The 137414-nt window shown below is 40.1% G+C and overlaps 3 protein-coding genes, 1 long non-coding RNA gene and 4 pseudogenes across 4 annotated transcripts in view; 5 read left to right on the top strand and 3 right to left on the bottom strand.

Moving 5' to 3' along the window:
• Positions 1 to 28210: 28210 nt before the first annotated feature.
• LOC121038018 (spermine synthase-like) lies at positions 28211 to 29313 on the top strand (annotated as a pseudogene).
• Positions 29314 to 30854: 1541 nt separating this feature from the next.
• On the bottom strand, positions 30855 to 63710 carry TRAM1 (translocation associated membrane protein 1). The gene is made up of 11 exons (XM_040487626.1): positions 63471 to 63710; positions 55556 to 55619; positions 53417 to 53538; positions 53178 to 53294; positions 51660 to 51718; positions 49909 to 49993; positions 42571 to 42641; positions 42365 to 42469; positions 40684 to 40827; positions 40176 to 40336; positions 30855 to 32434 (listed from the first exon to the last, which is right to left on the bottom strand). The coding sequence occupies exons 1-11, from the start codon at positions 63591 to 63593 to the stop codon at positions 32361 to 32363; spliced, it is 1125 nt and encodes a 374-aa protein (XP_040343560.1). The 5' UTR covers positions 63594 to 63710; the 3' UTR covers positions 30855 to 32360.
• A 2253-nt stretch (positions 63711 to 65963) lies between these two features.
• Positions 65964 to 69062, top strand: LOC121038139 (40S ribosomal protein SA-like; annotated as a pseudogene).
• A 2506-nt stretch (positions 69063 to 71568) lies between these two features.
• On the top strand, positions 71569 to 96036 carry LOC121038140 (uncharacterized). The gene is made up of 4 exons (XR_005794183.1): positions 71569 to 71628; positions 73440 to 73602; positions 74401 to 74582; positions 95944 to 96036. It is a non-coding gene; the product is annotated as an uncharacterized LOC121038140 (long non-coding RNA).
• On the bottom strand, positions 89468 to 121962 carry LACTB2 (lactamase beta 2). The gene is made up of 7 exons (XM_040487625.1): positions 121778 to 121962; positions 108741 to 108904; positions 102936 to 103062; positions 96438 to 96616; positions 94062 to 94210; positions 90403 to 90484; positions 89468 to 89793 (listed from the first exon to the last, which is right to left on the bottom strand). Exons 1-7 carry the CDS (start codon positions 121897 to 121899, stop codon positions 89750 to 89752), a joined length of 867 nt encoding a protein of 288 aa, XP_040343559.1. The 5' UTR covers positions 121900 to 121962; the 3' UTR covers positions 89468 to 89749.
• Positions 97313 to 98648, top strand: LOC121038006 (60S ribosomal protein L27a-like; annotated as a pseudogene).
• Positions 121963 to 124592: 2630 nt separating the features above from the next.
• Positions 124593 to 137414, top strand: part of XKR9 (XK related 9) — a 36961-nt gene continuing 24139 nt past the window's right edge. The window contains exons 1-2 of the mRNA XM_040487627.1: positions 124593 to 124674; positions 130965 to 131499. Of these exons, the coding sequence (XP_040343561.1) occupies positions 131228 to 131499 (272 nt within the window). The 5' untranslated portion in view covers positions 124593 to 124674; positions 130965 to 131227. The remainder of the gene's footprint in view (positions 124675 to 130964; positions 131500 to 137414) is intronic.
• LOC121038017 (mitochondrial import inner membrane translocase subunit TIM14-like) lies at positions 128896 to 129434 on the bottom strand (annotated as a pseudogene).

Raw genomic sequence — 137414 nt, 5'->3', positions numbered from 1 at the left:
GAGAGAGAGATACTGTGTGTTTTTGCTTTGCTTTTGAGCCTCAGCCACCACCATGAAAGGAACATACCCGTACTGGCCTACCAGTCTGAGGAAGACGTGAGACATGTGGAGTAGCTCTACCCTCTGCAGAGCTACAGCAAGAAGCAGAGCACCCTGGTGGCTGCAACCTAAAAAGAATGGCCCAAGTGAGTCCAGCCTGGATCAGGCAAAATCTAGCTAATCTCTAGATATGTGAGTGATAAGAAATGAATGTTGTTTTAACTATTAAAATTGGGAGCTATTTGTTACTCAGCACCAGCTAACTGATACCAGAAGGGTCCACATTTAAAGCTCCACTCTGCTTGCAAAACTAAATGAATGATGGCACCATTCACTTGAGTTCATCCACTTCCTGCCTCTACATGCCTTTCTCTGCTCGGCCCAATTTTCCTAGTTCTTTTCCTGCCACGTCTACTCCTGGTACTGCCACTTAGTCTCTAGAGGCAAAGATAAGTAGGAAGCTAGGTGGGAGGAAGGAAGCAAGGGTGATGCTATAGACTGAATTGTGTCTTCTTCAAATTCATATTTTGAAGCCCCAACCCCTGAGGTGACTGTATTTGGAGATAGGGCCATTATGGAGGTAATTAAAGTCATAAGGGTCAGGCCTTTATCCAATAGGAGTAGTGTCCTCATAAAAGGCGGAGGAAACACTAGAAAGTTTTCTCTTTTTCTCATTCTTTTTCTCTTTACTCCCACCGCAGCACACATCCAACTTGAGTACCAAGAAGAGGTATGTGAGCACACAGGGAGAAGACAACCACGGACAATCCAAGAGGAGAGGCCTCAGAAGGTACCTTGGAAGGTACCTTTCCAGGACCTTGATTTTGGACTTCTCAGACTCCAGAACTGTGAGAATCCAGAACTGTGAGAAATCAATGTATGTTGTTTATAAGCTCCCAGTGTATGGTATTTTGTTAAGGCAGCCAAAATAGACTACCATAGCAGGTGTGAGGCTATGTGACAGAGAGAAGATGGTAACAGTATGGGTGACAAAGGACAGCTGTATTGGGAAGGGGCAATGGCTGGTAGTACATGGGCATCTCCTTAGAAGGATGCACTTTAGACGACTCAGATTCTATTCTGTCATCATTGGCCTAACCGAAGTTCACAAAGTGATCATCAACCTTTTCCAAAAAGGCTACATTTTAGCATAATAAACAATCTCCAAAAAAAAAGTTGCAAGTTCATAGTAAAGTAAGGGAAAAGCAGGAAGGTCAACCACTGCTGAATCCACATATTCTGCTGCCTCTATTAGGTGATGGGTTCTGAGGCCACGGCCACACCCAGGACAGGACCCCATGCCTCATCCAAAGTCCCCTGTGTGTGAGGAACCACAGTGAAAAGGGTTTAGGTCAAGATTTTCCCTCCTGTTGACCTGACCCAATCCATTTCCCTTCCCCTAGCAGAGGCTGCAGACTGAAGCTGATCTGCAAAAAGAATTTCCATGATCTTGCTATTTGGATTTGGGTTTCTTCTTCATTGCTGTGGATATACACTCCGGTGGGTACAGAGCAAAAGAGGTGGTAGGGGGCTGTTCGAAAGGAGAGATTGTCAAAAACCACCCCATAGTAGATGTTAAAATCTCACCTGCTGCCTTTAAAGCTTTTTTTTAACGTTTATTTATTTTTGACAGAGAGAGAGAGGGAGACACAGCATGAGCAGGGGAGGGACAGAGAGAGAGGGAGACACAGAATCCGAAGCAGGCTCCAGGCTCTGAGCTGTCAGCACAGAGCCCGACGCAGGGCTTGAACTCACGGACCGTGAGATCATGACCTGAGCCAAAGTCGGATGCTTAACTAGCCACCCAGGCGCCCCATACCTGCTGCCTTTTAAAGTGAAACACTTATTACATGGCAGATAATATTAACACTGCTTGCTGTTGTTTGCTGCCTACAAATTTCATTCCAGTAATTCTTGTAAAGTTTAAGTGCCAAGCCAAAAGAGGGTCTCTGCTCTGACACAGTTCTGACTGAGTGGATTCCACTTGTGAAGTGTGTGTGTGTGTGTGTGTGTGTGTGTGTGTCAGAGAAAGAGAGACTGAGACACAGAAGGAGAGACAGAGAGCTGGTTGTGGTGTCTCATTCCTATAGCTGAGCTGTTGGCTGGTCTGGTTTTGGTTTAACAGTTCTTTGACTACATTTGATTCTGTTGCATCTTTAGAATAAGGTCTTTTATAATTTCCTCCCTTTCCCTGAATGATTTCTATCCATCATTGGGTAAATCCGAATTATTCCTAATGGGTTTTTGATTTGTTCTTTGGAGCCCCCGCTTTTAGTAAGCACACAAAAAAACTATTCATCCACATTGCTACCTTACACTAAACGTTCTTTGTTAAGTTAAATTCTACAGGCTGGGCAGCATAAACATTCAAGAAAAAAAAAATGCATTGTACAGCCAGTTCTAAGAATCTGGCACCAAACAGTCCTCTAAGGTTTGTTTAAACAAGAAATGTATTAAAAGAGAGACATTTTTTATGCTGATGATGGCTTTGGCCGCAGAAGTCACATATTTGAATCCTGGTCATTGCAGGAGCATTAAGGAGCCTGTCGATGAAGCTTGCCTCCGGGGAAGAACCAATCAGATTTCTTTACTTTTATAGTTGTGCATTTTTTAGTTTTTCTAACGACAGCTTCCGCTTTTTCAGGCTTAGCACATGTCAATACTTCAGGAGAGGGTCAGAGAAAAACAGCTGCAAGTGTGAAATCATAGTATTCACTGACTTCCAATCAAGTGGATCTTAATTTTCTAGCCACTTCACTTAATTCACAGTCTCCTCAAACAACGTCAGCACCAAGTGGGCAGAGTTGGGGTTTTCTGCGCTGTGTGCCCAGGATTTTGTCAGTTTTCCCTTCTCTGCTCTGGGCCATTCACTCCCTACGTCTTTCTCATCTGCTCAGAACCTCTGTTCATTCCCACCTTGCTGTAAATCATCGCCCGGGTATTAATTTCATCATGGAATTTGATATTATACTTGCTATTCTGTACTGAAGCATACATAGACTTACAGGATGTTTAGAGCTGACAGGGTCATTCATTCATTTGTTCATTCATACGTTCGTCACATATGTGTGGTTTTTTTTTTTTTTAATTCAATCTTCACATTTTTTTTTTTTAATGTTTATTTATTTTTGAGACAGAGAGAGACAGAGCATGAACGGGGGAGGGTCAGAGAAACAGACACAGAATCTGAAACAGGCTACAGGCTCCAGGCTCCAGGCTCTGAGCTGTCAGCTCAGAGACCGACGTGGGGCTCGAACTCACAGACCGCGAGATCGTGACCTGAGCCGAAGTCAGACGCTTAACCAACTGAGCCACCCAGGCGCCCCCACGTATGTGTGGTTTTGTGTCAGGCATTGCCCCAGGCCCTTAGTAGCTTCCATTCTGGGCGGGGGGGGAAAGGGGGGTGCGAGGAGTGGATGTGCAGAGAAGCCATTACAACCCAATCAAATGCGATAACGGAAGTATGAGCAGAGTATGTTGGAAGCATAGCAGTAGTTTGTCAGTTGTCCAGGAGGAGACGGTGAAGCCTTTCCCAAGCTGGCAGTGGACAGGTCATGTTCGGAAAGCGGGTGTAGGAATAACGTTTCCATTGGAGACCAACCAAGTTCAGGGACCACTGGTAGCTGAGATCCCCGCAGGGTATATTGTGAGCAGGGAAAACAATGTCAGTGGCCTTGAAATGAGGGGAGAACATCCTGAAGGAGCCTGAATGCCAAGCAAGGGAATTCAGATTCTAAACTAGTGGCAGTGGGAAAACAACTGAAGACTTTTTAACAGATACTGCGTCTTAGAATGATCACTCTTGAGAGCACCTGGGTGGCTCAGTCGGTGAAGTGGCCAACTATCGGTTTCTGCTCAGGTGGTGATCTCATGGTTTGTGGAACTGAGCCCCGCATCAGCTCTGCGCTGGCAACAAGGAGCCTGCTTGAGATTCTCTCTCCCCCTCTCCCACTGCCCGTCCCCCACGCTTTCTCTCAAAATAAATAAACTTAAAAAAAAAGAATGATCACTCTGAAATCAAGGGGTATAAATTGAGGGTGGAGGGATAATCAGAGCCAAGTCAGGGAAATGTAGAAAGAGACCAGTGTAATAACCCGGGCAGCGGATGAAGGCCTGAGCTAGGGTAGGGACTCTGGGCTTAAAGGAGAGAGATGCTCAGGACTGAAGGACTAACTGGGTGGGGAGAGGGAGGAATCTAAAATGAACCCAGGTTTCTCTGGCTTCATTAACTGGATGGATGGTTGTATGGTTCATCTCTGGGAAATCTGGGTTATTTACACAGCGGTTTAGGGCCTGAATGAAATGATGAAGTCAGTTTTGTGGTCTCAGGTTTGAACTGAAGTCCTATTAAAATGAATGGCAACTGAAGTGAGAGAAGTCTGAGAGGAGAAGGTCAAGGCTAGAACTGTGGAGTAGTCCACATTTATTTTATTTTTTTTCAATATATGAAATTTATTGTCAAATTGGTTTCCATACAACACCCAGTGCTCATCCCAAAAGGTGCCCTCCTCAATACCCATCACCCACCCTCCCTCCCTCCCACCCCCCATCAACCCTCAGTTTATTCTCAGTTTTTAAGAGTCTCTTATGCTTTGGCTCTCTCCCACTCTAACCTCTTTTTTTTTGTTTTCCTTCCCCTCCTCCATGGGTTTCTGTTAAGTTTCTCAGGATCCACATAAGAGTGAAAACATATGGTATCTGTCTTTCTCTGTATGGCTTATTTCACTTAGCATCACACTCTCCAGTTCCATCCACGTTGCTACAAAAGGCCATATTTCATTCTTTCTCATTGCCACGTAGTACTCCATTGTGTATATAAACCACAATTTCTTTATCCATTCATCAGTTGATGGACATTTAGGCTCTTTCCATAATTTGGCTATTGTTGAGAGTGCTGCTATGAACATTGGGGTACAAGTGCCCCTATGCATCAGTACTCCTGGATCCCTTGGGTAAATTCCTAGCAGTGCTACTGCTGGGTCATAGGGTAGGTCTGTTTTTAACTTTTTGAGGAACCTCCACACTGTTTTCCAGAGTGGCTGCACCAGTTTGCATTCCCACCAACAATGCAAGAGAGTTCCCGTTTCTCCGCATCCTCTCCAGCATCTATAGTCTCCTGTTTTGTTCATTTTGGCCACTCTGACTGGCGTGAGGTGATATCTGAGTGTGGTTTTGATTTGTATTTCCCTGATGAGAAGCGACGTTGAGCATCTTTTCATGTGCCTGTTGGCCATCCGGATGTCTTCTTTAGAGAAGTGTCTATTCATGCTTTCTGCCCATTTCTTCACTGGGTTATTTGTTTTTCGGGTGTGGAGTTTGGTGAGCTCTTTATAGATTTTGGATAAGTAGTCCACATTTAAAGATATCATTAGAGATTATCTGCTCGACTCTGAATAGATTCCAGGTGCTGTCCTAGGTGAGTTAGAAGGTCTAAGTGAGGCCTAAGGATCCATTTTTAAAAAACACTCTTCAAGGCACTCAGATAAGCAACTAGAGCTGCAAATCACAGGTCAAGTCCCACCCTACTCCCAGATACTGCTGGAGCCCAAGTCTACTGGGGTGGGTTGACTTTCCCAAGGTCGCGGCCCTAGAGGCTAAATGGGGCGCTCAGCTTCTCCAGAAGACGCCTTTGTCTTATTTAGATTTTAAAACACTGGGGACGGTCTGCACGTCTTCTATTTGTAACATACAATCAGTTATAATAGCGTATCTGGCTGAGCAGTGGATGTGGCAGATTGAGAGACATGTCTGTCACAAGTTCATGCCACTGGTTTCCTAACAATCTTACTTTGAACAGCACCCTTATCAGTGGAGAAAAGTGTATATTAGGACCCAGTCTTATTATTCTGCTGGCAGCTTTGTGTGGAATCTGGTCTTTGACCTAATATCTTCCTATATAATCTGGACCGTGGAATAGAAAAATGCTTCTATTTTTGTAAGAGATGCTCAGTGGGAGAAAAATAAGCCCCAAATCCAGAAGTCTTCTTACAAGTATGTACAGATGATACAGAAAGAAAAGACAAGTTCACTGTGTTTAGGAAAATTAGAATTTCAGGGGTTGTGAGAGACCTTATCAATGAATGAATACGAAGATTTCTCTTCAGTTCTCTCCTTCAGAGCACGTATCCCCTTGGAATTAGTCACAGTCATGCGATTTGCTTTAACCAAAGAAACGTTAGCATAAGCAACATGTGTCACATCTAGATGGAAGGAACGTGTAAAACTTCTCCATCCTCCATGCTTTGTGCCTCTGCCCCAGCAAACCCTGAAAACCTCATCGTGTTGAGATGGCGGTGTCACAAGATAGTAGAACTTTTGCTACCCTGGACCATGGAATGAGCGTGATGATCAGAGTGGACAATGGTAGTGCAAATAAGGAAAAGAAAAGCTAAAAGTATCGTGTTAAGCCACTGAGATTCGGGGGTGATTTGTTTACAGCAGCGTAATTTAGCCTAAACTGACTAATGCACTGATCAATAGGAAATACGCACAGGGAGTAGGCAGCTAACACAAACCCGGAGGTACCACAAAAGGGAAAGATTCCTGCAGGCTAGCGTAGTCATAGAAGGCAATGCTGGTCAACTGGAATAATGGGACATGGACCGGATGGAGTTCAGCAGAGAAAAATTCAGGGTTGTGCACTTGGAGCTGAGAAGTGAACATATTCAAAGGCAAGGTGCCAACCACTCAAAAGCAGTTGGCTGGAAAATTGAAAGTATAGCTTTAGTGGACAGCCAGTTGACCGGGAGGAATTGTCACAACCCTGCAGTTCTGATGATTAAAAAAAATGCAAGCAGAGAACTGTGGCAAATGAAAAGCATGTCTGTATCATGAGGTAATTGCTACACTGCTTTGCACGGATCTGAGCTGTAACAGAGAGCTGGGGCTGGCTCTGGTCTCCATAGTTCAATGGGATTGAGAGAATGTGGAGAGAGTTCACAGCAAAAGCCAAATAGTCATTCAGCGACCGGCAAAGAGGGGCTAGAGGACCTGGGATTATACAGCCTAGACAGGAAACGCTTCAGGATGACTTAAGAAGCATCAGAAATGGACACGAACTGCAGAAGAACCACTGTGTGGAGAGAGATGACTGCTTTTACTCTGTTGCCAAGAGCACACACAAAAACCGGGCTTATTAAAGTTAAACAAAAGGATGACTTTCCTTACCTCAAGGGTTGTTTGACACCAGATAGGGCTGGAGATTTCTCTCTGGAGGATGGTACAAAGATCAATGTTCTTTCGAATGTAATGGATTCACTGGGTCTTTCCTGAAGCTAGGAGATGGAAGGTTCTCAATGTCTTTTCTGCCATGACCCAGATGATGGATGATGCCCACCGGGGACACACTCCCATGGGCATGCGAACGTTTTACCCGACACCCAGCATCCTACTGGCAGCTGTCTTTCTTTCCTTCCTTTCAAGAAAACACACTGGAAAACAAGGGAGAGCCATGTTATGATCAGGATAACCTCAAATCCTCTTTTTTCTTTTTTTTTTTAAAGGTAAATGTTTTGTAAATGTCAATATTTTAACTATTGTTTGTAAAAATAACTTGTGATATGATCGCTTGACATTTGTTTAACAAATAATTATTGAGTAAGATGTGTACGTGTGTGTGTGAGTGTGTGTGTGTGTATGTGTGTGTGTGTGTGTGTGTGTGTGTGTGTGTGTGTGGTGGGGGTGGTATTTAAGGCTAAACTGTAACATGCAGTTACGATGCAGTGGTAAATACTGTGATATGGGAAATGTGATATGCAGGGAGATCATGGAGAAGGGTTGATTAGCCTGTGCGTGGAGGTACAGGGAAGGCCTCCAAAGGAAGGCATGTACAAGCTGAGATCCACAGGGTGAAGAGGAGAAAGTTGGTCAACAGAAGAGGAAAAGCAGGAAAGCTTTTCCTGTGTGTGTGAAGGCTGGGAAGCCTGAAGCAGAGGGAGGAGTCACAAACAGAAAGATATCTGGACACAGCAGTGGGGCTGAGGGAACGAGGTGACGGCAGGTGATGGCAGGAGACAAGGGTGGTGTACGGGAGGCAAGACACTCAGGGTCCCTTCGGCTTGAGTTTTATCCCGGGAGCAGAGCGGGACCATGGAAATGTTTTCTGCAGGAGAAGGACATTATCAAGTTTATGCTTCAAAAAGGTCCCTCTGGCTGCAATGTAGAAAATGGGTTAGAGGGTCTTTGGAATTAATCTGGCCTGCATTTGAATCTATGTTCTGCATGATCAGCTATCAGATTTTTGACAAATTAATCTCACTGAAAATCAGTCTCCTTATCTGTGAAATAGACATAATGATGTCTATCTGGAAGGATGGTCATAAGGATATGTTTAAATAATGTGTATAAAAGGCCCGTGAAGTGTTTGATGGCCTGATATGGGCCCTCCACAAACACTGGTTCCCTTCTGTACGAATTAATTCCTTGTCAATTTGCAAATAATAAATGCACTTGACACGGTAAAGAATCAAACACTTTTTTTTTTTCATTTGAGAGGATTATTACATGGGTGGTTTCTGCAGTCCTCTTAAAACTACAGAGGCCAGATTTTCCTTCAGTCCTTCATCATCTTTGTGGTTCTCTGTAGAATGCTCTCCAATTTTTCAAAATTCCTCTTCAATTGTGGAGACCACAGCTCGATTAGTCACCGTAGAGAATTCATTATAATTAGATCAACACTGTGCAGTCGCTCAGGCGGCTGGCTCAGCCATGTAAACCCAGTCAGCCGGTCCCCGTCGACAAATAGGTTGTGTTCCAGGAGTTCATTAGTAAGTTGGTTGTTTGGAACACAGAAAGCCTTTCCCCATAGAAACAGAATTATAGATGGTGGCTTGTTTCCCAGGCCAGTGTACAAAAATCTATTTAATGCACATGCAGCTGAACCAGGGCCTGGCAATAATAGTCCCTCAAGCCCTTGACTTGCTTAAGCCCCAGTGGAACTCCTAGTCCTATGGAGCCCCGAAAACCTTTGAACCCTAGGCTTCCAACCCTGGTCCCTCTGACAGAGGGGAGAGCTGGGCTGGTAGCTTTTCGAGTGAGGATCATTTGCAGTATGGTTATAAAGATGACGCCTTTGATCTAGGCCTTTATCTGCAATTGTGCTTATTATTATAAACAAGTAATCAAGAGCTACCTTATGATAAATGCACCTATCGTATGCTGGATAGTTTACCTATATTGTCTAGCTATATTATCTATAATCCTCTCAAAAATTCTGAAAGAAAAATATTCTTCTCATTCTTCCCATCTTGTCAGCATCTCAAGATTGTGCATGGCCCAGGGACGGGCAGGTAGAAGGAGGCAGAACTGTTGTGGGAACCCTGGCTTTCTGCTTGCGAAGCTAAGAGCTTTTCACTGCACAACACTGCCTCCCAGTGGAGAGTGCTTAGCACATAACCTAGCGTGGCTAAACCAACTATGTATAATCTCCGAGTGAAGTAACAAGTTCTTCATTCATACATCCAACAAAGAATCTTTGAGTACTTCCAATGAGCTAGGCCTTGGGAACGCAAAATCAAATTAGACTTGGCGCTCTCACAGAGTAGTTGGGAAAAGGAACAAGTAAATCAATGACCGAAATCAATGAGACAAGGATATGATCAAATTTAAAAAACAACAAAAAGAGATTACACAGAAGACTAGAAGAGAGATTAATAGGACTAGGATGGTCATGATGGTAAACTAAGGAAGGCTTCCTGGAGAAAGGGAGACGAGCTGAGTTTAATGGGTGAGTTGGAGTTAGATGTAAATCTATAAGACAAAGGGCCAAAGAACATTCTATGCAGAAGGAACAGCATGTTTAAATGCATAGGGATGTGAAACATAAAAAAAATACGTTAAGCAATTCTTTGACCCATCTGCTTTTGTGATAGTTCAGCACCATGCAAAGATAGAGTATCTGGTACCCTATCTGGTGTGACACACTAGTGAAAATAGTATTCCGCGTAGCTTTAATTTTCCTTTCTTCCATAGTGACATTTCTAGAGTCTTTATATATTTAAAATATATATTTGTGGGGGGTTTTTTTTCATGAGCTGCTTATATTTATTGTTGATTTTTCTATTGATTATTATTGGTTATTTAAAAATTGATTTGTAAGTAAATGAAACAAACTAACTTGAAAAGACATCTACATGTTCATTGCAGCTTTACAATAGCCAAGATAGGAGAGCAAGCTAAGTGTCTATCGATGGGTGAATGGGTAAATAAAATGTGGCATATATGTACAACAAAATATTTTTCAGCCTTAAGAAAGAAGGAAACCTTACCATTTGCTTACTTGAGGGCATTACACTAAGTGAAATAAGTCAGACAGAAAAGGATAAATACCGTATGATCTCACCTATATACGTAATATAAAAAGAAAAAAAAAATCAACCGAACTCTGATACAGAGAATAGACTGCTGGTTTCTAGAGGCAGAAGGAGAGGGTGGGTGAAATGGGTGAAGGGGGTCAAGAGGTACAAACTTTTAGTTATGAAACCTAAATAAATCCTGGGGCTATAATGTACAGCATGCTATGATAATAATACCGTATTGTATATTTGAAAGTTGCTACCAGAGTAGATCTTCAAAGTTCTCATCACTAGGAAAAATACATTTGTAACTATGTGTGGTGATGGATGTTAACTAGACTGTGATCATTTTGCAAGATACACAAAAACTGAATCATTACGTTGTTCACCTGAAACTAATATATCATATATATGTGTAAAATATCTCAATAAAAATTGATTTGCAAGAGCTTTTAATTCACTGTAATCATTTATCTTTTGTTTTACACAACTATTTTCTTCCAAACACCCTCCCCAGCTCTGATTATTTTCAAAAAATTAGATTCTCTTTTTACCTTTCAATCTTCGATGCAGCTGAAATGCTTCCGGGTCAGCGGAAGGAGTATGCTGGCTCCCCCACTGCATTTCCTAGTGTCTCTTGTAGCTTTTACCCTCATGGCTGGGAGACCAGAGCCAGGCTAACTGGATGAACGTGGGGCAGAGACGGGCTTCCCCAGCTGTGTAAAGAAGTCTAACTGGGGTCACCGCACGGGGCTGCAGCTGGAATGAAGGTGCCCATTCACACCGGCAGGATGCAGCACAGAGCAGCAAGGACCGAACCAACTCTCAAGCCCCGGGGCCACTGGACTTGCCCTTGATCTCTGTTGAATGGGGAGTCGGCAACCAGGAAAACACCTGGGGCTGACCTAGACGGCCCCAGGAGCCTCCCTGCAAGGCACGACGAAAGGGCCAGAGGGGCGTGAGCTTGGGAAGAAATAAGGCAAACCCTCCCGCTCCCCCACCACCAATACACACACGCCCCGCAACAAAACGAAATAAAGTAAACAAAACAAAGGCCGCGAACAAGATTCCAAAGCACACGAAGGAAACTAACAAAACTGAACGGGAGCTAATTTAACTACTAATGAAAAACCACTGGCGGCATCCGCACCCTCGGCTCTTTCGAGTCTATTAGGGCTAATCTCATTATGCCTGTAAGTCGGTTCACTCCACCAAGCCTCCAGACACCCAGGCCGCTCCTCTCCCGCCCTGCGGGTCTCCACCCACGTATCACACTTTGCTCATTGTGGCCGCGTCTCCCATCCCTCCCCAGACCCCGAAACCCTCACACCAGCTCCTGGGCATTAACAACCCCCCCCCCCCCCAATACTCTCTACCTCCTTCCTGAATGTTCTCCGCTTCTTGCTCTAAGCAAAATATGGATCTCCCCTGAGGTCACGGCTTCCCTCTTGTCCTCCCCGCATCGCCCTACACGCCTGGTACCACCGAGCCAGGAGAGGTTCTTCTTCCTCCTCACTGATGCTTCCAGCCCGAGGCCCTCCATTCCCCTGAAGTGCACGCGGCTTTAATGGTTACTATACGGCAATTCACAACCTCACAAGGCTAATTACCAAAATGACAATAAAAACAGACTTCAACTTACTTTTTATGAAAGGCAAAGGCCGCGGTGCTTTCACTTTTGCTCCCTTCTCTGATCCCTCTGCGCTCAAGGCTTAAGATTCTCTCGTATCCTCTCCCTCTGCCCCTCCCCCGCTCGCCTGCGTGCACATGCGCGGGCTTTGTCTCAAACAAAAAAACAACAAAGTTTAATTAAAAAGAAGAAGAAGAAGAATGACCAGAAACCTATAAACATGCATTCACTGAACTAATAATTTAAGAAATGAAGAAATGCGGGGCACCTGGGTGGCTCAGTCGATTAAGCACGGGACTCCTGGTTTTGGCTCAGGTCTGGAGGTCACAGTTGGCGAGTTTGAGCCCCTAATGGGACTTTGCCTTAACAGCGTGGAGCTGGTTGGGATTCCGTCTCCTCTCTCTCTGTCCTTCCCCTGCTCACTCTGTCTCTCAAAAATAAATAAACAAAAAAATTGTATAAAAAGCAATTGAAGAAATACAAATTAGAGATAAGGTTTTTTACTTACGGGATTGGCAAAAATTCAAAAGATGCATATGATGTTTGTCTGATGTAAGGGAGGGAGAAAAGGCATACTATTGATGGTTCTAGGAAAGATCACAGCACTTTGGGAAGATAGTTGTGTACTCTAGGGACTATACCAATCCCATTTCTTGGACTCCTCTACAAATTCGTAAAGATATATGAATATATACACATATACACATAACACACACAAAGCAGTATTATCTGTAGAAATACAATGGAAATGATTTCAGTGGTGATGAATGGGGACATCCATCAATACTAAGCATCTAATAAGAAAAATGTGGTTGCCCTCTATGTATACTGACCTGAAAAGATGCCCATAACGTATTATTATTAAGGGAAAAAAGCAAATTGCAGATGAATATAATCCAGGTTTTGGTACTTCCCTCTCCTATCAAAAAAGGAATCTGCATAGAGTATGAATGTGTCTGTACAAGCAGAGAAAACTTTTGGGAAGGATACAAAATGCTGGACGGTGGTTTCCCATGGGAATGGAACTGGAAAGTAAGTGGGGGACTTTTCATTCCATATACTTTCTTTTTCAAATGCAATGAGCCTCTGGTTAATTGCTACTTGCTTTGGTATGTTTTTCAGTAATCCTCAAGCACCACTTGCTTCACACACATTGAAAATAGACTGGGGATGGGGCGCCTGGGTGGTTCAGTTGGTTAAGTGACAGACTCTTGATTTCAGCTAAGGTCAGGATCTCACTGTTGGGTCGTGAGATTGAGCCCCTTGTTGAGCTGACAGCACAGAGCCTGCTTGGGATTCGGTCTCTGCCCCTCCCCTGCTAGCGCTCTCTCTCTCAAAATAAAGAATTAAACATTTAAAAAGAAGGTGGACTGGGAATTATTTTTTAATGTTAGCAATCGCTTGTTTATTTTAGTTGTTTACAGAGGGAAAAGCACCTTGTTTTAAGAGGTAATAGGTGACAAAGCGTATTCCATAATTAATTAGGCTCTGGGATCAATTAAAGTCAAAATAAACCACTTCAAGGATGTGTCATTAACAATATTTGTTCAAAGGCAAAACACTACAAAAATATAGTATGGTGCATGGTAGGTATTTGGTTTTGTGATTTAAAGAGTCCTACTTTGGGGTGCCTGGTTGATTCAGCCAGAAGAGTGTGTCACTCTTGACCTCAGGGTCATGGGTTCAAACCCCATGTTAGGTGTAGAGATTACTAACATAAATAAATAAATAAATAAACTTAAATAAAGGGTGCTACTTCAATGATAGGGAAATAATCAAAGAATGCCGAGACAACTCTACGGTACCAGTAACAATATTAGGTGTTGGCTCAAGACTGAGCACACTAGGTCTCTGCTCTTTCTTTCCCTGTGCCTCACTGTGACCCGCTTTTGGATATACCCCTCCTCATGGTACAGAGTCCTTGTAGCCAATATTTGCCCACGCAGAGTATGTTCCTGGCCTTCACATGCAGGGAGTAGATGAGCCTATGCATTAGGTCTGTTGTCCCAGATGTGGACTGCGTTGTAGGTATGTGCAACTCCAAATCCGAGGTCTGGCCAGGAGGAGGCTGTTTTCAGGGATTAGATGGAAGCTGGACATGTGGGTTGGAAAAATATAGGGATAGGAGAGGTGTGGATGGCTGGGGAGAGGAGTGTTGGGAGCAGGACAGGGCCAGCGATGAGAAGAAAATGGGGTGTGCTGGGTACAGGACAAGGATGGGGGTGGGAAGAGAAGTGGGTCTACCGAGGGTCAAGGGCCTGCAGGTGGCTTTCCCTCTCGTACCTCATCCAAGTGTAGAATGCAAGAAAATAAAAAATTCTGAATGTACCCTGGCCAGCGTGTCATGAAGTATACAAGTCAAACTAGGAGTTTAGAACATATTTTATTTAACATGTTTAACATATTTATTTAATTAGTTTGATTTTCAACTTTAAAATGTCTAGACACACAGTATGCAGGCTTGCAACTGTATTCTTCTCCTGGGCACTGCAGTGGGGAGGAAGCCTGTTCCTCCAGAAAACAAAATTGGACAAAGTGAGATCTGGGAAAGTGGATAAAACAGTGTTGAAAAATGAAACAGACTAGAGGTGGCTGCGGCCTGAAGACCCTGGAAGGTGGCCCACTTGGTAGGCGACATCTGCCCAGAAAAACCCCAGAACGCTGCAGTGCAGGTGGGGGGCGGGGGGTGGAAATGGGACTGGGAATCTCCAGCACATTGAACACTTTGAAATATTTTGTTTCCACCATCATTTCTTATTGGACCCTTGAATTGTTTAAAAGCATAATACTTACTTACCAAGCCATGGGGTATTTACAAATTATTTACATGATTTCTAACCTGGTTCCACTTGACCCATCATACCTTTAAAACTGCACACCTCACATAGCTTTCCTTTTCCCTTGGCCCTTTTTATATTTTTATATTTATATACAATATATGTACAATATGTTTTATATTATATATAGTACTTACCACTTGCTGATAGACTACTATCAAGGCCATTTCTCTATACTCTTCTAAGCTCTGTGCTATTTTTATTTTCTGTACTCTGCCTAGAATGTAAGCCCCAGGATAGCAGGGATTTTTGCCTATTTTGTTCACTGATATATATTCCTAGCGCTTAGAATAGCTCATGATACAACGTAGACACTCAGTAAGTTTTTACTGATCCATGAGTGAACTCCAAGGCTGAGTTCCTTGACAAAAAAAAAAAAAAAATACAAAATAGAGGCATCAATGGCTTTCAAACAATAAATTCCCTCTTCATTGAATCTTACCAGGACTTTCCTTTCTTCCTTCTCTCAGAGGACTACAGCTCCCAGAGCATCCAGCCCAGGGATGAGAATCCTGTCCCTCAGTTGGAAGAGTCACATCCAAGATACGTGGCAACTGTTTCTTCCACTCCTCCAAGCTCCATGCTGCCTTTCTCTGTTGTCACTTCTGGTGTCTCTGGCTCAGCCCATTTTCACAAAAGTTTGCTTTTGAAAGAGGACTTTTAGCCTCAAAGGTCGCTTTAATTTACAAATACTCTGGGAATGAAACTCCTTTATACAGAACACATTGGCTTTTAAGCCTGGGTTCTGTGTGAAAGACAGAGAGCAGGGGCACATGAGACTCAGGAAAGAGAGGAAGGGGTGCCTGGGTGGCTCAGTCAGTTAAGCGTCCAACTTTGGCTCAGGTCATGAGCTCAGGGTTTGTGGGTTCAAGACCCACGTCTGGGTCTGTGCTGACAGCTCAGAGCCTGGAGTCTGTTTCGGATTCTGTGTCTCCCTCTCTCTCTCCACCTCTCCGCTGCTTATGCTCTCTCTCATTCTCTCTCTAAAATGAATAAACATAATAATCATAAAACACACTCCCTAATCCATACAACAGTTATGGTACTTAATCCTTAAAAGATACAGTGCTTACTTATTTCATCAATTCATTGTTTTTGATTACCCCCCCAAAATTATGCAGATTTTTCTGTTTAAACATTCCTTTGTTATATGTTATTTTGTATTTTAAGAAAAAGTATCTTTCAATATCTTGTTCTTACAGTACTTTTTAATAATTTTTATACTAAGTGTATCCATGTTTACTTTAGAAAATATTACAGAAATCTCATACAATGAAGTATTAATTAATACAGTTGAAACCTAAAAAAAATAAAAACAAAATGAATAAACATTAATAAAAATTAAAAAAGAAAGAGAGGAAGCAAGAATATGCACACAGGCTCTATCACATGTTTTATTTGTTTTATTTGGTTGTGTTAGTGTATTCATATTCTACTTTTTTCTCCACGGAATTATTTAGAGTGACTTACAAAGAGATACACAGATGTTTAAACTCTGTGAGAGCAGGGACTTGGTTTTGTTCATAGCTGTATTCATAGCTCCTAGAACGGGGCCTGGGAAATGGTAAATTCTCAAGGGTTAGTTGAGTGAAAGAATGAATGAATGGCAAGGCATTTTATTGATGTTTATTTTTATTTAGTTAGTTATGTTTGAGAGAGAGAGACAGACAGGCAGACAGACAGAACACGAGCAAGCGTGAGCAGTGGAGGGGCAGAGGGAAAGGGAGAATCTGAAGCAGATACCATGCGTGCCTATTGCAGAGCCTACCTCGGGGCTCAATCCCATGGCCTCGAGACCATGGCTTGAACTGAAACCAAGAGTCCACCGCTCAACCAACTGAGCCATCCTGGCACCCCAGGATCACCCCTTCATAATCTGAATGAAAGCTCAAGTATTGGACTCTGTGGGTCAAACTGGATGCTAACCAACTTCTGGACGCAGAGAGTGCCAGAGGGAGTTCTGGCCTCCTTAGCTCTGTCTTGTGGTTTGATGGGGGTGTTGTCTCCTACTGCCCTGGCCCTTCAAGGTCATGTTAAGGCTAGTTTGCCTGAGGGGATTACTGCACCTAAAGTGTGTGTGTGTGTGTGTGTGTGTGTGTGTGTGTGTGTGTGTGTAGGAGCTTGGCTGCCTGTACCTTTGGTTGGGGTCAAGCTTTGAATTAAGTTCTATATTTACTCATTCCCCTATCCCTTTTGTGACGACTACTACAAATCTAGCAAGTGGAGCCCAACAGGGTCTTTGAAGAAGAGCAAAACCTCTCCAAATACAGTAAGCTTTCACCTCCCCCCAGTGGTTACACGCACACTTAGTATTGCCATTTAGAAACAAGTACAATATGTGTTTTACAGTCTTGTTGCAACCTCTTCCACTCTGGATCTGCTTTCAGATACCAACCTATGAATGAAGTAGGTGCACAAGTCTCTAAGATGTCAGGGAGCTGTAGCCTTTTCAAAGGAAGGAGCCAGATGTCCTCAGGTACCATCTAGACCTACCTCCACATTGTTGGATTGCCTTCGTTCTCCACTGTTGCTGCAAGTGGTTAGTGGGGGGCTGCTCTAGGAGATGAATGGGGAAAGTTTATGACAGACTTAGGGAAGCATCACATATCTGTCCTTGACATCCTCTGTACCCTCACAAATACCTATTGATGACAAACACATCACTGCACAAGGAACTGGGCTTCACTATAGCAGGAAATAAATGGTTTGTTCCCTTTCAGAGTTGGCTTTTAATTTTTTTTCCAGTTTTCTTTCTCTGTGTCCTTCCTTCCCTTTCTGTTTCTTGATTAAAAAAACAATAATCCCTTTTCTGATATCCTAGGAAATATCCTGAGATAGCCTATGCAATTCCATTACAGGTAGTGAAGTTCTGACTTCAAAATGAATTGTTGAATCAAATTCTGCACACCAATGAAGGAATTATTCTACAAGCTTCTGCCAATAGCAAATATGCCAAAATTATGCTACAAAAGGCACATTTCTCAGAAAATCAAACGAAGGAAATAGGAAGGAACAGGCAAAGCCCTTTTCTTTTTTTCTCTTTTATTTCCCCCTGTTGCCTAATTCACAGCTTTTATAAGGTCACCTGAAAAAGGACAAGATTCTGGAGACTTGGGCCTCTGTTTATTTGATCTTATTTTTTGTAGTTCCCCGTTCCATCTTTACCTTCTCTATTATGGCTGTGCTCACTTAGAATATGAACAATATTGTTACCAGATGGCATTACAGGGGCATTACCAAATAGGTCTCTTCTGGAACAGGCTGTAACAAGATTCTAAAACACAGCTTGTATTTCTCAAAGGGTTTAGTTAGCAGAGATGCCATCTTACTTGGGGAGTCTGAGACTTACTGTATTTGAAGGGCTCGGGGTCTTTCTCAAAGGAGTTGTTGGCTTCACTTGCAGGGAGGGGTCACAGAGGTAATGGGGTAACACATGAAAATGGAACCTTCGATTCAAAACATAATGTGAGCCACTTCCCAACCTCCAATCAAGCAAGTTCCCCTCTTTTCTCTATGCGAAGGGACATGGGTTTGGCTAAGCAAAGATGGGGATGGGGTGGGGAAATGCAGGAGAGAAAGAGACAAAGAGACGACGAGGGAAGACTGGAACAGAATTTCTATACCCTAAGTGCTGCTGATTCTTCCCCAGATGGAGCTTGTGTCTACAGTGATGGCCTGAGGTTTGCTCTCATAGACTGGGTGTTACCCTCTTGGGCTCCATCTCCCTTGGCTTTGCCATCTTCATGCTTTCTAGGCTCCCTCATAGCTAGATCCTTGCTCACTGGATGTTGTGGCTGCCTTCACTACGACAAGGAAGAACACATTCAGTTTCCATTGGAGCCTTTCTGCATAATTTTTGGGAAATTCAAGAAGAGATTAAAAAAAGGGGGGGGGGACATAAAAGAACAGAAAAGTGCTTTAGATTTCTGTTTCTTAATTTCCCTTCAAGAAATCTCATCATTTGAGGCTTCCTCAATGGGTGAGTAGCTTGGATTTTGCCTGAGCTCATCATGTATTGATATGTATTTGCCAAATTCTATGGTTGGGCATGATACCTGAGAGCACAGGATCCAAATGAACTAAGTTTGTATTATTTTTTCAATGTTTGTCTATTTCCAAAAATTTAAATCAAATTCACGGAGCCTTGAATAAAACAGTACACCAGCAAAAAAATAAAAAATAAAAATAAATAAATGCACTGAAGGTGAAAAAAAGGAACCTGCTGTTTGATTTACATCATTTTATTAATGGGTTAGTCAACATTTACTCAGAACCTACTGGGCACAGAATGTAATAGACATGTGGGAAAATTACAAAAGATATGGAAAGATATTTTTTCTGCCAACTGATTTAGTCTAACGAAAGACACCAACTAAAGACATTTGAGAGCAGCTAAGAACACAAATAATGGGAACCTGCGATGTTTGCTAAGGACACATTAGTTTCAATTGTCTATGAGTGATGAAGGGCTGGCTCAATGAGCGTGTCCTGAGACCCATGTTGCAATGAAGCATTCCACTGGGGATGTTGTGGCACCTCCTTGGCCAAAACAGTCCGACTGCAGACCTCACCTCTCTCAGCCACTGCAGGAACAACCATACAGCTAAATGTGGTGACCTTAAAGGGCTGGTCTCATACCCATCATACCTGATTTTACTTAACTGATAATACAGTTGTGGCCATTTGGGGATTTTTGCCACAGGCTTTGTAACTATATCAGCTCAGCGCTCTTCCATCTTCTTTAAAGTCAGGAGAAACATGGGGCGCCTGGGTGGCGCAGTCGGTTACGCGTCCAACTTCAGCCAGGTCACGATCTCGCGGTCCGTGAGTTCGAGCCCCGCGTCGGGCTCTGGGCTGATGGCTCAGAGCCTGGAGCCTGTTTCCGATTCTGTGTCTCCCTCTCTCTCTGCCCCTCCCCCGTTCATGCTCTGTCTCTCTCTGTCCCAAAAATAAATAAAACGTTGAAAAAAAATAAAATAAAATAAAGTCAGGAGAAACAGATGTGACACTTAGCTTTGAAGACACCACTGGCAACAGTTTCTCTGTGCCTCTAGTTGGCCGGCTCACATTTTTGTGGATTTCATGTGGAATTAAGCACCGCTCTGGATAAATCTGATTTTTTCAAGGAGAGTGTAGACTCCTGATCTGTGCTTCCTGCTGGCAAAAATCTGGAAAGCTGCCAATGATCTGGCCAAGAACTCTGTTTTGAATGAGAAAGCCTAAAGCGTGGCTCCTGACTTGACCTCAGTGTTTCTAGATCCATTGGGAACTGTTGTGTTTAACTACCTGTTCTTGCGAGTGGACCGCCTTTGAGGCCCACTTAGTGGCTCTGAACAACGCATCTCAGAACACCTGTGTGGAAGGATCAGTTCTGCCTTAAATCCATTATACATCAATATTTTTACAAATAATAATAAATAACATAAATAGAAAAAAAATCCTCCAAAGACATACAAAACATAAGCTCAATTTCTTCCTTCCTTTCTTTCCTTCTTTCTTTCTTCTTCCTTCCTTCCTTTCTTTCTTTCTTTCTTTCTTTCTTTCTTTCTTTCTTTCTTTCTTTCTTTCTTCTTTCCAGATTCGGCAGACATAAAACCATTCTGCCATATTGCCAAAAAAGTTCTAAATGCTTAGTTTGCTTCCGTACTTATCTCACTGCAGACGGGTTACAAACAATTTGCAGAATGGAACAGGAACTGGTCCCTGGGTTGTAGTTGAAGCAGCATTGGCTTGAAAGATGAGGGGGCTGTGAATGATTTTCAGAGTAGGAGCCTTTAAGCTAATTGTTAAGGAGCCAGAGAGCAGCCCCCTTTTAGTTGATTCCCTGTAGCCTTTTGTTCTGACTTAAACCAGAACTTGCAAACGTGAAATCAACAATGCTCGCTCGGCCTGAAAACCAGCTCCCATTTCTCTTGGTCTCCCAGCTGGGATGCAGGCTCCTCTGGACACGTCCATAGAGCTATTTAGTGCAGCGTCTTACCTCTTTGACTAACCTACAAGATCTGCCTCAATAGTAGTACTCAATAACATGGTGAGGAGGAACAGAATGATAATTCTAAGCATACGCACTGGGGCACGTGACCCCATCAGATTTACAAATACTGCTGAGAGTGTCCCAAGAAATTTTGCTCGGTCACCAGCATCTTCACAGGAGAAAGACTTGTTGAGAAAACCCAAGCAGGGTAAAAGATAAATACAGTCAATCGCTAGACCCGGCACAGTATTCGCACCTTCAGGCCGTGCTTCTCCATGGGAAGATTTGGGAGATGCCTTGGCACCAAGGACGGAACCCGATGTCCCGAGGCCCCGCCCTTCCTGCCACCCCCACCCAATGGCCCGAGTGTCCTGGTTGGGCCTCCCTCACTCTCTGCCCGAGTTATTCATCTGGAGCGTCTTAGGTCGGCGGTAGTTTTCTCAGAGAGGCCTTTCCTCCTCCTGCCGGTGTCCTCTCTTTACAAGCCAGGGATTTCTCCCTTTCTACAGCTTATGATTTCTCATTATATTTTCGTACATGGCTCCTTGTGTTGACACTGGAAGCCGGGGAGGGCGGGAATCATGCCGTGTTGTCGTACCGCGATTGGCACAGTGCTTGCAACCCACGCCCTAAATGGCTGCTTAGTGACAGCCCGGCCACAACAACCACCCTCCGTGTAACCTCTTCTTTTCTCTCTTGATTTTGCTCGTAACCTTTTCATTACATGGGTTTGATAGAGTGGAATCCTAAAGTGACCTCACTTTGTTTCATAGTCCCTTCAAACCCACTCTGTGGGTTCCTTCTTTCCTGCCCCTGAGGGGGATGTCAGACAGGTCTGATAGCTTGTACAGTTAGTCATAGGTCATAAACAGTCGCTTGCAGGGGCGGCTGGTTGGCCCAGGCAATTAGGTGGCCGACTCTTGATTTTGGCTCAGGTCATGATCTCACAGACCTTCTTGGGATGGAGCCCTGCATCAGGCTCTGCAATGACAGCGCAGAGCCTGCTTGTGATTCACTCTCTTCCTTTCTCTCTGCCCCTCCCCTGCCCATGCGTGTATGCGCTCTCTCTCTCTCTCTCTCTCTCAAAATAAACTTAAAAAAAAAATCACTTGCAGTCACAAGAGCTGATATATTCGTAGTTACAGCTGAAACCAGGGGCCTGAGGAAAATCTGTGAATGTTTACCCAAACTTGGCTCCTCTGGTGGGCCCCGTGCACAGTAGTCCAGGAATGCCCTCACATGGCGCTCAGTGAGGTCAGGGCTGGGGGCAACGTGCCAGCACCCCCACCGCCCTCGCCTGCACTTTTCCAATTTGGATTTTCCGCAGGCTGGGGCAGGCTGCAAAACTGCGCTCACAACCTCTCCCCACGTGCTGGGAGAGGTCCAGCATCTGCTGTCCACGTGGGAGCTGAGGCCACACAAGGAGCCCACCAGATCCTTCTAGGCCTTAGGTCCATAAGCGAAAATGAGGCAGAGGGAACCTGGTAACATCCTGTTTGTTCTTCTCTGAGGGCACCAAGACTTCCAAGGAAACAAAGTCGACCAACTCTTTTCAGGCTTTCTTTTTTCTTCTTTGCACCTTTGGACACTGCTGACTATGTCCTCCTGAAGTCCCTTTGCTTGGTTTCCATGGCCTCTGGCATCTCTTCACCTCTTTCCATTCCCCTCTCAGGCTCCCCCAAGGATTTGTCTCTCAATGATTTTTCCTGACACATCCATGTCCCCAAGTTGTGGGCTCAATCTCTTTCAAGCCATAGTTGATTCCTTTTTTCACCGATTTATGGATTCATTCATTCATTCACTCATTCATTCATCATCTTACACTGTACATGAAGCCTGAATTAAATTCTCATGATTCAAAACTCAACCTTAGGGTCATTTTCTGAAAAAAGCCTTTCAGCAGCCAGATAGTCCGGCTCAAGTTCAGCCTTACATCTGAGGTACCTGGTACTTATCCCTGCTCTAGAACTTTCCCCATTGCTGATATTATTGTCTGGGATGTCTGCTTCTCACACTGGACTGTGAGCCCTTGAAGGTAGGGACTGTGTTCTAGGAATTTCTGCATTCTCATAACATCCAGAAAAAAGTGTATTAGTGTTTATTGAATAAAATAAATAAGCGATTTTACTTTACACGATTAATAATCTACAATTAGAGATAACCTGATCTTTGTGAAACTCTTTGGAAGGAAGAACACTGAAGATCAAATAAAATGGTCGTCTTCCAAGGACAGGCTTGGCTGGAGGAGAGGTGTGTTAGAACATAGTGAAGAACGGGTTCTCGATCAAAGACCTATGTTCAAAGCCCGGCTTTGTCACTTACTGAGTCACTTCATCTTTCTGAGATTCAGTTTCTGTAAAATGGGGCTAAGAATGGTCCATACCTATTCATAGGGTTCCTGTGGAGGATCCAAATGAGGGGGCTGGGAAAGCACTTAAAAATAATAATGGGGGGGGTGCCCCCGTTTTTTATATTTAATAATAATGGGGGGTGCCCCTGTTTAGAATATTTAAAATAAATATTCTAAAATTATTTATTTTAGAATCAATAAAGTACAATATTATTGTGCCTTATGGAAAAAAAAGATTGTGGAGGATAAAGAATGGACTGTGGGAGGGTATTTTGGGGACAGAGGTAGGAGAGGTTGGGCCTTTGCTATAGGAGAATATAAAAAAGCAATTGTCTTTTCCCCATCTCTTCCCTTTCAGAAGACACTGGAACCCTACTGCACGTGGGGAAAGATGATGGTGCCGTGTAATTACTCTAAGCCATCCTGCCAAGAATGGACATGTGGAGAGCTAACGGAGAGTCAGAGCAGAGAAGGAGCCCATCAAAACTAAGCTTCTCTGGAATGAGAATCACTACGTGTAAAAAAATATGTCCTACATAACTGATCGCCTCAGGTCTTCAGGCAATTGGTAATATCAGGGAGAAACAAATTTCTAATGCTTTTAAAGCCAAATTCAGATCCATGAGTGAAGTTCCGGACCTACATTCAACTCGGTCTCCCTCCCCAAACCCCCACCCCCACCCCCGCACCATCGGCCATTCTAGCGCATCAAATCACAGTAAGGCACAGGTCTTCTGTTTGGAATTCTGAAGCTCAATGTGTGAAATGTAAGAGTACTATTTTAGATGCAAGTGCAGATCCTGGAAAACAGCTGAAATAATCAATGCAAAAAAAAAAAATCACAGGCTGAAAGTCTCTCTTTTAGTAGAGAATTTGCGACATTAGGTTTAAAAAAAAAAAGGGAACAAATGTCAAGGGCGGCTGGGTTAATGAGCACAGAGAGTACAGCTGCTCTTACCTCTGGAGACGAGAGCGCTGACGTGGATGGAGCGAGAGCGGAGAATGAGGGTGGTGATTGCAGCAGCCCCTAACGGGCACTTGCTCCACATCAATAGATAAGGGGGTGTGATTGGCACCGCCTGCCGAACTGGAGATGCTGGGCTGTAATTAGGATGTTGGCTCTCATCAAAATACAGTAAAACAAGGAGAGCAGTGATTACTCAAACCTGAAGCTATAGTCTACAAGATGGCTTGCTTTTTAAATTCTCTATTGTTTCAGCGTTCATAAAAGAACAAAAAACCCCCGCAGGCCGTACAAAATTCAGATGCCATCTAATAGAATACATGAGACGAGCCTGAGCTTTCTGTACAACGGCCAGTGTTTAGAGATGTGCTCTGTAAATTGCAATGAGAAGCACTGTAGAGCATTTCTCTTCAGAAAGAGATTCCGCTTTGCTACCTGGCCATCTCTCCATCTTCATTTTATGCCGCTGGTATTATTGTGTCTGCTCCGAAGCAGAATTGACCCACCATAGGGTAATAACAACAAGGAAAGGACTTCTGGGTGTAAACCTTGGCTTTGGATTCACTGAGGGCAGTTAACGTAAGTTCTCTTTGAAGATCAAGTTGAAGGAAGCCTTGCTTGCTTTCTTTTGAAATGTTCAAAGCTTCTTATGTGTGTTGGGATTTACGCATATCGGTCTTCTGACATTCCTCGTAGTCTTCTAGGCCTTAATCCTACAGAATGGAATTCACTTTTTAAAAACCACACTTATGGGGCACCTGGGTGGCTCAGTCGGTTAAGCATCCGACTTCAGCTCAGGTCATGATCTCACGGTCCGTGAGTTCGAGCCCTGCGTCAGGCTCTGTGCTGGCAGCTCAGGGCCTGGAGCCTGCTTCAGATTCTGTGTCTCCCTCTCTCTCTGACCCTCCCCCGTTCATGCTCTCTCTCTGTCTCAAAAATAAACAAACATTAAAAAATCAAAAATAAAAAAAAATAAAAACCACGTTTAGGGGAGCCTGGGTGGCTCAGTTGGTTGAGCATCCGACTCCTGGTTTCGGCTCAGGTCCTGATCTCATAGTTGTGACAGCGCAGAGCCTGCTTGGGATTCTCTCTCCCTCTCCCTCTGCCCCTCCCCTGCTCGTGTGCATGTGCACACACATACTCTCTCAAAACAAACAAAAAAACCACATTTAATTTTTTCTTCTTCATATACTTATTTACAGTATAGACATTTTCCCCTTCTGACCCAAGTTACACATAACCTGTATCTTATTATTTTGTTTGTTTGTTGTGAATGAAATCAGCAAAAAAGAGAAAAGGGCCACCCTGGTTAGGAGGTCACGACTAACCTAAATTAGTCTTGTAAAATAGCATTTAAAAAAGTATTCTCTAATCGTTCTCATAAAATAGTTTCTCATAGTTGATGAAGGAAAAAAGGATTAGTCCAGAAGTTAATCAGCAAGGACACCATAAAGTAGCGACCTTAGTCTTCAGAGTTTAGTCCATTTCATGCATTATCCACACTTTTATGTATATCCCACACACACCGTTACGGCCGGGCCTTCCGTCCACTTGTGGAATTGTAATTTGTAGGATGTTTTTTTGAGATTAGTTCAAGTATATTGATAAATATTGCTTGTAATACATGTTTTTCCTTATCCCAGGTAAATATTCTCATTTCCCTGATGGAGTTTGATTCTTCCCAGTAGAAGGTAAGGCAACTCCAAGCAACTAAAAATTTTCTAGAAGTTGTACACACCATTGAAGTGAAACTATGATTTCATAAACCCTACGTATCTGATTTAAAACTCATTCTTGGGGCACCTGGGTGGCTCAGTCGGATAAGCATCCAACTTCGACTCAGGTCATGACCTCACAGTTCGTGGGTTCAAGCCCTGCGTTGGGCTCTGTGCTGACAGCTCAGAGCCTGGAGCCTGCTTCGGGTTCTGTGTCTCCTTTGCTCTTTGCCCTTCCCCTGCTCACACATTATCTCTCTCTCCCTCTCTCAAAAATAAACATTAAAAAAATTAAAAAAAATCATTCTTGGAGTGCCTGGGTGGCTCAGTTGGTTAGGCTTCCAACTCTTGGTTTCAGCTCTGGTCATGATTCTAGGGTCATGGGATAAGCCCTGCCATCCAACTTCACCCTGAGTGTGGAGTCTGCTTAAGATTCTGTCTCTCTCTGCCCCTCTCCCTCACTTATGCTCTCTCTCTCAAATAAAAAATAAATAAAATAAAATAAAGTAAAATAAATCATTCTTTAGAAACTATATAAGCTATTTATGGCTTTTATAATTATGGTATCATAGGGGCACCTGGGTGGCTCAGTCGGTGAAGCATCCAACTTGATTTCTGCTCAGGTAGTGATCTCAGGGGTATGAGATTGAGCCTTTCCTAGGGCTCCTTGTTGAGTGTGGAGCCTGCTTAAGATTCTGTCTCTCCCTCTCTCCCTCTGCCACCCCCCCCCCCCGCTCATGTGCACACACTTTCTCTCTCTAAAAAAATTCATAAACATATAATTATGGTATCACATAAGTATAAATGATTCAGTACAGACTTGGATGTTTGATTTATGAACTTTTGTGCTAGATAAGCATGCTTGCAGTCTTGTGGTGATTAAATGACCATAATGTTGGCCTGAGCATCTCATGCAACTTTATTGGCCTGCCTGCTCAAGGGTATGTGCATTCGAGAACAGGAGTGCTCTATAACCTTGTATAATGAATCCTATAGGGAGAAGTAGTAACAACTAAACCTACTTAATAGTATTAATCATTCCTTTACTGTGTTTGTCACAACGTTGTGAGCCTACAACTAACATCTAGTGAACATTAGGCATGGAGGAACGCAGTTTATGCGCATTATCTTAGTCTGCAGAACTACTTTGTGGGGTAGGTGCCATTACGTATCTCAGGAAACTGAGGCACAGACATTAGGCCACACAGAGCTATCAGTGGAGAAGTCAAGATTTGGACTCTGGTCTGCTAGTCTAACCATTTTGTGCCTGTTAATGTTAACAGAAGTCAACAAGGTTATTTATCACTTGAATTGGTTGACGTGTGAATCTTCACAAGAGACTATGTTTTTTTTCTTTGGCTCACTTAACCTCAAAGTTACTAATAGTTATGCATGAGACTCTGTGATGGGCCTAAACCTCTTAACTGCTTTTTTCTGATTTGCTTGCTTTCAGGACACCCAAATGTTTGATTTCAGCCTTAAGCCAACAAAGTATTTTCACTGAAAATAGTTAGACAAATTGGCTTAGCCTCTTCCCGAATGGTGTTGAATAAAGCTGGTTAATTTTGTAAAGCAAATCATGCTTAAACCCAGGACTGGTTTGTTTTTGTAAATAATGCCTCATTTCATCCTAGTTAGTGGATTGGGCTTCCAATGCAGTCTAACCCCATTCATTCCCTTCCCATGTCCTGGGTTACTCATCTTTCATTCTTGCAACAAATACTTGCTAATGTCTGCTTTGAAATTCCCAAACCTGTCTTGTGTTGAAGTTTTATAGTTGATGATTAACTGAATCACCTATCACATCAAGGGTGATCTTTGGGGAGAACCATCTGTTTAAGCATTTCCCTGGAATTTCCCCAGGATTACTTTTGAAGCCATTCCTCTATTTTCTCATTTTCATAAAAACATTTAAAATGTTTTTATTTTTGAGGAGCACAAGCAGGTAAGGGGCAGAGAGAGAGGGACAGAGGATCTGAATCGGGCTCTGTGCTGACAGCAGCGAGCCTGATGCGCAGCTTGAACTCACAAACTGCGCGATCATAATCTGAGCTGAAGTCCACACGCTTAACCGACTGAGCCACCCAGGTGCCTCTTGAAGCCGCTCCTTTAAAAATGCAAACCAGGGGTGCCTGGGTGGCTCTGTGGTTAAGTCTCTGACTTGGGCTCAGGTCATGATCTCACAGTTTGTGGGTTCGTGACCCGTGTCAGGTCAGGAGCCTGCTTTGGATTCTGTGTCTCCCCCTTCTCTGCCCCTCCCCTGCTCGCACTCTGTCTCTATCTCTCAAGAATAAACGTTAAGAACATTTTTGTAAAGTGCAAACCAGTGGGCCCTCCCTGCAGGCCGCAGCCTGACAGGCTGAGCAGCCCCCCAGGCTCCTGACGCCTCCTCCCTCAGGGGTGGCACAGGGCCTCGCCTCACTATGCCAACAGCGGGGCACAGCGCGCTCACCTTCATGCTCGGCGCCAAAGCTGATGGTGAGACTGTTCTAAAAGGCCTCCAGTCCATTTTCCAGGAGCAAGCGATGACAGAGTCGGTGCACAACTGGCAAGACCACAGTTATTTAGCGGCCTTCGTAAACCAAAAAGGCAGCTTTGCCAATTTGAGAATTCACCCACATGGATTGGTATTGTTGGCACTTCAGAGTTATGATGGTGATTCGCAAGGCCAAGTTGAGTCTTTTGAAAAAGTAGAAGAGAGAATGGAAGAAGAACTGAAGCGATGACCACCCATGGACAGATAGTGGCCCACTGCTGATGGCTGCCTGGTTGAGTATGACACAGAGGTGCCTGGTGTAATGAAGATTCACCTTTCAGAACATTACAATTCTACACTCAAAGAAATTTGGAAATATTCTCATCCTTAAGTGGGGGTGTTAACCTGGCAGAGGGTGATTTAGGTATATCCAAACCATCGTGGGCAGTGGAAAAGACTACAGTGGCACTGATTCTAGGGGGTGGAGATGGGGACATATGTGAAATAGTCAAACTGAAACCAGTGATGGTCCCTATGGTAGAGATTGACCAAATGGTGATTGATGAATGTAAGAAATGCATGTGAAAAACATGAGGCGTCACCTTAGACAAAACTTGAAAGAGCCTACTTTCAGGTTCTAATAGAAGACTCTATCCCAGTACTGAAGAGATACACCAAAGAGAGTTTATGTGATTCATGATTTGACAGCTGTTCCAATCTCCACATCTCTGGAAGGTTCCACATGGGAGTTTCTCAGGCTAATTCTTGAACTCTCAATGAAAGTACTGGAACAGGATAGGAAATATTTTACACATGGTAACTGTCAATTTGACAGAAGCACTGTCAACTCCATGATCAGCTCGGGAGGCTGTACTGTCCTATGGAATTCTAAGGGATCATCGATGTTCTTTCACACTTGGAATTGTGGGTATTTACACTGTTTGGTAGAAAGAACCTTGAAGACCAGTATCCCCTAATCATGCATGCTGCAAAAAGCCTTCCTGACCTTCTTATGCTGTATACGACATCAAAATGAGTCAGGCAACAGTGAATTCTTTCAAGTTTTCTTTTTTTTTTTTCTGATTCTTATTTTTAATTAAAAAAAAGTAAATGGGGGCACCCGGGTGGCTCTGCCGGTTAATCGCCGACTTCGGCTCAGGTCATGATCTCACGGTTTATGAGTTTGAGCGCCGCATGGGGCTCTGTGCTGACAGCTCATAGCCTGGAACCTGCTTCAGATTCTGTGTCTCCCTTTCTCTGCCCCTCCCCTGCTCGTGCTCTCTCAAAAGTAAATAAACATTAAAAAAAAAAAAAAAAAAAACCTAAATGGAAAAAGTATATTTGGATGGGCTAGGGTGTTTCTTCTTTTTTTAAAGTCAGCTTAAGGATGAACAGACAGCACAGCGATGGCTAAATGCACTTAACTCCTAGAATGTGACTTTTGTTACTTTTTTTGTGTGTGGGCTTTTCGTTTCTGTTGTGATCATCAAGATCACAATGATTGAATTTAGTTGTTTGGAGGAATGAACATCACTGTTTTGGTCTGGAGGGAAGTTCTTGATGGTGCTTCTTTCTCCCCAAATTGACTTATTAGATATTGAAATTTGGTGCTTGTAAGAGTTAAGAAAAAACGAATGGCAACGTTTCAGAGAAAAGTATAAATTAGAAAAAAAAAAAAAGGAAACTATCAATGTTAACTATCACTTCTTGAAAACAATTCTTACTGTTTTATGTAGACAGGCAGAACTAGTTTTCAGTGAAAACATTTGGGAACACCTTGTAGACACAGGGTGTCATTGGATATTGCTAACAAAATGTGCCACAAAAAATTTCTCATTTCTTCATCTATACAAGCTTTGTTCTGGGATTAGTTCTGGTTTTGACTGTGCAGAATTACTGAATTTTAGAAGAATGCAGTTAATACTTTTGTTCCAGAATAGTCCACCTGGACCACCCACAACCATATTCTAAAATGCAAGCAAGCAAAAAGGCATTTTACAGAGGCAAAGACTGAATCCCAAAATGGTAAAGCAACTAGTTCAAGGTTACTCAATGAATCTGACAGCTGGCAGTCCTGCATGCTTCCCATCAGGCTTCAAAGCTGACCTGAGGCCAGGTGACAATGCCATATTCTGCCATGACCTGGAGGCCAGTAAAGAAAGACTTTCTTGAGAGCATTTGGGACAAGGGGGTCTAGAGCTTATATAATTCACAAATACACTTGGGTATTTATGTGTGTCTGTGAAGTTTTAGCTACATACAAAGGATTTACACTACATATTATATCCCCATTGCAAATATTCTTGGTGCATCAGCATATTTGCATATAAAGGGGTGAAAAGTTCTGTAGTAAAGAAACACCTTTTAACTCAGCAGTCTCTGAATTTATTGGCCATTTGTTTCCTCAGTAGCTCGCATAAATTGTATGAAACTAATCACCTTTTTTTGCATAAAAGTTTTTTGGGAAAGGCTATTCTGAATGTCTGTGAAGAGTTTACTGTTTAAACATGGTACATTTAAATGAGATTATATACTAAAAGCATAAAACTTGCTAATAAAGAAAATGTCCAGGATACAGCTTGTGAAAGTAAAAATTTTATTTTGATTGATTTCTCAATGTATATAGTTCAATATAATGCCAGTTTTTAATGGCAAAAATTTGGTTCCACTGAAACTCCATGATGCTACAGAGAGCTACTACTTTTTCCAGGAAGTAAGTAAACAGCTGGAAATAGAAAGCAAAACTTTCTAGCAGCATGGCAACTTATTAAGCTGCAGACCTAACAAGCCTGCAACTTATATACTAAAAATGGCACAAACATGAGCTGGTGACAAAAGTGAGAAATGGAGAACAAGATGTGAACACCAAAAGGAGCAGTATAGGTCCTGTGAAGACAACAAAAAACCAAATATAGCTGTAAGAATTTTTAAGGATAATTATAGAAAAGGGAACCAAATGTTTTACTCAAATGTTTTTTAGAGCCTTTCTTTAGAGATACAAATATATATATATATATATTTATCCAAAAATATGTTTTATACAGATAAATGCTTCTCAATTAAAGATGGGACCAAAGCTATAGTTATAACATAAAGCACTGTCTTTTATAAGACTATTTATCCAACTCAATTTTTGATTTCTTTAGGATTAGCGCAGTGTTTTCCAAATATAATTACCCAACATTCTTTTTATAGATATAAATCAAAGTAGGCATTATTTTTAAAAAGGGTTTGTAGGTTAAACAGTATTTTTCTAAGATGCTGTGCATATAGAACTTATAACAAGCCCCATTAAGAATCATTATTAACAAACATATCAAAAAGGGCTATAGTCAACTTTGCTTCTTTATAGTAAATATTTAATTTTCTGATTTCCAGTTTATAAGTGTTGAAAATGCACAAGAAAGATTTTTCTTCACATGTAGTTTTATGTTCATATATTTTGATTCAATACATACGGCAATAAATCTCCACACATCGTAACCAATAGTATGTTTTCTTTTAAATGGGGATGTGACATTAACAACCGTTACCTATATAATAAAGCACACAATTGTTTTAGCGAATTTACAAATCTTTTTCCCCAGGTGTAAAGACTACAAAAATTCCTAAAAATTAGAGGATACTTGAAAACATATTAAAGTTTGACTTCCAACTTTATAGTATTTCCATTTTACCCTGAAAGATAACTTAAAAAATATGACCTTGCTGGAAGAGGCCATCTTGCTAATATAAAAAATTGGTGACAGCAAGAAATTTTATCACTGATATGTAGAATTTTTGTAAATAGTTATCTCTCCAAATCATTAGAAAAACATTCAAAGATAAAAAACAAAATAAAATATGGTGGTGGTCCCTAAACTATTTTGAAGGCAGGTAGCTTAGTCTAAGCTAAATATTTTTTTCACTCATAGTAATCATCCTTCCCTCAAATGCCCTTTAAAAAAATGCATGAAACAGTACAATAGCAAGAATCAAAGAGCACAAACTGTATTTTCAAGGACAGAAAAAAATCTCTAGTGCTGAAAGATATAGTAAAAAGCAGATTTCTTTGGGGACATTAATCAATTAGATTATAATTCATTATGAAGATTTCTCTTTTCTATTACGGGGAGAGTCTGCTCCATTTGAAGTTACTGTTCCATTTACACCATTTTCTGAAAAGAGAAAAGAATCAGGGTTACTCTCTTTTCTAAAGAAATGCAAAGAATATCATCTTTATTCATAAAAGTACCTTCAGAAAAGGAAATTTAAAACCTCGTATGTATCCGTTTGTCCTTATGTAAAACTTAGTGGTATTTTTAATAGTATTTAACCAATCATAAAACCTGGTAACATGTAACACAATGAACCAAAAGTAGCAAATTAAAAAAAAAAACTATAATATGTCAATTGTATCTCAAAAAATATAAATTAGAAAAAGGCAATTACTATATGTAAATTTATAATTTATAAAAAATTTTAAAAAAGTGACAGAAAACAAAAAATTCTAAAATCAATTACAAGAATTTTAAAATAGTAGTCTTACGAGCAGTACTTTTGATAGAAATAAAGAACCTTTTCACATTTGTCTGCAAAGTTCTTAGGGATAGGTTTCTTTACAATACACAGAGTCGGTATTTAGGATAACTCTTATGTTTAGGAGTGTACTATGGCTGCCTTCTTCTTCAAGTTATGATGGATATATATATATATATATATATATATGTATGCATGTATGTATGTATGTATGTATGTGTGTGTGTATGTGTGTGTATATAACTAATGTCAGACTCATCTCTCCAAAAAGATCCATAAAAGTTGGAATACAAGGGAATGCAAGCTGGTGCAGCCATTCTGAAAAACAATATGGAGGTTCCTCAAAAAACTAAAAATACAACTACCCTACGACCCAGCAATTGCACTAGTAGGCATTTATCCACAGGATACAGGTGTGCTGTTTCGAAGGGGCACATGCACCCCCATGTTTATAGCAGCACTATCAACAATAGCCAAAGGATGGAAAGAGCCCAAATGTCCATCGATGGATGAATGGATAAAGAAGATGTGGTATGTATAGACAATGGAGTCTTACTCGGCAATCAGAAAGAATGAAATCTTGCCATTTGCAACTACGTGGATGGAACTGGAGGGTATTATGCTAGGTGAAATTAGCCAGAGAAAGACAAACATCATATGACTTCACTCATATGAGGGCTTTAAGAGATAAAATAGATAACTAAGGGAAGGGAAACCAAATAAAAACAGGGAGGGGGACAAAACAGAAGAGACCCATAAATATGGAGAACAAACTGAGGGTTACTGGAGGGGTTATGGGAGGGGGGGATGGGCTAAATGGGTAAGGGGCCATAAGGAATCTACTCCTGAAATCATTGTTGCACTATATGCTAATTAATTTGGATGTAAATTAAAAAAATAAAATTAAAAAAAAAGTTGGAATACAAAACTTGGCTGTTTGAAGACAATGAAAAAAAATACAAACAAGGCAGCTCTGTGTATTTCTCCCAATTACTGAACATGCATGCACAAAGCAAGACTCAGAGAAGTCAAGCACAGAGCACTTCCTTTGCAAGTACAAGAGAGCTGATTACTCTATAATAACAGGAAGAAAAAAATTTGAATTCAGAATCTGTCAGAGAAGACAGATTATACAAATAGTTGTTGATGTCCTAGGAATGAGGGCAAACTGGAAATGGATACTGTGACAGGATAGAATGATCTACCCATATTCAACCCAGAGCCTCTATAAACACATCTAGAGCCTACACACATTGTTATATAAAATGTCCAGTATTCAATTAAAAATTACCAGCCATCAGAAAGCAAGACCAAATGACTAAAAACCAAGAGAAAAAAAGTATGTATCAGAAATAGATCTTCGTTCTTTTCAGCCAGCACCAGGTGATGGGCCTCTCACGGGACAACTGGCACAAGCCCTGCAAAACCAGGGGCAAGAGAAAGTTCTTCCACAAGAAGCAGAAGTATGAGCTCGGATGCTCTGCCCCATATACACAGTCCCAATCTGGGGAGGCAATAAGAAGTACTGTGCCTTGAGGCTGGATGTGGGGAACTTCTCCTGGGGCTCTGAGTGGAATTACTGACACTGTCTACAATGCATCCAACAGTGAACTAGTCCACACCAAGATACTAGTGAGGAATTGTACTGTGTTCAATGACAGCACACCATGCTGACAACAGTATGAGTCCCACTATGGGCTGCAAGCAGGGAGCCAAGTTGATTCCTAAGGAGGAAGAGATTTTAAACAAAAAAGAATCAAAGAAATTTCAGAAGAAATGTAATGACAGGAAAAAGAATGCCATAATCAGCAGTCTTTAGGAGGAACAGTTCCATCAGGGCAAGCTTCTTGTGTGCATTGCTTGAAGACCAGGTCAGTATGGCTGAGCAGATTGCTATGTGCTAGAGCGCAAGAAGCTGGAATTCTATTTGAGGAAAATCAAGGCCCAGAAAGAAAGAAATGAAAATATGGAGAATTTCACCAGAGAACTAAAATCTTTAATCCTAGAACTGGAAAATACAGTAACTGAAAATGCAGACTTAACAAATGAACAGTAGATTAGGCACAACAGAAGAGACCAGTGAACCAGAAAAAATACTCAGACTGAAACTCAAAGAAAAGGGATGAAAAATGCAGGCAGTATGAAAAGATGTAAGAGACAGGGGAAGGGGATTTAACACATATTATTGGAGTTCCAAAAGGACAAGAGAGAGAATGGGACAGAAGGATATTTGAAGAAATTATGGTCAAGAATTCTCCAAAAATGTAAAAGAAGCTAAGCCACGACTCAGGAAACTCTATAGACAGAATGCAGGATAAATACAAAGACAACCACACCCAGGGACATCACAGTATAACTGCCAAAAAACAAAGACAATAATTATCACACTGGATGAAAATAAATCCAATTATATGTGTTTACAAGAGACACAATTTATATTTAATAACAAAGAAAGGTTTAAAGTAGAAAAAATATAGAAAAAGATACACCTCAACATTTTACCAAAAGAAAGTTGGTGTAGCAGGGTGCCTGGGTGGCTCAGTCAATTAAGCGTCTGAATCTTGATTTTGGCTTAGGTCATGATCTCATGGTTTGTGAGTTCGAGCCCTGTGTCTTTCCCACACTGTCCGGCAGATTCTCTCTCTCTCTCTCTCCCTTTCTCTCTGCCCCTCCCTCACTCTCTCTCCCTCAAAATAAATAAACATTAAAAAAAACTGTTGTATGGGGCGCCTGGGTGGCGCAGTCGGTTAAGCGTCCGACTTCAGCCAGGTCACGATCTCGCGCTCCGTGAGTTCGAGCCCCGCGTCAGGCTCTGGGCTGATGGCTCAGAGCCTGGAGCCTGTTTCCGATTCTGTGTCTCCCTCTCTCTCTGCCCCTCCCCCGTTCATGCTCTGTCTCTCTCTGTCCCAAAAATAAATAAACGTTGAAAAAAAAAATTAAAAAAAAAACAAACTGTTGTAGCTATAGTAAATTCAGACATTTACTAGAGATGAAGGTGGACATTCATTAAGAGAAAAGGACATATTCAATAGGAATTTAGAACAACCCTAAATTTTGATGTACCTACATCTTCAAAATATTTAAAGCAAAAACTTATAAGCTACAAGGAGAAGTGGTCAATATCTCCTGTAATAACTGACTGAACAAACAGAACTCCTTCCACCAAAACAGTAGAGATATAAAAGACTGAACAATACAGTAACAAATCTGACCTGATATATAATGGAATATCCAACAAATACGGAAAACACACTCTTTTGAAGTATAAATGGAACATTTACCAAAACTGAACACATGCTGAGCCATAATGAAAGTCTCAATAAACGCCAAAGAACTGAAATCATTCAGAACATGTTCTTAAACAATAACAGAATTAAGCTAGAAATGAGTAACAACAACAACAAAACCACTAGAAAATGCCCAAGTAGATGTTAATTAAACAATGTATTAATAAGTAATGCATGGGTCAAAGAAGAAACCAGATTGGAATTATAATATCCTGAACTGAATGATAATGAAAAAGACATATCAAAATTTGTAAAATGCAGCTAAAGCAGTGCTGAAAGGGAAAGTCTGCCCTTAATTGCAAGTAATTCACAAGATGGGTGGAAAATCAATGATATAAAAATTCATTTCAAGAAGGTAAACCACAAATAACAAAACAGCAAATCAAGCCCCAAAAAGGGAAATGAGAACAGAAATCAATGATATGACTATGAAAATCAATAAAATCCCCCACAAATGTTGGTTCTTGGCTAATGGAAAAAAAAAAGAGATAAAGGCATAAATTACTAACATAGGGAATAAGATACCACTGTTGTACACAAATTAATAAAAGAATATTAGGAATAATTTTACCAATATAACTGCAATGGACAAATTCCTTGAAAACACAACTTACCAAAAGAGACACAATAAGGAATAAAATATCTGAATAATCCTATTATCTATTAAATAATGTAAATATCCTCCCCTAGAGAAGATTCTAGGTTACATGGCTTCACTGATGGATTCTTCCAAACATTTAAGTACGAAACAATGCTTGAAATCACACAAAGGATAAAGCTATTAATGGTTTGTTTATTTATTTTTGAGAGAGACAGTGTGAGTGGAGGAGGGGCAGAAAGAGATGGACACCAAGGATTCCAAGCGGGCTCCGCACCGTCAGCACAGAGCCTGATGTGGGGCTCAAACCCACAAAACCACAAGATCATGACCTGAGCAGAAACCAAGAGCTGGACACTTAACCACTGAGCCACCCAGGTGCCCCTCAATAGTTTTTATAAAGCCATCATCACCCTGATACCAAGATCTGACAAAAATATTACAAAAACAAGAAGAAAAACAGATTAATTAGAGGCCAATCTTTTGTGAATACAGATGCAAAAATTCTAAAAAAATACTGAAAACACCAATCTACTAAAAGTGATGCATTATCATCATCACCTTTATGCCATAAATGCAAGACTGGTTTTACATCTGAAAACAAGTATTTTACAAAAAAATACCCATCAATATCCTTTATGAATATAGATATCAAAATGCTCAATAAAATACTAGCAAACCAAATCAAACAACATCTTAAAGAGGATTATATACCATGACCAAATGGGATTTATCCCAGGAATGCACTGTTGGCTTAACATTCAAAAATCAATTAATAGGAACACATGATATCAAAAAAATGGACAAAAACCATCTGATGATCTCAGTAGTAGATGTAGAAAAAGCAAGTGACAAAATATAACATTCTTTCATAATGAAAATACTAACAAACGAGAAATAGAAGGGAACTTCCTCATGCTGCTAAAGACATTTAGGAAAACCCATAGGTAATAACATCATACTTAATGTGAAAAGACTAGATGCCTTCCTGATAAAATCAGTAACAAGGTAAGAATGTCTGCTCTCACTACTTCTATTCAAAATTATTCTGGAGGTTCTAGGCAGGGCAATATGGCAAGAAAATGAAATAAAAATCATACAGATTTGACAAGAAGAAGTGAAGCCATTTCTATTTGCAGATGACATGGTCCTACATACTGAAAATGGCAAGGAATCCACACAAAACTTCACTAGTCAATAATAAACCTAAAAAATTCAGCAATGTTGCAGGATAAAAGATAAATATGGAAAAATCAATTCCATACTGGCAATGATTAACACAAAAATGAAATTAAGAAGACAATTCTATTTACAGTATCATCAAAAAGAATAAAATATTGAGGAATAAAAAGAAATGCAAGACTTACATACTGATAACTATAAAATTTAATTGAAAGAAATGAAAGAAGACCCAAATAAATGGAAAGACATCCATGTTCATACTTCCCAAGTAAATCTATACAGAGTCAAAGTAATCCACATCAAAAGCCCAGCTGGCTTTTTTGCAGAAATTGACAAGCTGATCCTAACATTCATATGGAGGGGTGCCTGGCTGGTTCAGTCATTAGAGAATGTGACTCTTTGTCTGGGGGTCATGAGTTCAAAGCCCCATGCTGGGTGTAGAGATTACTTAAAATCTTAAAAAAAAAATTCACATGGAAGTGCAAGGGACCAGAGTAACTAAAGCATGAAAAAGGACAAAATGGAAGACTCACATTTCCTGATTTCAAAACTAACCAGAAAGCAACAGTAATCAAGACAGTGTGGTATTGGCATAAGAATAGGTACACAGATTGACAGAATAGAATCGAGAGCCCAGGAATAAATTCTTACTTTTGGATCAACCGATTTTCTCCCCTCGCCAAAAACAAGTTATTTATTCTGCCCTGTAAGCACTTGACCAACTGGTTTTCAATAGGAATATCAGGACAACTTAATAGAGAAAGGTTAGTCTTTTTGACAAATGGTGCAAGGGACAACTGCATATCATATGTAAAAACAATGAATGTAAAATGGTGCAACTACTTTAGAAATCAGTTTAGCAATTTCCCTGAAAATGTTAAACACACAGTTAACTATAGGACCCAGCAATTCATTCCTAGGTATATATCCAAGAAAGCAAAAACAGGGGTTCAAGCAAAAGCTTGTACATAAATGTTTACAGCAGCATTATTCATAGTAGCCAAAGAGTGGAAACAATCCAAATGCCTATCAACTAATAAATGATAAACATAATTTGGTATATTCACACAATAGAATAGTATTTGGCCATAAAAAGGAATAAAGTATTGGCATATGCTGCAATGTATATATGTTGCATATGTGCATATACATCCACTTAGGTACATGCTAAGTGAAAGAAATCATTTGCAAAAGATCACATATTATATGATTCCATATACTATGCAGAAAAGACCAATCCATAGAGACAGAAAATAGGTAAGTATTTGTCAGGAGTAGGGGGAAGAAAGGGATAGGAAATGACTGCTAGTGGGCATGGGGTTGCTTTCTGGGGAGATAAAAATGTTCTGGAATTAGATAGTGGTTCACGAACTTTGTGAATATACTTAAGAACCACTGAAACCTACACTTTAAAGGTTGAATTTTATGGTATATGATTAAATTTGGTATGGTATTAAATAAATATTACTCAGAGAAATTAAAGACAACCTAGGTAAATAGAAGTATACACCATGTTTACGCCCTGAAGTGCTCTATTCTCCCTGAAATGATCTATAGATTCAATGTAATTCCAATCCAGTTTCTCAGCAAGAGTTTTTTTGGGGGGGAGGGGGAGAGGGCGGGGGTGAAAATTGACAAAGATGTACAAAAATTTATACGAAATACAAAGGCCCAAGAATTACTTAGACAAGCTTGAATAGGACAAGGCTGGAGGACATAAACTATCAAATATGAAGACATACAAGAAGCAAACCAGTCATAAAACTGGATAAAACTGGAGTCGATAAAACTGGAACTCCCTGGGTCACAGTTCCAAGTATAACACCAAACAGAAGTTCAAAAAAATTATTGCAATGTCAATGCCTTTTCAATCAAACTCCAGAGGAGAAAAGAAGGCAGATGCAGGCTCAAATATGAAAGATCAAGCAATAGGAAGTTATAGAAAGAGCTCTTCCAGTTGGGACTAAAGGGCAGATGGGAAGGGGCTGTAAAGAGGTTTTGTATTCTAAATATTAGTAAGATGCTTGAAAGCACAAACTACCACTCTCTAGGTTAGTTACTGGCTACTAAAACAGCCCAAACATACCAGTCTAATGGAAAGCTTGGGAAAGAGAAATTTAGTGGACAGCTTTTGAGGGGAATAACTGACCTCACACAATAACTGTAGAATGGGGCAAGTTTTACTTTGCCTCTAATTTTGCTAAAGAGAGAGAAAAAAATTTCTTTATAAGATTTTAAATCTTAATACGTTTATAATAAGACTCCACAACATTAAAAAAAAAAAATGTTTTCCACTGCTTACTGAATACAAACCTGTTCCTTTCCTAGAAGACCTGCCTTTAGTCACTGTTGGTTTCTTCTTCACAGTTGGTGCCTGAAAAGTAGAATGTTCTCTCCACCTCCGAAGCTGAAAATTAATGAACTTCCACATCATGAAGGCTTGGGTAATGCAAATGGATGCCAGGACAGCAATTCTGAGGATATTAAAGTCAATAAACAAAACATTAAGAGTACATCAAAACAATGTCATTGAATGAAGCATTCTATCTTGCACTGACAGAATTAACTTAGTGCTAAATTCCCAAGGCTGACAAGATTATGTTAATAAACAGTTATTCCATGAGTAGTTAATCCCCAAAGTCAAAGAGATCCTTTAGTATTTCAATTCAGACATATGCAACTGCAACAGGTCTGATATCAAATCAAATAAATATGCTCCCCCCATATTTGTCTCTATTTTTTTAAAGGGGATTTGTATCATAAATTGGTAATACATACTATATGGCAGGACAAAGTGAGAAAAATGTTAAATCGATTGTACCTTACAGCTAACACATTGAAGTTCCCAGCACTGAAATCCAATTTCTGGTTCTCTGCTCTTGCAAGGCCAAAGCCAACAGTGAGTACTGAAAGAATTAAAGTCAGAAGTCTTCCCAAAACAAACAAAACTGCCCACAGAGAAAACCTGTAAGAAAAATATCCTAAGTCAAATTCATAAAATTGCAAAGATATGAAAAGATTCTAATATGAATCAGATTCCTATTAAGTAAATGCATATTCAGACAGCATTTCCTATTGTTCTGCAAAAGAGATTCGGAAGTAAAATGTCTGGGATAGGCTATATACTATATCACACTCTTGAAGATACATAACAGCATATTTAAGATTCTAGGAAGTCCAATAAAGAAATAATTAATTTTGAGAATGCAAGCTGGTGCAGCCACTCTGGAAAACAGTATGGAGGTTCCTCAAAAAACTAAAAATAGAACTACCCTACGACCCAGCAATTGCACTACTAGGCATTTATCCAAGGGATACAGGTGTGCTGTTTTGAAGGGACATATGCACCCCCATGTTTATAGCAGCACTATCAACAACAGCCAAAGGATGGAAAGAGCCCAAATGTCCATCAATGGATGAGTGGATAAAGAAGATGTGGTGTGTATGTGTGTGTGTGTGTGTGTGTGTGTGTATATACACACACACATATAATGGAGTATTACTCGGCAATCAAAAAGAGTGAAATCTTGCCATTTGCAACTACGTGGATGGAACTGCAGGGTATTATGCTAAGTGAAATTAGAGAAAGACAAAAATCATATGACTTCACTCATATGAGGACTTTAAGAGACAAAACAGATGAACATAAGGGAAGGGAAAGAAAAATAATATAAAAACAGGGAAGGGAACAAAACATAAGAGACTCTTAAATATGGAGAACAAACAGAGGGTTACTGGAGGGGTTTTGGGAGGGGGGATGGACTAAATGGGTAAGGGGCCATAAGGAATCTACTCCTGAAATCATTGTTGCACTATATGCTAATCTGGGTGTAAATTAAAAAAAAAAAAAAAAAAACAAGTTAATAAAAAAATTAAATTTAATTAAAAAAAAGAAATATTAATTTTTATTTAGCTGATCTCTTTTTTAAGTATAACTATCATTAATGATCCTCAAAATTATCGGTACATAGAAAAATTTTCAAAAATGCTAAATAAGACAAAACAAAAGCTATCCTGTTAACAGAACACCCATTCCCATTTAATAGGCCTACTTTTACTTTTTTTTTTAAAACAAGTCATAGTGCTCTAATTCTGTTTTCAGTCCAATTGTGCCGCTGAAATGTTTTAGCATCTTATATAATCTATTATTTAATCTTCTTCTTCCCTGTTACTTTTATCCCTATTATCACTTCCTTATTACTCCTCCTCCAAAAGAAAAACATGCATTAAACAAGAGAAGTTATAATAGAAAAGTAAACCCTAAAACTCTTCCAAATTACAAGTTTCAATGTAACATCTGGCTAACTAAGACAAGACTCCATTTTAGAGAATAAAATACCGTCCTGAATTGTAAAATCGTTTCATTTTATTTAAAGCTACTACTAACAGCTTACAGAGTGATATAACTGCCGGCAGCAGGAACCTTGGCAATAGCACAGTCCTTGACAATACAGGCCCTGACTCTTTAATTACACAAGAAACAGAATGGCTAAGCAACTTACCCTTTCTGATACTTTTCGTCACTAAAATAAAACAGGCGGGAAATGTGGAAAAGAAATTCAACAAAATAATGCAGCACCAGAAGAACAAGTCCCAGATGATTCAAGCTGTTAAAAGAACAAATTTAAAATGTAAAGATTAATTAGCAGACAGATTAGCATACTATCTACCCAGTCCATTTACACATCCAAACAAAATCCCAACTCACTTTAAAAGATAAGCTCCAGCGATGTGAAAGAGGTAAAGACCAATGTAGACAAGCTGACGAGGAATATCTTCCTGTAAACAGAGATGCATTACAGATTAAAACATGCGGAAACATTTCCGTTCCTTAGTAGCAGTGTGGTAGAGTGAAAAATACACTCTTAGAGAAGACCTCAGAGAAGACCTATTCAGCCCCAGCATTCTACCCCAGCTGCTACACGGCTTTAGCACCTTACTAGGCTTCAGCTGTCTCACCTGGAAAATGTGACTCAATACTTGGGTTTGCCTGAATCAGAAGAACTCAAAATCCCTTTCAGGGCCAAAACCTATGGTTTCTTTCTTTCTTTCTTTTTTTTTAAATTTTTTTTTCAACGTTTATTTATTTTTGGGACAGAGAGAGACAGAGCATGAACAGGGGAGGGGCAGAGAGAGAGAGGGAGACACAGAATCGGAAACAGGCTCCAGGCTCTGAGCCATCAGCCCAGAGCCCGACGCGGGGCTCGAACTCACGGACCGCGAGATCGTGACCTGGCTGAAGTCGGACGCTTAACCGACTGCGCCACCCAGGCGCCCCTGGTTTCTTTCTGTAATAAACATCTATTAAATGACATAATGTTGATAATCACAATGCTGCCCTTCTAATATTAAAATTGCTATGTTTATAGCAGTAGAGATGCTTTTATTTAAAGTAGTATTCATATTTTTTAGCTCATGCTTTGAATCCCTTTTAACCGTTATAACCATTAAAACTGAAGGTTAAAATTTTATCTTCTCACTTAGGATACTACCTTGTTATATAGTCTTTCTCCTTCTAATAACCCTGTAAAGCCACATATCCAGATTCTACTTTTTGCTTTTCTTTTTTCTTCCACAGTCCCTAGTGACCTGGTTATCTTAAAAACCGTGTTTAAAAAAAAAATGTGAGTCAAGGGCTACTAGTGGATCATGAAATCAATTTAGGAGTCACACTAGTATCTTTTAAAATATGAAATAAACTAGAAAATACTAGGGTGTACAGCACATTGCACTGTTTCATGAAAATTTTATTATGGTTTTCACACACACACACACACACACACACACACACACATTAAATTATAATGTAAAATATGATTTTTCATCTTGACTTGCAGTCAAAAATATTTGTAAAAACTGACAGTGTTAAACCCAATGAACACTTGTTAATTAATGAAATGCATAGACTTCTCATTTCTACTCTCTCTGGTTTTTGCTCTTCCACACATGTATGTTTGTGTGTATGTGTGCCTGTGTGTATAAAACATAGTTACATTAGCCTGATCTACGTGTAGTATAAAGCTGTATTAATCTGGTTAGTACTATTCATGTACTACAGCTGCTAATTACAATTTTTTACATGGTGGGTTGATGTTAAATGGACTGAACTGTATTCTTCTGGAACCTCACAAAACTCATGTCTGCCACCTAGTACAGCTGAGTGCAGGTCTCTACAGTTCAGTAGAGTTACTTCCCCAAATCTTTGGAGAAAGAACAGAGATTTTACAATTGTAGTTTTGAAACTGAAAACTCTTCTCTAGTAAGAATGGTACAAAGATCAAGTGTTAGAAAGGTAGGAGAAGAGTCAGATATTACCACACATAGTACTATGTTTTGGGACTGTCAGAGAAAAAACCCAAGATAGAACATCAACTTTAGAGAGGTTCTTCCATTTGGAAAGAGAAGGATCTCTGAAAAGGAACTTTCTTAATTAAGATTTTCTCCACATAATTTTTAAACTTCCAATGAAATATTTCTCCCTACAAAAGGAGACAGGGAGAACAATGTCAAGACTAACATGCTAAAAATTCAACAAGGGAACCTTTTTCTGCTCTTACAATAATTTTAGAACAGCTCACTGGTAGTGTTATAAATGTGTTTTCATATGCTATGAATAGAGGTGCCACTAAATATATACATGATATACATGTTTCCTAGAGTGTGGTATTCATAGCACTGGCACTGTACAAAATAATTTTAGATAGTACACAACAAAATACTTTTGTTGCGTATAGTTACAATACTTTTAACTATAATTTTAATTAAAATATTTTAAGTTAGAGCAAGTGGCATGTAAATGACTTGATATGGGAAATACCATATTCCTTCAGATGTGTTAATCAATGCTCCAAATTTCTGAGGCGAAAAGAGACCAGGGAGACTCTCGATACTTATAACAAAAGCTCTGAAGTGTTTAAATTACTGACTGAACACTAAACTCATTTTCTTACATAAAAACTTGTGTAACACAATGGAATTAATTTTCTGGAATGACTGCAGGAAAAACTATTTTATAGAATCTAACTTCTTGGAGGGGATTAAAAAATATTTAATTTCTAAAAAATGTTTATTTATTTTGAGAGAGAGAGAGAGAGAGCAGGGAAGGGGGGAGAGAGAATCACAAGCAGGCTTCTTCATGCTGTCAGTGCAGAGCCTGACGAGGGGCTTGAACTCACAGACTGTGAGATCATGACCTGAGCTGAAGTCGGACGCTCAACTGACTAAGCCACCCAGGTGCCCCAGAAAGAGCTTTTAAAATAGTTTCTACAACTTTCCAAAGGACAGAGGATCAAGAAATCTTTTTCCAAATAACATTCCCTTCAGCTATATACAAACTGACCAATGTCTATAAAGGAATGTTTGAAAGTCCAACCAGAGAAAAAGTTTAAGTAAAAACGGGTGACACAGAGGAGTGTTAATATTACAGGGAATGGTGGAGATTGTTGTGAACTGGAGAACACACATTCTACATTAAAGACATTCCCATATTCTTTTAAAATTACAAAGGCAATGGGGATGATATAACATGATTTTTTAAAAGAGAAATTTTACCTATATTTCAATTAGATCATGGCTATAATGGCACCCCTATTTTAGGCCAAACTCCTCCAACATTCTCCAATCCTTGTGGGGTTAGAGCTCCACTGGCAGGGTGATTATATGTCTGAGGCCAACAACAACCTTGCCTAGCACTATGGTCTCTGGGGTTACACATTTCCATGGAGTGAGGGGAATGGGAAACAGAGGTGGCTGGGTGAAACCTGGCCATCTTAGTTCACTGGCCACATCAGAGATTCCAGTTAGGCAGTCAGCAGACCGTCCAAGAGCATCGATCATTGTTCTACAATCTAGTGTCTAGCTGAATTGCTGAAAGAAAGCTGTTTTGGCTTCTCAAGACATTTTCACACAGCATCCTATAATATTATTACGTAAACAAATGTTTTCTATCAGGAGCCAGAAATTAGGTTTTGTTTATTTTGTTTAAAGATTAATAAACTTCTTTTGTATTTGAGTGGAAAAAATATATAATGAAAATGAGTTATTAGAAAAGTTTTATCAAGCTCTTATATATTCTTTTTTCTAAAATTTTTTTAATGTTTATTCATTTTTGAGACAGAAAGAGAGAGAGAGAGAGAGAGAGAGACAGAGTGTGAGCGGGGGAGGGGCAAGGAGAGAGGGAGACACAGAATTCGAAGCAGGCTCCAAGCTCTGGGCTGTCAGCACAGAACCCGACATGGGGCTCAAACCCACAGACTCTGAGATCATGACCTGAGCCAAAATTGACCGCTTAACCAACTGAGCCACCCAGGTGCCCCAAGTTCTTATATATTCTTAATGCTAATGTTTAAGTAGTTTATATAAGAATGATTTCATTCTTATGAATGATGAATTAAAATTCTAATAGTCTCATTTTTTATGGAAAATCTAGTAAATATAGGACATTAAGTCAAAACAAGTTCTAAAATTATAAATAACTTCAAGTGACATTTTCAGTTGTTATTCAAACATCTTTTTATTAAAAAGATCAGACATATACTTCAGTAAAATTCTATCTTTATAAGAAAATGCTTTTCTTAATTACACACTACTAAAAACTTGACTTTAAATGGAATAGCATAAATATGCCCAAATACAAGGCAAAGATTTTCGCCTAAACCACACATGGAGCCACCTCCTATTTAAATCTTTTCAAAGCTCTTATGTTATAGGGATCTAGATCATTATTTTGAGCAACAAATATATGTTTGGGGAAGTTACACAGCCTGAAGAACCTTAATCAATGTTACTTCTAAGTCCTTATAGAGGTCTAACAGAGGAATCACTAGAGGGAAGATGATGCACTTTGGAAAAACGGAGTTAGAGGATTCAAAATTGGCTCTAGTGATGAATGACAGGTATGAACAACAAAGTTGCATGTGGAAAGTGTGAATATAACTTTCATGAAGTGGGAATGCGAAAATGCATTACATCTAATTTAAAATACTTCATATGACAATGCAATATGCATGTAGAATTAAACGAAATAAACTGAATATTGGAAATAAAGTATTTGGCTATCTCCTCTAGACTTCCCTGAAAGCTCATATATTCAAGTTGGCTGAGAAATTACATGGTTAATCTTCTTATGGGCAAAATGGAGTAATGTTTATATGGAGCCATACATACTGTATGCAATTAAAATATTCTCCTCAGGAGAAACTGAGTTATTTGTGACTAACACACCCCTTGAACTGCTACTAACAGTGTTCCTTCCTTTCTTCATTTCTCTGTAGGATCAGTTCGAAACAATCACTGTACTAGTTTCTTCCAGTAAAGAGTTCTTCCAAAAATAATTTTCATAGAGTAAATTTTAAGAAACTGTTTAACACATATGCAGCTGTTACTTTCAAATTATGTTAATTACTTGAAACAGTTACTTTCGACTGTCATATGTAGGTGTTAAAAATAGTTTCAGTTAAGTTCTAAGTTATGCAAATTATTCCATAAAAATTAGATTGCATTTCTGGAGAAATGCCATCTGGCAGGAATTGATAAGGAAAGAACTTTGAAAACTAAAATGAACATTCACTTTGAAATGTCCCTCTTTATTTACATGGTCAAGGAACAAGACAGAGACATATGGATTAATAATGAAGCCCAAACGTCTTATGTCCATGGGTATACAAGTACATACATGAAGAAAGCTTTAAATATTTGAGCCATGGTAGTAAGACATCAAGAAACTATGATGTTCTCAGCAATACTGCCCAACAGAAGTTTCTGCGATGATGGAAATGTTCTCTATCTCTTCTATCCAAAATGGCAGACATGTAGCCACTTGTGGCTAAGTGAGTACTTGTAATAGGGCTAAGTGTGACTCAGAAAGTAAATTTGGTTTTTAATTGTAATTACTTCATGTATTAAAAAAATTTTTTTTGCTGCTACTTAATTTTGAGAAAGAGAGAGAGAGTATAAGTGGGAGAAGGGCAGGGACAGAGAGGGAGACACAGCCAAAGCAGGCTCCAGGCTCTGAGCCCTCAGCACAAAGCCTGATGAGGGGCTTGAACTCACAGACTGCGAGATCAGGACCTGAGCTGAAGCTGGACACTCAACCAACTGAGCCACCCAGGCTCCCCAACTGTAGTTACTTTAAATGTGGCCAGTGGCTTCTGTTTTGGACAATACAGCTCTAGGACATCTGTGGTTCACATTAGGTGCTTAATGAATATGGAAGGACTTCTGGAAATTGTGAGCCTAAGAATCTTATCTTAACACAGTTCTTTTTTTTTCTTTTGTTATTTTGAGGGAGAGAGAGAAAAAGAGAGAGTAAGAGCTCATGAACAGGAGAGGGGCACAGAGAGAGGGAAAGAGAGAATCCCAAGCAGGGTCCATGCAGTTAGCAGAGAGCCCAACTGTGGGGCTTGATGTCATGAAATGAACTGTGAGATCATGACCTGAACTGAAATCATGAGTCAGAAGTTCAACCAACTGAGCCACCCCTTATCTTAACATAGTTCTAAGCCAAAAGTTTTATGGATCTTCATCCTTATCCTTATAATCAACTTAACTAGAAAAACATTCTTCTTGATACAAGAAATTAATGTAAAGATAACTTCTTTCGAGACATAGTACATGAACTCTAAATTGGTGCTATTTTCTAATCATAGCAGACATCAGGACAGATGTTGTTGATGACAAACACATAGGACACAAAAAACACAGACACAAAACAGTAGTAAATCAGGTATCTATACTCATGGATTAACTATTTGCAGTACATAAATAAATGTGGCTTTGGAGAAGGCAGAGATAAACTGGTCACATTACACTTCTATCCTGAAAAGCTTCTCAAAGCAAGGAGGCTTTAAATGCAGAAAAATGTAAATACATATATAACAAATAGTATAAAGAATCCCCATGTAGCCATACCCATCTTTAATACTTGTTAACTCAGGACCAAACTTGTTTTGTCCATATTCCCACCCATGTTTCCTATATGGGGATTTTATAAATAATCTCTCCCTGAGAAAGGGAATAAGAGCATTTGATTAGTTTAAAGGTATTCCCAGAAAAAGAACTGATGTGCTGGGATCATAAAACTAGAGACTATCAGTGTGAACGAAGACCAAGGAGAGAAAAGAGGAAAAAAGGAGCAGAGAGGAGGCTGTATATACCAAAGAAACCCATAGAGGACAGGTGAACAGCTGTATTTTATTTTATTTACTTATTTATTTCTTGAGAGAGAGAGGGAGCATGAGTAGGGCAGAGGGAGAGAGAGAGAGAATCTTAAGAATCTTAAGTCCTGAACCAGGGCTCGATCCCATGATCCCAGGATCATGAGCTGAGCTGAAATCAACTGACTGAACCACCCAGATGCCCTGAGCAGTTTAAAGCAACAGGGAAGTGGTACAGGTTTGAGAGAAGAAAGGGTTAAATAAGGGAACTAAAATTTACTTTGCGGACATCCGACTTCAGGAGTACGGAGGATAAAGCAGAAAGAAGGATATCGCACTGCTCTGGTAGTTATTTGTTCAAATACAACAAACAACAAACAAACATCTTTCCCACATGTTAAAAGTATGCTCCACCCATTTCAGGAAAAGTTTCACCGCTGAGTGTTTAACTATGGTTTACTTTATTTTATACTGAATTTTTCACTGCGACTTAGCACATAGAACGGTTAGTTGTAAAATAATTTGATTAATCCTTTTGTCTCATTTGTGAAACTCCTAAGAGTATCAATAATATAAAACTAATGTTGCATTTTGAAATTTTAATTTTAATTTATTTTAAATTACCACTAATACAATTTTAAGACAAGTGATTAACATGTCACATGTAAAAGATTCCACTCGAAGATAAAATAGGACGAAAGGTTTACATCAAGAGATACGTGAGGATATTTAGTCTCTGACGAAAGAGGGGAGGTGGGAGAATAATGGGAGAGTTGAGGTGGGAAGGAAAGGGGGGAGGTTACACACATGAGGAAATGTTTAATTTTAGAGTGACTTTTCAAAAAAGGAAAAAATGACAAGACAGCTTTCAAAGTTACAAAATCTCAGCTTACTTTTTTGGTTTTCTGGAAGTAGAGTTCAGGAAAAGCATGAAACCAGTAAGCCAACTGGGCTATGTAGAAAAACTTCATTTGAAATCTGCACAAGAAAGCAAAAAATGTCTTTTAAAGCATAATATTTTAAAAGAATAAAGTAAAACACTGGAAATCAGGGTGTACTACGGAGCTCCCTTTGTGTTATCATTTCATGTCCCCCCCGCAATACTCTGCACCCCGCCCAGCAGCCACTTCCCCATCTCCCTAGAATATTCTTACCACCAGTCAATTCCTCAGGATTAAACAGCAGATGCAAAGACAGTATCTGCAGAACCCTGATGACGTGCAAGCTGGCTGAGAGGTACCAGAGCCCCTTGTCTATTAGCAAATTAATACTGATTAGTATGTCGTGTTAGGTACTGAAAACATAAGGAACATGACCGAGGGAATCAGTTCACAGACCTGTAAGGTTTCATCAAAAGGAAAGCAGGAAGCACAAAAAGACAGACACAAAAGTGAAGGTGTATAGATAAACCATCACCCGAAACTGGTATAATCCCAACTGCAGATATCCCCTGGATTTTTTCTTAGGGAAACTCTACCTGGTTGGAACCCTGACAGAGTCTCAAAAGAATGGAGGCAAACCAGAATTAGAAAGAGGGATAAGGCATAGAAGTGTTCCCTTGGAGATAGATCTAATCAGCCTAGAATCAACAGTCTCATGACATTATAACCCTCCAGAGCCCCTGCTTTCTCTTTGTTCTCCATTCTCCTACTCCTCCAGATTTCTATAATAGAAAACACAAAGCCAATCGGGAATAAGTTTTTTGCGGAGAGGGGAGATATAGTCCCATATAAACCTGATGTCTACCATCCTATTCCATAAAAGCTCATTGAATTAATATCATTTTTAAAGTCAGAATGACTCAGCAGTATGGGTATTACTGCTGGACCTAAAACAAAGGTATGCATGGCCATGTTGTTCCCTTCTTATCTTTTTCTCCAACTGTTACATCATAGGGCATTTACTGAACACTGTCTAGGTGGTGAACACCTACATACAGCCTGGCACAACGAAGGATATATAATATAGAGATAGTTCCTACTGCTGTCAAGGTACACAGAGTCTTGGTGGGCATGCGTACAATATAACTTACACAAATGAGGCAATTATAGAACATTCAAGACAATATAGAGATATTACCAAAATACACCAAAAAGACAAATTCAGGAAAGCAAAAGACAACACAGGCTAAAGTAGCAAGGAAAAATAATGCGGAATAGTCCTACTAGAGCTGGGCTTGAAGAATGAGTCATTTAGCAAAATGTCTTTGCAACACTGGGCTGTTTTACAGGTCTATATAGACACCTTGGGGGCTAGGAAGATAAAAGAGACAACAATCCCTACCTTCAAGTTTACAGTGTAAGAGAACAAGAAATGAAAGGAATAAAAAGAGACTAGGATAAAGAAAAGGAGCAAAAGTATGGAGAAGATGGAGAACTGATGAGCAGAAAGGATGAGGGAGAAGGGAAAACAGAGAACTAAATTCCGATTCTTGTTAAAATCGGTTTTCTCAAGCTAATGAACATGTTGGAAATATTATATACATGAAAAAAGCACATTTTTTTTCTTATGGCAGCAGGACTGCCGATGACGTAGCTACTGTATGAATTTGCAAAGTCCTAAAGAGAATGACAAGAACGGATTCTGCTTAAAAGTGACATGACCATGGTCCATTACTAGGAAAAGCCTGCTAAAAATGACTTACGTCATCAGGTTATGGGGATAAGCCCTCCACAAGATAGTTGGGTCTGAGATGTAGTTTTCCTAAGAAAGAAGATATAAAAATTAGCCTATGGAGTACAATGCAAACTTCTTGGAAAATAACACTGTATTTTCATTTCTTGAACATTTATAATTTCCCAGACCAGGCTCCAAAGAGTCCTACTGAAGTTGAACTTTTTAGTTATTTCTGAGTCTGTTGAATTGCTTATTTTAGCAAAGTAAAAACCACTATGAAAGACATGAGGTCAAATAAGAATAATTCCTGGCCTTCAAAATTCTTTCAATTCATCAGGGTAAAAAACACATGTAGGTGAACAAACATAAAACAACCTAAAACCAGTAATGTACATAATAGAGGTTAACAGTGGCTACAGGAGAGATGAATTTTGTCTCGGGTAATCGGAGGAGGGTTTTGAGAAAGACGTGGCACTTGGCAGTGGATGGAGGGTGAAGGTGTTGCCAAGTTTTATAGGATGATGTCCACACACCGACCCGATCTATTCAGTGAGAATTATTGTACACGTAAAAACAAACAAACAAAAAAACCTCTCAAATGACTTATCTTTAATAAAAATAATTTCCCACTGAAATGTGTACTTTTATATTTTTTTCAAAACATTGTACACTAGATTTTAAGCTAAAATTACATACATTTATAAAGTATTATACAAACAGCAGTATAAAATGGAATGAGCCCTGGAAAGATTGAGTTTTAGTGTATTTCCAACATTAAATATCATACACTTGCCTGTTTACTCATCTTTAACACAGTAATGCAAAAAAATTGTGTGTCCTGATAAACTCAAAAATTTGTACACTCTGGAGTCCATATAAATTTCAGAGATTGTGAATATTAAAACTGATGTAGATACTCCCTTCCCCCTCATTAGTTAGAATGATACACTTAAAGGTTTTGATAGCTTTAACTGAAAAGTTATATAATATTTTAAGTTGCTTGGACAATACTTGACTTTTTTTTTTTTTTTTTTTCAGTAGGCTCCACACCCACCTTGGAGCCGAACATGGGGCCTGATCTCATGACTTTGAGATCAAGAGTTAGGCACTTAATCAAATGAGCCACCCAGGAGCCCTTCAGACTATTTTTAAAAGAGGAAATGACTGGAAACATTACAACTCATGGAACCCACTAAAAGTATCACTGACCTCTGACTCTTTTTGCTAATAGAGAGTTATCTACAAATGACTACAAGATACAAAATCGACATTCAGACTGACTGAAAATGAATAACTTTCTGAAACATAGACATAGTTTAGAATTTCTGCTGTATAAAAACTAATCAAAAGAGCCATTTATCGCTGAAATCTGATTTATACTAGTTCAAACAGAATTCCTCATCTTAGATAAGAACAAGAATACAAGAGGGATTTTCTAAGGTTCAGGATTTGCTTACGAGCATTAAAAATAGGACATCATTTTTTGTTCTGGGTATACAACATAAATACTTTGAGAAATGAAAACTTCAGCACAGTATATACTTACAGATATTAGAATGAATGTGCCCCAAATACAAGAGAAAAGGTAGAATGCACTAAGCTGACCAGATTCATTAAACTTGCTGTGTTTCGTTTTGGAGAAGTGCATTCGCCTATTAATTTTCTAAAAATAAAAACAACCATTAGTAATTAAGAATATATTATAAAATATATTTAATACATGACTACCACAGTATGGAGAGCTAGTACTTTACAAAGTATAGATTTCTAAGATTGCATACTTACATCCAACACATACTCTTGAATTATGGCATGAATAATTATCGCCACTAGCATGTAGAAGAAAACTGTAGCCAAATCTTTGATACCATAGTAATAAAGGGATGCTGATTCAGCAGCTTGTTCTTCTGAAGGCCAAAAAGGACAGGACACACATACACAAAAATATACATTAAGATTATAAAAACAGCACTAAGTACAACATAGTTATGGAAACAAACAAAAGAAGACTAATAACCTAATAAATAAATCCCACAGAAACATCATAGGTAATTTGCCTTTAGACATTTTGAGTCTTAGGAGCAATGAAAATTGAAGACACCACCTAGAAATCTAAGGCCTCAGAAATTACTTACAAAAGATTTGACACGTGTTAGTTACAGCCATTACAGCCATCAAAGACCAAAAAATAGGGAAAGGGAGGCCATACTCACATCCTCGAAAAGACTGTAAAATTGGTATTATTCCAGGTAGAGATCGGATTATACTTAGGTTACACAAAGTTATACTTAGCCTGTATGTCTGTCTTTTCATGGAATTTTGAAACTTTCTACCTCATTTCAAATTAAACACTTCATTATGATTCTGATGGAAAAAAATGATTTAATCTATATATGAATTAGTTTTGCTCTATAAGCAGTAGAGATAGAAGCAACTGCTACTTAAAATTGGTTTTAATCCTTGAAATTGTCATTTTTCAAAACAAATCTTAATCAAATACTTGTGAATTGCTATAGCTTATTACCAAGCTTTACGATTATGGAAACAATTGGGGAAAAGAAGCATTATTCTTCTCTGGCATATTCAAATTTCAAAACAACTTTGTGATTTTGAGGGATCTGATATCTAAGTCACTAAATCAAATATGGTTGACATCTAAACAACACGGGTTTGAACTGCATGGGTCCACTTACCTGCCGATTTCTTTCAAGAAATACAGTACGGTACTGTAAATGCACATTCTTGTCCTTATGATTTTAGTAACATTTTCTTTTTTTAAGTAACATTTTCTTTTCTCTTAGCTTACTTTATTATAAGAATGCAGTATATAATACATACACAAAACATGTTAATTGACAGTTTATGTTATTGGTAAGGCTTCTGGTCACCAGTAGGCTATTGTAGCTAAGTTTGTGGGGATTCAAAAATTATATATGGATTTTTGATTGTGCAGAGGTCGATGCCCCTAACCTCTGCATTATTTAAGGGTCAACTGTATTTATACAACTATATAACTGAATTAAATCCAATTCAATGTTTTATATATATATATATATATGTGTATATATATATACACATATATACATATATATACATATATACATCTATCTGATCTTGCATTCTAAATACAGAGCCAAATACTTGTCTGAATATGTTAATATTTTATTAGCCAAATACCCTCACCCATGCTAGTTAACTGTATTACTGTATTCAATTGCAACCAATATCCAATAACAACTTGATTTTCACATAGCCCAATTTAGAAATAAAACATTTAAGGGTGCCTGGCTGGCTCAGGTGGTACAGCATGTGATTTTTGATCTTAGGATTGTAAGTTCAAGCCCCATGTTGGGTGTGAAGCCTACTTAAAATTAAAAAAAAAAAAAAGAAAAAAAAAGAAAGAAAGAAAACTTTTAAAAATAAAGCCTGAAAGTGTAGTTTGCATGCTATTATAACTCCTAGAGTTTACTGACAACTATTACAGGTAGAGCACAACAAAAACACAAAAATAAAACAGGCTTAAAAGGATTGTTATAGGTCCAAAACATAACTCATAGGTCAGAGAAACTGAACCTAAACACTGTACCTTTAGAAACCTTGATTGAATGATAACACTTTAACAATACACTTTAACAATATCTATTCTTAGAATTTTCTTATGGAAAAGATCAGAAGGAAGAGAAGGCAAAAAGAAAAAAAAAAAGGAAAGTCAAGTCCACTTAGAAAATACACAATAAACATTAAACACATAAATTCCGATTTTCATATAGTGCATAGGGTGCAGCCAACAAAAACATCATTTCTGCATTACAAAATCATCAAAATGTTCAGCCTAATCATGAATGAAATCTGTTAAAATGAAGGAATTTAGTACTCATGGAAATTTCCAAGTTTGTTCAAGTAAACTGACAGAAAACTACCTACCTGTTGCAGGGAGGGTAACATTGTACTGAAGAGTCACAAAAATGATAGAGGCTTTTGCTGTTATCTAGAAGGAAAGAAAGAAAGGAAGGAAGGAAGAAAGAGAGAAAGAGAGAAAGAAAGAAAGAAAAAAAAAGATCAAGTTAATCTGTGACCTTCTCCCAAATAGAAGACCGGGGAGGAAACCATTAAAAGTTCTGCCCCAAATCTAAGAACCAAGGGCACCCTAGTTCCTGTGGCACCATGACAGGCCCAACTGGAATTCCTGATCACCAAGGAGTTGAGCTTGGGAGTGAACATAATTCACCTGAGAGTGCTGCAGTTTAGATGAGTCTGTGTTATTCCTAACTTTAGATTTCTAAAGGGACACTCTGCAGTTTCAGTAAATAGGGATTTGATCCAAATAAGACTCCCTACTCTGTACCATGAATAAAGTTCCTATCAAGAAAAAACTGGAATGTAAATTCATACAGAAAAGGAAGCACAGTTACCATGACAAAATGGATCCAAGGTAGGGTCTGTGGTGTATGTTTATCTCCCACACATTTGGGACAGTTAAGTGGTCAATAAATACTTAACTGACCTGACTACTGGTAAAAGTGAAGTGGTCAGAACAGAAAGATGGGATGCTTATTCAATATTTATAGGCACCCGGTAATGTGCTAGACAAGAAAGGACAACAAAGATGAATGATACAACTTTTTTTTTTTTAATTTTTTTTTCAACGTTTTTTATTTATTTTTGGGACAGAGAGAGACAGAGCATGAACGGGGTTGGGGCAGAGAGAGAGGGAGACACAGAATCGGAAACAGGCTCCAGGTCTGAGCCATCAGCACAGAGCCCGACGCGGGGCTCGAACTCACGGAGCGCGAGATCGTGACCTGGCCGAAGTCGGACGCTTAACCGACTGCGCCACCCAGGCGCCCCTGAATGATACAATTCTTGATGACTCACAGCTCAGTTGGGTCAGGAAGATAAGTAAACAAAGTGTTATAATTCTATAGAATCAGTGCAAACAGGTACTCAGGATAAAGAATGCATTTTGTTTTTGTTTTTGCTTTTTTCCTGGAGTGGGGAATGAGGCAAAGGCTTCTCAGAGCATGTGGCGTGGAACTGTCTCTTGTTGGAAACAGAAGTCCCCTAGCCTCATAAAGAGGGACGAAGAGGGCAGCTTAGATAAAAGAAGGGAAAGCACAAAGGTTGAGTAGCAGCAAACATGAGGCCTGGCATGGATATGCATCAGTAAGCAGTAGAAAAGACTAGAAAACTTATCGAGTGCTAGGAAGGGCCTTGTTTGTTGAACTAAATAGTTTAGATTTTATTTTGGCACAACTGGAGAATTGTGGGGGCGGGGGGAGCTTAATTGTGTTTTTCAGAAAGATCATGGATGTAACCTACTAAGTGGTCTCTAAAGCATCAGACCCATTCTCCACACTTCAACCGGAATCACCTTCTGACCATGTTAATTAACCCCTTTCCCCATGCCACCCATCCTTTATCCCCACCCTAAAAATCCTTCACTGGATTCCCATTCTTTGTAGGATAAAGAACAAGATCTTTAACGCCGCCCATACAACAATCTGTGCCCATTCCCTTCTCTCCAGCCCTACCTCAGACCACTGCCTCCCGCACTCCTCCCATTACAGGGTCTGTGCAAGTTCTATCTGAAACCCTGTTGAAAACCTTCCCCCTTCAGATCTCAGTTCAATCACACCTTTTCAAGGAAGCCTTCCCTGTCTTAGAGTAGGTCACTTCCTTGGTTAGATTATCTCAGAAAACTGTGTTCCTTTCTTTCAAAACACATACTGTTGGTGTGATAATATTACTAATTTCTATCACACTCATTAGAAAGTAAGCTCCGTAAGAGCTGGGACCACGCCTGTTTCTTCATTACATGCTTAGAGCCCAGCATGGGGCCTCCCGACCCATATTAGATTGACTGATCGGTACTGTTGAATAAATACTCGATAACACATAAAATGAAGTACACAAATCAAAATATAAAACTTCTGCAAGATACCACATGAAAGACAGTAAGACCTGAACTAACACGGTGATAGTGGGATAGAGGCAGAATAAGGCTTGGGGAGTAAGAGGAAAGAGTCAAAGATTATGTACGGACACTTACAGCTTGAACAATTAGGTGAAAAGTAACACTATTAATAAAAATGTGGAATACAAGAGGAGGAGCAGATTTTGGGGAAAAGAGGAAAAAAACTGAGTTTTAGATGAACTTAGATTTCTGTGAGATACACAGGTGGAAAGACCAGTGGGCATATATGCCTACGCCTGGAACTCTGCCGAGAGACCCTTGCTTAAAGACTTGGGAGTCTCTATTTTACAGGTAGTAGTTGAAGCTTTGGGGGTACATAAATCACTTATGGAGAGTGCACAGTGTTTGTAGAGAAGTAGGACAACATCAGAGCCACGGAGTGGGCAGAGAAAAAGCTGGTGGCAAAATGAGAAGAAATGATCAGAGAGACAGAAAGAGAATGAAGAGGGCTTGATGCCCTTGAAGCTAAGGAGGAAACATGGCAAAAAGGTATGGCTAATAAAGTCAAGGTTTCAAAAGAGACTTGGCAGGAAAAGAGTACAATCGACTGGACAGTTTAAGAAGTCAACAGTGGTCATAGCTTGAGTGATCCCAATGAAGCAGTGAGAGCAAAAACCACATAGAGTGGACTGAAGAACACAAGAGAAAGAAAATGATATCTAGCAATAGATGCCAGGTCAAAATTAATGTTTTTATGATGAGAGAGACTGAGCTTGTGTGGGGGCAATTAAGAAGGTGCCAGGGAAAAGGAAGAAATTCAGCATAGAAGGGGATAATGGACAGGAAGATCTCACAAGGAATGAAATGTAAGGATAGAGCTAGAAGTTAATTTTGAATAGTTTTCTTCTTAGATGAAGAAGCAGTAATGGATGAGACAGATAAGTGCAAAAGGCAGGAAAACTGAAGAAATTCACATCTAATAAACTCTTATTTTCTCTGTAGGGGGAAAAAAAAGCAATGCCATCTGTTAAGCGTAATGGGGGATTTGGATGATGAATATTTATATTGTTCCTATAGGGAAAGGAGCTGGCCAGGGAAAAGTAAAAAAGATCACTGGGTGTTACTGATGTCTGAGATTAGAAACCCTTGATTTGTAACATAATCTATCCGCACAAGTGTAGCACTTTCTCTGGCAACCCTCAGCAATCCATGAATGGAGAAGCACATAAAAGGCGGATGCTGGTTGGATATTTGCAGGGCTAATATGGAGAAAGACCATGAGGAAAGGGAGCTGAGGGCCTGGGGTGAGTGGGGACAAGTAGTTAAAGTCTACAGGAAGAAAGCAAAGCAATGCGGGGGCCAAGGGACCATAAAAGCTTAGACTAGGTAGAGAGCTGGCATACGAACAGCAGAATGAGGGAGATGAAACAATATGTAGGTTGTGGCTGTGTTCTGTTCTACTGGCATTCAGAATCTGGAAACAAGGCAGGCTACGTGATAAAGTCCACAGTATGGGCACTAAAGTGAGTTGCTTAACTGTGGTAGATATGTAAAGGTCACTCGAATAGAAAAGGCGAGGAAGGCTTCTGGTATTACCATTTGGGTCATTCATACGGATGCATTAGAGCAGAATGAGGGCATGAGTTTCTAGGGCAACACTGCTTTCACGTGATTATTTTTAATAAAGTTGACTGATTACTAAATTTCATTTTTTTGATATCTTTGTTTAGACTTCTCACACATCAGCACATAACATACTTTCACCACATACCTGTTTCTAGTTTGGAATATGAGGTCACCACTACCATAGCTAAGAAAACTACTTAGGAGTCCTTTAAAAAGGACAAGTGAAATTCTTTAAAGATAAATTTAATATCAAATACCAAAAGCAACAAAAACTGGATTATCTTTTTATGGTGGGCTTCCAAATACAATTAAAACCTGGCCTCCAGCTACTTTCGCATGTGGCATTAAGTAGAGCAAGAGGAAAAATACAAGCCACACATCCCAAAAAGTTTATTGAAAAAGCAAACCAGGAATCATGCTATTAGCCATTCCCAGGCCTCCTAAGACTCACACCCCAGCTAGCAATCCTTTAAATTAATATTACAATCAGTTAATAGTAAGACAAAAATTAGTTTGGAATAAAATACGTTGCAAAAACCTGTGTTACATTCAGAAGTAAAAATAACTGAGTTTATGACAGTTTTGGACATTTACAAGAAAAGAATGAGACATATAGATACATCTTGAACAGGTCACATAAATCCTGAGGAATTACCTAATTCTATGAGTGTGTAATATCATGAATATCCTAATGTTTGCTTAATAAAGTGGTCACCAGCTGGGGCTTGGTATTTTTTTCTTGCTAAAATTATTTTGTGCTTGTTAGAAGAAGGTGTGACTTACTATACTGACTGTATGCCTGAAAGATAAAGACAATTTCTGAGTATCAAATTCCACTTCCCCACCAGCTTATATAAACTTAAGTTCTTAAAAAATGAGATGGAAAGAAAATGTTAGCATTAAGGCACATCATCCTTAAAAATACAACAAGCCTCTAGAACTCTTCCAAGATAGCTACAGTTGTAAATGCTCCCTCAAGTCTGCTTGGTACACACAACCCGGCCTCCTGCAAAGAAGCTCCTTTCCAGATGAAAATATTCCTCTTGGAAAGCCCTAACTCCTCTTATCCTCACTTGAATTCCCAAACATCCTTGTATTTTTTGATTGTTCAAATTTTCCTAACTCAAATATGAAGTCATTAGCTATAGACCGTGATATGCATTATGTGGACAGATACTGACTGCTAAAACCATGATTTTAAGTTACAAGCAATTTTTGATAACATGAAGTTTCCTGGAAATTAAACTTCGATTTCTCCAAAACAGTCTACTTCTTTTTCAACCTTTTTTGTATATGAATCTGTTTAAATGCTAACCACTGGACTCTTCTCTCACATTTAAAAATGCTGTCTTCTAGGGGGGCCTGGGTGGCTGTCAGTTAAGCGTCTGACTTCGGTGCAGGTCATGATCTCAAGGTTTGTGGGTTGGAGCCCCACGTCCAGCTCTGTGCTGACAGCTCAGAGCCTGGAGCCTGCTTTGGATTCTGTGTCTCCCACTCTCTCTGCCCCTTCCCCGTTCAAGCTCTGCCTGTCTCTCTCTCTCTCTCTCCTTCAAAAATACACATTAAAAAAAAATGCTGTCTTCTATTTTCAACTTTGATAAATATCTAATGAATAATAATAGCTACTATTTATGGCATGGCTCCTGTAAGCCAAGCACTGAACTAAAGCCATGATACACATTAGTTAATTTAATTCTCAGAGTAACCCAATGAGCCTCGTTTTACAGAAAAGGAAACAAGTTCTGAGAAGTTAAATGATATGCCCTAGGTCACGCAGTGAGCAGGCTGCAGAGCCCTAACTTGAACATGAACCTCTTTAGCTACAGCATCTATGCTTCTACAGTATATCTATATCGATTTTTCATTTTGGCTAGTAATACAGTATCTGTTATCACTTTGTCAATTTCACCATAAATCCTCTGACATTTCCTCAATATATTTACACAAAAGGCTTAGCAGGTTCTACAGCAAAAACATCAACTTCTCTATTATTCTAGCACAAATACTGTAATTCTATAGTTATGTTAATGTTAGTTAATTTGAGATTCAGCAGCAATTATTTTAAAAGTCACGTAGGAAAACTAACCTAATTAAGTTTTTCTGATATGTAGATAACATGCATTCAAATTCTAAAACTTTAATGTGTGGTAAGAAACATGTACAATTTGCACAAACACCCCTCTTCTGTATATTACTTTAATGTTCCCTCAACTTCTATTTAAGTCTTTGTTGTGTCTTTTCAGATTTACAAATTTTACAGATTACATAGAGTCAAAAATCCACTCACCATATAAAAAAATCATTGACGTGGGGCAAGGTATAGGTGGTGAACTCCCCTCAAAATACGGTAGAAGTGTGTGAAATCTCTTACATAAAAGCAAAGTTATACCATTTTTAAGTGTCGGGATTTCTGATTTATATTCCATTTCATTGAAAACAATGCAACTATACCCTGCAGGTAATATTACTCTTAAATTATATTTTTAAAGTCAGGCATTCTTAACATGTGGAGAAGGGTTATGGCAACTTTTACAAAACTGTCTTTACAAAATTGTACATACCAAAGTATTACTTCAAATATCAAGGCAGAAAATATATACAAATGCAAAATTCGGAAAGTGAGTACAAATGTTTAGAATTACATTTTTAATATCATACATTCATACAGTACTTTACACAACCATCAGATGCTCTCACACCATATTATCTGATTCTTGTAACAGCGGCTGTGAGAATGCCACAGGTGCTGTTATTTCCTTACCCAGAAACACTGAGGCTTAGGCTTGAGTCACCCAGTAAGTAAGTAGCATAGGGCCAGCCGAATAGCGTGGGACGTGTGTTAGTTAGTTCCCTTCTAACTTTTCCTTCCACCATACCTACTACCTCCTTAGTAGTGGACTGGGTGGAATAAATGACACTATCAGGAATCAAAAAAATCTATCTAGGTCCAGAAAAGCCTATTAAAAGAGAAGTAAAAGTAAACTGTTAAGTTACCTAATAACATCTATAAAACCCACATCGACTCCACTTAAAAATTTTATTCATCTTGTTCACAAAAAAAAGTTATTCATCTGTCACTGGCAGTCTCGTTCTATTAGTTTTTCTCAAGAATTCTTAATGTCACTCATTCAACAAATATTTTTAAAGCACCTACTATATCCCAGGTACTATTCCAGGCATTGGAAACAGACTAATAAAACCTCAAAGTTTCTGCCCTCACCGAAGTTATATTCCAGGAGGAGGGAGACAAACCATATATAAGGAAAATAATTAGTATATCTGATGGGGCATAGCGGCTATATAGAAAATTTTTAAAGGAAAAGAAGGTAAGGAATGGGCGTGTGTACTGAGGAGCGAGGGAAAGAAAACCGTAGGATGTTACATACACGTTCACCTTGCAAAGTTTATTACCCCTATTCAACAGCTGTTAAATAAGTCATCAAAATACTAGGCATGTGGGAAGAGAATTTACACACTCCTGACATTTCCATTCTCTCATACTTCAAGAAACAAAAAGAAAATCACTCGGTTTCTTGGCACGGCTGTTCAGAAGCTACATTTATGGATCAGATCTTGTTTCTTTAAGGAAAAAGCAAGAGTCACGGCAAAAAGTTCGGTAAGTGGTAATAATACCAGCTTGGGAGAGAAGAATGAAAACAATCGGGTGTGCCTCAACGTACCGAACTCGTGGAGATCACTCGCTGCCCCGCGGCCACCGCCCTTCAAATAGGCAGCAGACGCCTGGCTCCGGCTGTTGTCCGCTCATCCCGAACTCGGTCCTACAAGGGCCCCCCCGAGGCCTGGCCTCCCTTAGTCTCCAGCCCGCGCCGGTCGGACGCGCTCGGCGCCCAGGGCCGGCCATCCCCCAGCCAGCCCGCCCACCCGCCCGGGAGCCAGCTCGGCGGCACAGGGGCCGCCCCCGCCGCCCGCCGGCCCCTCGCCGGCTGCCACGTAACCCTTCGCGGGAACCAGGAACTGCGCGGCGCGGCCGGCGGGAGGGGACGGGGACAGGGACTGGGGCGGGGGCGGGGTGTGCGCGGAGGCTAAGTGGGCGACGCGGTGGCCCCCAGCTCCTGCGGGCGGTGGCCAGGCCTGCCGGGGCTCGGCATCCCCAGGCCCGCGCGGGGCAGGGCAGGACAGGCCTGCACCTCGGGGTCCAGGGGGCCAGCACCTCCCCCCCAGCCCCGTCCCCCGCGGTCCAGGGCCGACGGGCCGAGGGGCGGGGGAGCCGGGGGCCCGAGGCTGGCAGCCCGGGGAGGGGGCGGCGGGGCGGGCGGTTGGGGCGCGGGGCGGACTCACCTCGAACATGAGCCCCAGCAGGAAGACCATCGCCACACAGGAGACGATGTCCGCGTGATTCTGCAGGATGAATTCGTGGCTCAGGACCGGGGGGCTCTTGGTGCTCTTCTTGCGAATCGCCATGGTGAAGCCACCGCCCGTGCCTGCAGGTGCTCCCCGGCTCCGCTGTTTCCAGCTGCTCACCGACTAGCTGCCGCCGCCGCCTCCCCCTGCCTGCTCCTCACAGCCCCGCCGCTGCCACTCGCTGGGGCTTCACTTCCCATCCCACAGCCAGTACGCAGCCGCCAGGGCCGCCCGAAAAAAAAAAAAATAAATAAATAAAAAAAATAAAGGCAAGCCCACAGCGGGGGTGAGCATGCGCACCGGGGAGACGGCGCTCGCTCGTGCCGGGGCCGCCCCTGCGAGCCCACAGCGCCGCCTGGGGACCGGAGGCCGTCGGCCCACGGCCGGGCCTGGGTACTGAACCAGAGCGGCACGCCCACTGCTCCGCTGCCGGACGGAGGTTGGGAGTCGTTTGAGGCGCGAGCTTCCAGCGCCTAGTTAACAGGCTGAGTCCGCGGCGGGTCGGAGAGCGGCCACGTGCGGTAGCGTGCAGGGTCGCAAGCATGCCTTCCCGCCCACCTGCCCACGCTGGGCTTGGGTGTCAGTGCTTGTCTCCATATAGATAGTCACTTCTTGAAAGCCGCAGCCGCCATCAAGATAATCTAAATACGACCACAGCCTAACTACATACACAAGGGTAAGGTGCATCCTTCAGTTTTAGCATCTTTTAAAAATTAACTTCAGAGTTATTTTGAACTCTCTTGGTGACTTAAAAAAAACTGTTGAAAGCTTCAACGAGTTTTAAAAAAGGAACAATTCCTATTCAGCCCCACCTACCCATCCTCCGCCCTTCCCTGCCCCCATTGGGTCTCTCACTGAAAACAATCACCATCACTTTGGGTTTACTTGCTTGATTCCTATTTGCATTTCTTAGTATATCTAGAGAGAGGGTTTCTCTCTAGAGAATCTCTAGAGTAATCTAGAGAGAGAAGGTTTCTGGACTAGATAGGTCTTCCTCTTTTATCTTCTCAAACCAAGACTTCTTTGTACTTTTTCTTTTATTTTTATTTATTTATTTATTTATTTTTGTACTTTTTCTTTTCAATTGCACCACTGTTTACCCATTTGCCAAATCTAGAAACCGAAGTCATCCTGGACTGATACCTTTCAGCATTCTTCCACAGCCAAACTATTGTCAGACACAGGTAATTCTATCCCCTTGCACCTTTACCACTGCCACAGCCTGAGGAGGGGACTTATTTCTTGCTTACAACATTACAACTCTGGTGAATCACTGAGTGGTTTAAGATGATGGTTTTTTGAGTCCGAATTCTGCCACTTATGACCTGAATGACCATGGACAAGTTACTTAATTTCTATGAGACTCGATTTCCTCATTTGTGTATTCATTTATTGAAAAAAATACTGAGTGTTTGCCCATGTGCTCGGCACTGGAGATACAGAACTGAATGAGAAATACGAATTAACCTGTTCTTGGGCATTTTCATTTTAGAGAGTGGAGAGGATCTTTAAACAGGATTTAAAAAGTGAGACATATGTTAAGTTGAGATGAGGGTCCTAGACAAAAAAATAAAGCAAATGGAGTAAGGGAAGTGTGGGGAAGTTATATTTGCCTGAAGACTTGAAAGAGTTGAGGGATCAAGCCATGCTGATATCATTTCTATAAAGAGGAGATGATTGTAATTAAATGAGATGCAATTACATGAGATAATTCGGGGAAAGTGCTTCGTAGAGAATTAGGGCTCTATACACATTAGCTATGAATGTTCTTCTTTCTGGTCAAATGATTACTAGTTTCATTTACCTCCAAATCACCTTTCAGCTTTTACATTAGAATGGCTCAAGATTTCTCGGTGGTTTTCCTTTTCTTTCATGGAAAGCTAGCATGACTAAATAGCTCTTCATGATTTGGCCCCTGCCTACCCAGACAGGCTCAAACCCTGCCGTAATAAACTCCAATTTCTTCGTTCAAGCATTACTGACTTCACACACTATACACTCTACAGCTCTCTCCCCTGGCTTTGTGCCTGCTGCTGCTTCTGCCTGAAATGTTTTCTCCTTTCTCCTTCATACACCCAGCACACTCCCACTGTTTCTCCAAGTCACATTCATGTGTGATCTCTTTGAAACCTTCACTGACTTCTCTGACTGATCTAGGCATTCTGTCTCTTATGATTCAATTGTGTTTTTTAAAACACATTTTTAAGATTTTAAGTTGAAATTTTAGGGGCACCCGGGTGGCTCAGTCGGTTAAGTGTCCCACCGGGTCAGGTCATGATGTCACAGTTCATGGGTTCGAGCCCTGCGTCGGGCTCTGTGCTCACAGTTCAGAGCCTGGAGCCTGCTTCGGATTCTGTGTCTCCCTCTGTCTCTCTGCCCTTCCCCTGCTTGTGCTCTCTCTCTCTCTCTCTCAAAAATAAACAGACATTAAAAAAATTTAAGCTGAAATTTTAAGTTTTTAATAATTTATATCATATAGTTCGAGTGCACAATTTGATGGTGTTGAGTATATTAACAAAGTTGTGTGACATCATCACATTCTAACTTAAGGACATTTTTGTCATCCTCCAAAAAAATCCCATACACGTTACCACTCACTCTCCATTTTCCCAGGCAGTCTTGGCAGCCCTTGGCAACCACTAATCTCTCTGCATCTCTAGATTTGCCTGTTCTGACATTTCATATACACAGAATTGTGGTCGTTTGTGACTGGCTTCTTTCACTCACCATAAGTGAGGTCTTTGAGGTTCATCCGTGTTGTAGCATGTAGCAGCATTTCATTCCTTTTTATGGGCAAAATAATATCCATTGTAAGGATATATCACATCCTCTCTATCCATTTATCAGTTCATAGGCATTTGGTTTGTTTCCACTTTTTGGCTATTGTGAGCGATGCTGCTGTGAACATTAGTATATAAGTTTTGTAAGGATGCTTATTTTCAGTTCTTTTGGGCTGTATGCCTAGGAGTGGAACAGTAGAATTGCTGGTCATATGGCAACTTTATGTTTTACTTTTTGAGAAACTGTCAGACTGATTTCCAAAGTGGCTGTACCACTTAAAGGATCTTACGATCCTACCAGCAATGTCTGAGGGTTCCAATTTCTGTGCACGTTTCCCAGCAGTTGTTATTTTCTGTCTTCTAATTTTATCTATCCCAGTGGGTGTGTCTTAGATGTACATTTCCCTACTGACTAATGCTGTTTATCAGTAGCCATTTCATGTGCTTACTAGCCATCTTTGGAGAAATGTCTATTCAAGTCTTTTGCTAGTTTCTATAATGGGTTATTTTTTAAAAAATTGACTGAGTTATGAGTTTTTAAAATGTATTCTAGATACGAGTCCCTTATCAGACACGCGACTTGAAAATATTTTTTCCCAGTCTGTTTGTTGTCTTTCTGTTTTCTTGCTGGTGTCCTTTGAAGCACAAGAGGTTTAAATTTTGATGAAGCCCAATTTATCTGTCTTCTCTTCTATCACTTGCTTTCTGTGGCCTTGGAAATCATTGCTTAACGCAAGATGACACGGATTTACTACCGTCTTTTTTCTAAGAGCTTTATAGTTTTGGCTTTTATATGTAAGTCTCTGATAATTCAGTCGTATTTTGTACATCATTTTACTTTAGCCGTTGCCGTACTGTATTCTCATTGTAAGTCTGCCTGTCCCGTAGACTAGTGCTCCTCGGGAAATGGGAGTCATTTCGTCATCGTATCTCCTATTACTTGGCACTTTGCTGCCAAGTTTTAGTGCTCCATGTCTATTGAGTGAATGAAAAGGAGCAAGGTTTCACGTGGCCTAGACAAAAACTTAAAATAGTTTACCCAACAAACAAATATAAAGGTGAATGGAAATCATGGCTCTACAAATTTAGTGATTTTGAAGACACTTAAAGAGCACGTGCCCTTTCCGCGCTACCCAGGGAAGGGTCCATATGGTGTTGTTCTGCATTCCTGTCGTTAAAGGAAACTTTCATGATGTCCAGAGCCCTTGATGTCCTGTAAATGAAGGAGGAGGAGGGTGTCCTAGAATTCCTTGCGGCAGGAACCCACTTAGGTGGCGCCAACCTTGACTTCCAGATGGAACTACATCTATAAAAGGAAATGTGATGGCATCTGAAGAGAACGTGGGAGAAGCTTCTGCTGGCAGCTTGTGCCATTGTTGCCGTTGAAAACGGCTCCCGTCAGTGTCCTATCACCCAGGAATCCTGGCCAGCGAGCTGGGCTGAAGTTTGCGGCTGCTACTGGAGCCAGTCCCACTGCCGGCCACTTCACTCCTGGAACCTTCACTAACCCGATCCAGGCAGCCTTCCGGGAGCCGAGACTTGGGGTGGTTAGGATCCCCGGGCTGACCACCACCCTCCCACAGAGGCGTCTTCTGGTAACCCCCCTGCCATCACTCTGCGTAACACAAACTCTCCTCTGCGCCGTGTGGACATTGCCGCGCCTTGCAACAACAAGGGAGCTCGCTCAGTGGGTCTGACGTGGTGGACGGTGGTCCAGGAAGTTCTGCACGTGCGTGACGCCATTTCCCGTGAACACCCATGGGAGGTCACGCCTGATCTCTGCTTCTACAGAGAACCTGAAGAGGTTGAAAAGGAAAAGGCTGTGAGCAAGGAGGAATTTCAGGGTGGATGGACTGCTCCAGCTCCAGTGAGGTCACCGCTACTCAACCTGAAGTCGCAGACTGGTCTGCAGGCGCCGCGGGTGCCCTCTGTGCCTGTTCAGCAGTTCCCTCCTGAAGCCTGGCGCTCTCAGCCTGCCGTGCGGACCGGTGTGCAGCTCCCACTGTTCCGGGCACTGAGTTGGTAGGAACAACCCCGGAGTGGTCTTAAGCTGCCCCTCCACAAAGGCAAACAAAATGGAAATAAGGTTAACAGAAGTGAACAGTTTCAAGGTAGATAAATAAATAAATAAATAAATAGCACTTGCAATGCACTAAGCAAATGTTGAGCACTAGGGATATAACTGTGAACAAGACAGATTTAATATTTGTTTCTGAAGCTCATGTACAGGTGTCCCCTGCTTTTCAAAAGTTCACGTTACAACACTTCCCTTTATGAAAGACCAATGTTAGTACTTGTTTTTGACGACCAAAAGAAATCCAAAAGAGGATTTTCTCAAAAAGGCGCGAAGCAAAAATAGCGTTCAGCATCTCTTTTGCAGTGAGTGGTTACAGAGGCAGTGTGCATCCCAAGCGGCGAGAGTGACCCTGCCAAGCTCCTTCCCCTGGACCTTCCCCGGGAACTCGGCATCTCAGCATCAAGCTGCTTTAAACTGCAGCTGTGAGCATCTGTGCTTTATCTCAATTTATTTTGTACATCTGTTGGCAAGATGGGTCCTAGGGTATCAGAAAAGCCCAAGAAAGATTATTTTTTGGGTCTGAGAATGCTAAAAACCTTTTCATATACATTAATGATAATTGTTTCTTTGCTTTCTGCCATTTCTGCTTACAAAAGGTTTCAAAAGAACACTCTACTTTCCCATAACAGGGGAAACCCGTACCTGGAATAAAAGATGATAAACGAGTACTTACCAGTGTGATGGGTGTTTTCGAGACTTGCTTGGTGCAGGGGGTGATAGGAATATTCTTGGTCATTTGGAAACTAATCGTTCCAGTAAAGTGAGTTTTTAAATTTAAATAGCCTCTTTCAAACCTTAAAAATTTAGTTATTTTTTACTCTTTTATGGGAAAATCCTCCATTGGTCTTTCAGTTTCATAAACCTATCATACTCTGGGCAGCCACAGGACTTGAGATGACCATTGGATATGGCAAGGCAGGGGTTGTCTGACTGCGTCAGTCTGGGTTATCCAGGAAACGGACGCGACAGAGTTAGAAGCATAAGAGATTTTTTTGGCAAAAAAAAAAATCTCAGGCCTGACACCTGAGACCAGAAGGAAGAAGGACCAGGCAGGAAGATCCTCAGATGAAGTTATAGTCTGAGGAGGTTTCAGACAGCCCAGTGGGGAGCACCAGCACGCTGGGCAGAAATGGGGGGGCACCTTCCACCACTGCTGTGTCAGGGACTGGGGGCTCCCTCCACGCACTCCAAAGATGATGGTGTGGAAGTGCAGCACCCACAATAACAGGCTTGGGATACCCACAGTAACTAGAGGGAGAGTGGAGCTTATGGAGAGGTTGACGACGGCAAGATGAAGTTGTCTTCTTCTGATCGCTCCTGTTTTCTCAGTAAAATACGAAATGAAATCATCAGGAACGGGGAGAGTACAATGAAGAGAGAATGGGGTGAAACTGGGAGGGTGAATGGATTAGGGGAACGTAACCAGACCGCAGAAACTTCTTGAGACTTGTAGACGTAAATTCAAAGTGACACTTGTAAGCAGAGTCACACAACTGTCTCCAGCCACACCCGCCGCTTGGATATAGGTGTGGAGAAGGCTGGGTCTTGCAAGGCCAGTATGACAGTGGGGCAAGGATGTTGAGGATGCGTGTAGATGAGGGCAGGGCTCAGGAAGTGAAGGTGTGAGGGGTAGTTGTGCTCTGACCCTCTAGCACCCTCCAGCCTACAATCCACTCTTCTGCTGTGAAAGACATACCTCTATAGACTGCATCCCTGAGGCTCCCTTGCACTCTCTCTGACTCCTCATTGACTTCGGCTGAGGGAAGACACTGGCCAAAAATCAGAGGAGAGCTCTGGGGATTTATGGTCCCTGATTCCTCCTCACCTGACTGTTTCTGGCAGTGGCTGTGGTTTCCTGTGGCCATAGCCCAGTCAGGTAGCCTTTCTCTCACTGTCCCAGCTCTCCCTGGGCTCAGTGAGCTAGCTTATTCTCTCCTTGGCCTCTTCAGGCTGTTTGTGGTCATGGCTTCCCACATTCCTTATCCCCAGGAACTTCCCTGTCTCTTGTTACTTCCCTCTACCTGCCCGCTCCTCTGTGAACAGGCCCTTCATTAAGCTCTCAGCAGTTTAACCCTTCTGAACATGCCATCTATCCCTTGCCAGTCTTCTGACAGATGCAGAGGACAGACCAATAGTGCTGAGACCTCTGAATGGGAGGCACCCATGGGGTTGAAGACAGTTGGGGTGGGACTAGTTGGCCCAGAAGGAAGTAGTCAGGGAGTGGGATGCTGGGAGTGAGTTCAGGTGTTGTGCCCTCACCGGCCGTGAGGCGGTGAGGGCGTGATGAAGGGAGAGGGTGCGGAGGTGGAGGTGGGAGGAGTGCATTGGAAGTGAGGAGTCAAGGCACCAGGAGGCTAGGGGGCTTGACACACACTTTACATGGATGTTCAATCACCAAGAATGACTGAAGGAGTAGAATCAGAAGGGAGCCAGGGGAGGAGCCAGCTGCCAACGGCTGACATGAACGAGGAGGAGTCAGAGAGCTTAGCAGATGATTGCCACAGGGGGATAGTGGGTGGTACAGTTGGAGGGCATGGGTTCCCAGAAGAGTTGGGGCTTTTGAGCAAGGGAGAAAAGCTGTCATCAGCCATAAGGATCATGCAAAACACCCACTCCACCCCTGAGTTCTATGGTATGTGAGGTGCGGGAGGGAAAAAATAGCCACCTTTCGACAAGGCACAAAGGAAAACAGGTTTCAGTTTTCAGTGTTCAGTTTTCAGTTAGAGCTGTAGCCAGGTTTCTGCGTAAGACGGTGAAGAAAGTGGTGGAAAGTGTGGAGGTAACACAGCTGGGGTCCTAGGGGATAAAGTAGAAGGGTTAAGGGGCTGGTGGGGGGAGGGTTGGCTTTTAGTTTAAGTCACTAAGGGGATGAACAGAGTCATGTGGGGAAGAGACAATGGTGACGATGGGTGACGCTGGAGGTTTGCTTCTGGAGAGTATCAAGGTGGGAAGTGCTCTTATGCATGATAGAATTATCCTGGTGGTCTTTTAGGGGAAAGTGGGGAATCTACTCTAATTTTAACTTCCCTTTTAGGATTAAAGAGATTATAAGGAGGGGTGACTGCCACTAAGTCCTCTAAGCGTGGGTTATGGTAGCGGGGAAGGTGGTCTTACTAAGGCCCTTGGGGCTCTGGAGGATTCTTTTAAGCAGGTTGGTTGCTCAGGTGTATCCCACTGTGGGGGCCATCGCGTGTCCAGCATAGTGCTGACCAAAGTGTGTACAGTCACCACATTCTGGGTAAGTGATTTTTTGGCAAATGTACCTTGAGCCCTCAATTGTTGGGATTCTCAGGATATTTTCAGTGATTCAGAAAAGGACTAAAGGCAGATTATGTGGATTTGGGTCTACCCAGGAAAATGTTTGGCATAGGGTTGCTGTAGTTCTGAGAAATAGGAAAGAAACAGAAAGACGATCTTTGCCCTCAAAGAGGTTATCTCTAGTTGGCCGTATGAGACCTACCCAGGGATGAAAAAACCCTTCTGAGATGACGTGAGAGTCACATGCAAGAAAGTGCCTGATTGAGTGAGAAGGAAAATGCGACTGTTGCATTTCAGCCCCTCCTATATGACAGAAGGATGAGAGGAGAGGAACTATTTGTTGCATGCCTACTGTGTTCCAGGCATTTTGCTTTCACATGGGTTATGTCATTTAGTCTTCACAAAAACCCTACGAAACAGGTGTTATTTTATTTTATTTAAAAAAAATTTTATTGTTTATTTTTGAGAGAGAGAGCGTGAGTGAGCATGAGTGGGGGAGGGGCAGAAAGAGAGGAGGACAGGAGATCTGAAGTGGGCTCTTCACTGACAGCAGACGTCCCGGTGCGGGGCTCGAACCCACGAACCATGAGATCATGACCTGAGCTGAAGTGGGATGCTTAACCGACTGAGCCACCCAGGTGCCCTAGGTGTTATTATTTTAATTTAAAAATGGGGAAACTGAGGCTCAGAGATGCTAAGTAATTTGCCCAAAGTCACAGGGCTAGTAATCTGTTTGCCAAGCCCGTTCTTGTTTCATGTAAGTACTCCTCCAGGAGCTTCACTTACCAGGAAGATGTTGAACTTCCAGAGAACAGTGATTGTCAACCTAATCCATTCCCGACTATAGTTCCTGCCCTCATAGAAACACGGCACATTTTTTTAAAGTTTATTTATTTGTTTTGAGATAGACGGGCCGAGAGAGAAGGAGAGAATCCCAAGCACAGAGTCCAATGCGGGACTCGATCTCACAAACCTCGGGATCATGACCTGAGCCCAAATTAAGTCATATGCGTAACTGACTGAGCCACGCAGGTGCCTCACTTTTTTTTTTTTTTTTCCCTAAAGCAGGTCATGGGGCGCCTGGGTGGCTCAGTCGGTTAAGCGTCTGACTTCGGCTCAGGTCACGATCTCACTGTCTGTGAGTTCGAGCCCCCCTGTTGGGCTCTGTGCTGACTGCTCAGAGCCTGGAGCCTGTTTCGGATTCTGTGTCTCCCTCTCTCTCTGACCCTCCCCCGTTCATGCTCTGTCTCTTTCTGTCTCAAAAATAAATAAACGTTAAAAAAAATAAAATTAAATTAAATTAAAATAAAAAAAATAAATAAAAGCAGGTCATTGATCTGTTTACATGCCATTGTTACATCATATGTGGTAAGTTGTTAAAACATATAATTGCACTTGTATTGTAAGGAATAAATTGTATTTCTATGAGGAAGCAAATTCGTTCCATTCATAGTTGGAAATTATATAATTTCCTTGGGTATAAATTTTACTGCTGTGGCAACTGTAAACCAAATTTATAAGGCTGCACTGTAACTAGTAAGGCAGACTGGAAGGAGGTGACACAGCACGCCCGCAGGTGGGTCTGACCATTGAGGGAGAGCCGGCTGGTAACAGTTAGAGTCTGTGACCCACCTAGACCACTCCTGTGTTCCTCCAGGGCTAGGACACGAGTCGGCCCAGGTCATGGGATTATGACTCTAGAGGCTTAAGGGGCCCAAGGTGGGCTTTCTCCCCTTTGACCTATTTAACTGATTTAACTTTGTTTCATCTTACTTTATTTAACACATCAAGGACCCCGAGTCAAAGCTTCTCTGGTAGAAGAGAGATCAGTTTCAGAGAGCGGTGAATGCCTAGGGAAGACATGGAAACCAGAGAGTAAATACTTCCAAGAAGTTTCACTTTGAAGAGGAAGAGAAAGCAGGGTCTGCAGCTACGGAGGAATAAGGGAGCCAAGGTAGATTTTGTGCAGGCTTTCGAATGATGTGACTGACAGTTGTGCCTGTGCGGATGACTAGGAGGAGGGATGAGAGGGAGAGGTGAAGACACTGCGGAAATGGGAACAGGTGGCATCAACGGACTGAGGTCTCTGTGGTAGACAGAGCATAGATAGAGGAGTAACTTTACAAAGGAGGGGATGCCAGTTTTCACCCCGAAAGGAAGGAGGAAAGGTCAGTAGGGACAAGGCAGCCGTAGATCTGTGAGTAGAGGTTCCCCCACTCACTTGGGTGGTGAGATCAGGAGAGGCAGTGTAAGGAAGACTGGGAGCGAGATTCTTCTTCGGAATGAATGAATGGGGGGAGGGGGACAAATGGCAGTAAGAGTGGAAAGAAAGATGGCTGAAGGAGCAGGGTTTTTTGTTTCTGTTTTTGTTTTTCCCAGGGTGGCACTGTGGCGGTTTGGAGAGGAAGGAGATTGTCAGTCCCACTCAAGAGGGCCGAAGGAGATTGGTGGGTTGAGGGGAGGGCTGTGATATAGCCAAAGCAAGTGGTGAAGAGAATGTTTGGTGGAACAGTCGAGGATGTAGGGGATTTTATTTATAATGGAATGGATTGTATTAGTCATAACTCTTCTAGTTGCAAGTGACTGAAAAGAGGACATAGTGGGCTGAAAGTTAACAGATTGAAAAAGAAAAAAGAAAACAAAAAAAGCTTAGGGAGCTAGAGTGCCGTTGTGGATCTTAGAATCTAGAACCAGGCATTTGACCTTATCGGGACTCTCAACATATCTCCTTTTTTTCTGTCTTCTGTTTCAGCTTGGCTTCATTTTTCCCTGTTATAAATGGACTTTATTTATATGGCATAGAACATGGTTTCTTGGAAGATCTATCAGAATAATCCCAAGGAAAGACCCAGACTAATCTGGCTTGGTAGCATGATCATTCCTGGGTCCATTTTTATGGCCCATTGTGGTCACCCACTTTTCCCTGTGGGTAGGGTAAGTGAGTTTGTTACTGGAGGGTGTGGAAGAAGGGGTGTTGGGCAAATAACATGAACCACCACAGGTGCTTCAGAGAACATGGTGTAAAGGTTCTGGAGGTGGAGGAACAGCAGGAAGTGGTTGGATCAGGGGAGAAAAATCCAACAGCAGCATGAGCATGAGTGAATGAGTGTAACAGAGGGTGGGGTGACTCGTATTTGAGGCAACGGTCGAGGACCGTGGAGACGTGTGTAGTAAGGATTTCGGAAACAATCTCAGCAGACACAGATAGACAAGGGGGTCTTAGTTTGAATTTGTTGTGCTTTCAAGAGGGTCCTAGTTCTCAGGAACAGACAGGAAAATGGTAGTAGGTAAGCAGTTCCTGGGGAGGTTGTCACATTTGGGAGATGCTTCATAAAATAATTGGGCAATTACATCTGCCCGGGAGGCCATCCAGTAGATCACTTTCATCTGAGGAGGATGAAATAATGAACCCATCTTTCTGTGCAAAATGCTTTCTTAAACTGCTTTTAACATTAGGTCTTGTGCCTCAGGGGATTTGTGACTGATTGAACTGAGTTGATGTCTTGGAGCCATCAAAAATGGTATAGGGCTCAGTGCCTCTAAGACAAAGCTTACAGCACCAATGAAAACAACTAAAATGTGTATAGTTTCTTGCAGCCTCCCAAGTGCTGTTCATAATATTAATTTTTACCTCATGTCAACCTGGAACCTAATGTTATTCCTATTTCAAATGAGGAAACAGAGGCTCAGCAAAATGACTTGTTTAAGGTTTTACAACTATTACATTTTAACTCCCAAGATGAAGAATGTGAATTCTATCTTATAAAAATCTCATAATCTTATGTAAGATTTTACCAGAGAGCAAATTTGGTGTTTTGTGGAGTTTAATTGGTATAAATCAAAGTGAAATAATCATAAGGACTATGTGACTATATTCTGTCAATAATAACAACAATAAAAATAATAGCAACTGATATTTATTGGGTACCAAGCATTATGCTGAACACTACGGATATTTAATACTCATAACAACTTATTGAGTTAGGTACTGTTACCATTCCTTTTCTTCAGATGAGAAATTGGTTGGACAAATACTATTGCTAAACCATTACCGTTAACCACCACCGCCAGCACCACGATGAATGAGAACAGGAATTGAACGAATACAGAGGAATCAGTAGTTTACTTTAATTTGGGGCAGGCGTACCAGACTGGGGAAAACAGAAAGGGGTCTATCCCTGAGACTAAGACAAATGTTAAGTTTTGTCCCTGTGAAACAGGGCAGTTTTATTTCCTAGGCAATTTATCACTCCTTCTGAGATCACTCATAATCACGGGCATTTTCTTTGGTCTTCAGACTGCATCCACATCCTCAAATTAGGGCATAAATATTGCCCTGCTAAGTGGAGGGGGATTAAAAGAAATGAGTAACCAAGGACTAATTCAGCTGGGGATGTGGAAAAAATGGTGATGCTATTTACCTAAAGGGCGAATTGGAAGAGGGCAGTAATCAGGAATGTAAAATTGCACATTGATGTGTGGTCTTTGGGAGACAGCCAAATGAAGAGTTTCTGCAGTTAGCCAAGGATTTAGGCCTGGGGCTTTAGTGAATGATTCAAGTTCAAGCATACATCTGGAAATTGTTCAGCATGATGGTAATGGTTGACACCACTAAAATGGATTCGATCTTTGAGGTGGTGAATAAAAAGAAAGAAACAATGTATTTAGTCTGGGGAGTACCCTTAGCAAAGAGATTGAAAAGGGATCAGAAACTTAATTATGTATATGGCATTTAATAACAATGATTTTCAGAGTGCCTTTCAAACAGTAATTTCCTATGAAGCTTCCATAAAATCTGAATGATGAAACTTTTAAGCCCACCAGATTCTTTTACTCTATAATCCCAATAAGTGATTTATTTTAGGCTAAAATTGCCCTTGCAAGGAATGTGCTGGTCCAAAGGATAGTATTATTACAAGTTATTTCCTCTGAAGTTGAAACTCATTAAAAAATACTGAACCAGGGGCGCCTGGGTGGCGCAGTCGGTTAGGCGTCCGACTTCAGCCAGGTCACGATCTCGCGGTCCGTGAGTTCGAGCCCCGCGTCGGGCTCTGGGCTGATGGCTCAGAGCCTGGACCCTGTTTCCGATTCTGTGTCTCCCTCTCTCTCTGCCCCTCCCCCGTTCATGCTCTGTCTCTCTCTGTCCCAAAAAAATAAATAAACGTTAAAAAAAAAGTAAAAAAAAAATACTGAACCAGACAAGTAATAAAATGAGGGAAAGAAAAGGAGAATAATTATATTAAAGAACTGAATTTTAAGAAAAATTGCTTTAAGACTAGTTTCCAGGAAGCCAAGGCAAAAAGTGAACATGGTGAATTATCTAGACATCATCTCACGTATAGTTTTGAAACATGGTTAATGTTTAGTCTTACATGGATTCTCTTTTACCTGGAGTATCTCATGAATGGGTTTTACATGGGGTCTGGGATGCATGTATTTTTAAAAATTTCCCCAGGCAATTTTGATAATTAGCCAAATTTGATGAACACTAGTCTAATAAAGAAAGCACAGCAGTTCATAGAAAAGAAAACCTTTTATCCAGCTCTGAAATCTGAAAGGGATTTTGTTCCATGGAAACCAAAGAACACTGAATAATAAAATAGACAATGTCCTTGATAGGTAGCATTAAAAAAAAAGATAGAGATTTTATTTGTGTGTATCTCACAGCAAACTTTGATAAAGAAAAGCCAACAACCCAATACTAAATTAGAATTCTTTTTTTTTTTAATTTACATCCAAATTAGCATATAGTGTAACAATGATTTCAGGAGTAGATTCCTTAGGGCCCCTTACCCATTTAGCCCATCCCCCCTCCCAAAACCCCTCCAGTAACCCTCTGTTTGTTCTCCATATTTAAGAGTCTCTTATGTTTTGTCCCCCTCCCTGTTTTTATATTATTTTTGCTTCCCTTCCCTTATGTTCATCTGTTTTGTATCTTAAAGTCCTCATGTGAGTGAAGCCTTATGATATTTGTCTTTCTCTGACTAATTTCGCTTAGCATAATACCCTCTAGTTCCATCCACGTAGTTGCAAAAGGCAAGATTTCATTCTTTTTGATTGCTGAGTAAGACTCCATTGTCTATACATACCACATCTTCTTTATCCATTCATCCATTGATGGACATTTGGGCTCTTTCCATCCTTTGGCTATTGTTGATAGTGCTGCTATAAACATTGGGATGCATGTGTCCCTTTGAAACAGCACACCTGTGTTCCTTGGATAAATGCCTAGTAGTGCAATTGCTGGGTCTAGGGTAGTTCTATTTTTAGTTTTTTGAGGAACCTCCATACTGTTTTCCAGAGTGGCTGCACCAGCTTGCATTCCCACCAACAATGCAAAAGAGATCCTCTTTCTCTGCATCCTCGCCAACATCTGTTGTTGCCTGAGTTGTTAATGTTAGCCATTCTGACAGGTGTGAGGTGGTATCTCATTGTGGTGTTGATTTGTATTTCCCTGATGATGAGTGATGCTGAGCATTTTTTCATGTGTCGGTTGGCCATCTGGATGTCTTCTTTGGAGAAGTGTCTATTCATGTCTTTTGCCCATTACTTCATGGGATTATTTGTTTTTTGGGTGTTGAGTTTAGTAAGTTCTTTATAGATTTTGGATACTAACCCTTTATCTGATACGTTTTGCAAATATCTTCTCCCATTCTGTCAGTTGCCTTTTAGTTTTGCTGATTGTTTCCTTTGCTGTGTAGAAACTTGTTATTTTGATGAGGTCCCAATAGTTCATTTTTGCTTTTGTTTCCCTGCCTCCAGAGACTTGTTGAGTAAGAAGTTGCTGCGGGCAAGATCAAAGAGGTTTTTGCCTGCTTTCTCCTCGAGGATTTTGATGGCTTCCTGTCTTACACTGAGATCTTTCATCCATTTTGTTTTTTTTTTTTTTAATTTTTTTTTTTATACGTTTTATTTATTTTTGAGACAGAGAGAGACAGAGCATGAACGGGGGAGGGGCAGAGAGAGAGAGGGAGACACAGAATCGGAAGCAGGCTCCAGGCTCTGAGCCATCAGCCCAGAGCCCGATGCGGGGCTCGAACTCACAGACTGTAAGATCGTGACCTGAGCCGAAGTCGGCCGCTTAACCGACTGAGCCACCCAGGCGCCCCAATCCATTTTGAGTTTATTTTTGTGTATGGTGTAAGAAAGTGGTCCAGGTTCATTCTTCTGCATGTTGTTGTCCAGTTTTCCCAGCACCACTTGGTGAAGAGACTGTCTTTATTCCATCGGATATTCTTTCCTGCTTTGTCAAAGATTAGTTGGCCATACTTTTCTGGGTCCATTTCTGGGTTCTCTATTCTGTTCCATTGATCTGAGTGTTGGTTTTTGTGCCAGCTAACTTAGAATTCTATTGGTATCAGAAAAGAATCATCTGGGTTGATAGAAGAAATTATATTCCTTGGTCCTCTCTAGAAATTCTGATTTGGTAAATCTGGGAGGTTCCAGAAATGTGTATTTGTAGTAAGCTCCCCAGTTGATAGTGAACCAAGTGGTCCAAGAGCACATTTTGTGCTGAGAGACTAGATGGCTAAGAGTATTCCTGGGAGTTTCAAGTTTAGATACAAAATTTTGAGATATACCATTTTTGATAGACATTTTTACCTTTTTTGAAAACTGAAACAGGAGAAGGAGGCTGGATTATCTACTTCCACAAAGTATGCTGGGAAGACTTCTGTGGTATGAAACCAGAGAGCTTCTGCTAATAAAAATTTTTCTTCACCTCTTGGGAAAATATGAAGAGCATAGGTTGCTTTATATGGCTCCAGAGTAGATGTTAGTCTCACCCTAAAAGGAGGAAATGGATACTGAATGGATTAAAATCTCATGGAATTATGGGGACAAACATGGGAAAACCAAGTAACTGGTCTTTTGTCAGAGAAGTACTTTCCTCCAAACTTAAGTACCAAGGATATCACAGTAGTATTATAATCATGCACAAAATAAGTTCATTATAGCCTGGATTGCTGCAGCCTAATTTATATTTGGAAACCTCTGATTTGGAAAAATACTATTTTCTTCAGAGGAGTGCTTCTGTGGGGCCAAAGTTCTTAAAAACGCTAGTAAACATAAGTGAGGAAATCTGTCATTTCAGTGTTAGCTTGCCTGCAAATTCTGTAGTGGGTAACTTAACCAACCACAGAGAAAGTATTTGTTGAGAGATAGAGGCAAAATCTTTTTCTCTTTACGTTGGCTAGTTACTGAATCCTAAATTCCGTTTAGATCTCAATGGGAGAAACTTGAACTATGATAGATCTTTAGTACTGTACTGTGTTATGATTGGAATACAAAGTTGGGATCTACCATACAGCTATAAATAGCACTCTGCTGGCTTCGGGTAACCTCAGGTCTAGTTATCTTTAGATGGTTTCATACTGCAGTGAAACTTTAAAGGCCATGGACGTCCAGTTCACCTTCATTCTCCAGGTCCTACAGTCTAGATACTAGGTATAGGATTTCCTCTTAGGGGAATCTTTATGCTTGAGATTTGTACCCATTAAGGATTATGAACTTGGAAGATTCTTACCCTTTGGGCTAAGAGAACAGTAAATAAGCATGTGTCTCTTATTGTTTACAATTCCTGAGGATTTTTGCAAGAGCAAATTCTATGACAAAAGTGCTTGCTCCACTGGACTAAAAGAGTTGGAACTTACCCATTGCATACTATCACTATTTTGACATTAAAATGTTTAGTTTATATCACATTTATTTAAAAATTTCTTTTAAAATTTTTTATTTAAAATATTTTAAAAATATTTAAAAGTTTATTTAAAAATCAAATAGTGCCAACAGGAAAACCCTTTCCCAATCTCTTCCTTTTTTTAAGATGCCTTTTCTGGCATTAATGAAATTCTAACCCTTTTATTTCCTGATTTATCAATTTTAGACTTTATTGACTTTTTATTATCATAGGTGATGATTCAGCACTCACAACCTCTTATTTCCTTTCCTCTATTATCCTTATACCACATTAAAAAAAAGTTTATTTACTCATTTTGACAGAGAGAGGGAGGGAGAGGGAGAGAGAAAGAGCAAGTGAGCATGAGTAGGAGAAAGGCAGAGAGAGGGAAAGAGAGAATCTCAAGCAGGCCTTATGCTGTCAGCATGGAGCCCGACACAAGGCTGGATCCCAGGAACCAAGAGATCATGACCTGAGCCGAAATCAAGAGTCAGATGCTTAACTGACTGAGCCACCCAGGTGCCCCTTGACACAATTTTTAGTCAGTGTTTACATTATTACCTAGGTAGAATTGCAGAGACCAAAGCTATTTCATAATTATTCCTTCCTTGTGTAGCTTGTGTTTTTTGGAATCAGTGCTTGCCTCATTTTTCCCCCACCAGTATAGTTTTCTATTTACTGATCATTGTTTCAGTTGTTCAGCTAGTGCTGTTGTAGGACCACCACAGATTTTTCCTCCCAAAGGCTCAGGAGTACCAGATAATCAATCAGTTTCCCCTCTGGAGATCTCTTTTTGAAGCCCCTAACTCCTCCTGCCCCAAAACAAATAAATAAATAAATAAATAAATAAATAAATAAATAAATAAATAAGTAGGTAAATAAATCTAGAGCAGGGTTTAGGCACACCTTTGCCTTAGAATGTACTTTTGACATTTTTCTATTTTGGATTTACTATATCAATTGTGTGCCTTTTTCTTGTTCTTCTGGAGTACATTATCCAGCAGTTCCTGAGAGGTGTATGGCAGACATAAACTTTTTGAGTCCTTGCATTCACACATGGCTGATAGCTTGGTTGGTTATAAACTTCTAGGACAAATAATTTCTCCCTCAGATTATTGAAGGCATTATGTCCTAATACACCCTGAAAAACAAAAACAAAAACAAAAAAACAGTGCCATTTCGATTCATGCTCCCTTCCAAGTGACTCCAAATCCCCAACCCTACCTACTACCATACCTACAACCCAGAATCTTTTCAGATCTCCTCCTTAGCCCCTGAAATTTTATAATGTTATGCTCAGAAATCTTATAATGTTATGACTTAGTGTGGGTTGTTTTATCTTTTTTGTATTGCTGGGCATTAGTAGACCCTTTCAACTGAAAGACTCATGTCCTTCAGTTCTAGGAAATTTTTTTGTACTTCTCCTTTGATAGTTTCTGCCCAATTTCAGTCCTTTTTTTCTGGAACCCCAATTACTTTGATGTTGTACCTCCCAGTTTTCTCCCAAAATCTTCTATCTTTTCCCTTCTGTTTTCCATCTTTGTTTTGTTTTCCAAAATTTCTATTTATTTTGGTTATATCTTTACTTAATCAGGCTTTTTCCTAGAGCTGTTTTTCACAGCATCCTGTTCTTGTTTTACAAATTATAATACCTTCCCTTATCTAAGAACACTAATAATTAAAATATTTTTTTGTATACTCTTTTTTTCCCTATCCCTGCTTATTTTGTTCTTTCATTTCTTATGAACTTTGGATTTCTGTTTATATTAAGAGATATTGATTGGGAACTGTATATATGTGTGGGTGGGCTTCCCTGGAGGGAGATATAGCTAATCTGTTGGAGAACTCCTATACAAATTTATGTAAAGTTCTTTTTTTTTTTTTTTGTCTGTACCATTCACTTTCTCTAGAGATGAAATTCCCAATATTCTATCTAACATTCATCTCCTTGGAAGCCACTGTTCTGGGGACAGGTAAGGAAAGGGGAATGGGAGTTTACTGTTCTTTCACTTAATTTTTTTTTTCTGGCCTTCCACTTCTAAGAATAAACTTTGGTTTCTTTTTTGGGGCAGCTGTTGCCTGGCTGTGTATCACTCGGGTATGTTGCACATATAAGCTTTCAACAATCCCACTTTTAGAACAGAGCACTGCCCCCACCTTCTGTAGCACCTGGTGCCTGTAAGTCCTAATGTTCTGAAAGGGTTGTTAGGGTGACTTGGCTCTCTTCCTTCCTACAGCAATTTCAGGATATAGTTTTATCTCTGCCCTAGCTCTATCTGTAGTCCTGCAAAATTTGGTTGTAATCTATGCGGTCCCCTCTTGCATTCTGTCTTCTCAGGTTTATACGTTTTACTATTATTTTTTTAATCTATAACTCTGTATACTTAGTATGTATTATTTTTTATTGGGTCTTTGAAAGGAGTAGCAATAAACATGTAGTAAATCTGCCACAAATGGTACTAAATAGAATTACATTCTCAAAGAATAATGCTTACTGTTTTTTAAAACTGCCTGTAATGTTAATGGATTTTAATGTGGATTTCTTGGGGATTCAGAATTTTAGCATTTATGTGCAATCTTTCAGGATAAAATTGGTAATATGCAGTAACAATATGGTAATATTGTTGAGGATTTAATGTTATATAAGCCAATAATGGGTAAAATAAGCATAAACAGCACATAAGAGTCTTTATTTAATACTACTGACCTTTTTTTTTTTTTTTTTTTTTTTTTTGGCTGGTAAAACACCTCTGTCCTAGTGATTACCCTATCCTTGATCAAGCTATTTTTGGTATCTTTCCAGAGATATTTTCTGCATATGCAAATAAATACACCTATACATATCCCTCCTCCATTTTAATTCCAAATGTTTCAGAAGGCCCAGCTCCATGGAGGTTGGAAGTAAGACTTTCACAATCAATGTTTCAAATATTGAACCTTTTTCTTCTATCAAAATGAAGTCTCCTTTCAAGCACCCTGCCCCCCCCCCGCCCAACGGAATGGGAGAAAGACCGATAATGGTGCATTTTCCCGGTCCAACAATGCCTGAAGTTCGTAGCGTGTCTCACGCCGGTCCACGCTCTGGTAAGCAGAGTGATTTGCAAGGGAGGTGGTGCTAATGTATCGTCCTGGCAGGTTGAAGAAACATCTGTACTTGAATCTTTTCTCATTTTCTCTAGGATTTTAGCTTCCCTGCTACTAGCCAATTTTACTTTTTCTTGAAGTGACAATCAGGGACGTGAAGATACTCCCAAATAACTTAAAAACACTCAAAAACTCTCACAGAAATACACAGGAAAGGTTCAGTTTGCATAGAGTTGGTCCGGACATTCTGTGAGCTACTGCAGGGAACTGTTTTATCATACACTGGAAGGAGAGGAAAGCAATTCAGTAAGGAATCCATATTGCTCTAGAATCTTCCTGTGACTCTTCTTTATCTGAGAACAGACCTCACCCACTCTGGTTACAGGGGTAGGCATGTGACCAAACCTGGGCCAAATTACAGTACCTTATGTCCTGTACAGCTGAGACTGGCCTAAGGAATGGGTAATGAGCCAGTGTAAGTCACGGAGCCCTTCCCCTAGGATTTTTTCAAACAGAATCTGAAAGCATCAGTTTTGCTTGTTGGTTATGGAGCGGTTAGGATATGAGCCCAGAGAGGCCTGTAGCCATGTCTCCTGCCTTGTGAAGAAGCCAGTCTGATCCGCAAAAAAGGAAATGGAGGTGAGAGGTTTGGGGTTGTATTGATGGGATCCATATCTTTATTCTTGTTCGCAAGCCTGGCTCCACCCTTATCCTTCTTAGGTTGGTTACATGTGCCAACCAACTTCCCCTTTTGCTTAAACTAGTTGAAAATAAGTTTCTGTCACGTGCAGCAAAATAGATCTTGCCTATTCGGCTCCAGTTCCAAAGACCTAAGTGCCTCCTAGGTATCTCCCTCTGTACGTTCCTTGGTACTTCCAACTCATCTATAGTACAATGCATCCTTCCTTCCTTAACTCATTCTGCCTTCTCTATTTCCTGTATTTTCTCATCCTGGTTATCAGGTCAACATCTACCCAGCTGCCCAAGCCAGAAATCTAGATCTCTACTAGACTTCTCCTTTTCTACTTGATCCCCCTCTTTCAAGATCTAGTAGTTTCTAAGTGCTGTTCCTTTTCTTAAATACTTCTTATACCCTGTCTTCTACTACCTTTGAGACCCCTTCTGCTGCTCTTTTTCTTCTCACTGTACTGAAAAGGCCAATCTCAGAATCCTTACCCAGTCCACTGTTGAATGGGGTTCCCTTCTGGTCCCAGATGATTGGTCTAGAGTAGTTACAGAAAGGCTGGTCAGTAATATAAAAGATGGGATGGCAGGAAAGCACTCTTGAACAGGGACACTGAAGGTTAATTGCACCAAGCAGGTCCTCTTCTAGGAGGAGATCTGCATCTGAGACATGTACAGGTCTACTCGGTTGTTGTGAAACAGAAGTTGAAGATATACAGAGAAAGGCAAAAGTGATGACAAGGAGAATGCAAATTCTTGAGTAAACAGAAAATGTGTTTAAGCAGAAGCTGTGAGTAATTCAAAACTACTGAAAGGGTATATTGAAAGGAGGGTATAGTAATTGGCTATGACAAACAAAGAGGAATGAAATCACAATGGTTGGGAACCAACTCTTGCTGTTGGGAAGACAACAAAATAATACTACAACTGCTCTAGACTATGATTAACTGTAAAAAATTTTTTTTTAATTTTTTTTAATTTACATCCAAATTAGTTAGCATATAGTGCAACAATGATTTCAGTAGATTCCTTCGTGCCCCTTACCCATTTAGCCCCCCACCCAACAACCCCTCCAGTAACCCTCTGTTTGTTCTTCATATTTAAGAGTCTCTTCTGCTTTGTCCCCCTCCATGTTTTTATATTATTTTTGCTTCCCTTCCCTTATGTTCATCTGTTTTGTCTCTTAAAGTCCTCATATGAGTGAAGTCATATGATTTTTGTCTTTCTCTGACTAATGTCACTTAGCATAATACCCTCCAGTTCCATCCATGTAGTTGCAAATGGCAAGATTTCATTCTTTTTGATTGCTGAATAATACTCCATTGTATATATATATATAAACCACATCTTCTTTATCCATTCATCCATTTGGGCTCTTTCTATCCTTTGGCTATTGTTGATAGTGCTACTATAAACATGGGGGTGCATGTGTCCCTTCGAAACAGCACACCTGTATCCCTTGGATAAATGCCTAGTAGTGCAATTGCTGGGTTGTAGGGGAGTTCTATTTTTAGTTTTTTGAGGAACCTCCATACTGTTTTCCAGAGTGGCTGCACCAGCTCGCATTCCCATATGATTAACTTTCTAATTCCTAAATTATGCATATTCCAGCCTGTGCGAAGCATGGCTGGATGACAATACATTGGTTCCTGTGAAATTTCTATGTTCCCTTGATTCTTTTTGTCTCTAAGACCTCAACCCACAAACATTATACTTAGTTCTCCAACCATGTGATGCTCTGCCATATCTGTTTATGTGCATACACTATTTCTTCCAACTGGAACAATTCTTCTCATCTCCTAAACATCTCTAACTTCTAGGAGTGCCTGGGTGGCTCAGTCAGTTGAGTGTCCAACTTTGGCTCAGGTCATGATCTCATGGTTCATGGGTTCAAGCCCCACGTTGGGCTGTGTGCTGACAGCTTGGAGCCTGGGGTCTGCTTCAGATTCTGTCTCCCTGTCTCTACCCTGCACATTCTCTCTCTTCTCTCAAAAAAATTAAAAAAAAAATGTAAACATTTCTAACTTCTTTACCTGGATACCACTTACTCATCTTTGAAGACTGGGCTCAGGCTCCTCTAAGCTTTTTTTTTTTTTTTTTAAATTTTTAAAGTTTACTTATTTTGAGAGAAAGAGAGAGGCAGGGAGGGGCAGAGGAGAGGGAGAGGGGGAGGGAGAAAGAGAATCCCAAGCAGGAGCTTGGAGCGTGGAGCTCAAATTCATGACCTGAGCCGAAACCTAGTGGGTTCAACCGACTGAGCCACCCAGGTGCCCCATCCTCTAAGCTTTCTATAACCCAACCAAATTTCATGGTACCGCATATTGTAACTATGTATCTCCAGAACTAGAATATAAGCTTCTTTTGAGAGCAGAGATGCTGTTTTGTTCCCCTTTGTGTCCCCAGTGCCTGATCCAGTACCCAGCACAAAGCAGGTATTTAATGAATGCCATTGTTTTTGTTAAAGGTCAGTTGCTTAGACTCTGAAAAATCAGGAAGTTGAAGGGCCTTCCATTATCACCCCTCCTCCAATAGGTCCACTTGTAGTGGTGCCATGGTACTTAAACAAGACCATGATTACATGGCTTTGTGCAGATTTCTTCAGTTCAGAATGCCCTTCTCATCCCTGTCCCCTCACTCCCTCCAAGAACAGAAGTAGGGAGACCAGAGTTATGGGCTATGGCAGTTGTCCAAGCAAAAAAGGGTGACAGCCTGGGCTAAGGACTATTGGTGGAGTAAGAGGCAGAGACAAGTTCCAGAGCTGGAACAGTCAGTATGTACTTGATGAAGAACTGGATATGATATGAGGGATGGGGCATATCAAAAATAACTATTGGGTTTTCTGGTTTGATCAACTGCTGTTTTATTCAAAGAGATTGGAAAGAATGGAGGACATGCAAATTAAGAGGTAAACTAAACATTCACATACACACATAATCAGACTTCTTGTCTAAATTTTGCTGGTATCTGCTATACTTAGGGAATGGGAATACAGATTTTTTTTTTTTTTTTTTTTTGGTGGTGGTGTTGGGGAAAATATTTATAGCCATTTTTTACCATTTTTAAAAAGTTTTTAAAATGTTTATTCATTTTTGAGAGACAGAGTGATACAGAGCATGAGTCGGGGAGGGGCAGAGAGAGAGGGAGACACAGAATCCGAAGCAGGCTCCAGGCTCTGAGCTGTCAGTACAGAGCCCGACGCAGGGCCCGAACTCACGAACCATGAGATCATGACCTGAGCTGAAGTCAGATGCCCTAGCTGACTGAGCCACCCAGGCACCCACATTTTTTTTTTTTAACAGTTTTTAAGTATACTGTTCAGTGGCATTAAATACATTCATGATTTATGTACAATCATGATCACAATCATCTATTTCCAGACTTTTTCATCTTCCCAAATTGAATTCCTTACCCACCAAACACTTATGCCCCATTTCTCTGTCTCTCCCAGTCTCTGGCATCTACCATTCATTCTTTTAAAAAAAAAAATTTTTTTTAACGTTTATTTATTTTTGAGACAGAGAGAGACAGAGCACGAACGGGGGAGGGTCAGAGAGAGAGGGAGACACAGAATCTGAAACAGGCTCCGGGCTCCGAGCTGTCAGCACAGAGCCCGATGCGGGGCTTGAACTCACAGACTGAGATCATGACCTGAGCCAAAGTCGGAGGCTCAACCGACTCAACCACCCAGGCACCCCACCATTCATTCTATTTTCTGTCTCTTATCAATTGGACTACACTAGGTATCTCAAATAAGTGGAATCATATAGTATTTGTCCCTTTGTACTGGCTGATATCACTTAGAATAATGTCTTCAAGTTTCACCCATACTGTAGCATGTGTCAGAATCTCCTTCCCTTTTTTTAAAAAAAAAATTTTTTTTTAACATTTATTTATTTTTGAGACAGAGAGAGAGAGAGAGAGAGAGAGAGAGAGAGAGAGAGAATGAACAGGGAGGGTCAGAGAAAGAGGGAGACACAGAATCCGAAACAGGCTCCAGGCTCTGAGCTGTCCGCACAGAGTCCGACGCGGGGCTCGAACCCACAGACTGTGAGATCATGACCTGAGCCGAAGTCGGACGCTTAACCGACTGAGCCACCCAGGCGCCCCTATCTCCTTCCTTTTTAAGGCTGAATCATAGTCCATTGTCTGTACATACACCATTTTAGTTACCCATTCATCCTTAAATAGATACTTGGGTTGCCTCCACCTCTGGGTATTTTGAATAACACTGCCTTCATGAACCTGGGCGTGTAAATATCTATTCAAGTCTTTGCTTTCAATTCTTTTGGGTATATACCAGAAGTGGAATTGTTGAATTGTATGGTAATTCTATGTTTAACTTTGGAGGAGCCACCACAATGTTTTCTATAGCAGCTGCACCATTTTACATTCCACCAGTGATGCCCGAGGGTTCCAATTTCTCCACATCCTCCCCAATACTTTTATTATTATTTTTTTTGGTAATAGCCATTCTAATAGGGATGAAGTGGTATATCATTGTGGTTTTAATTTTCATTTCTGCTGTGATTAGTGATGTCCAGCATATTTTCCTGTGCTTATTGGCCATTTGTATATCTTCTTTGGAGAAATGTCTATTTAAGTCCTTTGCCCATTTTTGAATGGAGTTGTTTATTTTTGTTATTGTTGAGTTCACAGTTATTTTGTAATGTGAAATGGTTTCAGGAACACAATAGGTCTCTAAAGCATGAGAATAAGTGTCTAGAATAGTATGAACATGCTGGGGACCTTGGGAAAAGGAGCAGAAAGAGGTGAGGATATCAAAAAAAGCTTAAAAAAATTTTGTAGTCTTACCTTTAGGAAAGAATTTTAAAAGGGCCATTTCTCAGGATTCTGAGCTCATTTTAGTATTGTAGTTTGGCAACCTTGTGGGTTAAATAAGCACTGGAGAGCTGCCCTGAGAACCTAACTCCTATTCAAGAACACTACTTATATAAAAAATGCCCTGTCTTATAAATCCTCTAATTAATTAAAAAAACAACTTTTGGTATATAATTCATATATATGCTGATGACTACATACTAAAAACTAACCTTGAAAAAGTATGTTGGTTGTAGTAATGGACTACAGAAATAATTATTATATAATGACTTTAATTGGCATTATGCCAATGTTGATGTTCATAAATTATTGTGGGATACCATTATAAGAAAATATACAAGATACAGGGCTATAGAACTAAAATAAAGTCATAATCGATAGAAGCATGAAAACAAAGCTGTTATCTACAGACGTAAAGAAGGATTATGTAGAAATCTGTGCTGTTAACTGCAGCAGCTGGAGAAAATGGTATTATTGGCCATTTGTAATAGATAACTAATCTCCAAGAATAATATTCAGTTTTAAATTACACAAATTCTATTATTTTTAAAGTAGCCATTTTATTGAATCTGTTGAACATGGATACATTGTTGGATTCTGAATTTTTGATAAAATGTTATACGACTCAGGTTAGATAAGTAACATGTAAAATGTAAAATGTAATATTTATTTTAGAAGAAAATATGACAATATTTTAAAGTATATCTAGGGTTGTTTTCAATGTTCTATACTCTGTCTTTCGTATAGATAATTAATAGTTAAGAAAATCACACCATTCTCTAAAAACAAACCAACACAAGCTTGCATCAATCTGCAACTAAAGATTAGCTTTCCATTTCTTGTCAGGATCCATGTTGCTAACTGTGGAAAGAAAATTAGAGAGTAAAAATTTAACAACAGATAAGCAAATTTAATGGATTTTAAGTTATTTTGTGGCTAGTAAAAGCATTCATTCCTAAAATAATTTTATTGCTCAATATAAAGTGGGTATTTTTTTTTATTTTTGGACATATAAGAGCATTGTTGAGGCTTCTACACAAAATTCAAGCTTTAAGCTTCTTGATTTTAAGGATTAAACTTCTAGAAAGATTAATTTGATGAATTAACCTAAAACTAGTAAAGACAGATTGACTGCTTTAATATCTTTGTGTTACTACCTTTACTACTGCTAAAACATTTGGCTGTTCCCAAGCCTTCTACATGTGAAATTCTTTGTGGTCTTGTGGTTGGGAGAAGAGAAACTATCTTTCCATTACACGCCTTTGATTATAGTTCTGGTGGGTAAGAACTGCAACCCCTAAGCAAAATTCTAATTCCTGTGGGAACTTTAGGTTCCAACTTGTGGTCCACTTTCACTATTAACCCTTCCTAGTGCGTTTCTCCATCTTACAGTGACGTTCAAGGAAGGACTTGTAAGAAAATATTTTAGATGCTGGTAATAAAAGAAGTGAAGTTTGGAAGTATACTTACAGATTTTTCCTTCTTTTTCTAATTTTATCAAATGAAGCAAGACATTATGTTCAGCCATCTTATATAAATGCTCAGGAACAGTCTAAAAGAAAGACAAGAGTGAAAGAAAATATTTCCTTTTTAAAAAAGAAGTAAATCGTTTTGAAACTATTGAAGAAAAAATGCATCAAAAGGGGAAAATTTTAAATACATTTTTATAGAGGAATAATCAAAATGATTTCACCTTGTACATGTCTTGCTTTAGGCCACTGTATTTCTATCTATATACCTGTAGATCAAATAGACTGAACAGTCTAGACAGTTAATAGTGTCAGTTTTGTTCATCACTGAATACCCAGTGCTTAGCATAATGGCACAGAGTAGGAACTCCACATTTTATGAATGAATGAATAAGTAAATAACTATAAAAATTATTCTAGATAGTTTTGATGATGCCACAGATCCATTGGCCCTATGGTTTATTTATTAGGTTACATGATAGTATCTTTGTATGTTTCCATTGGTTATACTACCTCTCCCATCATTTAGTTTTCATCCTGAAAATTTCCTTAGACTTCTCTTAAAACACTCATTAAAAAAAAAAAAAAAGTTTATTTAAGTTTTTTTGGGGGGAGGGGCAATGAAAGAGGGGTACAGAGGATCCAAAGTGAGCTCTGCATGGACTCATGAACTGCAAGATCATGACCTGAGCTGAAGTCAGATGCTCAACTGACTGAGTCACCCAGGCACCCCTAAGCATTCATGCAACAATGAGTTGTATTGTTGACTCACTTCTTACACAACCAACTTGGCACAGCAGTATCAGATATTAATGTTTCCAAATATAAACTTCTAACCCCCAACTCTCCCTTAAGCTCCATTTACCATATCTGCCATTGTGATCTTCTAATTTTTTTAAATGTTTATTTTTCAGAAAGAGAGAGAGAGAGAGAGAGAGAGAGAGAGCGCGCGAGCAGGGGAGGGGCAGAGAGAGAGAGGGAGACAAAGAATCCTAAGCAGGCTCCAGGCTCTGAGCTGTCAGCACAGAGCCCAATGCAGGGCTCGAACCCACAAACTGCAAGATCATGACCTGAGTGGAGGTTGGATGCCCAATCAACTGATCCACCCAGGCGCCCCCAGCATTGTGATCTTCAAGATCTGATTATGTGACTCCTCTCCCAAGATCCTTGAGTGGCTATGCCCAGGTTTATTGGCTAAAGCCCAACTTTTTAGCATGGTGGTGAAAGCTTCCATGATCTGATCATGCTTGCCTTTCTGCCTCATTCCCTGGGATTCCTTTCCTGCCCATCCCCATATGCATTGTGTGCTCCAGTCATATGCAGTTTCTTTGTGGGTTTTCAAATGTACACAATGCTGGTTTATTACTCCCAGGGCATGTTTTTCCTTCTGTCTAGAATGGCTTCTTTTCTCCTATACTCTGGCTTGGGAAATGCTTACTCTTTAAGACTCAATTAAATGATTAAAATTTTAAAGCTTTTCCAGGCAAGCCTTAATACCCTGCATCTTCCATCAGATATAATTTATTCTTTCTTTAATGCTCTGATATACTATAAAGAGGTCTTGGAGGAAGCCTGGTGTGATAGAAAAAGCAAGATATGAGTAGTATCTGACATCTCACTTTTGAGTATGTGACATCTGCTAGTGGTGTACCTTTGGAAGTTACTTAACTCAAACTTTCTGAGTCAGTTTAAAAAAAAATTTTTTTTTAACATTTATTTTTGAGAGACAGAGAGAGACAGAGTGTGGTGGGGGAGGGGCACAGAGGGAAGAAGACACAGAATCTGAAGCAGGTTCCAGGCTCTGAGCAAGCTGTCAGCACAGAGCCCGACACGGGGCTTGAACCCACGAACCATGAAATCATGACCTGAGCCTAAGTTGCTTAACTGACTGAGTTGCTTAACTGAGCCTAAGATGCTTAACTGACTGAGCTGCTCAGGCGCCCCAGTTTTTTGTTTTTTAAGTCTATTAAATTGGAATAATAGTATCTTCATGTATTGAGAATTCGAGGTATATGAATTAAGGGCCTCAAATTACATTTGTAAGTGTGAAACAAGGAGTACAGCATCTAGCACATAATAATGTGTTCAAAAAATGCGAGTTAGTATTACAACTATCTGTTGAACGTGTCTGTCTTCACTAAACTATGAGTCCTTTGAGGGCAGGGATCTCTAATCATCTGTGTAACTCTGTATCTCGTCCATTGTGTGGCACAGGAATCTAGTAAATGTTGACTGAATACATCTCTGTGTAATACCTAGTACTATTCTGTATGCAACAGGTACTTGACACATATATACAGTGAGTATACCTCTGAACATACCTCTGAATGCAGAACCAGCATTTTTTAGGGTATGGGAAACTGCTTAATGTGACTCATCTGGGAGGGTTATGAGTTCTGCTGTCTATACTTAAGTTAGGAGAGAAAACCCCAGTGTACCAATGTATAGTCTAGAGTGGCTATACTCTAGTATTATGAGGAAATGAACTCTTTCACAGAATTTAAATATTTATGTTACCAGGGGCTCCTGGGTGGCTCAGGCAGTTAAGCATCCGACTCTTGATTTCGGTTCAGATCATGATGTCATGGCCGTGGGATTGAGCCCTGAGTTGGGTTCCACATGTGGAGCCTGCTTAGGATTCTCTGTCTGGCTCTCCCTCTACCCCTCCCTTACTCATGCATAAGCATTCTCTCCCCCTCTCTCAGAGAAAGAAACTTTATATTACCGCTTTGCCAGTGGCACTTTTTATCTTTAGCCATTTTAACCACTCATCCCTCCTTTTTAAAACAAAGCACACTGAGTATGATGTGATTGTCTTGATAACTTAGGCCTATGGAACGTTACAGTTCTTTACTAATTATAACTGGGCCCAGGTACTTTTCAAGCTCATCTTTATACTCCCATGTATCTTATGGCTATACAGGTTGTGGTAGTAGTTATATGTGATATGCTCAGAGGCCACTGACGCGAGGGTTTCTTTTCTCTATATACTAAGTTATTTACTCATGTTCTGTTACATGTACTTTCTCCTTCTTCTTCCTTGTTAGGCATTGCTACTTCTCCCTGCTATCCCAGTATGTCTCTAGCAGATAACCCTTCTCACTTGCTACAGACTAGGACACCAACAATCAAGAGGGATACAATAATACATAAATCGCTATAGGCTGTTGGTAATGGTCTCTCCTACAGAATGAAGTACATACGGTTTAATGATAGTTCAGAATGGTTTGTTTGGTTTCCCGTGTCCATTTTTGTTTAACTTCTGTGTTCTAGAAAGTTGAGATTGTTGATCTCAAATTTATACAAGCGCACTACTTATAAAATTAACAGACTTATTCTGTTCTGGGATGTGATAAGTCTACCATATGTGTTCTATTACATAGATTCTTCTTCTTTTTTTTTTCATGTATTTATTTATTTTTGAGAGAGAGAAAGTGAGAGCAGGGAGGGGCAGAGGGAGAGAGAGACAGAGAATCCCAGGCAGGCTCTGCTCTGTCAGCTCAGAGCCTGATGCGGAGCTTGAACTCACAAACTGTGAGATCATGACCTGAGCTGAAATCAAGAGTCTGATGCTTTAACCGACTGAGCCACCCAGGTACCCCTGTGTAGAGTATTCTAATAAAACTGTTGCTATGTACAAATAAGATAAATGAAAATTACCTTGTAAATGTTTTTTACCAGCTCCATTGTTGTAAATGATTTTTCAAAATTATCATGAAGTAATGCAAGAATTTGCTGTTCTCGCATATTTCTGTGAGAAATGTATTCCAGAATTTTATCTTTGGCATTATGGATTACTGGGCCGTGTCCTGAATTAGAATTATAACATTTATTTCAAACAGATAAAAAACACTAAGTACAACTGAAATTAATTCAGTCTGTTTAAAAATAATGCACATGATGTACTGAAAAAGCATACTAAGTGTTCTAAATATGAATTTGTGGAAAATGATACAGGTGTAAGAGATTTAAAAATTACATACAAATTTTAAAAATTACATACAAAATTTAAAAATTACATACAAACTCTGGCCAAAACCAGAGTATTATATCAGATAAAATCTGCATGAAATGTTACTATATACTTAAAAAAAAAAAATTAACAACAAAAACAGTAAGCACAGGAGTAAGGATAGGTACTATTTATAGTGTGCTCATTATCTGCCAGGCACTGCTCTAAATGCATAATATATATTATTGTTTTTTTTAAATATGAAATTTATTGTCAAATTGGTTTCCATACAACACCCAGTGCTCATCCCAAAAGGTGCCCTCCTCAATGCCCATCACCCACCCTCTATATATTATTGTTATAAGAGTCCGATGAGGTAGGCACTCTTATCATACCTTCTTTATAACAGAAGTGGGAGTGTAAGGAGGGTAAATAATTTGCCCACAGTTCAACAGTGAGGAGGGGACGGTGCTGGGGTTCTGACTTGTGAGCTTTTAATTACTCTGTGCTCTTACCCACCATGCCACACTTATAAAAGATTGAAAGGAGGAATGTAAAAAGTAGCTTCATGTAAGTGACCAAGATCTATTAAAAATTCACAAGAACCACAGTAAAACTTTAAGCATCTTATGTATAGTCTAGTCATTCAGAAATGCTGACAACCCCGATTAAGTTCTAGTAAAAGTTTTTTTTTAAGTTAAAAAAAAATTTTTTTTACATTTATTTATTTTGAGAAAGAGAGAGCACGAGTGGGGGGAGGGCAGAGAATCCAAGCTGGCTCCATGCTATTGGCACAGAGCTTGACGTGGGGCTCGAACTGAGATGAAACCAAGAGCCAGATGCTTACCTGAATGAGCCACCCAGGTGCCCCTAAGTCATATTGAAATTTAGTTGCTCTTTTAGATAGTGCAAATTATGTATGACCCAAGTCTGCAAGAGGGATGTTTAAAATACTTGAGAACAAATTCAGCAGACTAACCTGTTACCATATACAGAGCATGGGCTTTGGTTGGAATATTGACTATCACTTACTAGTTGCGTGGCCATCAGAAGTCTGAATCCCTGAGCTTGTTTCTTCTGCCGTGCAATGAAGATCCCACGACCTGCTTCACTGGGTTTTTGTGAGGACAACACTGTAAAGGTCCCTGCACAGTACCTGAGAGGTAGCAGGCCTTAATATATAGTAGCTATGGTTACAGAACGTATTTTAAGTTCCTGCTATGCCAGTAGGCCAGTTCACTGGAGTCACTAAAGCAAACACTCTAAGAACCTTTACCAAGGCAGCCTCTCATTAGTTTTACTCCAATGTGAGTACATCAAACATGTGCTCTCTTCTCTTTAAAAACAGCTGTCAGCTTCCATTCCTCTTAGGTCATAATAAATCCAAATGCCCAGCTCCACTATGTTTCCTATCCCCTCAGCAGTAGAAACTCATGAAAGAATATAAGGGGATTGAAGACACTGTAATTACAAGTCTCTCCATGGCTCTCTGGTTAGGAACAAGTTGGAAGGACTTAAACAATTAGGTAACCTTGTTTCTTTTTCCTTCTGGGCCCTCTTGTCCAGTCCTATGTCTTTCTTCACTTTTAGGATAAAAGGGAGGTTCATATTGAAGAGCAATGCCGTGACAGCTGAGATACTAAAACAGGCTTCTTTTTCTGGAGAAGTGAAATGAATACACAATTTTACAGTTGACATGGAAGCTACTGATATTTCAATAGCGTGAGTTAAAGAAACTAGAGCTCAGAGTTTACTGCTAAAATGCAGTCTACAACAGAAATCAAATTGACAGAAGTGAAGACAGTTTGTGGAATGAAAATGTAAACTTATTTCCTTTGTTTAACAGTTCTATTAATAGCTGTGTAGATATTAAAAAATAACCCTTATATCTTTATATAAAGTTATTAATATTACTCTCAGCCTTTTTAATTGCATGGCTTGATAAGACCTGGGGGGGGGTGATTTAAAGAAGCACTGTCTATCTCTTCAAGCCCTGAAAACATAAATACACATACAGACAAACCAAAATGAACCTTCTCCATCATGTCACACATGTGGATCGCTACATGTAAGAAACTACCTACCTGGATATATAATATCAGCTTTGACTTTCAACAGTTCTTTTAGGGAGTTCATATAATCATAAAGGTCCTCAAATATAGTTGTCCCTTCTCCTAGGATGCAATCTCCAGAAAAGAGAGCATTTTCCTCTTCTAAAAGTAGAGCCATATGATCATCAGTGTGGCCAGGTGTGTGTATAACTCTAGTTAAAAGACAAAGAAGAAATAGTAACAATTATAGACTCTTAGGCTTAGAAGAAATTTTGAGAAGGAAATTATTCTCTGTCCTCATCTCAGTAAGACACAAATAAATGATGTTAACCTGTTAGAAAGCTCCTTTAAAAATTTTTTAAAACTGTTTTTATTTTTGAGAGGGAGCGAGAGAGAGAGAGCACGCGCGCGAGAGAGTGCACGAGCGAGCACGAGTGGGGAAGGGGCAGAGAGAGAGGGAGATACAGAATCTGAAGCAGCTCCAGGCTCTGAGCTGTCTGCACAGAGTCCAATGTGGGGCTCGAACTCATGAACCACGAGATCATGAGCTGAGCCGAAGTTGGAGGCTTAACCAGCTGAGCCACCCAGGCGCCTTGGGAAAAAAACCAAAAAACAAACAAAAAGTCCTTTTTTTCTTGTGGCGCATTGAAAATTATCACCAGAAAATTCTCTCCTTTAAATCAGATTTCTCATTCTGAAGTGCAAACTCAATACTTTCCCACCTTTTTCTCAATAATAAGCATGCACTGATTACAACAAATTTTGAAAAGAGAAAGGAAAATACTTAAAGGAGACAACAATTCACAATCATTGCACTACTCAAAGACAGTGCTTTTATTATTTAAAAACAATTTTTTTTCAATTTCCTTTGCATATGTTTATTTTACAATATACTTTATGGCAAGACTATGAGAAAAAAGCACTTTCGTGAGTTGCTGGTGGGAGAGCAAAACGGTAAAGCCCACAATGAAGGGAATTTGGCATTTTCTAGCAAAATTACATAACCCTTTGACCCATCGCTCCCACTGCTAGAAGTTTACCCTGAAGATATACCTTCACAAAAACAAAAAATAGATACAAGTTATTCATCACGCTATTTATAAAAACAAAGTATTAGGAACAACCCCATACCTATCCATAGGACACTGTGGTCACATTGTGGTACATCCTCACAATGGAATATATGCAGCAGCCATCAAAAAAAAATGATGAAACTCTCTATGAACTGATATTGAGTAATCCGCAGGACATACGGTCAAGTGATAAAAAAAAAAAAAAAAAGAAGAGAGCAAAGTGTGGTTCTTTTCATGCTTTGCTTTGTTGCTGGTGCAGGCTGCCAAGTCTACTTGGCGTCGCACCCCAGTCTTTCAGGCCATGCTCGGTGGGCCTCAGGACGAGGTGGCTGGTCTGGTTCTGGGAGCCTGCGGGTGCGTGTCTGGCCTGGCGTTTGGACCCCAGAGACACACAGGCAGCTGTACTCCGGCACCCCGCACTGCCCTGATGAGAGCGCGTGGCCCTGGGCCAGCCCCTAACATCAACTTTGCTGAATGTGCCACGAAGCAGATCCTTGACCTCCCTCGGCCTACGGACCCCTCACAGTTGGGTAAGCTCTCCCCCTGCCCTGTCTCCATTTGGCCTTATCACCAAGCAACTTTTCCACACAGCCATCCAGACTGAGGAAGACCTGGAAATTTCAGGGCCACGGGAGCCACAGCCACAGACCCATCAGTAAGCACGGAAGCGCCCAGAAGGCTGGGATAATGCTGGTGGCATGCGTCACCACGGGACCGACTTTGACAAGTATCATCCAGCTTGCTTTGGGAAAGTTGATATGAGGCATCACGACAGAGGAACCGGGGCTTCTGCCCAACTGTAAACCTTGATAAACTGTGGACTGTAGCCAGTGGGCAGACACGGGTACATGCTGCCAAGAATAAGACTGGAGCTGCTCCTATCACTGGCGTGGTGTGATCGGGGTACTACAAAGTTTTCGGGAAGGGAAAATTCCCCAGACAGCCTGTCACCTTGAAGACACAGTGACAGTGGGAGAGCTGAGCAGAAGATTAAGGGTGTGTGTGTGTGTGTGTGTGTGTGTGTGTGTGTGGTGGGGGGTGGGGGGGGCTGTGTCCTGGTAGCTTGAAGCCATGTGGAGGGAGGTTCATTAAAGGCTAACAGATGCTTTTCTCTTAAAAACAAAGTGTGCAAGAGTGTTGATAATTGCTCTTTTGTATAGAAAGTTAGGGAAATGAAAATGTATCTATTTCCTTATTTTTGTAAAAAGAAAAGAAGGATAAATAAAAAAATGAATGAATGTAGTTGCCTATAGGGGTAGGCAGGTAGGATGTAGGGAACAAAGATACAAGCAAGAAGTCTCTGATAGTAACTTTTTATTGGTTTTAACTTTTAAGCTAATATATTCTAAACATGAAACTAAATAAAAGGTGAAAGAAAACGTTAACATTGAATACAGAAAGAAGCCAATCTTACTATGCACCAGATAGATAACAGCCATACCAATGTTAACTCCAGTAACTTTTAAGTACTAAGATTATACATCCTTAATAGAATATATCCCAAGGTTAAAAGAACTGGAAGGATTTTGAACTTGGCTTAATAGGTTTATTTTTGGCAGTGTGAAGGTTACCGTGTTTCTGAGATTATTTTGTGTTTATTGTATCATAGTATAAACGAGTAAGTAAATTGATGTTGAGAAGCAAGGTTTTTACTGTGGGATAAGGAAGAAATATATATGAATGAGGGAATTAAGGTTTTGGGTTGTTTCTCATCTGAACTGAGGAATCATTATGAATTCATTTTTTTTTTTTTCTAGCTCCATGAAAGGCCCAGAAGTAATGATACTCCGGTAGTAATGAGCACACCTCACACTTAGTTCTTTGTTTCTAAATACCATTTCCCACTTAATGAAGTCAGGGTTCTTGAAGACATGGCTGGCTCCAGGTCTGGGGCAGGGAAAGTAAAAAGTGATACAGAGACATCTCTTTTGTCTGGTTCAATGTTACATGAAAATAATTCCGGGAGGCGTATTTTCACAGCTATAAACATGTGTGGGTTGTTTGATATCTTATGGACAATCTTATGAACAATCACACATCCAATGCATTTATAAACAGAACCCCAATCTTTTTTTTTTTTTTTAATCTACAAAAATTGATCAGGAGAAGCACTCTTTTTCAGAGTCTGCGGACTGTCTTATCTGTCACTGTGCTTGCAATGTGTCCTTTCTTTTTCCCTCCCATTCCCTACTCCTGAACTCAGTAATGGTTTTCTTTGATAAGCAAGGCAATAAGATTTCTTAAATGAGGGGATCAGAAATTCCAGTTCTCCAGTCACCTGGGCAGCAAATGCTTTCATCTGCATAAAAACGGTATTAAAATTCACTTCACATAGGCAGGGGGAGGAAAGGAGATGACATCAGAGGTGCTTTGCCACAGATCAGAGGGACTGCAGCTGTGGCCTTCCCATTCATCAGGTGCCACATTTATCTAGTTCTGCCACTTGTGTGATACAGCAGACTTTATAAGGACGGCTCTCTTAAAAGATTTAGAACAGGTAACAAAAGCTGTCAGACTGACTTGTCTTTGAGAAATTGAATTTAGGTCACTAGAAAATTCTTGAAGGTTATATTCAGAATCAAATCCTACTGAAACACCTGCTTTCTTCTTTTTCACTAAAGGGTTCTTGGTGGGTCTTGTCTCTATCTCTATTGTATTTCTCCCCCCAAATTGGCAAGTAGACCAGACCAACTGGACATGAAGTACTTGAGGACTTAAGTAGATTTTAATCTTCTGTTTATGGAACTTTTGCTTAACGAATCTTCTCATTAACATTTAAAACTGGGTTTTACTAACTTTATTAAAGATGGAAATTGGAAACCATGTCATCAGTAAACTAAATGTTTTATTCAAATTCTAGTATAATTTGGGGCGCCTGGGTGGCTCAGTTGGTTGAGTGTCCGACTTCAGCTCAGGTCATGATCTCAGTCTGTGAATTCGAGCCCTGCGTCAGGCTCTGTGCTGACAGCTCAGAGCCTGGAGCCTGCTTCCGATTCTGTGTCTCCCTCTCTCTGCTCCTTCCCCACTTGTGCTCTGCCTCTCTCTCTCTCAAAAATAAATAAACGTTAAAAAAAAAAAGGAGAATTTAACTCTGGTATAATTAGATTTTTGTGCAAAGGTTATTTACTAAGTCATTTTTAAAAAGTGTGTCTACTTTTTTTGATTCTTTTCATTTACCTCCCAGACCTTAAAATAGATTCCCATGATTCATCTTAATCAGAATTCAGTGAAAAATTAAATGCAATTCAGATAATATCGAGGGCTTTGGCATCAATTCACCCCATGAATCTAAGATCACATTCAAGTGAGGGGGAGGCAGTGACACGAAGCACACACATGAGAGGCTTTAGGGCACTGATACTGTCATCACTTGATCCAGTGCTGCTCACATGGTTTGTCCAGTTTGTAATAATTCACCATGTTGCACACTGATGATATGTACACTTTTCTTTTTGTATACTTTAATAAAAAGCTTAAAAAGATATGGTCTGTTCATGGCAGATGGGTGGTAATTAGTTACCTGGGACCAAATGTTCTCAATCTGCAAATTAGGTATAAATCTAATATCCATGATTCTGTAATAACTAATAAACCAGTACCATGGTTCCCAAGCCTTTGAGACAGACCCTTACTGTGTGATGGGGGAAATTCATCATTGCTGAGAACACTCCCTGAAGAAGTAGTAATGTAATGTTTATTATCCTTAGGTATCATGAACAAATTATAGGAGATACTACCGTATTTCCAACAAGAGCATTTTTAGAAAATTGCCCATAAATGTATGGTTTATGAATTAAATTTATAAATCAATGGCATAGTAGGAAAAAGGGAACACTGGTTTGAAAGAGGGCACGGATACCTAGTTCTTCATCTTCTCTTTCTCATTCATCTGTTCATCTATTTCCCTCTTTGTAGATATTTACTATGTGTTGGTAAAATATTCCATGCCTTCTATGTGCCAGGGACTGAGGATCTGAAGATGAATCTGGTATCTGCCTTGTGTCAGAGAATAGCCAGCTTATCATGAAACCTTTCTTCTTTTTCCTGGGCATGAATTTAAACCATTTTTCCAGCCTCCCTGCAGTCAGCAGTGGCCCACCATGACTGAATTTACAGCCGATGTAACAAAAGGTCTGGTTTGTGAAAGCCTCCCATGAAAGATCCCTTCCATGCTCCTTCTCTACAACCCAATGGATTGACTGAGGTGAACAAGGTGACCTTGAAAACCAACTATTGAGGATGGTGGAGTCGTAAGATGAAAGGTATCCGAAACATTATTTGCCGGGGCAGGGGGCACTGGATAAATCAGGAAGCTTTTCTGGACTTTATGTGACTGGGAAGAAAACTTAATTCATGTATGAACCATCATACATTTTGGGATTGGTTTATTACAGCAACTGTCATTAACTAACACTGTGAACCTAAGGGGTTTATTACCGTTTAAGGAAATACCTACTCACACACACAAAAATTACAATACAACTCAATAATTACTATAATAAAATACAAGTTATATGAAAGTTAGAGGAAGGAGCAGTTAATTCTGCCTGGGTAAGTAACATGTGAACTGAAGTTGGAATATTTGGATACGGTTAATTGTGTTTACAAGGAAGTGGTAGAATTCAGGCCAGGAAAGTGGTTTGGGGCCAGACAGTGACATGGTAAGGAGAATAAACATGATCTTGTATGCAGTTGAGAGTTATTCAAGGTTTCAAGTGACATGGGGTGTGAAGGGTAGATTGAAAAGGGGAGCCTGGAGACAGAAATATTAAGCAAGAAGCAGTGGTGGTGGACACGAAGAAAAGGGGACAGAATAGACAAATATTTTTAAGGTAAAAACTAACCTCATTAGATGTGGTGGGTGGGGAAAGGGGGAGCGATAAAGGTGAAGTAGAGCCAGCTTTCATCTTAGAAGAAAAATTAAAATCTTATGTGCTGAGAGCAATAGGTGTTCTGAAGTCGGAAAGCAAGTCGATCATGGGGGACAGAGGAGAACCATCAGTAGTTCGGTTTTTAAACTACTGAGTTTGAAACAACTCTTCAATCTCACTTAGGTTATGGGAGATTATGGGTCTGGCCTAAAATGTATTTACTTTAGGTACGGATCATCTTTTGGAACTGACAGCATGAGAAGGTCCTTAATTTGACTGAGAGCTCTAAACCACCCTGGCAGGAAATGCTGATCTATTTTTTTAATTTAAATTTTATTTAAAAATGGTAATCCTAGAATTCAAACAAATTAATTTTAAAAGGGTAGATAGAGTGAAAAGTCTCTTCCCCTATTTCTCAAGCAACTGGTTTTTCTTCCCAGAGTAACCAATGTTATCAGATCTTTTATATCCTTCTTGAGATACTCTTCACTCTTATAAGCAAATATGCAGAAATCTTCCCCTATTTACTTTTTATAAGACATACATAACCTCCTCCCCCCTTCCCTGGCTAAAGGATGTTTACTGACCTGAGAGTGGCACCCTCAGTTTTAATCATATCTCCATCTTGCAGATAAACATATTGTTGCTTTCCATCTCCTATAATTTCTTCTCTTGGAGGGTTCCGTGGGAGTTTTTTAATGCAATAGGCAGTGTCTAGTAACAAAACATGTAAAATAGATTAAGTCATACTTTCAATGACAATTCAGCCTTTTAAGAGATCAGCTTTCATAGAACTAACACTGTGCATGACGGCAAAAAATACTAACATTAAGAGAGAGACAAGAGGAAATGATGGGTTATAGCAGCGTTACCTCTGGAATAGTATTTTTTCTATCCCAACAAAAGAGCTTTTTATTCTTTCATGTGCTTCTAGGTCTACATAAACGCCCTTGAGATTTTCTAATCACCCTTATTTTATACAAAAGTTTGAAAGTAGTTCTTCATAATCTCAGCTAGTTTTGCTATCAAGATGGGTGTTGAAGAGGCAGTAATACAGTACCTGAGAATTTTCTTTCTATCTAGGTCTTAACATAGAGTAGAAGTAGTCATGGCATCATGGCAGTACTTAATAATAAAAGGATGAGAGCACAGTGTTCTTTCTGTGAATGTTGAACGGAAGCCTCAAACCCGGGGCTAAGATATTAAATTGTTAAAATAAATTTAACCCATACTGGACCTCTCACTGACATTAAGAAAATCAATTAACCAATCAATAGCTGAGTGTGAATTATCTAACTGGTATACTATACATAGTGAATAGAAGCACCATGACATCCAGATGCTTAAAAACTGTCACAGTTGGGGACATAAAATTTACAAACCAGAAATAATTAAAGAACTATCCTTGGTCTCATTTAATGAATACTACGTGGACAATTCAGCTCATAAATGCAATGCTAGTTAAGAGAAAGAAGAAACAATTAGGAAAAAAATTCATAGACTTGATATAACTTGAAGTGTGGTATAAAGGATGAGTAATTTGGGAAAAGGTACTGAGAAGGACTTATAGATAAGGGGACCAGCATCTGGAAAAGCACAGAGATGACCACGTGCGTCTACCAACCTGTCTAATGCAAAACACTGGCTGAGAAGTGGAGATAAAGTGGGATTAGATGCGCTCAGACCATGGAGGGCCTTATATTGCCTTTCACAGAATAGAGGAAAATTAAACTTTACCGTATGTGGCCACTGTACACTCTTTGGAAAGAAAATGAAATAATGTTAACCCGTTGATCAATATGGCAGCTCTAGGTGGGGCAATGGAGGGGAAGAGATCAGAAAGACCAGGAGGGGATGACTAGGTGTCAGAACTAAGGTGACAGCAGTGGACAACATGGAGAAGAAGACATTCAGGGAAACACTGACAAGGCACAGAAATCAGGCTAGAATGGAAGAGAAAAGAGATAGAAATACTGCAAATGTAATAAAAATAAAACAACTGGGACCAGACCTTCCCTCTCCAGCCCCAAACTCCACTATTTTGTATCTTGGAGGCTGAAGCAAAAAATAATATGCTATTCTGGGAACTGGCATTACATAATAAGGCTGTCTTCATTCTGGAGTGAGATGGGGAGGTTTTTTGGTATGTGTTTATTTTTAATCTGTATAATTTTGTCTTTCAGTAGAGAAGTAGAGGTATTACATTTCTTCTGGTTATGAGACCTTTGGTACACAATCCTTCCAAAAAACTCACCGTTATCTCAAAATTATAAAACAAATGTCGTACAATAACTTTGTGTTAGTTTTTAAAGTTACGTGCAAATATGAAAACACATGTCCTCCTCAAATTAACAACCTATATAGGCAGGATGGAGAAGGGCATGCTGAAAGCAATCATATAATAATAATTGTATTTAATAAAAGCTTATTGAGAGATAATTCAATAGTATAAAATTCATCCTTTTAAAGTGTACAGTTCAGTGTCCTTAAAGTATATCCAGGGGTGCCTGGGTGGCTAAGTTGGTTAAGCATCTGACTCTTGGTTTCAATTCAGGTCATGATCTCACACAGTTGGTGGCTTTGAGCCCCGCATCTGGTTCTGCACTGATAGTGCGGAGCTTGCTTAGAATTCTTTCTCTCTCCCTCTCGCTCAAGATAAATAAACAAAACAAACAAACAAACAAAAAAAAAAAAAACAAGAAAGTATATCCAAAGAGCTGTACAGGTCACGATCTCGCGGTCCGCGAGTTCGAGCCCCGCGTCGGGCTCTGGGCTGATGGCTCGGAGCCTGGAGCCTGTTTCCGATTCTGTGTCTCCCTCTCTCTCTGCCCCTCCCCCGTTCATGCTCTGTCTCTCTCTGTCCCAAAAATAAATAAACGTTGAAAAAAAAATTTTTAAAAAAACAAAGAGCTGTATAACTATCTCCGCTATCTAATTTTATAACGTTTTCAAAATCCCTCAAAGAAACCCTTTACCCAACTGTAGTCACTCCCTATTCTCTCCTTCTTCCAGCCCCTGACAACCACTTACCTACTTTCTGTCTCAATCATATAATTATTTTAACAGGGGGAAACCCTCAGTCATTTGTTAAGGTTCGAATAATGGTTTATAACATCATTGTTAATGCTAATTACTGAAGCTGATACAAGTGATATTGTTTATAATACCTTCTAATGAGAATACATTCTAATTGAATGGCATAGAAGCAAACATTTGACTCGTAAGACTGGGATGGGAAATAAACGGCAAAGACCCAGCTTTAGCTGCAAAATAACAGCTATCAGATTACAAAATATATTTTGTAAGATTTACTTAAAAATAAACCAAAATATTGGGGAAGGCTGGGGCTATATAGTTCTCATGTCTAGTAAAATTCTGGTTTCCTGCCACCTACTGGGAGTTCCTAAATTATACACTGATTTATATTAAACGTTTGAAAAAGCAGGATGCTTCGAAATTACTGTATCTTCTCACAGAAGTCTTTTTTTTTTCTTAAAATTTTTAAATGTTTATTTTTGAGAGAGAGAGAGCAAGCAGGGGAGGGGCAGAGAGAAAGAGAGACACAGAATCCAAAGCAGGCTCCAGGCTCCAAACTGTCAGCCCAGAGCCTGATGTGGGGCTCAAACCCACAAACCCACATGAGATCATGACCTAAGCCGAAGTAAGACATTTAACCAACTGAGCCACCCAGGCACCTGGTCACAGAAGTCTTATAAATGGCATTCATAATTTAGGTGTGGCCTATAAAACCACAGGTTGTTAGCATCATAAAGCAGTTGAAAAATTTCTGCCATCTGATAGTTAACAAAAATAGTAAAATGATATGGAGCAAAGAAAGTAATAAAATAAAATGGAACAAGAATGCCAGTAATTAAGGATTTAGAGAATGAAGAAATACATGGGACTCTTGCGGGGAGATTCTGAAAGGTACCTTTGTATGATTTCAGTGCTAAGCAACTCAAGGTCTGTATACAGTTGGTCTAGCTTCAATAAATTCAGAATGAAAGTCAACAAGTTACTTCTCAAAATATTAAAATTTTAGTGGCTATAGAGCAGTGTCAAATTTTTTTCTTTATTTCGGGGCTTGAACTCACGACCCTGACATCATGACCTGAGCCACCCAGGTGCCCCTTCTCAATTTTCTTTAAATCAACCTAATAGGTAATCTATTATACAAATATTCATTATTTTATATGGAACCCAAAACTTTTAATTGTTAATTTAAAGAAATAGGTCAAATGTCCATTGGCAGGTGAATGGATAAACAAATCATGGTATAGTCCCACCATGGATTGCCACTAAGCAATAAGGAACAAACTACTGATATATGAAACCTAGGTGAATCTCAAAAACAAGACGCTGTGTGAAAGAAGCCAGAGAGTGATTCTGTATGCTTCTATTATGTGACATTTTATTTATTAAAAACATTTTTTTAATGCTTATTTATTTTTGAGAGAGAGAGAGAGAGCGAGAGAGCAAAAGCAGGGGAGGGGCAGAGAGAGGAGGACAGAGGATCCAAAGCGGGTCTACGCTGACAGTAGCAAGCCCGATGTGGGTCTTGAACTTGCGAACTACGAGATCATGACCTGAGCCAAAGTCAGACACTCAACAGACTGAGCCACTCAGGTGCCCCCCATTATGTGACATTTTAAACAGGCAAAACTAATCTATAGTGAAATAAAGCAGATTAATGGCTGCTGGAGGGAGACTCACTGCAGAGAGGCACCAGGGGACCTCTTTTTAGGGGCATGAGAGTGTTCTTTATCTTGACTGGATTGGTCACAAATGTGTTTATCAAACTATACTTTTAAAATGGGCACACTTTATGTATATAAATTCAAGTTCAATGAAGTTGATTTATGAAACAGTAGGCCATAAACATTAAAAAATTTCAAACTGACCCTCATGCTAAAAGAGTTGGCCAAAGCTAGTCAAGAACCTTCAGCATTGATTTTTAATTCACAAAATTTAATGGGTAGACAGATAAGAGAAGGGTGAGGAAAAGTGACACTGAGAGATAATGATTTCCTATGGCATACGGTCCCCTAGGATTGTAAGAAAGGAGGTAAGAGGGGGAGACTGGGTGGCTCAGTCAGTTAAGTGTCCGACTTTGGCTCAGGTCATGATCTCACTGTAAGTTCGAGCCCCTCATGGGGCTCTGTGCTGACAGCTCAGAGCCTGGAACCTGCTTTGGATTCTGTGTCTCCTTCTCTCTCTGCTCCTCCCCCACTCACACTCTGTCTCTCTCTCTCAAAAATAAATAATAAAACATCAGAAAAAAAAAAAAGGAGCTAAGAAGGTAACAAATGTTGGAGCGTTTTTAAATAATGGGCCTGGTGATATTGGGTGCCCTGGCTGAAAATATCTTGGTGTCCCAAATGTAATCTCAAGCCCAAAAAAGACGACACTTAAAAATATTTAAAACATGAGTTGAATGCAGATGTGCATTCCTTTTGTGAATGAATGCTCCTGACCTTCTGTCCTTCATGTGTCTTGAACTTGCCAAGCACACCCCAATTCCAGTATCTCTGCTCTTGCAATGCCTTCTGTCTGTTCAGACACGCCAGCCAGCCAGCCATACTGTATGGCTTACTCCCCCTCCCCGTCCACTCTTGATACAAACCACTGCCCTTCCGCCACTTTGGCTTCTCTCCCCTTTTACTTTACTTAGCTTTATTTTTTTCTTCATGGCACCTATCGCCATCTGACCTATTATGTATTTACCATTTACCTTCCCTACTAGAATGCAGGCTTCAGGACAGCAGAGCCTTTGTGGTGTTCGCTGCTATATCCCTTGTGCCAAGAACAGTGTCTGGATATAGTGGTCACTTGGGTATTTGTTAAAGGAAGGAATGAATGAATCTGTGTGTGATGGCGAGATGGGGGAATAAAGAGAGAAACAGTAAAGTGTCAGTTCTGAATGGGTTTCAGGTACAGAGAATTATCAGTGCAATTTACCAGCATTTCAGTGTATTGCAGTAAGTGCCTTAAAGTTACAGAGGACCTGAGACCAGGTTTAGAACGTGGACAAAAACAGCTGCTCCCTGTAACGCGTTTAGCACAGTGCCTGGCACACAGTAAATGCTCAATACTGGTTAGTTATTGGATCTGAAGTAGTAACTGTCACACAGACAAAATTAAAACCGACCTTCATCACTGGGCAAAGGGGAAAAATAAGTAGGATAAGAGATCTGAAGTAGAAAACAGGACTTTCCCTCTCCTCTTTTGTTAACATTGGGGCAGTATTAAAGTATATTAACTTCTAAAAGTAGGACATAAATATATAAGGTACTCAGTAAATGACCAACTAGCTTACATAGTTATGTAACTGAAATAAATTATTCTGAAAACGTACTTTTCCTCAATGAGCTCAATTAATGCTTTCTGTTTACCATTACTGATGCTTTTACAAATATCTCCTATGCCCCCAGTATGATCACGGTGCCAGTGAGTCACTACGATTTCCTGGATTGTTGTATTAAATTCAGTCAGAGCCTGCTTTAAACAGTTGATATAGTCTGGAATTGCTGGTTCTCCAGTGTCAATGAGGATTCTCCTGAAAATTAAATGGAAGATAATCACACAATTGGAACAGAGAGTATCAGCATATGTCTCACATAGATAATTCATATTACATTTAAGAAACTACATAAATTGCTTGGCTTTCAACCTCCTCAAAAACCAACTAAAGGATACTTTGCCTTAACCACAGTAATCTCACTGTAAGAAAAGTTCTTTGAAAAAAACTTATAGGGGCGCCTGGGTGGCTCAGTCGGTTGAGCGTCTGACTCTTGATTCCCCCTCAGGTCATGATCTCAGGGTTGTGGGATCAAGCCCTATGTCGGGCTCTGTGCTGCCTGTGGAGCCTGCTTGGGATTCTCTCTCTCCCTCTGCCTCTCTCCAGAGCCTGTGTGTGCATGCTCTCTCTTTCAAGAAGAAACAAAAAACAAAACAAAACCTATAGTTAAATGTGAGTCTGAACTTGGCAAGTTCAAGGCACAATAATATTGAATACTTACATAGCACTTAAATATGGCATTGTTCTAAGGACTTTACATATTTTAACAATTATGTTCCTTATGAAACTATTTTTTTTAATGTTTATTTTTGAGAGAGACAGAGAGAGAGAGAGAGAGAGAGAGAGCGCATGAACAAGCGGGGGGAAAGGCAAAGGGAAAAGGGAGACACAGTATCTGAAGAAGGCTCCAGGCTTTGAGCTGTCGGCACAGGGCCCAATGTGGGGCTTGAACCCACAAACCACGAGATCATGACCTGAGGCGAAACGGGATGCTTACCCGACTAAGCCACCCAGGCCGCCTCAGTCCCATAAAACTATTTAAAATAGGTATTTCATGGGGTGCCTGGGTGGCTCAGTAAGTTAAGCCTCTGACTTCAGCAGCTGATGATCTCACAGTTTGTGAGTTTCAGCCTTGCATGGGGCTCTGTGCTGACAGCATGGAGCCTGGAGCCCACTTCCATTTCTACGTCTCTCCCTCTCTCTGCCCCTCTCCTGTTCACACTGTCTGTCTGTCTCTCTCTCAAAAATAAACATTAAGAAAATGTTTTAAAAATAGGTATTTCATTATTATATCCAGAAATTAAGTAACTTGCCCAAGGTTACTCTGCAAATAAATGGCCAAACCAGCATTCAAACCCAGATATTCTGGCTCCAGGATGTGCTTTTATGCACTCTCTCTTTAATGTTTATTTTTGAGAGAGGGAGACAGCATGAGCAGGGGAGGGGCAGAGAGAGGGGGACAGAGGATCCAAAACAGCTTCGCGCTGACAGCAGAGAGCCCGATGGGGGGCTGGAACTCATGAACTATGAGATCATGACCTGAGCCGAAGTTGGAGGCTTAACTGACTGATCCATCCAGGTGCTCCTATCCACCCTTTGAGATCTTTTATGACATCCTCAAATGTCTCATAGATATGGAAGTATTAGATTCCATGGTATTCCTAAAGCAACCTCGTCTTCTGCACTACATAAAAACTTACACTCAAGTTTTACATTGGTTCCCTTCCACATAAAAATGAAGGTAGGAGGGAAGCATGGGGAAATGCCTGAGTTGCTTTATTTCTTGACTTAGACAACCCTGTTATATTTTTCAGCTTTGTGGTTCTGAACCTTCCTTATACTTTGTTTGTCCTTCCTCACTATTTTACGGGATGATGTTCTTTCTCTGTGAGGTTTTCGTGAACTAAAGAACCAGCTCACAAACTTCTTAATTCATGCTGCTTCACAGTAACCCCTCCCTAATTTATATTGGGGGAGAGAAGATTAGTCTTAATGAAAAGTCTGAGTCATTCATTAATATAATAACTGTATGAATTATCTACTATATGCCATGCCTTTCTTACAAGACAAAAAAATCCTGTTTATACTAGTGGAGGGTGGGAAGAGCTATGAAAACAAACAGTAACAGTTGACAGATAAACAGTTCAGCATTCTGCAGAACATTAATATGGGGTAAATGACAGGAAGAAACCGTATGGCTCTTTTATATTGGATGGCTTGTTTCCCTAACCCTATTCCCAGAGACCCAATAAAAACAAACTGTCTGCTTGCAGGATTGGGGTGTTTCTGTGTGTGTGTGTGGGGGGGCATGAATGGCCTTGTGGTCCACAGCCTTTTATCTACACCTTCAGTTCCATGGAGCAGTGGCCATACTTCACAAGTACATAGTATTCTAACTGTCCCTTCTGGAGACAGGGAAACTAGATGGTTATATTGGCCCAAGAATGCATTACGAGGTCCTGTAGGCAGTGGAAATGTAAGGAGGAGATGGTTAAAAAACATTGACACAATCAGCAGGATTTTTTTTTTTTTTTTGAGGGAGACAGATGTGCATGCATGTGGTGGGGAGGGGCAAAGAGAGAGGCAGAGAATCTTAAGCAGGCTTCATGTTCAGTGCAGAGCCCAACTTGTGCTTGCTCTTACGACAATGAGATTGTGGCCTGAGCTGAAATCCACAGTTGGACACTTAACCAGCTGAGCCACCTGGGCACCTCAACAGGATTTGTTTTTTAAACAACTGGAGTTGGAAGGGAAAGGAAAGAGTTGACGATTCTGTGGTTTCTAGGTGAGATGACTGGTATGTCATTAACCAGGACTGTAAACACTGGAGGGAACAAATGTGAGATACATCTGGTTTGGGCCAGGGTGAATTTTGATGACATTCCAGCCATCTTCCCTTGCTGTTTCTCCGTAGCACCTATTACCATGTGACACATTATATACTTACATGTTTATTTATTTATTGCCTATCTCCATACCCTCCCACAACCTACAAATTTAAGCTCTCTGAGGACAGAAACCTTGTCTGGCTTTGCTGGAACCTAGATAGTGGCATGTACTAGGGAATAAATGTTTGTTGGAGGCAGTGGCTTTATTTTTATTTTTTTTTTTTAATTTTTTTTTTCAACGTTTATTTATTTTTGGGACAGAGAGAGACAGAGCATGAACGGGGGAGGGTCAGAGAGAGAGGGAGACACAGAATCGGAAACAGGCTCCAGGCTCCGAGCCATCAGCCCAGAGCCCGACGCGGGGCTCGAACTCACGGAGCGCGAGATCGTGACCTGGCTGAAGTCGGACACTTAACCGACTGCGCCACCCAGGCGCCCCTATTTTTATCTTATTTAATTATCAAAACAATCCTGAGATTCTTCTCTCATTATATAGATGAAGAAACTGAGGCCTTGACAAGTTAGACATATAAGTAATATAGTAATTTGCTCAGAGTCACAAACTCTAGCAGAGAATACAATTGCATCCATACCTTTCTAACTGCAATGCACATTTTCTTTGGATATGAGGAATACCCTGTGAGGTGGATACTATTCAACTCTCATTGCACAAATAAGAAATCTGAAGCTTAAGCGAGTCAACTGTCTTGTCCGAAGTCATAAGCTAGGATCCAGATTTAGGTACAGAGTCTTAACTCTAGTTGCTACATTAGACTGCCTTTTCCTATTAAAAGATATACTATTTGCCATCAAGGGAGTTACAATTTTGATAGTAAAGGTTAAACTTGCAGCTTTTGGAGTTTTTTTTTTTTATGTTTTTTTTATTTTTGAGAGAGAGAGAAAGGCAGAGCATGAGTGGGAGAGGGGCAGGGAGAGAGAGGGAGACACAGAATCCAAAGTAGGCTCCAGGACCCGAGCTGTCAGCATAGAGCCTGACGCGGGGCTCGAACCCCATGAACTGTGAGATCATGACCTGAGCCGAAGTCGGACGCTCAACTGACTGAGCCACCCAGGTGCCCCAGCTTTTGGAGATTCTTGAGCAGAGGAGGAACATGGAAACACTTGTCAGAAGATCTGGCTATTATTTGTCCACTCAAATGTTTACCGAATACCTGTGTACTGGGCATCACAGGATGGTTAGTAATGCTTTAGGGAAATTTATTTGGCATACACAGGCTAATGAGAATGAAGAATACCAGCTACAACTGCAGTTATTCAGAAATCTTTGAATCATAGTACTGAAAATGAAAAGAAAACCTAGAGAACCCTCATTCATTCATTCAGCAAATATTTACTGTACTACTGCACCATGTACAAAGCTCTGTGTGAGGTGCTGGGGATACAGTGATGAGTAAGCCTTCATTGCACTTAGTTTGGTGGGGAGTGGAAGTGAGGAAAGACATGAAGTTTCTTCTTACACAAAAATTCATTTTTTGGAGGAAAGATGGCGGCGTAGGAGGACGCTGGGCTCATGGCGTCCTGCTGATCACTTAGATTCCACCTACACCTGCCTAAATAACCCAGAAAACCACCAGAAGACTAGCAGAACGGATTCTCCAGAGCCAAGCGTAGATGAGAGGTCCATGGACGAGGGTAGGAAGGGTGGTGAGGCGGTGCGTGCTACACGGACTGGCGGGAGGGAGCCAGGACGGAGGGGCGGCCCGCCGGCAAAGCAGAGCCCCCGAGTCTGGCTGGCAAAAGCGGAGGGGCCAGACGGAGTGTGTTCGGACAGCAAGTGGGACTTAACACCTGGAAGGTTATAAGTTAACAGCTCTGCTCAGAGAATGGGAGGGCTGGAGGACAACGGGAGGGAGAGTTGTTGAGCCCCGGACGACAGACAGAGCGCAGCTTGGTGGGGAACAAAGGCGCTCGCCAGCCCCATCTCCCTCGCCAGCGCCATCTCCCTCGCCCATCCCCCAGCCAAAATCCCAAAGGGAACCGATTCCTGCCAGGGAACTTGCCTGCACTGCAAACACCCAACGCTGTGCTTCTGCGGATCCATCCCTCCGGCGGGTCTGACTCCCTCCCGGTGCTGCAGGGCCCCTCCCGAAGCAGATCTCCGAAGGAAAAGCGAGCTGAGCCTGTCCCTCCTGCCCCCCGTGCACCTTGCCTACCCACCCCAGTTAATATGCCAGATCCCCAGCACCACAAGCCTGGCAGTGTGCAAGTAGCCCAGACAGGCCACACCACCCCACAGTGAATCCCGCCCCTAGGAGAGGGGAAGAGAAGGCACACACCAGTCTGACTGCAGCCCCAGTGGTGGGCCAGGGGCAGACATCAGGTCGGACTGCGGCCCCGCCCACCAACGCAAGTTATTCAAGACAGCACAGGGGAAGTGCCCCGCAGTCCCACACCACTCCAGGGACTATCCAAATGACAAAACAGAAGAATTCCCCTCAAAAAAAAACCTCCAGGAAAGAACGACAGCTAACAAACTGATCAAAAACGATTTAAACAATATAACAGAAAGTGAATTTAGAATAATAGTCACAAAATTAATCACTGGGCTTGAAAACAGTATAAAGGACAGCAGAGAATCTATTGCTACAGAGATCAGGGGACTAAGGAACAGTCAGGAGGAGCTAAAAAATGCTATAAATGAACTGCAGAATAAAATGCGGATGACCATGGCTCAGATTGAAGAGGCAGAGGAGAGAATAGGTGAACTAGAAGATAAAATTATGGAAAAACAGGAAGCTGAGAAAAAGAGAGATAAGAAAATCCAGGAGTATGAGGGGAAAATTAGAGAACAAAGTGATGCACTAAAGAGAAATAATCTACGTATAATTGGTATTCCAGAGGAGGAAGAGAGAGGGAAAGGTGCTGAAGGTGTACTTGAAGAAATAATAGCTGAGAACTTCCCTGAACTGGGGAAGGAAAAAGACACTGAAATCCAAGAGGCACAGAGAACTCCCTTCAGACATAACTTGAATTGATCTTCTGCACGACATATCATAGTGAAACTGGCAAAATACAAGGATAAAGAGAAAATTCTGAAAGCAGCTAGGGATAAACATGCTCTAACATATAAAGGGAGACCTGTAAGACTCGTGACCGATCTCTCTACTGAAACTTGGCAGGCCAGAAAGGCATGGCAGAAAATCTTCAATGTGATGAACAGAAAAAAATATGCAGCCGAGAATCTGTTATCCAGCAAGTCTGTCATTTAGAATAGAAGGAGAGATAAAGGTCTTCCCAAACAAACAAAAACTGAAGGAATTCGTCACCACTAAACCAGCCCTACAAGAGATCCTAAGGGGGATCCTGTGAGACAAAGTACCAGAGACATCGCTACAAGCATCAAACCTACAGACATCACAATGACTCTAAACCTGTATCTTTCTATAATAACACTGAACGTAAATGGACTAAATGCGCCCACCAAAAGACATAGGGTATCAGAATGGATAAAAAAACAAGACTCATCTATTTGCTGTCTACAAGAGACTCATTGTAGACCTGAGGACACCTTCAGATTGAAAGTGAGGGGATGGAGAACTATTTATCATGCTACTGGAAGTCAAAAGAAAGCTGGAGTAGCCATACTTATATCAGACAAACTAGACTTTAAAGGCTGTAACAAGAGATGAAGAAGGGAATTATATAATAATTACAGGGTCTATCCATCAGGAAGAGCTAACAATTATAAATGTCTATGCCCGAATACGGGAGCCCCCAAATATATAAAACAATTCTCATAAACATAAGCAACCTTATTGATAAGAATGTGGTAATTGCAGGGGACTTTAACACTCCACTTACAGAAATGGACAGATCATCTAGACACACAGTCAATAAAGAAACAAGGGCCCTGCATGATACATTGGATCAGATGGACTTGACATATATTTAGAACTCTGCATCCCAAAGCAACAGAATATACTTTCTTCTCGAGTGCACATGGAACATTCTCCAAGATAGATCACATACTGGGTCACAAAACAGCCCTTCATAAGTATACAAGAATTGAAATCATACCATGCATACTTTCAGACCACAATGCAATGAAGCTTGAAATCAACCACAGGAAAAAGTCTGGAAAACCTCCAAAAGCATGGAGGTTAAAGAACACCCTACTAAAGAATGAATGGGTCAACCAGGCAATTAGAGAAGAAATTAAAAAATATATAGAAACAAACAAAAATGAAAAGACAACAATCCAAACGCTTTGGGATGCAGCGAAGGCAGTCCTGAGAGGAAAATACATTGCAATCCAGGCCTATCTCAAAACAAGAAAAATCCCAAATACAAAATCTAACAGCACACCTAAAGGAACTAGAAGCAGAACAGCAAAGGCAGCCTAAACCCAGCAGAAGAAGAGAAATAATAAAGATCAGAGCAGAAATAAACAATATAGATTCTGAAAAAACTGTAGAGCCGATCAATGAAACCAAGAGTTGGTTTTTTGAAAAAATAAACAAAATTGATAAACCTCTGGCCAGGCTTCTCAAAAAGAAAAGGGAGATGACCCAAATAGATAAAATCATGAATGAAAGTGGAATTATTACAACCAATCCCTCAGAGATACAAGGAATTATCAGGGAATACTATGAAAAATTATATGCCAACAAACTGGACAACCTGGAAGAAATGGACAAATTCCTGAACACCCACACTCTTCCAAAACTCAATCAGGAGGAAATAGAAAGCCTGAACAGACCCATAACCAGCAAGAAATTGAATCGGTTATCAAAAATCTCGCAACAAATAAGAGTCCAGGACCAGATGGCTTCCCAGGGGAGTTCTACCAGACGTTTAAAGCAGAGATAATACCTATCCTTCTCAAGCTATTCCAAGAAATAGAAAGGGAAGGAAAACTTCCAGACTCATTCTATGAAGCCAGTATTACTTTGATTCCTAAACCAGACAGAGACCCAGTACAAAAAGAGAACTACAGGCCAATATCCCTGATAAATATGGATGCAAAAATTCTCAATTAGATACTAGCAAATCAAATTCAACAGCTTATAAAAAGAATTATTCACCATGATCAAGTGGGATTCATTCCTGGGATGCAGGGCTGGTTCAACATCTGCAAATCAATCAACGTGATACATCACATTAATACAAGAAAAGATAAGAACCATATGATCCTGTCTATCGATGCAGAAAAGGCTTTTGACAAAATTCAGCAAACTTTCTTAATAAAAACCCTCGAGAAAGTCGGGATAGAAGGAACATACTTAAACATCATAAAAGCCAATTATGAAAAGCCCACATCTAACATCATCCTCAATGGGGAAAAACTGAGAGCTTTTTCCCTGAGATCAGGAACACGACACTGCTGTTGTTTAACATAGTGTTGGAAGTGCTAGCATCAGCAATCAGACAACAAAAGGAAATCAAAGGCATCAAAATTGGCAAAGATGAAGTCAAGCTTTCACTTTTTGCAGATGACATGATATTATACATGGAAAATCCGATAGACTCCACCAAAAGTCTGCTAGAACTGATACATGAATTCAGCAAAGTCGCAGGATACAGAATCAATGTACAGAAGTCAGTTGCATTCTTATACACTAATAATGAAGCAACGGAAAGACAAAGAAAGAAACTGATCCCATTCACAATTGCACCAAGAAGCATAAAATACCTAGGAATAAATCTAACCAAAGATGTAAAGGATCTGTATGCTGAAAACTATAGAAAGCTTATGAAGGAAATTGAAGAAGATATAAAGAAATGGAAAAACATTCCGTGCTCATGGATTGGAAGAATAAATATTGTCAAAATGTCAATTCTACCCAAAGCTATCTACACATTCAATGCAATCCCAATCCAAATTGCACCAGCATTCTTCTCGAAGCTAGAACAAGCAATCCTAAAATTCATATGGAACCACAAAAGGCCCCGAATAGCCAAAGTAATTTTGAAGAAGACCAAAGCAGGAGGCATCACAATCTCAGACTTCAGCCTCTACTACAAGGCTGTAACCATCAAGACAGCATGGTATTGGCACAAAAAGAGACACCTAGACCAATGGAATAGAATAGAAACCCCAGAACTAGACCCACAAATGTATGGTCAACTAATCTTGACAAAGCAGGAAAGGACATCCAATGGAAAAAAGACAGTCTCTTTAACAAATGGTGCTGGGAGAACTGGACAGCAACATGCAGAAGGTTGAAACTAGACCACTTTCTCACACCATTCACAAAAATAAACTCAAAATGGATAAAGGACCTGAATGTGAGACAGGAAACCATCAAAACCCTAGAGGAGAAAGCAGGAAAAGACCTCTCTGACCTCAGCCACAGCAATTTCTTACTCGACACATCCCCAAAGGCAAGGGAATTAAAAGCAAAAATGAACTACTGGGACCTCATGAAGATAAAAAGCTTCTGCACAGCAAAGGAAACAACCAACAAAACTAAAAGGCAACCAACGGAATGGGAAAAGATATTTGTAAATGACATATCAGACAAAGGGCTAGTATCCAAAATCTATAAAGAGCTCACCAAACTCCACACCCAAAAAACAAATAATCCATGAAGAAATGGGCAGAAAACACGAACAGACACTTCTCTAAAGTCTAAAGAAGACATCCAGATGACCAACAGGCACATGAAAAGATGCTCAACGTCGCTCCTCATCAGGGAAATACAAATCAAAACCACACTCAGATATCACCTCACGCCAGTCAGGGTGGCCAAAATGAACAAATCAGGAGACTATGGATGCTGGCGAGGACGCGGAGAAACGGGAACCCTCTTGCACTGTTGGTGGAAATGCAAATTGGTGCAGCCCCTCTGGAAAACAGTGGGAGGTTCCTCACAAAATTAAAAATAGACCTACCCTATGACCCAGCAGTAGCACTGCTAGGAATTTACCCAAGGGATACAGGAGTGCTGATGCATAGGGGCACTTGTACCCCAATGTTTATAGTAGCACTCTCAACAATAGCCAAATTATGGAAAGAGCCTAAATGTCCATCAACTGATGAATGGATAAAGAAATTGTGGTTTAAATACACAATGGAGTACTACTTGGCAATGAGAAAGAACGAAATATGGCCCTTTGTAGCAACATGGATGGAACTGGAGAGTGTGATGCTAAGTGAAATAAGCCATACAGAGAAAGACAAATACCATGTTTTCACTCTTATGTGGATCCTGAGAAACTTAACAGAAACCCATGGGGGAGGGGAAAAAACAAACAAACAAACAAACAAACAAATAAACATAGGTTAGAGTGGGAGAGAGCCAAAGCATAAGAGACTCTTAAAAACTGAGAACAAACTGAGGGCTGATGGGGGGTGGGAGGGAGAGGAGGGTAGGTGATGGGTATTGAGGAGGGCACCTTTTGGGATGAGCACTGGGTGTTGTATGGAAACTAATTTGACAATCAGTTTCAAAACAAAAAACAAAAAAAAAAAAAAAAAGAAAAAAAATCATTTTTTTCCCCACTAAGACAAGGACCATGAAAAGCATAGAGTGCTAACACAGTGCATTATGTCAACCTAACATAGTCTAAGGGGCCAGGGACAGCTTCCTTGAAGAAACATTTTGGAAGAGTTCATCCTGAACTCTACAGGATGAGTGAAGATAGCCTGGTAAAGAGGAGAGGGATAAGTGGGAGACTTAGGGGAAAACCTGCATGAAAGCCAGGGGGCAGAATGAATACAACCCATCTGGCTGGGATGGAGAAGGGTTGTAGATGAGGTTGATGAGATAAGTGGAAGCCACAAATGCAAGACCTTCTAATTTTAATTTTGAAAATACTATTCCTGCCACATGGGGGAGAATGGATTAAAGAAGGACAAAAACAGTTCCAGAGAAGCCAGTTAGGCTTTCTAGTAGCGTAAGCAACAGTCATACTGGCGCAGTCTGGGTGACAGAAGTGGACATGGAGAGATCCTCCAAATGGCATGGAAGTGTGTGCAGGAAGCTGAGAAGTGGCAGGGAGGGTGCTAAGCATTTGCACCGATCAAATGTGGGGATGGTTCTGTTTACCGAGATATGGATGACTGGAAGAGGACCAGGTTTGGTGGAAAGCACAGGAGTTCAGCTTGTGAAACACTGAGTTTCAAGTGGCTGTGTCATCCAAGTAGAGATTTAAGAAAAGGAGCTGGATATCCTAGTCTGAAGATCAAGTTTGTATTTCACCTAAACTGGAGCTATAACGTTGGGAGCTATTAATGGATAGATAATACGTGAAGCCAAGGAAGTAGACAAGGTCCCCTAGATAGAGAATATAGCATGAGAATAGAAGAGAAACTACGATTATATCCTGAGGAACTCACACACTTAAAGATCTGGTAAAGAGGCTGATTCTATAAAGAAGATTGAGAAATAATAGCTAGAGAGGTAAGAGGAAACCAGGAGACTGTGGTGTTAGTAAATCGAGGGAATGGTCAATAGTGTCAAAAGGTACTGAAGTCCAAGTAAGATACGAATGGAGAAATATCATTAGGTTTGGTGATATAAGCACCACCTGTGATCTTAGAACTGTTTTGTGCAGAACAAGTGGATACCAATATCTGATCTCTTACTTGTACCAAATTAATATTCATCTCTTGCCACCTGACTTCTACTTTATACAGTAGAGTAACATCATCTGCACGTTATTCTAGCTCCACTGTAGGAATTCGTCATATATATGTCATATATGAGCGATTCCACTGGCTATTTCACCCCATGAGTTGACGTGAGTGGTAACATAAGCAGTATAAAGTGGGAGACTATGAAGGTTTCCCTTAGTCACTTCCAGGTTCTCTATGTCCCTTTTACCATAAGCACTCTGCTACAGTGAAAGTGATTCCAGTGTTTAAAGATACAGTATGTATTTTTCATACAACATGGCCCCTAAATGCAAGCCAACTTCGTCATCTGGTTTTCAAACAGAACCAGCCATCTGCTTCATTGCTGGAAGAAAAGCAGGCTGCACTGAACTCATTGTTAGATAGTACACGACCTCCAACTTAGTGCCTCCTAAGAGACTTCTCAGGGTAATTCTGACTATATTCCATTTTATCATGGTACTGACGTGGGAACTAGTTTAAGATGACACGCTGAAGAGAGAAGAAATGCCTAGGGACTTCCTGGGGTGAGGGAGTCCTAGCCAAGACAGAGTCTATCCTAGGTCTGAGGTATGTTTTCTGCTGAATTTTCTATCCTTCTAGTTCTGGAGGCAGCCCAAAGCAAAGCTTTTGTACCTACTTGATCCTACCTTGTTACTCTGAACTTAAGTTTTGTTTTCCTGACTTTAGCATTTCCGATTCCTTAAGTTTTGTTTTCCTGACTTTAATACTTCCACTTCCTTTCATCCTGCTCCATCTAACATTCAGCAAATACAGCAGACACTTCAAATGAAAACTCCAATTATTCTTACTAAACTGTTTTTAGAAATCACATCTTGCAATATACGATTAAATTCTAGGTTCAAGGAAAACTATTATCTTATTTTTATTTTGTATTACATAGGATATATACTAAAGACGAAGCCTACAAAAACTGTTCAATGCACATTTGTGCAGTACAACACCTCCCCACTTCTGCAGAATTACACTAAAACAATGCAGCTGAATAAGAGAAAAATCTTAGAAATACAGATAGGTTATTCCACCAACAAAATAACTTAAATGAGGCCACACAATAGTAACAAAACCCAAAATCTGTTAGTGGGCTCCTCTTTCCCAAGAGCTGGGGGGGGGGGGGGGGGCTCTAGACTTGAGCAATTTGCAAGCAAGAAAATCCTGCCCTCTGCTGCTGAATTAAGAAAAAGGTCTCAGCACAGGAAATCTACTTTCGTGAAGGGCAAGTTATACTCTGAGCAAAACACTAGGTCAAAGGCAGAAGGTGAGCAAAGTAAACGCTTTTCTGGATTACTAACTCTAGGCGATCCTAATTTCTCAATATCTTAAATACACTCACTCTGACATTCAACATCAAGCAAAGTAAGTGGGGTTTCAAAAACAGGAAGGTTCCCCCTCCTCCATTATTTCTCCCCCATCGGCTATTTGTCAGTTAGAGGGGCTATCACCCGGTACTACAGTGATTTAGGGGATGGCTGGAATCGGGGCATCTGACGGTGGTCCTGAGTGGGGCAGCCTGGCCCGGGCAGGTCACCGAGCTCCAGGGTGCCGGCTCACAGCCTCTCCGTCTCCGGCGAGCAGTCGTCGCAACCCCAGTTCCGTGTGTCCCGCAGGCCCGGGTGCTTGTCGGAGAGGAAGAGGGACGTTTACCTGCTGCCGGTCCCTACCAAGTAGGTGTTGGTGCCCTGCAGGGTCATGGGTCCCGGGTTACAGCCCAGAACGCGCACCACCCTGCTGGACAGCCGCTCGATGCGCTGCAGGATAGTCGACATCTCGGTTTCCGCCACCCGCCGACGCGCGGAGACCTGAGCGCGGAACTGGTGACTAGGCTCGGGGCGGGGCCGGCAGTCAGCTGACGCCGCGCTCGCCCGACGGGAGGAGAACTCAGCTGTGCTGGGGGCGGGGCCAGAGGTCAAAGGACGCCTCCCGGGCTGCGCCGGCACTGGCGGGAGGGCGGGCGAGCGAAGGCGCGTGGCTCGAGGCCTCTTGAGGCCGGGTTGGGTTCCGGCTCGTCGGGCGCTGTCGCCTGTCACAGAGCCTGGTGCCTTCACAGGGATTTGTGTCCAGACAGGCGAGTTCATCTCAGTGGTCGAGAGACGTTTTAACCCAGGAAGTCTTGTAGTGGAGCAAAGGGCAGGCAGGTGTGGGGTTGGTTACAAAACATTGGCCTCTCGTTTTTAGGCCATGGCGGTGTGTGAGTGTGTGTGTGAGGGAGAAGGAGCTTGTGAATCTTTTATAATAGCGGCAGCTAATATTTACTTCGTCCTTACTGCTATGCTGAGTGCTTTCTCTAGACACTATTTAACCCTCACAACATTAAGACGTAGGCGCTATTTTTATGGCCGCTTTACAAATGAAAAACGATTTGGAGACTTGCCCAGGTGACAGCTATGAACCCCCGCTCAGCGTCTGCTGCTTTGCCCCCATCTGGTCACGTTCAAGGAGCTTGTCACTCCCTCCGCGGGCCGTGTTCCTGCCCAGACACCTTGGTCGGCCGTGAGGAGTTGTGTGCCTAAGACCTAAGGGAGTTATTTTCTCTATAAGGAGTCCATTTCTAAGCTGTTCAGCACTAACTATCCCAGTATTAACCACTGCTACCTATTAAAAAAAAAAAAAAAATCTAGTTACAAGTTACCTAAAAGGAAATGCACAGATCCTATGATCAGTTTCATTGAGTTACGACAATCGTCTGTAAGCCCTACCTCAAAAGCGATCTAGGTCATCTTCACTGTCCCAGCCCACTTCTTTTTCAAAACAAATGAGAAATTGACAGTAGTTGCTTGTGGTTCTAAAATTTAGGAAACACAGTTTAACTTTTTTTTTTTTTTTTGCGGGTATTTCTGAAGAAAAGACTGCTATTAATTTGTACAATATTTATTTTGCAAATCATTAGTTTACTATTCCAGATTTCTTGAAAGACACACCTGTATCATGTATAACATTTTCTTTGCCTTGTGTCTCAAAGATGTACTTTTAATGGAAAAGTGTTTCAAAAACCTTTGCTGAAATAATCACGTAAATTATCCCCGTTGTAATAGGAAGGCTGGCAATATGCCCTTAAAAAAAAATGTTTGGAAGAATCATAAAAATTCCCCACATCAGGCATTTTCAACTTCCCAATTTTATTTATTTGTAGCCATCACTTAATGGGTATTCAGTCAGGAAGCTACTTCCATTTTCCTTTTTTAAAATCCCTGAGCTGGAAAGTCAGCCAACCTTTGAGAAAATGGTGGAACAATAATTTCTGGGACTTGTGGGCAGCTCCATTCTTCTATCCCTTGACTTTTTGTTTTAAGTTAGACTTTCCTTTGTGGGTTCCATCTCAAGTTCTTTTAATCTGTTGCCAAGCTCTTCATTTGGCAGAGAATGGACCCAACAAATAATATAAAAGTTGAGTGACTTGATTTGAGACCTTAGACACCAGCAGAAGAGGAGGAACAGAGATTGGGTAGTGAACTTGGTTTGGACAAACTGAAATTAGGATGATTATGGGATATTCTGGTAAAGAAATATATAGACAGTTGGATATATGTGTTGAGCTCAGAAGAGTTCTAGGCTGCTGATACAAAATTGTCTTTGTGTATATGTTTAGAAATGTGACTTGAAGTTAAAGCCCTTCTTCAAGAAATAAGATGAAATATTTTATATTCTGTTCAGTTAATTTATTTACAATCATTTATCATCTGCCTACAATGTGCAACGTATTGTTGTAGACATATGGGGGGGTGTTAAAAATGTTAGTTGGCTTTCTAGAGGTTTATAACTAGGAAGGAGACATACATTATCTTATTTTAAAGCATGTGTGGGTAAATCCTAGAGAAGTATAGTTGAAGTGGTGGGATTGCAAGGGGGAAGGGGAGAATCAAATTAACTGGGAAGATCTGGGAAAGCTTAAAGGTGGTAGGGCTTTGAACTGATTCTTAAAGGACTGATAGAACTTGATCAGATAGATGGAGGTAGGAAGGGTATTCTAAACAGTAAATAATGTTGAGAAAAGGCTTGGAAATAGAAGAACTGTAGTATTTATTTGGGGAAGAGAAACCAGTAATCATATGTTCTTGGGGCATAGGGTTTGAGAAGGTATATAGTTTGAAAAAGGTAGGTGGCACTAAGTTAAAAATACTTCATAAATTTCTTTATCAGAGTACTTCAAATTGAACAATCTCTCTCCTTCCTTTTCATACACTTGTCATCTACTTGGATATGCTGGGAAGCAAATTGTATTTTCTTGAAACTTAAATTTTGAATACAGTAAAACCTGGTAACCTAGTTAACTTATAAAAGGGGCCATGTGATTCCTTCTCCCAATGTGATAGTTATGAAAGGGTGTACTGTAAGTTCCAGTGACATAAACTCTGTTATCACTAGATGAGGAAATCCCATAATATGACTAACAGATGATTTCAGTTTCATTTTAGTATTCGATCTTAAAGGTTTACATACCCTTTAATGACACTTATTTTCAGTGAAGAAGAAATAAAAGATGCCAAGGATGAAGATTTTCCAGAAGGGACTTTGAGTTAAAGACAGCTTTTTATACTTGGCAAGTAAGTCTGTATTTTATATGTATTGAATTTGGTTAACAAACAAAAGTTTGCTAGTTTTTATTTCTTCGGATGTCTGGATTATTGCAAAGAGTTCCCACACAGCGGGCAAAGGTTATTTATTTTGGCTGGCAGCCAGTTAGCCACATAGCTGGGTTGACCTTTGACTGAAATTGGATTGAAACTGTCCTATTAAGTCAGCACGTATCACAAATTCTCTATGAAGTCAAATTTTGTAGGTGGTATTATTTGTCCTAAGGTGATAAATGGAACAGTGATTATACTGTAGGGATAGATAGGAACCATCCTTTATATAATTTATACAACTATGTGGTCATTGAAGGAGCTGGAGAGCCTCTTTATGAGAGCTGCTATGTTTATTTCCTTGCTATGTAGTTTTCTTTCCAGTTGGCATTACGTTCTGCCTAAGTTAAGATTATAGAAGTTGCCATGTCAGATCAGTCTATTGAGTCTGATGTTTTGCCAATAACTTAGAAATTATTTTTGCCATTTTGTAAAATTTGTTTCAGAATTGCAAGTGATTTCCATATCCAGGCCAGGTAAAGGAAACTATCTTTGTGGGGATAGTGATTAAGAAATGTACCCATGGAGTGCTTAGGTCTGTAACGTTAAGGAAATTATCTACATTAAAGTCAGTTTACTCATTAGAGATAACTCACAAGCCTCAGAATTCTGGCCAATAATACCCTTCTCATAGAGATTTGTGAGTATTAAATAAAATGTGTCTAAAAATACTTCACACATAGTAAACCCTCAGCAGTGGTAGCTATTGTTACTATTATCTGTTCTTCCATTATATATGTGATATTCTTTTCCCTAGGTAGTGAAGCTTAACAAATTTCATTTTTAAAATTAAAAATAGGACTACTCTGTGACCCAACAATTGCACTACTAGGTATTTACCCAAAACGGATACAAAAATACTGATTGGAAGGGGCACATGCACCCCGATGTTCACAGCAGCATTATCAACAATAGCCAAATTATGGAAAGAGCCCAAAGGTCTATTGACTGATGAATGGATAAAGAAGATGTGTATATCTATACAATGGAACATTACTCAGCCATCGAAAAGAAGGAAATCTTGCCATTTGCAGTGATGTGGTTGGAGCTAGAGTGTATTATGTCTAGCAAAATAAGTCAGTCAGAGAAAGACAAATACCATATGATTTCACTCATATGTGGAATTTAAGAAACAAAACAGATGCACATAAGGGCAGGGAGAAAAAAAAGAGGGAGGCAAACCATAAGAGACTCTTATTGATAGAGAATAAACTAAGAGTTGCTGGAGGGGAGGTGGGCGGGGGATGGGCCAAATGAGTGATCAGTATTAAGGAGGGCACTTGTGATGAGCACTGGGTGTTACATGTAAGTGATGAATCACTAAATTCTCCTGAAACTGATATTATATACTATATATTAACTAGAATTTAAATAAAAACTTACAAAAATACTATATTTTTTAGAATGATATTAGAACAGGGTTTGGATGCACATTGAACACATCCAGTATGACCATGGTAAGGAATTTGCCAATTTTTGGTGGAGCTTTTGTTTCTGGAGGATATATTTGAAATCTAGTACATTAGATTTTCAAACTAGCTGTTCTTTTCACCTGGAAAACTTTTCCACATGATATAGACATAACTAATTTCATTACTCATTTGTCTACCTCCTCAGTGAGGCCTGTCCTGACTATTCTAAGTTAAAATTGCAACTCATGATGGGGGGCACCCGGGTGGCTTAGTCAGTTGGGGGACTGACTTCAGCTCAGGTCATGATCTCATGGTCTGTGGGTTTGAGCCCTTCATCAGGCTCTGTGCTGACAGCTCAGAGCCTGGCACCTGCTTCAGATTCTGTGTCTCCCTCTCTTCTCCTCCCCCGCCCCCACCTTGTGTTCTATCAAAAATAAGTAAATATTTAAAAAATTAAAAAAATAAAATTTCAACTCATGATGAGCCTATCTCTACTCTCAACTCCTAGAGTTGTGTTTTTTTCCATAATACTTATCACCTTCCAGTATAATATTTCATTCACTTACTATTTTTGTTGTTAATTGATTGTCTTCCTCTGCTAGGATGTAAGTTCCACAAGGGCAGGAATTTTTGTCTCTTTTGTCATTTGATATATCCCAAAAGCCTAAAATAGCACATGGTAGGTTCTAAGTAAGTATTTAATTCAATTGAACAGAACCTTCTGATTAAATCTCATCCTCCTAAACTCCGTGCTTATGTTGGGCATGATGTCTTTCATTTTAAAATAAGAAGCATACTGCAGGGAAATTCATGGCCTGCTGGATAGGGAAAACTCAGATTTTAAAATTATTTTTTTCTATCCTGTTGGCCACAGCATTCTTGACAGGAAAAGTAGTAATAGCCTGTTTTTTTTTTTTTTTTTTCTGTAAGAAGAGTGAAATACCTTTTAATATAATTTTGAAGACTTTTAAACAAAATACTTATATGTGGTAAAATAACGAGAACACTGTAAGTATTGGGTTGTGTGTGTTTTTAGTAACATTGCCCCTTCCTGGTTTTTAAAGTAATAAATGTTCTTTGTAGAGCATATCAGGTGTTAGTCTATTCAGGCTGCCATAACAGAATACCGCAGACTATGTGGCTTAAACAACAGAAATTAATTGTTTACAGTTCTGGAGTCCAGAAGTCCAATATCATGTTGCCAGCAGGGTTGGTTTCTTGTGAGTCCTCTTTTTGTTGGTTGCAGATGACTGCCTTCTTGCTGTGTCCTCATGTGAGTGTATGGGAGGAGGGTGTGTGGGGGAGATAGGTCTGTGCTGTCACTTCATTGAAAAAAATTTAACGTTTTATTTTATTTTTTGAGAGACAGGGAGAGACAGAGTGCGAGCAGGGGGAGGGGCAGAGAGACAGGGAGACACAGAATCTGAAGCAGGCTCCAGGCTGTGTCAGCACATGGGGCTTGAACCCATGAATGCGAGATCATGATCTGGGCTAGAGTCGGATGTTCAACCAACTGAGCCACCCAGGCACCTCTGTCACTTTGTTTTATAAGGGCATCAGTCCTATTGGATTAGGGCTCTGTCCTTATTATTCCTTTTAAACTTAATTACCTCCTGAGAGGCCTATCTCTAAATACAGTCACACTGGTGGTTAGTACTTCAACATAAGAATATGCCACAGTATTTATTTTTACTTAACATTCTTTTTTTTTTAATTTTTTTCAACGATTTTTAATTTATTTTGGGGACAGAGAGAGACAGAGCATGAACGGGGGAGGGGCAGAGAGAGAGGGAGACACAGAATCGGAAACAGGCTCCAGGCTCCGAGCCATCAGCCCAGAGCCTGAAGCGGGGCTCGAACTCACGGACCGCGAGATCGTGACCTGGCTGAAGTTGGACGCTTAACCGACTGTGCCACCCAGGCGCCCCATATTTTTACTTAACATTCTTGAAAGTGAAGTCAAAGATGCCAAACTCAGATGCTTACAGGGATCAGGGAGGCAGGCAAGGTAATGATGGTAACTTAACATTTATTGAGCTCTAACTGTATGCCAAGTGCTAGAGGTTTATGTGTGTTATACATATTACCTTTCTTAGTTTTCACAACAACCCTGTGAGGTATATGCCATTATTATTTCCATATTTCAGGTGAAAGAAAATAAGGCATAGGCAGGTAAAAGAACATGTTTAAGGACACACAGCTAGTAGGTAGCTGTATTAGCATTGAGACCCAGCTGCTGAAATGACTGAAGTTAGGTGGCTTGCTACTGTGGTGAACTTGAGAGAGCATGCCCCCATTAGTAGGAGGCATCCACTACTAATGAAGGAATATTAGCCTATTGTAGCAGATCTGTCAGTTTTTTGATAGCTGTGAAAAATCTGGATTTTTATATGAAATATTGGCAATTACTTAGGAAAATTTAAAAAAAAAAACACTGTTGACTCAAACTTTTTTTCTTTTTCTTTTTTTTTGTAGCTTTGAAACATTTTATTATAAAAAGCTGGCACTCTTAAACATAAACTAATAAGAACTTAAAATTCATTGCACATGCAGCACCTGGGTGGCTTAGTTTGTTGAGTGTCTGACTCTTGATTTCGGCTCAGGTTATGATCCCAGGATCAAGCCCCACATCAGGCTCCATGCTGAACATGGAGCCTGCTTGGGATTCTCTCTATCTCTCTGCCCCTCCCCCCCCCTCAAATTAAAAAAAAATCATTGCATATTTACTTCATTTTTTAGCTTGACCTTGTAGTAAATCTGTAGCTTCATTGATTTTGGCTGCTATAAGGAGATCCTCTCTTTTCTAGGTGATTTAAAATCGTAATTCGTTGCTGAGCATCTCTTGTTTTTCCTTTATTGGCAGTAGAGCTTATGCCTACTACTTATTTTTTATTTTTATTTTATTATTATTATTTTTTTAGCTTACTCCTGCTATTAGTGCTGCTTCTCATTTTGTCATTTCGGGTTCAAACCCACCTCTGAATAGCGACCACTGAAGGCAGATTTTGGTAGATTTTGAAAAGCTTGTTTTGCTTTAGGCTCCGTATGGTTTATGGCTTACAAAATTATAACAGCCTGCAAATCCTGCAGCAGTAATGGTCAATCCATTTGCTACCACTGTACTGGCTCTGGCTCTGGGTCTGGTTTAAGTCCCCTGCTTCTACCCAGCCTAGAGGCTGCAGCCACCAATTCCATGCCTTTACCAGAGAGCACCACTGGCCAGTCCAAAGGGCCCAGACACACACACCCCACGAAATGTGGGAGCATCTTTCAAGTCAGACAGATTTTGTCTGTGGATTGCATTCAGCCCACATTTATAAAATAGGGGTCATAATAGTAGTACCTATCTCCTAAATTTCATGTAAGAATTAATCTTACATCAAATTTAACCTTACATCTAAATCTTGTATAAGATTTAGTTTAATGCCTGACACATAGGGCTAAGTAAATGTTAGCTAACATTAGTAGCATAAACATTTTTCCAGTCATTCAAATTCTTTAAAAGTATCATTTACTATTATTTGTATTTTAAGAGATTATATAAGTAATACATGAGTACATGTCTCTGGAAAAAACTCCAACAATATAAAAGAGTAATTAATTACAGGATTGAAATTGCATTTACTTTCTACTCCCAACTTCCTTACTTTCTCCATGTATAATTGAAAACCATAAATGCTATATTTTTCCTTCTGGCACTTGCTTTTTTTGCTTAACATATCTTGGAGATCTTCTGAAGTCAATTTATACAGAGCTGCTTCATTCTTTTTAAAAGTTGCATAGTATATTCTTTGCTATGGAGGTAAATTAACTTCTTGAACTAGGTCTCTTGTCATCTAAATAGTTTTCAACTTTTTGCTGTTCTAAAAACAGGTTTTGCAAAGAGCACATATCTTTGTACACATTTGTGACTATTTCCCTAGGCTTGATTCGTGGAATTGCTGAATCGAAACTATATAAAGTTAACTACAGAGAACAAACTGATTGTTACCAGAGGGGAGGTGGGTGGGGGGATGGGCGAAATAGATGATGGGGGATTAAGAAGTGAATTTGTGGTGATGAGCACTGGGTGATGTACGGAATAGTTGAATCACTATATTGTACACCTGAAACTAATATAACACTGTGTGTTAACTAATGAATTAAAATAAAATTTAAGAACCATATTAAAAATTTTCACAGCTGTTGCACCTTTGTTAAATATTTTTTGGTAGCTGTGTAATGTTGCATTTTGTGAATCTACCATTATTTACCAATTCCTTATGTTGCCACATTTAGATCATTTCTAGTTTTTTGCCACTTTAGATAGACAAGTGATAAATATTTTTGTTAGTAGGTTATGGTTTTTAAAAGGTAAGTAGTCTGGGGGCGCCTGGGTGGCGCAGTCGGTTAAGCGTCCGACTTCAGCCAGGTCACGATCTCGCGGTCCGTGAGTTCGAGCCCCGCGTCAGGCTCTGGGCTGATGGCTCGGAGCCTGGAGCCTGTTTCCGATTCTGTGTCTCCCTCTCTCTCTGCCCCTCCCCCGTTCATGCTCTGTCTCTCTCTGTCCCAAAAATAAATAAACGTTGAAAAAAAAAAATTAAAAAAAAAATAACAATAAAAAAATAAAAGGTAAGTAGTCTGACAGGAAGTTGTCAACTAATAAGTTTATTTCTGAGGCTTTACTTTACCAAAGCTATTATAAGAACTGTATGTAGTGGTAATATGTTGTTTTTAGAAAAAGTACATGTTTGATAAAGTCATGGACTAATATTATACTCAAGATTTTTAGAATCTTTTATGTATCTTTCATTTTAGGTGTTGTCATCTGTAATGAAGATCATTGAGAAAACTGAATGAAGACTTTTAACATTGGATATGGATAGGAGGTTTAGAAAAGAAAATTAAAATTAGTCACTTTAGTTTTAGTGTTCCAATCTCATAATATTTATTCTTTCTTCTGAATAAATTCAGGGAACAGAAACTAAAATTCATTGCTATCCTAATGGACACAAATATTTGTTCTTTGTGTGTGTGTGAGAGAGAGAAAAGCAGCTAACCAAGAGCTATAGTGATTCATAATGAAATACACTAAATTGAATTTTATGATGTCAGTTCTTGGCATTGTAATCTATATAACTGATTTAATTGTGGACATCTGGGTGTCTGTCAGGTTTTTCCATGAAGGACAATATGTTTTTGGTATTTTAACAGTAAGCTTTATGTTCTTTGGAACACTTGTGGTTCAGTGTTTTAGTTATTCTTGGTTCAAGGCTGATTTTAAAAAAGCAGGCCAAGAAAGTCAGCATTGTTTTCTTCTACTTCATTGCTTGCAAGGAGGAGTTTTTACAAGGTGAGCATACACTTTTGATCATTAACACTATTTTTCCTTCATCCAAATAAAAACTATGTTTCTGTGTTTGGGTAGTGAAATGTACAAAGATCCCCTATTTGCATGTAGCACAAAGGTTACTTGCTCCTTAGTATCAGTGCTTATATGAGTCATTGCTGTACTGTTAGAATTTTCCAGGTTCATTAATAGAATGTTTTAATATACCTAATTAAGTTATTTTTTCTGATATGTATTCACTTAATATAGGAGGGAAATGACTCTTTTCTGTGCCTTGTGAATCTTTTATCTTCTATTTTATATTCTAAGCCTGATAACGTAAATATAGATTATCACTTGCAACTCTGATAGAGCACTTAATTTTTCAAGTTACTTATGCCACTGATTTAACTAAATGAAATTTTTACTGCAATAATGCAGTAGCCATGTGCAGAACTAAAAACAACCTTAAGAATCATCTTGTTCAAAACCTTATTTTATAGTTAAAGAAACTAGGATCCAAATAGTCCTGAGAATTCTGTGATTTTCTGTATGTCTAATTTCATCTGACATTTTCATTATTATATTAAGGAATTTAATTATGTTAAAAGAATATATATATTCTAGGTAAAGAGAAAAATTACAGACAAATATTAAGATGATAGGATTAATTGTTTTGTTACAGTTAGATTTTGAATTTGGGCTATTTTAATAACCATCTTATCTTGAGAGATATTTTAGTGGCTCTAGAAATCTAGTGAGTAGTTATTTTGTCTCTGCATATGATATTTTCTTGGGTTTCCATTGTTGCTATTCAGAAATTAAATGCCAGTCTTTTCTAAAGTTTTGCCACATTTCCTTCCGGGATTCCAAGAAAATATAAATTAGACCTCACACTATCTAATGTGAGTGTTACATGTTAGATGTTTTCAATTTTTATTTTCTGACTCTCTGTGGTACATTCTGTGAATTTTTTTCATAACTCTTTAAAAAATTTCACTAGTACTTTGTTTTGCTGTGGGCAAAATGTTATTACATCCAACCACTGAGTTTCAAATTTTGACTATTATAATTTTTATATTTGGAAACTCTATTTGGTTCTTTTCAAGTCTGCTCTGTTACTTTTTATAATTTCCTTAGTTGTTTCATTTATAATTGCAATGTCTGAAGCCTTTTCAGGTTTGTTCCAACTGGTTCTGCTTCTGCTATCGAGTACTCATATTGCCTTGTTTTCCTGTGTACCTGGTGTCAATGATCATGTTCCGGTCATTGCTCTTGAAAAAATTATTTGTGGGGCCTTCACCAAGCCCTCTGTAGAGGCTTTGAGTTTATTCTTAGGAGATGCCTAAAAGGTCTATCAGATGGGATCTACATTTAAATTCTTAGCTTGAGGTTCCTTGGTGTTACTTAGGTAATGCATAACTGGTATACGACTCTGTTCCAGGAAAGTCTGTGTCAACAATAAATATACTGATCAGTTTTTAAACAAATCAGCTTATTAAGGTATAATTTTACATATGATAAGATGCGCATATACCTATATAAAAGGCATCTTAAGAGTTTTGAGTCATTTAGTCATTTAGTCCATGAACAAGGTTTTTCTGTCCATTTATTTAAACTTTTGAAAATTTCCTTAAACAAAGTTTTGTGGTTTTTTCACGTATAGGTCTTTTTTTAAAGTTTATTTATTTATTTTGAGAGAGAGAGAAAAAGATAGAAAGAGCATGTGTAAGAGGTAGGGGAGCAGAGAGAGAGGGAGGGAGAGAATCTCAAGCAGATTCTGCACTGTCGGTGCAGAGCCCTATGTAGGGCTTGATCTCATGAACCACGAGATCATGACCTGAGTAGAAATCAAGAGTCTAACACTCAACAGTCTGAGCCACCAGGTGTCCTTAATGTATAGGTCTTATATATGCTTTGTTATAGTTATCCCTAAGTATTTCATTTTTTTGGATGCTATTATAAGTGCTATTTATTTTTAATTTTAATTTCCAATTTTTTATTGCTGATATATAAACGTATAGTTTTTATTTTTCAAATGGATTTTAAAAAACTGAAGTATAGTTTATATATTAGTTTCAGATGTACAACACAGTAATTCAACTATTATATATGTTACAAAATGCTCACCAGGATAAGTGTGGTTACCATCTGTCACCACACAAAGTTATTATATTATTGACTACATATCCTATGCTGTACTTTTTTATCCTCATTTATTTTATAACTGGAGGTTTGTACCTCTTACTCCCCTTCACCTATTTTGCTTATCCTCTCATTCCCTGCTTCTGGTAACTGCCAGTCTGTATTTATGAGTCTGTTTCTGTTTGTCTTGTTTTGATTTTTAGATTCCACAGATAAGTGAAATCATATGATATTTGTCTTTCTCTGACTTATTTCACTCAGCATAATGCCTTCAAGGTCCATCCATGTTGTTGCAAATGGCAAGAGCTCATTCTTTTATGGCTGAGTAATACTCCATTGTGGGAGTGCCTGGGTGGTTCAGTCGGTTAACTGCCAGACTCCTGATTTTGCCTTAGGTCATGACTCACGGTTCGTGAGATTGAGCCCTGTGTTGGGCTCTGCACTGAAAGCATGGAGCCTGCTTGGTATTCTCTCTCTCCCTCTCTGCCCCTTCCCCACTTCTGCACACGTGCACATGCACTCTCTCTCAAAATAAATAAACATTAAAAAAATACTCTGTTGTGAATATACTACATCATCCTTATCCATTCATCTATTGATAGATACTTTGGTTGCTTCCGTATCTTGGTTATTGTAAATTATGCTGAAGTACACATAGGAGTACATATATCTTTTTGAATTAGTATTTGTGGGGGGGTAAATGTGGAAGTGAAATTATTGGATTGTACAGGATTTCTATTTTTAATATTTTGAGGAAACTATGTTGTTTTCCATAGTGGATGTACCAACGTATATTCCCACCAATAATGCATGAGGGTTTGCTTTTCTCTACCTCCTTGCCAACACTTATTTTATGTCTTTTTGATACTAGCCATTCTGATTGGTGTGAGGTGATATCTCATTGTGGGTTTTGGTTTGATTTCCCTGATAATTGGTGATGTCGAGCATGTTTTCATGTGTCTGTATGTCTTTTTTGGAAAAAAATATCTCTTCAGGTTGTCTGCCGATTTTTTTATCAGATCATTGTGGGTTTTTGGTGTTGAGTTGTATGAGTTCTTTACATATTTTGAATATTAACCCCTTGTCAGATATATCATTTGCAAATATGATAGGTTACCTTTTTTTGTTGTTGATGGTTTCCTTTGTTTTGTAAAATCTTTTTAGTTTGATGCAGTCCCAGTAGCTTATTTTTGCTTTTGTTTCCCTTGCCTGTGGAGACAGATCCAGAAAAATGTGGCTAAGGCTGATGTCAAGAGTTTACTGCGTGTGTTTTCCTTTAAAAGTTTTATGGTTTTAGGTATTACATTTGGGTCTTTAAACCATTTTGAGTTTATTGTTGTGTTAAAAAGTGGTCCGGTTTCATTCTTTTGCTTGTAGCTGTACAGTTTTCACAGCACCATTTATTAAGGAGACTGTCTTTTTCCCATTGTATATTCTTGCTTAGTTTTTGTGGATTAATTGACATACAAGCATGGGTTTATTGCTGGACATTATTCTATTCGTCGATTTATGTGTCTTTTTTTTTTGGTGCCAATACCATACTGTATTTTTAAAAAATGTTTATTTTTGAGAGAGAAAGCATGAGCGGGATAAAGGCAGAGAGAGAGGGGGGCAGAGGATCTGAAAACGGGCTCTGTGCTGACAGCAGAGAGCCTGATGTGGGGCTTAAACTCATGAACTATGAGATCATGACCTGAGCTGAACTCAGAGGCTTAACCGACAGAGCCACCCGAGTGCCCCAATACCATACAATTTTGATTCCTATAGTTTTGCAGTATAGTTTGAGATCTGGGATTATGACACCTCCAGCTTTGTTCTTTCTTAAGATTGCTTTGGTTTTTCAGGATCTTTTGTGTTTCCATACAATTTTAGGATTATTCATTTTAGTTTTGTGAAAAGTACTGTTGGTATTTTGAAAGGGTATTTTGTGTTGGATCTTTAGATTACTAGAGTAATATGAACATTTTGACAATATTTGTTTTTCCAATCCACAAGCATGGTATATTTTCTCACTTGTTGTGTTTTCTTCAGTGTCTTACAGTTTTTAGTGTACAGGTTAAATTCACTTCCTTGGCTAAATTTATTCCTAGGTATTTTATTCTTTTTTAATTTTTTTTAATGTTTATTCATTTTTGAGAGACAGAGAGAGACAGAGCATGAGCAGGGAAGGGGCAGAGAGAGGGAGACACAGAATCCAAAGCAGGCTCCAGGCTCTGAGCTGTCAGCACAGAGCCCAATGTGGGGCTTGAACTCACGAACTGCGAGATCATGACCTGAGCTGAAGTCGGATGCTCAACCGACTGAGCCACCCAGGCACCCCCCTAGGTATTTTATTCTTTTTGATGCATTTGTAAATGGGATTTTTCTTTCTTTCTGCCAGTTAGTTGTTTGTGTGTAGAAACACAACACATTTCTGTATGTTGATTTTGTATCCTGCAACTTTACTGAATTCGTTTATCAATTCGAATAGTTTTTTGGTGGAGTCTTTAGGGTTTTTGTATATAGTATCATGTCATCCACAAATAGTGACAGTTTAACTTTTTTCTTACCAATCTGGATGCCTTTTATTTCCTTTTTTGCTGTGGCTAGGACTTCTAGTAATAGGTTGAATAAAAATAATGAGAGTGGACATCTTGTCTTGTTCCTAATCTTAGACAAAAGCTCACAGGTTTTCACCAATGAGTATGATATTGGCTTTGGGTTTGTCATACATGGTTTTTATTATGTTGAGGTATGTTCCCTCCAAGCCCAATTTGTTAGAGTTTTTATCATGAATGGATGTTGTGCTTTGTCGGATGTTTTTCTGCATCTCTTGAGATGATCATGATTTTTATCCTTCGTTCTTGTTTTTTATAATGATCTTCTACCCTATGACTTTGATAGGGTCACTTATTAGTTCTAATAGCTTTTTTTGTAGACATTTACTAGTTACAGTAACTCTTTTGTAGACTCCTTAGGAATTTTTTTTAGGAATTTTTTACATAGGGAAGCATGCCGTTTCGAAAGAAACCATATTGTCTTGATTACCGTAGCTTTATAATACTTCTTTATGTCATGTATGCTTTTCACTCCTTTAGAGTAGACTTTATTTTTTTAGAGCAGTTTTAGGTTCAAAGAAAAGTTGAGTAGAAAGTAAAGTTCTCATATATCCCCTAATCCCCCATCAACAGCTTTCTATACTAGCAACATTCCTTACCAGAATGTTACATTTGTTACAATTGATGAACTTATATTAACACATTATCATCACCCAAAGTCCATAGTTTACACTGGAGTTTATTCTTGGTGTTGTACATTCTGTGGGTTTTGACAAATGTATAATGACACGTATCCACCATATAGTATCATATGTAATAGTTTCACTGCCCTAAAAATCCTCTGGGCTCTGTCATCCCTACTGCCTCCCTAACCCCTGGCAACTACTGATCTATTTACTGTCTTCCAGTTCTTTCCCAGAACATTATACAGTTAGAATCATGAAGTATGTAGCCTTTCAGTTGGCTTCCTTCCCTCAGCAATAGGCATTTAACATTCTTTTGTATCTCTTCATTTCTTTTAGCACTAAATGATATTCCTTTGTCTGAATGTATCACAGATTATTTATCCATTTACCCAAGGAAGGATATCTTAGTTGTTTCCAAGTTTTGGGAATTATGAATAAAGTTACTGTGAGTATTCATGTATAGGCTTTGTATGGACATAAATCTTCACTAATTTGATACATACCAAGGAACTGGTATGTATTGCTGGATCATATGGTAAGAATAAGTTTTTGTTTTTTCTTAACAGAGTAT

This window comes from Herpailurus yagouaroundi, unplaced genomic scaffold (assembly GCF_014898765.1).
Source record: "Herpailurus yagouaroundi ecotype Mexico unplaced genomic scaffold, PumYag 165, whole genome shotgun sequence".
In the NCBI taxonomy this organism is placed as follows: domain Eukaryota; kingdom Metazoa; phylum Chordata; class Mammalia; order Carnivora; family Felidae; genus Herpailurus; species Herpailurus yagouaroundi.
The sequence above is the reverse complement of the archived record's forward strand: the minus strand, read 5'-3'. Positions and strand labels throughout refer to the sequence as shown.

What these genes read in the sequence shown, in the direction of transcription:
- TRAM1 (XM_040487626.1), bottom strand. Translation starts at nt 63,593, where the DNA reads ATGGCGATTCGCAAGAAGAGCACCAAGAGCCCCCCGGTCCTGAGCCAC. An exon ending in GCTGGAGCTTATCTTTTAAA is followed by an intron (nt 42,470 to 42,570) that starts GTGAGTTGGGAT and finishes TTCTTTTAACAG; the next exon opens with CTTGAATCATCTGGGACTTG. An exon ending in GACGAAAAGTATCAGAAAGG is followed by an intron (nt 40,828 to 42,364) that starts GTAAGTTGCTTA and finishes TTTTTCTTACAG; the next exon opens with GTTTTCTCTGTGGGCAGTTT.
- LACTB2 (XM_040487625.1), bottom strand. Translation starts at nt 121,899, where the DNA reads ATGTCGACTATCCTGCAGCGCATCGAGCGGCTGTCCAGCAGGGTGGTG. An exon ending in TTGGTAGGGACCGGCAGCAG is followed by an intron (nt 108,905 to 121,777) that starts GTAAACGTCCCT and finishes TTTAATTTTCAG; the next exon opens with GAGAATCCTCATTGACACTG. An exon ending in TGGTAAAAAACATTTACAAG is followed by an intron (nt 90,485 to 94,061) that starts GTAATTTTCATT and finishes TCTTTCTTTTAG; the next exon opens with ACTGTTCCTGAGCATTTATA.